General features: G+C 37.6%; 3 protein-coding genes across 5 annotated transcripts; all 3 read left to right on the top strand.

Annotated features, from left to right (window-relative positions):
• The first annotated feature begins 26,398 nt into the window (after positions 1-26,398).
• Positions 26,399-31,596, top strand: LOC139712694 (superoxide dismutase [Mn/Fe]-like). Its single transcript, XM_071624496.1, has 4 exons — positions 26,399-26,677; positions 28,128-28,228; positions 29,080-29,243; positions 31,260-31,596. The coding sequence occupies exons 1-4, from the start codon at positions 26,399-26,401 to the stop codon at positions 31,547-31,549; spliced, it is 834 nt and encodes a 277-aa protein (XP_071480597.1). The 3' UTR covers positions 31,550-31,596.
• A 25,773-nt stretch (positions 31,597-57,369) lies between these two features.
• LOC139712684 (uncharacterized) lies at positions 57,370-94,382 on the top strand. Its single transcript, XM_071624483.1, has 4 exons — positions 57,370-58,366; positions 87,118-87,253; positions 88,725-88,828; positions 93,909-94,382. Exons 1-4 carry the CDS (start codon positions 57,479-57,481, stop codon positions 94,380-94,382), a joined length of 1,602 nt encoding a protein of 533 aa, XP_071480584.1. The 5' UTR covers positions 57,370-57,478.
• Positions 94,383-118,783: 24,401 nt separating this feature from the next.
• Positions 118,784-126,781, top strand: LOC139712687 (uncharacterized). 3 transcript variants are annotated; one of them, XM_071624488.1, is made up of 3 exons: positions 118,784-118,899; positions 125,271-125,568; positions 126,576-126,781. In XM_071624488.1, the coding sequence occupies exons 2-3, from the start codon at positions 125,283-125,285 to the stop codon at positions 126,692-126,694; spliced, it is 405 nt and encodes a 134-aa protein (XP_071480589.1). In that variant the 5' UTR covers positions 118,784-118,899; positions 125,271-125,282; the 3' UTR covers positions 126,695-126,781. The 3 variants fall into 3 exon arrangements, with proteins under 3 accessions (XP_071480589.1, XP_071480588.1, XP_071480587.1); XM_071624487.1 differs by lacking the exon at positions 118,784-118,899 and adding an exon at positions 119,892-119,968; XM_071624486.1 differs by lacking the exon at positions 118,784-118,899 and adding an exon at positions 119,893-119,978.
• Positions 126,782-144,179: the final 17,398 nt, after the last annotated feature.

Below are 144,179 nucleotides of genomic sequence, written 5' to 3'. Positions count from 1 at the left end.
TATTACTTCCAAGTTCGCGTCGAAAAACTCTGCACTTGCTGCCAGTTCCTACTTTTGCCAAAGCGTAGAGCCAACCTCGCACTGAGTCAAAGTCGACAGAATACACCTTGCCCTCTATGGATCCAAATGTCTCAAAGCTGTTCTTGGACACTTCAGAGATGAATAATGAAGATTCGGTGCCAATTCTCTTAGCAACAAGAATTCGTCCTTTATAATAAAAAAGAAAACAAATTATAACGTAAACACACATTTCACTTTTGAATGAGAATTCCGGTCTCTGGTCAAAAAGATAAGAAAGTTGATTCGGACAGAATGGTAGACACTTAATCAGATCGGACCAGAAGTGAGAAGCTTCCTAATGTTTGGCTTTGGCTTTTTTTTTTCGTCGTTAAGTAGGTCTACGATAGGTCACAACCAACAATACCAAGTTTCCCAAAGGTAGCCAGTACCTTTCCTCTAGTCAAAGGTTGTTAAGAATTTAAGTGTTCATCTTTGCATTTTGTTTCTTTGGTTGAATGGATGGGAAAGCTTTCTTTAGTTGGGGCAACGTATGTTCTTTGCTTTTCGTCTGTGTTTCGATTTGTCTGTCTGTCTGTCTGTCTCTTTTTTGTGGGGGGGGGGGGAAGGTTGTATACGATCAGCGATTGTGATCGATATCACTATTTTAGGAAAAGGCATGAAAATTCAAAGTTCCACATTATATTGAACACTAGGCCTACTTCAATGCCGGTTACGTGGTTGATATGTAGCAATGGAAATATAGACTTAACATTATTTCATTTTATGGATCTTTTTCCATATCTCAATCGTAAAAATTACAAGCAGAGTACCAGAAATGATTTGCTAAATATAGGGTGAAATGCCACAAAGTAATTACGAATGCAAACAATGACGTTATGTAAGTACAATACTTTTTGCAGCTGCACCTACAAACACAATAGACACACGTGATTTATATCATGAGTTCACTGTGAGTTGAAAATTATAGGATAAAAAGGTGAAATTCTTGAAAACTATGCCGAATTTCAGAAAAAAAAAACTAGTAGTAAATGTAAGCTGAGAAACGATGAAATGACTGAACCTTTGAGATCGCACACCACCCCTGCGTCTTGGCCGTGATCACAGGAGTTCACACCGATCGGACTTTTGCGGCATCTGTAGAGGGACTCCTCGGCGCCCGAGCACACGGTATTGTCAAGCCAGATCCGCCCCGTGCCCTCCTCGTACATCAATGCACTCGGCCAAGCTACAGCCTTGGCGTGGCCAAGCTCCTTGCAAACAATTTGGGCAGCCTTTCATTCCGAATTGTACAGATTTGAGGGAGTAAAAACGCTTATAAACTGCTATCAACTATGATTGCAATATGTATGTAGTATATCATTATGTCACAAACGAAACAATAATTGGTTGTTAAAGGGATCGTATAGTTTTGGTTGAGACCTAATTTCAGGTTTCTAACATTGTTTGGTGAGACAATGAGAAACCTCTTATGAAACATGAAAGAGCATGTAATTCTATGAGGAATTCAACGTTTATTTGATGAAAATTGGTTTTGAAATGGCTGAGATATCCAAAAAAGAGCGATTCTAATAAAGTGTGGGACCCACACTTTATTACGATCGCTTTGTTTTACTTTGTTTTTGGATGTATCAGTCATTCCAAACGCGATTTTCATCAAATAAACTTTGAATTTCTCTTAAAATGGTATGCTCTGTACTATTTCATAAGTGTTTTCTTGGTATCTCGCAAAAAGTTAAAAGCCCAATTGTCATCTCCACCAATACTGTACCACCCCTTTAACTATCAAGCTATATCTTCAAAGCGCCTACTTTTTGCAAAATCGATTGATGCATAACTTTGACTTGAACCAAATTGATGATAATAAGTGTTTGTCACATGAGTTCTACTTTCTTGTTGATTAGTCAGCGAGTCTACGAAAAGTGGTTATGCAGACATCGAACCTTATCTGCTTAATGTCACTGATACAATTAGACAATCAAGGCATTAAAACAAAAATCGCCAGCTAGTTGAATGCCACTAGTTAGAAAAAGAAAACATATACCTATTCAGCTTAATGAGCCTAGATTGATATAGTTACATGCTCCCCGATTAATTTCAAAACATAGAATGCCGATCGCTAGCTTGCCACAGAGCAAGAAAAACATTATCCCTACATTCAGCTTAGAGGGCCTAGATTTGTATACTTGCGCTGGACTGTAATACTCCATAAACTATTTTAAGTCTTCCGAATCCCCCCCCCCCAAAAAAAAAAAAAAATAAATAAATAAACAAATAAATGAAAATAAAATAAAAATTGAATTTGATAATAATACGAATAGAGATCCACTCGACTATTTGATTTCATTGAAAGTAACAGAGAAATGATGATATTCGACAAGTTTCAAAAGTTTTCACCAGGCCTAAGCTTTGACAACAATAACACATGCAATAATGTCATGAATGTGACGATGTTATATCGCCAGTTTCCGAGCTGAATACTATTCTCTGTAGTCCCTTTGAAAGAATTTTTATTGGCAAAATGTACATTTCGCAACAGATCTAAAGAAGTCATACCTCCAAATCAAGAAGAAGAATTTTGAATTTGTTGATTTATTGACAAACTGGAAAATTCCTTTTCTTTTATTTGGAAGTTAGTAATTGTAAAGAAACGCCGCAAAATTCTAATAGTGCCTAATTTGTGTCCTGCTTACTAAAGTATAACTCCTTTTCTTGCCTGCTTTTTGTTGTCAACTGGAATACAGAATGGGGAATCTTTTAGCGCCTAAAAAAATAAAACTTATCATAGATGACTTACATTACTATTCCATGAGGTATTACACACGGTGCCCCATTCCTTAAAGTAGTAGATTTCAACTCTTCCTTCCCCATTTGAAGATAGTCGAACAGCTAAAATGGAAATTAATATAAGTACATGTCTCCTTCTTCCATTGCATAATTTTTCTTAACACTGGAAACAAACAAGTTTAGATTATCAAGTCACACTCACGTAAACACGCCTACGAATACCTACAGTAACATCTACTTACATTGGAATGCAGCAGAGGATATATTATGCAGTCATGACACCGTTGTATGCATTGGTGAATAATGAGAGCGATTTAAAGGCTTCTGACTGTCTTTAATTCCCATTACACATATCATTTCTTCACTCCCCAAATCCCACTCTCCACTTATCCAAATCATCAACAGATATGAGTGAGTGACTATCAAGTGAGGGTTTTGAAGCAAATTACTTACTTACATGTGTAGCAACATTTACATGACAGTCCGAAGATATTCTTCCATCCTACTCTCTAAAAAAAATCGAGTGAAAATGTTCACTCTAAAAAGAGTGAATACAAAAAAGAGTGAATTTCGAGTGAAATTGGAGTGAATTTTGAGTGAAAATGTTCATTTTCACTCATTTTGGAGTGACGTCAGGGATCACTCCAAAATCTTCGAGTGATCCCTGACGTCACTCCCAAATGAGTGAAAATGAGCATTTTCACTCAAAATTCACTCCAATTTCACTCGAAATTCACTCTTTTTGGTATTCACTCTTTTTAGAGTGAAAATTTTCACTCGATTTTTTTTTAGAGAGTACGGTCTAATTTCAAAGAATTATATGGTTGTTGCATATGATTATAGCTGTTGTTTTGTATGCTGAATGAACATGGATTAAAAAAGAAGAAGCAAAAAACTACATAGCACTTCAGAGTAAGCTTGTAATTACCGTACGAGTGGGTAAATAATTACCTGAGATATACCACAAATATGTTTTGCTTCAATGGTTTACCAAGACCCTGTTTACAGCCCGACCTCAATTGCGCGACCGAGCCCCGTAATTTTGTCCGTTTACACTGCTGGGCTCGGCCGCGCTTTTGATTCAAACCTTTCAATATTTTGTCGTAGTGGCGCTCTGCTTGTAAACAAATGCAATTTGGTATTGTCTGGTTTTCAGACCCTTTGCCAAAATGAATTCCGTGGCGACGAAGTCGCCGTTCGGGCAAAGGCCTTTGCCGAAGGAAAGAATGTTTTGCAGGACAAAACCACCTTAAAGGTATTAGCCCACATTTGTAAACCTGCAGCAATTGGTCTCATAGTTAGCATGGAGTTTGGGTATGATTGCAGTAACACCTGTGCAAAATTTCGTTTCAATTAGTCCATTACTTTCATAAAAATAAATGAAAATACACCGTATGCATGCGTATAACGCTCGCTAGCTCCGGTCCACGTACGTACTACTTGCATGCGATACAAGTGTAAGTTACATGTACGTACTAGTAGCTAGCCCCGGAGACCGCGCCGCAAGGCGCGGTCTTGGCGGCTACCTCGCAGCTGAGCGGGAGCAAAAATCACTGCCACATTTACGGCGACTTCACAAATAAAGCACGGCTAAATTTCTATCATAAACACAGTGACAATTAATACATTACCTTTTCGACTTGGTTTTTCTCACCCATTTATCTAGAAACTGCAAAATTTTCTACATATTTTTAGGAGTAATAAGCGGCCTACCCTAGTGCAACAGTGGAGAAGATTGCTGCTATATCCATTAGTACGTATTACGCATGCTCTCAATGCACTGCACTGCATGCATGCTGTGCGCCTGTGCAAGTGATTGTGAGTTTCAGTGAGCATCGGTGAGCTGAAGATATTCGCGTTATAAGACAAAATTTTCTGCATCATAAGCAATGAAATGCATCAAACAGTCGCCGAAATTAATCATTTAGGTTTAATCGACCCATGTAAGTATTCCTAGTAGTTTTTGTTGAAAAATTAAGGAAATATAGCGCCGAAACGGCACCCGTTTTGTACAACTCCTCGATCTGAATGCGAAAACGGCACAGCCCCAACGCTGCACGTTGGGGCTGGTCGCAGTTAGTACGTAGCTAGCCCGCGCTCGTAATTCGATTTTGGGTCGGGTTGACCCGGTTTGAAAATTGATTTTGAAACGATGATTTTCTCTCTTTTATCGAATGGTATAGACAAAGAGCAACAGGTAAGGTATGTTACTGTTATAACTTGTACTTGAAGTCATATTGGACCTGTTTATGCAGTTTTGATTTTCGTGGGTTTGCAAATGTGGGCTAGTACCTTTAAACTATACTAGTTTTCGACGTTGAGGGGGTTAATATCCTGAATAGCGAAAGATACAGGCAGAGGGTTTGGAAGCCAGACTAAAATTGGCCGCGCAATTGGCCGCGCATTTGGCCCAGTTTGCGTTTACACCAAAGAGATTATACCTATAAGCCGGGTTCACACGTGCACCAATTAGCGGGATACAAATCTCGAGATTTGCATCGCGATCGTCATCCCGAGTTTTTTGCACGTGTGGACAGAAAAAACCCGAAAATTAGCGGGATAAGCATCGCGATGCTAATCCCAAGAAATCTTGCGCTGGTTCGTCAATTAGCGGGATAATTGGCCCTGCGCTGGTACGTGTGAACGGTCGGGATTAGAATCTCGAGTTTTTACATCCCATCATGCAATGCGCACATCACAACAGCGAGGCCCCTGCGAAGAGGTCCTTCACCTCTTTGGAACACAACAACAACAGCGCGCGAACCACACCACTGACGCGTAAAAGACAATGGACAAAGGTAAGTGCGCGCAGGCAGTGATAGAGAAGGGCGCTGTGTGACCCAGTTTGCAGGCTTTGCTGTTATCTCTATCGGCAATTAGCGGGATAATTCGGTACGTGTGGACGCTCGCCAAATTAGCGGGATACCGATCGCGATCGCTATCCCGTTAATTTGGTACGTGTGGACGCTCGCAAAAAAACTCGGGATGTGCATCGCGATCGTCATCCCGCTATTTTGTACGTGTGAACCCGGCTATAGAGTAGCCGGGTTCACACGCAATTTGGTATTGTCTGGTTTTCAGACCCTTTGCCAAATGAATTCCATGGCGACGAAGTCGCCGTTCGGGCAAAGACCTTCGCCGAAGGAAAGAATCCTTTGCAGGACAAAACCACCTTAAACTATACTAGTTTTCGACGTTGAGGGGGTTAATATTCTGAATAGCAAAAGATACAGGCAGAGGGTTTGGAAGCCAGACTATAGCCGGGTTCACACGTACACCAATTAGCGGGATACAAATCTCGAGATTTGCATCGCGATCGTCATCCCGAGTTTTTTGCACGTGTGGACAGAAAAAACCCGAAAATTAGCGGGATAAGCATCGCGATGCTAATCCCAAGAAATCTTGCGCTGGTTCGCCAATTAGCTGGATAATTGGCCCCACGCTGGTACGTGTGAACGTCGGGATTACAATCTCGAGTTTTTACATCCCATCATGCAATGCGCACATCACAACAGCGAGGCCTCTGCGAAGAGGTCCTTCACCTCTTTGGAGAACAATAACAACAGCACGCGAACCACACCACTGACGCGTAAAAGACAATGGACAAAGGTAAGTGCGCGCAGGCAGTGATAGAGAAGGGCGCTGTGTGACCCAGTTTGCAGGCTTTGCTGTTATCTCTATCGGCAATTAGCGGGATAATTCGGTACGTGTGGACGCTCGCCAAATTAGCGGGATACCGATCGCGATCGCTATCCCGCTAATTTGGTACGTGTGGACGCTCGCAAAAAAACTCGGGATGAGCATCGCGATCGTCATCCCTCTAATTTGTACGTGTGAACCCGGCTTATAATTGGCCGCGCAATTGGCCGCGCATTTGGCCCAGTTTGCGTTTACACCAAGAAAAGGCCGAGACCACGTCCAGAGCGAGGCCAAATGCGAGGCCAATTTGGGCCTCGCATTTGGCCTTTTGCGCGTTTTCACTGAAGCGGGGCTGGGCACGGCCGCGAAAACGCGCAAAAGGCCAAATGCGAGGCCCAAATTCGGCCTCGCATTTGGCCTCGCTCTGGAGGTGGTCTCGGCCGCGGCCGAGCCGCGGCCGAGCCCGGCCTTTTCTTGGTGTAAACGCAAACTGGGCCAAATGCGCGGCCAATTGCGCGGCCAATTTTAGTCTGGCTTCCAAACCCTCTGCCTGTACAGTGCTGTATCTTTCGCTATTCAGGATATTGACCCCCCTCAACGTCGAAAACTAGTATAGTTTAAGGTGGTTTTGTCCTGCAAAGGATTTTTTCCTTCGGCAAAGTCCTTTGCCCGAACGGCGACTTCGTCGCCACGGAATTCAGTTGGCAAAGGGTCTGAAAACCAGACAATACCAAATTGCATTTGTTTACAAGCAGATCGCCACTACGACAAAATATTGAAAGGTTTGAATCAAAAGCGCGGCCGAGCCCGGCAGTGTAAACGGACAAAATTTGCGGGGCCCGGCCTCGCAATTGAGGCTGGGCTCGGCCGCGGCTCGGCCGCGGCTCGGTCCAGCCCCGCACTGTAAACGGGGTCTAGGTGGTTGTTCACACTGGATTCCAAAAATTTGCTAAAAGCAGGTAGAAAAAATGAAGTTGTTGAGGTCACCAGAAAGGAAGATCCAAATATACGGATACACCGTGACTCTCCCTTTTGTGTGCATGTCTTACATGTGTGTGTGTGTGTGTTGAAGATGATAAAAATCCAATCATCTACATACATATCACACGGAAAACATGGGACTCTGGGCTTTTAACCACACAATAAAAAAAAAAAAAAGTCATCATCGATTTGAAATAAAAACCAAAAAAGAGGCAGAAAATAAATACGCACGAGAATAGACATTTTGATCGAAATGAAAAAAAAAAAATCAAAAGTGGACTCAAAGGGCGAAAAAATGCACGATACAAAACAAAATAAAGACCCTTCGTGAACAGGGAGCCCCTGTTTAATGGTTTTTCTCTATGAGCATGTTATTATCAATAACTATTATCATTGATTCATTGCACTTCCGTAATAAATCGGGAAAAGTGGATCAAAAGTGCTTAGAAAGTAGCATCAGAGCTATGTGTGTATATGTGTGTATGAGTGAGTGTGTGTGTGCGTGTGTGTGTGTGTGTGTGTGTGAATGAGTGTGTGTGTGTGTCATTTTGTCACATTGCTTTACTTGTACCTCTTCTTTTTACTTTTGCATCGTAATGTCACTCGTTTATGTACGCACGTTTGCCAAGGAAGCCTTCTCATGCAATTTCTCGAACCCGAAAAGGTCGAGATGACGAGATCTCACAAGCCACCTCCTTGCCTTCTCAAACCAGTCCTGTAAAGGTCAACATGACTCGTACCTCGTAGAAGTTAAAAAGACAACATCTCAGATTTTGCCGAGATGAGCAGAAGAGGTCGAAATGACGAGATCAAACAAATCGACCTCTTGCCTTCTCGAACCCAAAAAGGTCGAAATGACGACATAACTCACAAACCACTTCCTTGCTTTCTCGAACACAAACAGGTCGAAATGACGATATATAACAAATCGCCCTCTCGCCTTCTCGATTCCGAAAAGGTCGGAATGACGAGATTTCACAACTTGCCACTCGTTCATGTCGTTTACTTGGACCTGACAAGTTTAAAAAAAAAACAACATCTCGGATTTTGCCGAGATTTTTTTAATCGATACTTTTTAATTCACGTTCCATATTCCACATTTCGTACAAGTTTTATATTCCATTTGATTTGAAGCAGAAATGTTTTTCACACAATGGTCAGTTTGAACCAATAATGCACAAATGTATAAGGACATATAATTAACGTGTAATATGAGGAACCCACTAAAAAGCAAAGCTTGTAGGATGTTGGTTCCAAAAATATAACATAGGGTTTTAGTACAGTATATCAAAGTCAGAAGTGACGTAACATGCAAAATTCAAAATATCGAGAATATTACAATGTTTACGGGATGGACAAAGTATAGCATATAATGTTTTATGATTAACTTCTGGTATAAATGCTTAAAAAAGTAGCAAGTTAATCAAACTGGTGAGGTCATCCGAGCGAGGCATCATTTAAGTATATGCAAAAAAAAAAAAAAATAAGCGATTATGGCAAAATAATTACACATAGGATTTTAGAAAATTGGCTTTGAGATTTTTCTTAAAGGAGCAGAAAGAACTTGAGTGCAACCGAACCGAATCTAACTCATTCCAGAAAGAAGGGCCGGTAGATGTAATTGTCTTCAGGGCTAAAACTGTACGAACAGGAGAAAAATAATAGGATTCACTGTGTCTTGTAGGGTAAGTATGAATATCACTGTTTTTCACAAACAATGAGGAAAATATACCAGGAAGGTCACCAGTATTCAACTTATTACATACATGAAAATTCCAACATGATATAAATACAAATCAGAAATTTTTAACAATTTACTTGAAACAAACAATTCATCAGTATGATCAAAAAATTGTGCTCGATTTATAATCCGCAAGACCTTTTTCTGAACCAAAAATAACGAATCGATTTTAGTCTTTGAGCAATTCCCCCAGGCTAATATTCCGTAATTCAAGTACGGTAATAATAAAGTTGTATAAAGAGAATGCAATATTGGCTTTGGGAAGAGATATTTCAGTTTGTGAATAATTCCAACATTCTTGCACAACAATTTACATAAATAATCAACATGTACCTTCCATGAAAGGTTACTGTCAATATAAATACCTAAAAATTTTGTTGAATCTATTTGATTTAACTGTAAACCGTTCATTAAAACTAAACCTGGAAGAGATTTTATTGTGTTACTGAAAACCATATAATTGGTCTTATTTATGTTAAGCGACAATTTATTTGCCTGAATCCACTCAAACACCAACTTAAGTTCATTATTTAGAGAATCGAGCAAAACATAAGGATCTGAGTGAGAATAAAAGAGACTTGTATCATCTGCGAACAGAAGAAAAGACAGCAGAGAGGATGAGTTACGGAAGTCATTGATGTATAAATGAATAAAAGAGGACCTAAGAGGGAGCCCTGTGGAACACCACAACAAATCGAGTTTATATCAGATTCATGATGTTATTTACGGAAACAAATTGAGATCGACCGGTAAGATAACTTCTGAACTACTCCAAGGCCTTTCCACGAATACCGTAATGATTTAGTTTATACAAAAGAATTTCGTGATCTATTGTGTCAAAGGCCTTGGAGTAGTCCAGAAACAGACCGACTGTATGCGACTTTGTGTCTATAGCTCTTACAACTTTCTCAACCAGTAGTAATATACTTTCAACTTTCAACTTTCAACTTTATTTTCACCTCCATCAAAATGAACAAAGAACTTTATGTACATTGCGTATACACGGGATATTTGTGATACAGAACAAAACTTGAAAAGGTACATAAGAAAATTATGAAAGTGAAAAGTAGATGTGATTACATCTTTGTTAAATACATAAAGCGTATAATACAAGTCAACTAAGGATGAGGATGGAAGTGGAGGGTCCCACTAAGAAGCAAAGCTTGTACGATATGGGACCCTCAGAAAAATACACAAAACATCAATATAAAACACAATAAACGAACCGATGTCAACTGACATCAAAATGATTGGGAAGAGGAAAAAGAGAGAAAAGGAAAGGAAAAAGAAGAGGAAAAAAAGAGAGGAAAAAAAGGGAGAAAAAAGAGGGAACTACAGCATGTGCCATCGTGGACGCAAGCAATCTGGATTTCATAATGTAAAATAAGTGATAAAATACAAGCTGGATTGAATGTAATGCAAAACATTTTTTATACGTAGTTATGTTGGTAAGAATGCAGGAGAAAAAAAAACACATCGTTATATTAGAACACAGAGAGGGACATAGTTTAATAGGAGGACTTATGTAAAAAAAAAAATGATGACTTGACTGAGATGATAAAGGGAAACTAACTCTGTTGGATGTTGTAAAGTTTCAATAAAAATGGTTTTAATTTATTCTTAAAGGAATTCAGAGATTGAGCAGTAGTAATGTTACTGGGAAGTGAATTCCAGTACTTTGGCCCGTCGTAAATAAATGTGTTTTGAGCCAACAAAGTTCTCAGAAATGGCAAATGGAAATCATTTGATCGCCGTGTTGGATAATTATGAATGGATTGAATGAATATAGCATGGGTGGTTGCATGTTTTTTCCGGAACCCGAATTGATTATCAGCTAAAATATCACAATCGTTTACAAATTTGATTAAACGATTATAAATCACCTTCTCAAGTAATTTAGAAAAGGATGACAGAAGCGATATTGGTCGATAATTTCCTAACTCATCCTCTCTGCCTTTCTTATAGACTGGGATAACTTTAGCAATTTTCATTTTAATTGGCACAATACCAGTCAATAAAGATAAATTCAAAATGTGAACTAAGGGTGATAGTATTTCGTTTACAATACATTTCATGAGGTGATTAGAAATCCCATCATGACCTGTACTCTTCTTGGGGCTAAAAGAATTGACAATATCTACGACCTCTGTTTCAAGTACTGGGAGAAAAAATAAGGACTGTTGAATTGACCGAAAAGGTCGAAATGACGAGATCTCACAAGTCACTCACTTACCTAAACTTAAACCTGAAAAAGTCGACATGACGACATCTCACAAGTCACCCCCTTACCTTCTCGAACCTGAAGAGGTCGAAATGATGAGATCGAAAAAAAAAATCGCCCTCTCGCCTTCTCATCGAAATGTTGAGATCTCACAAGTAACTTACTTGCCTTCTCGGATCCAAGAAGTTAAAAAGACAAGATCCTTTCCCCTTCTCGCCTTCTCGAGCCCGAACTATGAAGATTACGAGGTCTCATATTTCAACTGCTCGGACCAGAGAAGCCGAGATGATGAGATCTCGGATTTCGTTTTCGAGGAGAGGAAGTAATCTCGTCTTCTATCGGCCCTTGAACTTATCTGCGTCCGTATTTACAAGAGCTTGGATGGTCAAAATCTTATGGTGTTATATTTTACCTTCACGAGGTCTCACACACTGCCAGTGGGTCAAGCTGCTGGGAATCCCGAATTCTTCAAGGGACTTGATTGGCGGTCGCTCTATTTGCTGCAGTTCCAGTTGGATTTCGTCTCCAGCGACTTCGTCCCGCATGGTCGGACACACAAAGGCAGGACAATTGGAGCCAGCACAGACACCTTCGGATCCCGCCGAGAGGGGCAATACTGCTGGTAGAAGGCACAGAAAGATTATAAATGCATATAGCATCAGTACAAATATCCATTCTTATTTCTTCTTCATCTCTAACACCTACCTGATCTTGATATCATCTTTAGATCTCTTTTGAATCTATTACATCCAGCGCAAGATTGCTTGATGATCCCGAGTGTTTATTTTTGTCTTTTCAAATTCTTCCAAACTACCCTATTTTTTTTTTTTTTTGGTTTCACCACTGAATTGACCCCTGTTTACCACCTCTACATAACTATAACGCTGCACTGAACACAGCGGGCTCTGCAATGGAATACTTCACCTCTAGTGTTCACAATCAAAGTCTTATTCTTTGCTGTACTATTTTGTGATTCGTGTTCATTTTTCAACTGTTGAGGAATGAATTGATGGGATATGCGTTCCATATTTCTTTTTTTTTTTGTTTTTTTCGCTGCTGACTGTAGATTTAGTCAAAAACAAGTTACACCTTTTTCTTTCTATAATACCAAGGAGGTTCAAGAGATGGAGTAACAACAGTGTTATTCCCTTTTATCCCATGTTTGATGCCGCCACTAGGAAATATTTGAAGTATGTGCTGAACCGGAGCTGCCTCACAGATAGGAAGACAATTGATTCATGTGGCATTGCATCATGGACTCGTCACTCTCAATGGAAGATATGTCTTTATGATGGTAATTACTTTTCGCTGTTCCCTCTTATGAAACATGAGCAGTACATAAATGTACAGACATAGGGATGCGCGAATAAAAATTCCACAAAAATTGATGAAATAAGAATTAAAATTACCAAACTTTACATGTTTTTATACTAATCTAACATAAGTATAACTTAATCAAGAACTACACTTGAAGATTATACCATACCAGTTTCATTTGTCGGAAGTGATCGGAAAGATGATAAAATCGACTTTCCAGTAAGGGTGCAGTTCAAATATTTTCACAACGTACGGCTCAGATTTATACTTTTTGACATAATCCTGGACAGGAGTTACTTTCTTTTTCATATGTCTTATCATTAGCTGAAATTTAATTTCTCTTCATACAAAAACAAACAAAATGTGACCGTGCACCTCAAAACGAACATAAAGTCGCACACACTGATTTCGCGTGAGGACTGAAAATAAGTGAAATGGGTCAACCTAGCCGAACTTGACTTTTTCATATTTTCTGAAAGAGCGGGTCTTCTTTTACATTATGCTCAAATTTGATATCATAAAACGGGCAGGAAAGTGTGTTTTTTAGCAGTTTATCTCGAACATTCTTGGAAGAATAGTGTGATTAGGTGTGTCTTTAGAATCCCTTTTTCATTTCTGAAAAACCTTGTCCACACTCTTCACTTTCAACTCCAATAACTGTTGAAAAGATAATGCTACTGCTTTGAAAGTTGGCATTAATTATGGAGAGAATGTGTTAATGAGGCATTCCTAATTTCAGTTCAATCAGATTATCCCTTCATTGTTGTTACTGTGGTGGTTTACTTCCTGTTTTTTGTCCCATTCATCGCACAGCCAGCACGGACTGGTAAAGATTAAGCACTTGAATAGACACTGTACTTCAGAGCCTCTTTTCTCAGTTCACACTTTTCCTGAGTTTGTGCTTTCTTTCCAATATTTAGATAGGTTAGGAGAGTCCATTTGATTTGGGTTATACATAATCTTAAAGCTTAAAGTCTGCTCTTTCAGAATATGGTCTTAACTAAAAATTCATGTCTGGCGACTTTTTGTTTGTTTTGAGGTGCAGGGTCACAAATATAGCCAACATTATGTTAGCGTTTCAAATGAATCATCTCTTTGCTCGGAAAGACGGCGACATTGATCCCCGATCATCAAAGTCACAAATGCACCAGTGCAATTCCTTTGAAAAGAAAAAAGAAAACTGACAGCTGTTTGAATGTTTAAAGCCAGTTGGAACTCCATTTCTCAAACCTCCTTGATAATACCTAACCCGGCTGTTTTGCCATTTGCAGCTGAAGAACGTTACTTTAATGCAGGTTCTATATGTTTGTCTATTCAAAATGTTAATTAATAGTAACATTGCAGTTGACCTTATTGGTTGCTATTTAAAAAAGACGTATATCTCATTTGTTTACCTCCTAATTGGTTTTCTGTTTTTTTTTTTCGTAACAAACAAAAATAAATAGAGCGAAAATGTTCGTCATAAGTATTGAATCTTTTCGTAGGGAAAAGAGCGAATGGAATAGCTCATAACAAGGACTCACCGCGCACTGCACATAGTAAAAAGAACAATTTCAAGACCGGTAGGATCCCCATTCTTCTTTTCGAGACAATGTTAGTACAGAAGAGTACAACTTCACCCTGTGAACACACTGCAATATGCCGCTGCCAACTTCACAGAGCTTTATGAAGGCATCAGTGACGGGAGCAAACGTGAGTTGTCAAGGTGGCGCGTTCATTCAAACTAATAATTTACCACTGATACACCTTTTCAGTGTGCGTGGTTGCACATTTATTGAGGCCATCCTACGAGCCCGTCACCCACGAGTCATACAGCTCACAAGCTCGAAATTGAAAAAAAAAAAGTTACATGAATCATACAGCCCGTGAGCTCGACACTATGGGCAAATCATGCCCATGAGTTTGACAATAGGCAAAAGGGCCCATAAGTCCGACAACAGACAAACAAGTCCCACGAGCAAGGGAGAAAAGCCACATTATCAGTGAGTGGGACACACCCGCAGCTGCAATCCCGTTAGACGTATAAGATGTTGACCTACGCTCAACAAGCTCGCTTTTTAAGTAGGTTCCTTCATATTTCTTTAGCATTCATTCACAGATTCCAAACTGAACAGATCGACCACTATTATGTTTTACATATTTGCAATATTCTATGTATGTCATGTATTTCATTTAATTTTGTTATATTTGATGTCATTTTTCATCGAGAAATACGAAAATAAATTGAAATTGAATACCCTCACGATTCTAGTGTTAGTATGCTGACCAGGCATGAGCACAGGGAGCTGAGAACTGCCGCATTTTTATTCCAGGGCCCTTAGGAAATCAAGTTGTGAGGGGATGACATCATCGTTTCACTATTTGCATATTTCTATTGAATGGTCAAGAGCTCTTTCATGAAGATTAGCGACACTTCAAATTTTGTAAGTTCTATGATTTTTATCCGATTTTGCTTGAAATGTTTAATCTTGTGCTTTTGAAATATTATTTCATTTTCATTTCAAGCTACCTTTCAGCTGCTTCGGAATTTCCCTTTAACTCATTCGAGTGAATAATTCAGCACTGATTAGTTAGACTCGTCTATCAGCCGTCATTACGAAATGTATTATGCGTGAGCTTCTTGGCATATCGGTCTGCTGATTGGTTGGTATTTTCGCAAGCAAACACTGGTAGCGAAATTCACTAGTAAATTCAAAGTCGTCCCGTAATGATTGGCACTGATATCCTTCCAGGAAGCCATTAGTGCATTATAGTGATGACGTGAACAAAGAAAGTTATCAATAAGTGGTAACTTATTATGGGTAGAGTGTAGATTGCCGTGTACTCTTCTGTTTGATAGATTTTTCAATTAATTATGTGAGCCTCGCCGTCGAAAGGGAGCGATTATGACCTTCAAAGTCAGAAGGCTTTTGATTTCAATCTATCTCTCTATCTCTGTTTCCCCAGAGACTCTAGCGCAGAAATCAAACACTGTTTATTTACATGTACCTATGAGCACGAACAGACACATAAGCCGACGTTTACAACGTTTTTGATTTGGCGGCCAACGACAAGTCAGGTGTACACTAACAACTTTGATCTTTGCAACTGATTGTGACAAATTGTCAGGGCCGGCGCAGCGTTTTCAAAGGTGTGGGGGCCCACTTCCGGGTTTCATGAGCTAACAAGCAAAAAAAAAAAAAAAAAAAAAAAAAAAAAAAAAAAATCCTCAGCTCATTCTCTCCCCTTCCATTTTCCGGGTGTTTTTACCTGACAAGCAAAAAACAAACAAACAAAAAAAAAACCCAAAAAAGAGTGTTCAGAGAAAAAATATAACCTTACCGCTGCCATACTTCAAGATCTCTATCTATTTCTATTTTAGTGCCACTTACAACGTACTTCCGGGTTAAAAAAAGTGTGGGGGCCCAAAGTGATGACACCTTATGTGTTCCTTTGTATGGTGCACAAAAAGTGTGGGGACCCGAGCCCCCACGGCCCCCATGGCTGCGCCGGCCATGGCCCTGCATAGACGGAAATTTACATTTACGTCGATGTAGGGCACATTGTACGTGGATGTACATGTAAATGTAAATTTAAAATTATATGCGTCGTTAATTCGTCCTAAACGCTGAAATTGACTTAAATATACGTCGTTAATACGTCGCTTATATTATCATGAACAGTCAGGCACAGGCGCAGAAAACTGCGCCTGTCGAAAAGCGCCGATTTCTGCTATCATGAATATTATAATGACAATACCCATCATGCCACGCGATGCTCGTAGTGTAAAAGGCATGGAGAAAATTTAGGTGATGAAGACACCTAATCGATATTAATTTCGTACGAAAATTCTAACCTTGACACTTTTCTGATATTTCCTCTGTAGTAAGCCAAATACCTAATCTTGCACAATAATCATTTCTAGGGGAATAAAACCTTGACATCTGGCGTAATTCTGGTCGGAATACATAATTAGGTAAATGTTTTTTGAATGACCACCGGTTTGCCCTCTTTTTAGCCTTGTGCAACAGGTGTTGGCTAGTGTAACAGAAATATACTCCTTCCTATCAGACCTTCCTCTCTCCCTTCTCCTCTCTCATCTCCTCTCGTGGCTTCTTTCCCTTTCTCTCTCCCAGCACAGCCACCTTCCATCTCTCAACGCATCATCTCTTTCCCCCTCTCTCTTCTCTGTGGTACTCTCCCCGGCAGGTTGGGTTCTTATCTCTGCTGAGTAAACATAGGGCAGCAGTTTAAAACAAGGAAAGTGTTGTGAAAGTGCGGCCAGGCTCTCTGTGGGGCCTACCTCGTACCTCCCTGGTCTTGAACTGACCATGGGCAAAGCACAGAGGCAGGGGCTATGCGATAGGTATTGCAGTTTTAGATTAGATTCCAGAGAGACAGAGTTATACAAGAGAGCACATATAGTTAAACATGAGTTATCAGAGTTAATTGCAGATGATTCTGCAAAGGAAGCAGAACAGCGTAACATCGTAACAGCAAGGTAATCCCAATGACTCCTACTTCATTCTCAATCTCACTAGCCTATTTCTTGATTTATAAATGAGCTATGGTCAGTGTGGAGAGACCTATATAGCGCACGGTGTTTGTTGGTGAGAGCGTGTGGCTCTGGATGTGCCTGGTGCATGCTGTATTTCGATATAATTATGGTGATACAGTGCAGTATACACATACATACTATCGTGTTTTGGCAATTTGTCTTGCATACAGTACTTAGTGCACTGCAAATCAGTAAAAAGCAGTAACGGGCGCCTGGTACACAGACGATATCAATGGAACCGACTGTTCGCGGAAACTACGAGAATCGATTGTAGCGGGCACACTTGCTCGGCGCTCGGGCGGATAACCCCAAAGTAGCAGTTTTCTGCGCCTGGCGGGAGGCGCAGTTTTCTGCGCCTGTGCCTGACTGATGAATACGTCGGAAAAACTGACGTAAACTTCACAGTATCAATACGTCAGGTAAATGTCATCTAATAAAACTGGTAAATATCTACAGGTAATACCATAAAATTAATATTACCTAACTTACACTATACTCGTCATGTCCTAAATCTTATAAGCGCAATTTGTCAATCAGTTGCAATGAAAACATCTCCAAGGAAGAATTTCATGCAATTCAATAACTTCGATCCTAACAGCAGAAATGTGTTTTCTTCCTTAGGTGCAGTACAGGGTTCTTACATCAAGCTCCCTCTTTTCCCGTCAACAAGGAGATAAGATAACGGTAAGATTAGGTAATGTCCTAAATCCTATATACCTATACGTTTACCACCTCTTCCTAGTTGCTAGATTCTTCTATCACGTTTTGGTACTACGAGCAAAACGTTATAAGAAGTATAATGGTTTATGAAATGGTTACTAAACTAGGTCACATTAGATCAGCGCAATAGTTAATATGAAAATATGTTTTCATAAGACAAGTTGGAAAGTTGAATAACATAAGAATAGAGTGTACAATTTCTGACACGTTATACTTATGACGAGAAACTAGTTTTTTTTAGACGTCAACAACGACCGTCTGTGACCTCGCTTTCAGTTCCTTTCAGAATAAATCTTAATTATGTCTTGTACTGTAGCATGCACTTAAGACTTTTGTGAGTAACGGTATTTTTCATAATTCTTTATTCGAATTTCGTTCAATTTCATATATACAGCACACCCACATACAAACACACACACACACACACACACACACACACACACCACACACACACATATACAATGTATATAGGGCCTACACACACACAAAGTACATAGAAGGTGCAATCATTGCACTGTCAGGCGTCGACAGACGAAGCTGGAACATTGCTCATGATAAATTCCCTACTTTTGTCTAGGCTTGATATGGAGCTAGAGCACCATATGACTATAATACTGATCATAATTCAAATATGCAGTGATGTGTCAGTTTCATATGAACGCATGTATAATAACTCGTCAGATGCATTTGTCACTCTGATGTGATGCTCGAAGCTCCAACTTTATGAAAAGATCTTGAATTTCGCTAATATCGTGTAAATTTCTGTTGGTTATGTATTCTAATAAATGAAATCATCTTGCGCCAAATAACAAAAAGTGATAAAACGCCAGATCGCTTCAAATCGCTTCCATAAATGTGCGTTAATTGGGAATCAGAGCTATCGGTTGCATTATTTTTTTTTTGTTTTTGTTTTTGTTTTCTCCCTCATGGTAGACACATGGTAATGCTGATTATAGTGAAGTTCATACGGGTGAACTGCTAGCATAGCTCCATCGTCTCAAAACTTTCTATGCGTATACGCTATTCTTTTGTGTGTGTTTTTACGATACTGCTCGGACTTCGAGACAAGAAATCACCCATGACTTCCTTTCTTGGAACAGTCGACAACGAAAATAATAGTTTGTACACATTTAAATCCATGAACATAACTGGAAAACTGATATCACTTAATTTTCAAAAAAAAAAAGCGACAATATAGGCATACTCTCTCTCTCAAAAAAAGAAATTGAAATTGGAGTGAATTTTGTCTTTTTAGTTTCTATAATATACCTCCAGGGATCACTCCACTTCGGGTGATCCCTGAGGTCACTCCAAAACGAGTGAAAATGAACATTTTCACTCAAAATTCACTCCAATTTCACTCTAAGTTCACTCTTTTTTTTTATTCACTCCTTCAAGAGTGAATATTTCACTCGATTTTTTAGAGAGATATGAATGAAGTGTGTGAATATCTTTATTAACATCATTATTGCTATCATGAGTACTATGATTATTTCATTATTGTTATAATAACTATTATTGTTATTATTATTGCAGTAGTAGTAGTGGTGGTGGTGGCAATACTATTGTCATTGTTATTGCTATTACTGTTACTATTAACGAAAACTGCTTATTTCAAACTTTTCAAACTTTCAAACTTTATTTTCACTTTTTTTCCCAATAGAATGTTCAAGAAACATTATGATACATTTGACATGCAAGTCGTTGATAATATACATAGTCAGAAAGGGATAACATGTTCATGTCTACATGTTAAGTACAAAAAGAAACATGCACTTTATTATACACTCTGTGAAAAAAAAAGTGGAGGTACCCACTCAAAAAACTATGGTTGTAACATGTGGGTACCTCTGAGGGAAAGGGGGAAAGAGGGGAAGTAAAGGGGGTGACTTGTGCGACTGATCCGCATCTGTAACCACGTACGCTGCTTAATTGCCTCCATCGATTTTGCGAACAAAGATCGTAAACGGATGTGCTGAAGTATATTAATAATTATACAAAATGTCAATATTTGCATCATATTGTTCTACAAGTACAATATTATGTAATACGTATCGGTAGCTGCAACCACCAATTGAATCTCTACATCAGGCACGCCGACGTGGTTTTTGCTCACAGCCACTACTTAACGGGGGCACGCCCACAACGATCCATGTTGTTGTTGTTGTTATTTGGATTTATTTGGCGTTTATCATTCCTCAAGGAATATTTACACCAAATCAATGTTCATAAAATCACTTTAAAGTTTTCAAATTTTACCCTAAATTATTTTCGTTTTTTTTTAAAATAATTAATTCAAAATAATACACAAATATATCAAAATGAAATCTCCCTCACTGGCCTCGGTTCGAGCTGCCCAATCGACGATCGTATTTTCTGGCCAGCCCGGCTCGGTACCTTGAGCAGACTTCTCAGCAAGGAGCGGCCGTGATTGGCTGTCCGCCTGCCTAGGCCACTCCAATACACGAGAGGGGCTCGACCGATGCTCGTGATCAATCGGGAGTATTCAACGCGAATTTTATCACAAATTTACATTAATTAAAAAACAAAACAACGCTGAGATATAAAGCAAACATCTGGGCTGTGTGCAATGTGCAGAATGATTAAATCAAACATATACTAGTACTTAATATCTAACAAAATTTTGTGTTAGAGTGAATCTTCTTGTCCTCTGGACATACTGAACGAAAGCACGCATATGTTTTAAGTTAGTACTTCCTACAAACTGCAAAATATGGCGCACATCAGTGATACTAGTATCTATTTCTGCTAATAACATACTTCTTTCTATTATATACTTTGGACATTCACATAAAAAATGGGTGATTGTTTCAAACATTTGTGGACAGTTCGGACAAATTCAATTTTCATGCATATTCAATCTAAACAAATCATAATTTAAAGAAATATTTCCCATTCTCAATTTATGCATAATGGATTGTTCTTTCCAGTTGCCTACCGAACATTGAAAAGTTTTCTTAACTGTTTTTTGTATCAACTTCAGTGGAGATTCTGCTTCTTCCCATCGTTTCTGCCATTTTCCCATAAAATACTCTCTAAGCAAATGTTTACATTCTGCCATATTCAGACCATTTTCAATATCAATAACATTTCGACGTAAAGCAGCTTTTGCCTCTCTGTCCGCAACCTCATTTCCATTAATTCCACAATGACTGGGTATCCATTCAAAATTTACATTTATTCCTCTATATTTCAATTCCGTACATCTTATAACAATTTCACTTACAAAACATTCCGGTTTATTTGAATTAATAGCCTGTAAAGCACTTAATGAATCACAAAAAATTACCACTCCAGCATACAGATTTGAGACTTGTTCTAACCAGATCAGAGACATAATAATGGCAATCATTTCCGCTCTGTACACAGACGTAGAGTCTTGTATGCGTTTTCCTTGTGCATACTTCCAATGAGAAACATAGAAAGCTGCGGACACTTTGCAAGTTTTTGGGCACTTTGAGCCATCGGTGTATATATGAACATAATTTTGCCATTTCCTGTCTATCAATTCAAGAGCGATTTGCTGCTGATGTAGAACATGATCACCCTTGGACAGCATCATGTCTGAACTTAACTCCGTGGATACTGCTGGCATCTGCCAGTGCCAAAACGGTAGTTGAAAAGGTTGTACTTTTTTCCATATATTGGGGAAACAATAGGTCTTCACATTTCATGATTCTTTCACCAAATGGGGTATGGGGATTTCCACTTTCGTAGAAATTAAATTGCCAGCATTTTTTGATATCCCGTATTAAGGGATGGTTTGGAACAGTGTCAATATGCTTACGGAATTGGGCAGTAAACATTTGTCGTCTTAGATCTAGTGGTAATTCACCTGATTCTACTTGCAGGGTTGTCAGGGAGGTGCCTATACTGGCTCCTAGACAGATTTTTAGAGCTTGATACTGTACTGAATTGAGAATATTTTTTACATACGATGATGCTGAATCATATGCTTCACAAGCATAATCCATCAAAGAACGAATTATTGCTCTATATACAGACAATAAATCACTTGAGCCTCTAATCCATCTCACATGACTTAAACTCTTCAAAATATTGATTTTTCGTTTGCATCTGGATGCCACTTCTTGTATATGGGCTCTCCAATTTAACCTCTTATCGAAAATAACTCCTAAATATTTATGTTCATCCTTTGTCGTTAAAATTTCTCGTCCTATCTTGAGGGATAAAATAGCCTCCTTAGGCGTGTGAGAGAACAGCATAGGTGTGGTTTTTGTGTGAGAGATTTTAGGTCCCCATGATGAAAACCACCCATCCAAGGTGTTCAAATGTTGTTCTAGAGCGGTACTCATTATCTTAATGTCCTTTCCCGACTGCCAGACTACACAATCATCAGCATACAGCAGAGTGTGAATGTCGGTCCTGAGCGGAATGTCAGACATCATGACATTGAATAACAATGGGCTCAATGTGCTCCCTTGCGGAAGCCCATTCGGTAGTTTCATTGTTTGGGATAATTCATGTCCCACACGAACTTGAAAAGTACGATTCAATAAGAATGCTCTTAGAAATAAGTACATTATTTCCACATATACCAAGTTTCGATAACTTTATAAGAAGAGTTTTATTCAAGACAGAATCAAATGCTTTCTCTAAGTCAATAAAAACTGCCAGGGTCTTGGCGTTCACTTTCAGATGTTTCTGAATTTCATTTTCCAGATGAACTATGTTATCCACACACGTTCGGTTTTTCCGAAAACCTTGTTGTACTGGGATCAAAATATTATGTTTTTCTATGTACATACTCAAACGTTCTTTCACCATCCCTTCCATAATTTTCATAAAACATGAGATGAGAGCTATCGGTCGATATGATGTTAGTTTATCTGACACTCTGTTTGGTTTTAGAATGGGTATCAATATGGAGTGCAGCAGGGACTCAGGTATGTCGCCTGTTACCCATATCTTGTTATATATTCGTAACAGTACTGATTTTGATGATTCAGGTAAATGCTGATATACTTCGTATCCTACCCTGTCTTCTCCTGGGGTAGACCTTTTCCTGGATTTTAGATACATGTCCAACTCCGTCATATGAAAAGATTCATTTAGGACGGACAACATTGAAGTATTTTCAGAATATTTCACTACTTCAAACTCTGCATTTATGTCATCAGATGTTTCTTCCTGTCCACATGATCTATAATATTCTCCCAAATAATCTGCTTTCTTCCTATCTTCCACGATGGGAAGGCCATTCACCTTTAAAGTTGGGATGGTTGGTATACCCGTGGAAGGGGTTCCGTTGAGGTTTTTTACTGTTTTCCAGATCTGAGATACTAAAGTGAAACGATTAAGGCTGAGTTGAAAAGATAACCAATAATTTCTTTTTGCTTGTCTTATAGTTCTCTGAGCGTGAGACTTTTTCAAATGATAGTCTTCTTGCAATTTCTTAGTCCAATGTTTAGATAACTTATTTCTAATTCTGTTACGCTCCTTTATGATTGTGGAGCACTCTTTTGTCCACCATGGAACTGGTTTGCGTTTGCCCTTTGATTTGATTGGATTTACGTCTTCTAAGATTTGTGTCAAACATCGCATGAATTTACTATGCAAGTCTGATGTGGACATTTCAAAACTTCCGAAACACGTTTCATTTAATTTTTCCTCACACTTTTTCTGAAATGTGCGCCAATTTATATTTTTCGTTGACCATTTTCTTCCCACTTCATTTTGTTCAGTGCGGGATTTCAGTGTACTTCCTAAAAATAACTTTGTACCAATTATAACATGGTCACTCCTGTGTTCCACTGGCATGACTTCCCAGATGCATTTGGTAGCCATTTCAGGTGACACAATAGTCAAATCCAAACATGACATTTTTCCTGAGGACGGGTCCTTTCTAGTACCCGATCCGTCATTTAAAACAACCAAATTTGTATTTAACAAAAACTCTTCAATTATTCTTCCATTGATATCTGTTTTTACACTGCCCCATAAAGTGTTGTGGGAGTTAAAGTCCCCAACAATAATTACTTTCTTGGGGTTTGTTACGTACGTCATTAATGCATTCATGGTTTCCATGCTGATCTTTTTGCATGGGTTATAGTAGTTAACTATCGAGATTTCTGAATTTTCTATATACAGCTTGATCGTCGGCATTTCTACATCATTTTCATCTGTCAAATAATCAAAATATATTGAGTTATGTATATAAAAAGCAACGCCTCCTCCACACTGGTTTATACGATTTTTCGAAAGGCACGTATAATTCGGAATTTGAAAAGACTGGTTTTGTGCAAACCATGTTTCTTGTACACATATGACGTGGACTGTTTCATGACATTCAGACTCTAAAAATGCTATTAAATCCCCTCCATGTGAGTGCATTCCCTGTGCATTCCACTGGAGGATGAATAAACTAGTTATCACACAATGTGCCTTCAGAGAGATGGTAAGAATTGCTGAGCTATGGTTGTTATTATGGTGCGCAATTCTGATTCCGACTTATCTTTGATAAAAGTCTGAATCACCTGAATCATGAAACCGATTATATCTTCGCTTGATGCTGACATGAAAAAATTTGAGTGCCATTCGGTGGGTTCCTCGTTCTTTCGTACTGAGTGGTGGGCTTCTGGCTCAGGCTGTCTAGGGATGGTTGTGTCCTTTGCCTGTTGAATGCCGGCGCCACGGTTTTGTTCAGTTACATCAACCTGCTTATTCTGGTTGGGAGGAACAGGTGCACTTGTCGATTTATTTACCTCGTTCTTCTTTGTGACTGCTTGTGTCGTATTACGACGACTATCTTTACCTAATTGATTTGGTTGGCTGTGTGTAATTTGGGTCTTTTCTTCTTTTTCCTGCCACTGACGGGCAGCTTGGGCGTAGGAAAAGCTATTCACTACTTTGATTTTCTGAATTTCCTGAGCCTTTTTAGCCATTTTACAACCATTGTATGCCGCGGAATGTTTTCCGCCACAATTCACACATTTTGGGTCGTCTTTCTGTTGGCACTGGTCGAATGTATGCATCTCCCCACATCTGACGCATCTTTGTTTAGCTCGGCAGTTTTTGATAGTGTGACCGAATCTCTGACAATGAAAGCATCTGACCACGGGGGGAATGTACTGCTTCACGGAAAATTTTTGGAAACAAAGGGTTACTTCTTCTGGTAATTCTGCCTTTTCGAATGCTAGAATGACACTGCGTGTCGGGGTGGGTGCTTCTTTGTCACTCTTTTCTTCTTTGCTTTGATTCTGTTTCTTATGATTTCGCATGATTCGCTTTGCATGCGATACCTTCTGTTTCTTTAATTCCGTTTGTATCTCAATATCCGACATTTCTATCGGCACCCCAGAAATGACACCCTTCACGTTGAGTCCCTCCTCCCGAGCTTTCACATGTACATTGCCAATTGACTGAATTTCCAGAAGTTTTTGACGTTGCTTTTGGTTTGTACACTTTACCATAATGCCATCTTTGGTTGGCTTGAGAAACTCTGGGGGTGAACCACAACATTTCTGAATGTCACGAGCAACCGTTATTAGGTTGATGTTCTTCAATGATTTGCGTGTGTCAATCGGTGAAATGTACACCTTCAAGTCGGGAGGTTTGGACCTAGGGGTGCCAAATGTAGAATTTTCATGTTCTCCGTCTGATGAAGATTCTACCCTAGTTGATCTGTTATAGTTCTTCAATATCTACACTTTCTTCACGCACCTTGCGCTTTTTTCTTTGAGCCTGTTTCTTAGGCTTAACTACGCGAAAGTCCAGATCAACAGAGGTTTCTTCCTCCATGCCCTCTGTGGTGCCCGCATCAGAATCCTGGTGGGAGTCCAAGGGGGCAGAGGAGGCCGTATAGGCGGCCATATCGGTGCCCCCTTTCAGAAGGCGGGAAATTGAAATTCAGCCCTCACCCTCGGGTTACTGGTGCAAGTGTGCAAAAGAACAACAAAATAGCCCAGAGTTTGCTTACCTTAACGTAAACTGCCTTTTCGAAGCTCCGTGTATCTGCTCTACCATGTGACCGAATTCCGAAATATATATCCGAATAATTTAAGTAAATTTCAGAAATATTCTCCACTTCTCTCCACTCCACTCCACTCCGCGCGCGCCAGCCAACGCTCGTGTTGCGTGGATTTGGAGATATACTATTAGTTGTTATTTAAGGCGGTGGAGATCCTAAGTTGTTATACTGTGTACTTGTACTTGGTTAAACTTGGTGGTTTGGCTTGATAGCGGCCTGCGCAGTAAAAGAAAACAACAACTAGCTGTGTCCTACAGAAAGTTGTACATAATAAATTGACTACAAATTGTATCCTGTTTAAGTTATATTTTACCAGCAAAATACCAAATGATATCAAGATAATATAATCATAACAATTTTGTACCAATGCAGTTTATAATACGCAAAGCATGGAAAAAGGCTAACTCAATGTTGTTATGAGGCACGATGGCGTCTGCTCCGCTCCCACCAAACGTTCCCAACGTCGTGTTCGTCATAGTAGTCATTCTCAGTTGTTTCCTGAGTATTTGTCAGGGCATAGAAGACGTTTACCCGTATGAGTACATAGTGGAGGTATCGACAGATTACAGACTTCCAAATCTACCATTTGATTACGGAGACTTAGAGCCTTACATCGATGAAGACACAGTAATCGCACATCACCAGGGTCATCACGCTGCTTATACACGTAAGCTCAACGCGGCATTAGCACAGTGGAAAAATGAGGTATGAGTATTTGAATGCATTATAACTGGGCTACTGCCGTGCCATAACACGTCTGGGTTTTATATCAGTGTCCCGCGTTTACATAGTGTTCAGATCACCGGGTCAGATCCACACAGATATGGTGCATGCATTCGCGTGCTGTGTTAAAGATCCCCTTGCCTTCTTGATGCATGAAATATTGCTGCAATTAATAATAGCACTGCAGTTATCACTCACTTATACTGTTCGTGTTATAGATATAGTGTTGACAATGTTATCTCTCCAATACAAAGTTTATGGCCAAGTTTATTATACTATTACTAATTCATGATAGAGCTCTTCACAAATAAACTTGATGTATGCCGCCACTTGTTACAGTAACTGTAGTGTCCTAGTGAATCATAAGTACTCTGTGGTATAACTATGAGGTCCATCCCTATGTTATAAGCTGGTGGTTGCAAGCATGGATTGATTGTGATTTTAGACGATAACTAGATCTCAATACATGTAGTATAAATTGTAATTACAATATTGGAAGTATTGAGTGGTATGATCTGTGTTGCCAATTATCTGTGATGATTTAGAATTTTTAATAGCATCAATACCATCATGTACACAATGTCAAGAAAAAACATACTGTAGGCCCTACAAACATTTCAAATTCAAAGATGGTTATAATACGCATTACTGTATTCACTGCTTTGTATCATGTCTACCAAACATCTTGATTATGAGCGGATAAACTGAATTGTCCTTGCTTTCTTCCCATCAGTATCATATGTGACCGTGCACCTCAAAACGAACATAAAGTCGCACACACTGATTTTGAATGAGGACTGAAAATAAGTGAAATGGGTCAACCTAGCCGAACTTGACTTTTTCATATTTTCTGAAAGAGCGGGTCTTCTTTTACATTATGCTAAAATTTGGTATCATAAAACGGGCAGGAAAGTGCGTTTTTTAGCAGTTTATCTCGAACAGTTTTGGTAGAATAGTGTGATTAGGTGTGTCTTTAGAATCCCTTTTTCATTTCTGAAAAACCTTGTCCACACTCTTCACTTTCAACTCTAATAACTGTTGAAAGGATAGCGCTCCTGCTTTGAAAGTTGGCATTGATTATGGACAGAATGTGTTAATGAGGCATGCTTAATTTCAGTTTAATCTGGTAATCCCTTCATTGTTGTTACTCTGGTGGTTTACTTCCTGTTTTTTGTCCCATTCATCGCACAGCCAGCACGGTTTGGTAAAGATTATTAAAGCCCTTGAATAGACACTGTACTTCAGAGCCTCTTTTCTCAGTTCACACTTTTCCTGAGTTTGTGCTTTCTTTCCAATATTTAGATAGGTTAGGAGAGTCCATTTGATTTGAGTTATATATCATTTTAAAGCTTAAAGTCTACTCTTTAAGAATATGGTCTTAACTAAAAATTCATGTCTGGCGACTATTTGTTTGTCTTGAGGTGCAATTCAGGATCCAGACACGTACATCGCTACCTCCATCCTGAAACATTTGGAGAACCTTGATGATGTTCCGATCCGATATCGTCAAGGGATACGCAACAATGGAGGAGGGTAGGTACAAAATTTGCCCCTCACTGATCACCATATGTTTTGCTTTGTTTTTTTGTTTTGTTTTGCTTTTATTTTTGTTAGGAAGGTGTTAGAAATTTTGCTAGGCCTAGGCTACAGGTAAAGCTGTTCGAATTCTCGTCAACTTGAAAAAAGTAATGAAATGAATGGAAAATCTGATGCAGAAGGGAATTCGCCTTTTAAGAGGAAGTTGATAGATATATTGTTGTTTTGTTGTGTTTTATGGAAATACTTGGCATTTGATAACATGGTATATAGTGTACTTCATTGATAGGCATTTTGATGGGAGCTGTAAAAAATGCTGAACAGTTACTGAGCATGACAGAGAGGAAAGCCCAGTACCAGGTAGCTATTTGAAATCCTGTTTAAAAATGTAAAACTTACCTTGTATTATACTTCACTCACATTCACAGGTCCGCAATCCTGTTGGCTCATTTTTGATAATTATGTATTTTTTTTTATATCAGTTGTAGATCTGTGAGTACATCACTCTGAGTTTATGGATATCTTTTGAAGAGGAATATATGCTGTTATTCGTATTGTCAATTTCAATTATAAATGCCAAACATAGACAATTTCTATGAGGGGAATATTTGAGGGGAGTTTGGCAAAGTTCAGATGTAAAATGAATTATTATGATTGATAAAATCATCATTATTGTTGTTATCACAATTATTGCTAATTTATTAAAGTTTTGTCATCCTTATCAGGTCCCATCTTTTGGAAAGAATAATACTCATTCATGGGCTAGTGTGCTGTTTTGCGTAACTGAGACTTAAAGAACCTACATGTAGTATGCTTCACTTGCCTCACTCTGTTTTTTTCTACAACAGGTATGTTAATCACAACCTATACTGGTCAACCATGGCAGCAAACAGAGAAAATGTCACCAACCAGCCCACTGGGCATCTTCTTGACGAGATCAACAAGTCATTTGGAAGTTTCAGTGACTTCCAGGAGGAGTTCACTGATAAGGCCCTCACTCTATTTGGTTCTGGTATGTTTTTTGCTTGTTTGCATTTTTTTCCCAACACTTTGTTGACTATCATTTTCTCCTTAGCCCCGGACAAGAGCTTAGTATGGGACTAATTGGCGAGTGTAAAAAGCTGAAAAAATTGGTATTGGACTAACGATAGTCCTGGGTCAGAGAAAGTACGGGGTTAAGAAACACAAGTGGTAAAAAGGGCTTCAGATTTCCTGGTTTGATCCATGTTCACTGCGCTGCTTTTCAGTTGTAGTCACACAACAGCAGGGAAACTTAGGCTTATTTGTGCCTCAAAGGACAAGTCCACCTTCATATACATGTAGATTGGGTGAATGCCGCAATATGGGAAGAGTAGAGCACATAAGTGAAAGTTTGGGGAAAATCTGACAATTCATTTAAAAGTTATGAATTTTTAAGATATCTATGCTGTCACTGCTGTAAAAGAAGACTACTACAGTGTTTGATATCACGCGCATAGAAAAATATAAGGAAAATATAAAGAGAATTTCACAAAATTTTATTTCTTTGAAAAAACAAACAAACATATTTCCTTGACTGGTCACTGTTAAAAGTGTAGTGTTACTCTCTCTACCTTCTGAAAGAGGCAGGTCAAATGTTATTATGCAAGAAAAATGGAAGTATGTTGAGTTTTCTTTACATTATTTTCTTTTTATCGTTCTGCATATGTGACATTGCAAGCTGTAGTATGGTTGTCTTTTCGTCCAGCAGTGACTGAGCACAAAATTCAAAAATTCATAAATCTTGAATGGATTGTCAAATTTTCCTCAAACTCTCACTGATGTTTTCTACTATTATACAGTATTAATGCATTTACTTTAATTCACATGTCTGTGAAGAAGACTTGTCCTTTAAGAAAGATGGTTCATCTCCAAATCTCAATTTATGTTGCGTGTGTGTTAAATGTCCTCTCTTCTCTTTTGCTTCACCATACTTATGTATTTCTCTCCTTAATTTGCTTCATGTGAAGTCATGTACTGCCCTATAGGCTAATATGAAAACAGACAGGCAAAATTTTCCTTTTCACAAGGTATGGTATTATACTCCAGTAATGTGAAGGGATGTTGTGGATCCCATCTGCAGGTAATTTTTGATGAAATGATCAGAGTAGGTGACATATAAACCTTAATATGAGCATTGATATTGGTCTCAAGAGAAGGAAATCATATTGAGCGATTGCAGTTGTCATCGATGGCAAGTGTGCTTCATTACTTTTAAATATTATCAGAAAATTATCTCTGCAAAGGAGTCCTAGTGTTTGAGAACCTGTTACATTGGTGGTGCTGTCATGTTTCCTGCAATAATGAACATAGAGGTTTGGTTTCTGATTTATTCTGCAGTATGTTGTTTTGACATGCATTTTCCATGAGGCAGGGGATAGAGAGAGATTTAACCCAAGTCAACCCTGTCTTTGAATGATATGAAGTAGCACTGGATTGTGCACTGCACAGTCGATAAGAAGGTCTCAGGTTCAGACTCTACTATGACATGATTATGTGTGTCTACAGAAAGACTTCATCCTCCCTCAATGCCCCCTGTTTAGACTTGGGTATAATTGGTCTCGTGGTTAGCAGGTGTAGGTTATAAGGGCTGGGGTTAGCATACACTGTGTGCTGGAAATGAGCGTGACACTCTCTTGAATTTATTTTTAGATGAAGTGGCTGCAGCAGGTGTATGGGATGCAGTTATTGTAATTGTTTCTCCTTCCAAGAGGGGTAATTTGTTGCAAATCACTTTCACTAATGGAATATGGTGGAAAGGCACTCGGAAAGAATATGATGATGGTTGTGATATCAATGCTGTTATTATTGCTGGTATAATACTGACGGAAATACTACTATTATCATCATCTGCTTCATCACCATCATGAAATGAATCTGAGAATCAGGTAGTAATGTAATGCACCATTTTTTTATCTGGCAGACTTTTCAAGGGATTATGATTATAATCATCAGTTTCTTCATGATTATGATAATGAATTATGATCATGATTATTGTTATTCATTGCAGGCTACGTATGGTTGAGTCGAAGGCCAGGCTATGAGTCAAAGGATGTCGATGAGGACCACGACCACGATCACAGCCTGGTCATCACCATGACAACCAACCAGGACACGCCCATCTCAGAGGGCCTCCTGCCAATTCTGGTCCTGGATGTCTGGGAGCATGCCTACTACCTGAAGCACCAGTACCGACGGGCTGCCTACGTGTCCCAGTGGTGGCGGGTAGTGAATTGGTACGCAGTGGAAGAGCTGGCGGATTGGTGGACAGGAAGAAAAGAGGGGCACGATGAACTGTAGGTTAAACTGGAAATTAAAAAAAAAAATCATGGAGAAGATGATGTGAAATGGAGAACTTAAGCAATGGTAACATGTGCCTTCAATATCTGAGCTGACAGCTTTTTTCTTTTGTTTTGCAGTATGAAACTTTCATAAATTGCCATTAGCATTCAATACAATATGTAGACAAAAGTTGTTTGTGTATGTGTGCCTTTTACTTGTGCAAATCTTGGCTCCTTGCAAAATTCTTGAACATTTCATGCACATGTAATTTTCTTGATTCACACCGCTCCATTATTTTCAATGGAAGTGAGCACATCATCCTTTGAACTTTGAAATATCTGTGTCAATCATGCAATTGATACTTCACTGCAAAGGGCTGCCACTTTATTAGCCAAAGGAAGATTATTTCTGAATTTTTTGAAGATAATTATGCATATTTTTTTTTCTTCAAAAATAGAATGTCAATGCTTGCCTTTCACTGTTTGAAGGAACTATGTATACATTTTGCATGTTTGTGATTTGATTAGAGCAGAGTCACAGTAAAAATATTCCCTCCAAGAAACAATAAAATGAGTAGAATTTCATCTGAATGACAATGAGAAGTGCTGTTCATATGGCAGATAGTATCACAGTTTTAGGTGACTTGGCAAACTTTAACCGCCTTTGGGATTTCATAAGCTGTGTTCAGACGGAGGCAGTTTTGGTCGGAGTAACTTCGAAGGAAGGGTCGGAGTAACTTCGGAGGATAGGTCTGAGTAGTGCCCGTCTGGACAAGGTCGTGGTAACTTCCTCCAATCGGAGGAACTTACCACGACCTCTTCCTCCGACGAGATACTCCTGAGTTTTCTCAGGAGTATCTCGCTACCACTACTAGCCGGTCGGAGTAAATTGCCCGTGCGGACTAGCCCTCGGAGTATCTATGAACTTACATACCTTACGACCTAAGTAAAACTTCCTAGGTCAAATCGCAATGTTGACATTTTGCGAGTACACGTGCAATTTTAACCTAGTCGATCGCGCTACTACTTCCGGAAGTTACACCGACCCTCGCACATAAATTGGTCGGAGTTTCTTCCCACGACTGTCGTGTGGACACAAGGGTTGTGGTAGGATATGCATTAATTTGAATATTAATTACCGTGCCATAAATTTTTACTCTGACTAGAAATATGTCTGAACATGGCTTTAGTGAATGATTGACTCCTATTCATGCAGGCAGTCAAAGGAATTCCACTACAAGCGCAGTCACACTACACAAAAGTATGCATAGTTTCACCACCCAGAATTTTGCTTCTTAAGCTGTGTTCAGACGGAGGCAGTTTTGGTCGGAGTAACTTCGGAGGATAGGTCAAAGTAGTGCCCATCTGAACAAGGTCGTGGTAACTTCCTCCGATCGGAGGAACTTACCACGACCTCTTCCTCCGAACGAGATACTCCTGAGTTTTCTCAGGAGTATCTCGCTACCACGACTAGCCGGTCGGAGTAAATTGCCCATGCGGACAAGCCCTCGGAGTATCTATGAACTTACATACCTTACGACCTAGGTAAAACTTCCTGGGTCAAATCGCAATGTTGACATTTTGCGAGTACACGTGCAATTTTAACCTAGTCGATCGCGACGAAGAAGCTAGCGCTCATGAGAAATTTTCATCAACAAGAATGGTGAAGACAAATGCCACTGGTAAAAAAAACAATTGCATTATGGTCAACGTGCGCGGTGCTACTACTTCCGGAAGTTACACCAACCCTCGCACATAAATTGGTCGGAGTTTATTCCCACGACCGTCGTGTAGACACAAGGGTCATGGTAGGATATGCATTAATTTGAATATTAGTTACTGTGCCATAAATTTTTACTCCGACTAGAAATATGTCTGAACATGGCTTTAGTGAATGATTGACTCCTATTCATGCAGGCAGTAAAAGGAATTCCACTACAAGCGCAGTCACACTACACAAAAGTATGCATAGTTTCACCACCCGGAATTTTGCTTCAGTATAAGGGCCATACGTGCGACTGCTGCTTCCAGATAAATTCCCTGCGTACACGTGGGAAGTTCCTTACTTCTTGGCAAATTATGAATACATGTGGTTTTGTGCAGTGTGACAGCGCCTAGCTTAACATGCGAGAAGTTTGTGAAATGACAAGGGGGGGGGGGGGGGGGGTGAGGGAGAAGGTGGGTACTGAATGATGATTTGCAATCACTGTCCCCAAAGCCAGAACTGCCAGAGCAAAGCTAATAGTCTGAGAGCTGGCTGCTGGTCAATTTACCCCATCAAGCCCAAAAGGTTTGACCCCTCAGAGTTGCTGGGGCCACCCTCCTCATTAAAAAAATGCCCGTCAGCCTGGTCCCTGAGGGCGGGTTCGGCCCCCAGGGACCCCCCGAAAAGGCCCTCCGGCGGGTGTAATTTACCCCATGGAGCCCATGGACCAAACTTGGCCTATATGAATGTCCTATGGGTGTACATAATCAAAATATAAAAAACTGACAAAATACCTGGTCGGGAAAGGGGTTGCCAGACCGCTTGTTTGCAGGCATAAAACCTTGATTTTGGTCAAGGAGTCTGCGCCAAGACTACACTGTCCCATAGGCCCTGTACTGTAGCGTCTCCCAACAGGCTGACAGACAGTGCCAGTTAGTGCATGTAGTAGTCTTGGCGCAGACTCCTTTACGCGCAACAAGGGTTATTGCCTGCAAACTACCTGTTATACACTGGGACCCAGGGTAGTTTGCATGCATAAATTGACCACACACACACACACACACACACACACACACACACACACACGCACACACACACATACACACACATATGTTTACACATGACTCTATGTACAACTGTATATACCATAACACTAAACATGTTACAATTAATAGGTTTCTCATTAATGCAGCCATAATACCTTGCACATAATAAATGTCAAACCTATAAGATGTTCATACCTTTTGAATGTTTTACATGGATACTATCAATACACCTTTAAGGAACACTGAAGAAATTTGGAATTTGTGTGAAGTTGTATTAGGTTTTATTGGCCACACAGCCTACTCTTTCTGTATGATGTATTCACCTTATGAGACTCAAATAGAGCTTTTCAGAAAATGCTGAAAAACCTTTGTTGTGAGTAAACTTCAGTTTAAGACCAACCACAACAGCACTAAAGGCCAGTTGTATAACACATTTAAGTAAACATTTTCATCAACCGTGCATTAAACATAACTTTAATAAAGTTTATGTCAACAAGTGGGATGTAGCTTGGATTACTTCTTTTTTTCCTGCTTGATATCCTCTTTTAGATACAAATGACAAGTCTCAATCCTAATATAAGATTCCTTTGAAAACCTCAAACTAATAACTTTTTGTGTTTTTGGCTGATAAAAACCACCCTTTGATGTATAAAATAGGCAAGGATTACAGCATCCATGCCAACATTTCCTTTATTTGACTCTAATAAATTCCAAATCAGAATAAACTGCATAACATAAGGAAGGAGCTTAATGGTTTTGGAAATGATATTGATCAATTTTCATACTCAGTAGTGCATGTCACCTCATAGTTTTGGGCAAATATCTGCATATCTATAATACTAATGAACATGTAATTACGGTGTTCTATATACATGTATTTCTTCCTTGGAACCTCAAATAACAAGCTTCACAATAGAATGCTAACTTTCTGTAATGGAAATAAACAGGCCAAGAGCATTTACTTTGATCTTGTGTTCTCTTCATCTCTTCAGCGCTTTTTTTTTTTTTTTTGGTCATCTTCTTATTTCTGGAGATATATTTTATTTATAATAGCTCCCAGCCCCACACAAATGGTGTCACATACTGCAAACACTGCCAATGACCGTGACCAGTACACACCAAGTTGAAACATAATAGCTCTCTTTTTATATAGCATATAGGCTGAAAGTATTAACTTGGTCTTGTGGTCTCTTTATATCAGCAGTTTTGTCAACTCCTTATTTCTGGAGATACACTGTACTTCATCTTCAGTTCCCCAGCCCCACACAAACAAAACTCAACCTACGGTGTCACACACTGCAAAGAGCGCATCATAGTATATGATTGCCGTTAACCCGGGACATATACACACAACGTGAAACATAAAATTACCAGCTAAATGAAATGTTAGCTTAATTTCTTTTCTTTAACAATAACATGCACGTTGAGAGCATTTACATGTTGTGTTCTCTTTTATATTAGAATTTTTGTCAACTCCTCATTGAGATACTTTGTCTACCCCCCCCCCCCCCCAAAAAAAAAAAGAAGATAATACTTCCAGGGTGTATACTTCCAGGGTGTCACATACCATATACAGTTACAATGCAGGTCCTAGTTCATATTTATGATTTAGTTGCCATTCAAAACCATGGCAATTACACATCAAACCATGCATCACACTCTATGGAAGACTAAAGCTTACATAAATTACGTATAATGTAGGCCTATGATAAGCATTGCACATGTTTCAGTTGCAGTCTTATGATTCCTGAACTGACCAGTATTTGGCATGAATTTATTTCATATAATATAAAACATAATTTCACATTTTAGTCTATCATACAGTATAATGCATGATTTGAGAAACTGAAGTCTACTCACAACAAAGGGTTTATTTCAGCATTTTCCAAATATATATATATGTATGTATATATATTTGTCTTATATGGTGGATACATAATAAAGGGTAAGCAGGTTGTGTGGCCAGTAAAACAGAATACAATTTCACACAAATTTCAAAATCTCTTCAGTGTTCCTGCTTGAAGGTTCACTGATAGTATCGATGTAAAACATTCAAAACTTATGAACATAATAATTATAGGTATGTGCAAGGTATCATGGCTGTATGGAGAAACCACTGGTCATGTTTTGTGTTACGGTATTCTTAGTATACATAGAGTCATGTGTGAATGTGTGTGTGTGTGTGTGGGTGTGTGTGTGGGTGTGGGTGTGTGTGTGGTCAATTTGTGCATGCAAACTACCCTGGGTCCCAGGGTATAACGGGTAGTTTGCAGGCACAAAACCCTTGTTGGGCGTAAAGGAGTCTGCGCCAAGACTACTACATGCACTAACTGGCACTGTCCGTCAGCCTGTTGGGAGACGCTACAGTACAGGGCCTATGGGACAGTGTAGTCTTGGCGCAGACTCCTTGACCAAAAACAAGGTTTTTATGCCTGCAAACAAGCGGTCTGGCAACCCCTTTCCCGACCAGATATTTTGTCAGTTTTTATATTTTGATTATGTACACCCATAGGACATTCATATAGGCCAAGTTTGGTCCATGGGCTCTATGGGGTAAATTACACCCGCCGGAGGGCCTTTTCGGGGGGTCCCTGGGGCCGAACCCGCCCTCAGGGACCAGGCTGACGGGCATTTTTTTAATGAGGAGGGTGGCCCCAGCAACTCTGAGGGGTCAAACCTTTTGGGCTTGATGGGGTAAATTGACCAGCAGCCAGCTCTCAGACTATAAGTTTATATGATAATAATAATGAGTACAGCATTTGTAATGCGCCATCGATCTAATAGCCTATTCTGAGGTGCAGAGGGACATAATTGTAAAGAGAATAACATACATCATAATCATAATTGTACATAATAATGAAGTTTGAAGAAGAAGAAAGAGATAGAAATATATACCCGATGAGCAATTCAATGAATATTCAACCAAAACAAGATGTGAACATATATGACTTCAGAAGCTCTGTAAATGTTTCAGTGGTTTCTGCTGATCAGATCCTCAGTGGAAGAGCGTTCCAGAGAGATGGGGCTGCAGAAACAAAGACTTTTTCTCTGAACGTCGAGATATATGACAGTGCCTTGACAGGTGAAAAGTTGTTTGTGTGTTGCTCCTCAATTGGCTTAGTTTATGAGAGAGGTCAGAATTACCAAAAGAAATAGTGTTGGTCACCAGGGAGAAAATATTTTTTTTTCTTCATCTTCTTGGAATGGATCACTATTCTTTCTTTCTTGAGCAAACACTACAGAAAATATCACTGGAATGGTGTGATTTTGATATCTTTCAACAAATGCATTGTGCCAAATGTGAGAAGAGGTTTTAACCCCAATGTCAAACACTTGACTTGTTTTTGTCTTCTTCTCTGTCTAGAGATGTTTAACTCTGTTATTACCTTTAGGGGACTGTTTCTGTGCAATGTTAGTTGCATCACAGACTACGGAGAATCAGACTAAGTCTATGTAGTTTGTTAGTGCCTATGGGGATGAAGAATTACATTTTGCCCATGGTTGGAAGAGTGCAATGATGCTCTGTGATCATGTTACCCTTCATAAACTGTGTTGCAAAAAGTAGGGGGAAAAGGTAAAGTATCCATATTTCTATGTCATTAAAAATTAAGTAAAAATTGATAAAAAGAGTCACATTTTCACAAAATTGTGAAATTGGATGCAACCACATGTATCCATGGGAGGAAGAAGTGATTACTGCTTCTAACAACTCTTCTTGTAATTGCTTATAACTGCCTATTTAAACACATTCTAGTTCAATGTTATTAATATTGTTATTCCCCTTTAAAGTCATTGCTGTAGAGTTATCACACACAGCAATAATTTTGTACAAAGAATACACGTTTTAATGGCATATAAAAAGCAACATATAAAAGGCAAGAAATTTAATGAAAGTTATACAGTTACTCTTGATCCTTATCAAATAAAATAAAAGAAATGAAAAAAGATGTTTGAAAAAAAGCACACAAAAATGATGGGACTTAACAGCAGTTCCTTTGACCCTTGACCCAACTGTGAGGGCTACCCTTGCCCCCTCCCCCCGCCCCAAACACACACACTTAAAAACATTCCCGTTATAGGCAGGTCACTTGCAGGGAGACTTGTGAAGTAATTACTTCAGCATTTGAGGTTATAACTAATATCTCTGTTACGTGACAAGATTTAACATTGATATCCCAATGCTTTCCTAGTCTTATTTTCAATTTTACCCATTACCATCAATTTTTACCTTTTAGTAAAAACCTATTTGAACGTGGAGTTTAACTTCAGTCGCTTATGTTGAATATGAAACCCATAGGTTCCTTCTTGATTGCTCTATGTGCATGAATCGAAGTTATCAATGGGTTAAACATGTCCACTTACCTTGTAACATCATTGCCACACTTGACGGCAAGCCGACGATCGTTCTAGTATTCGTAAGTTCCCTTTAGCGGGCGCTGTTTCAACTTTGCATCACACGACAACGTTGATCGCTGCGGTATCCAACCCTTCCTGTTTGACAGTACAGGTGTAACGTATATGTTTTTTTGAAGACTTGGAGTAGAATAATTGAATATTTTATAAAGTAGAGGTAAATAAAACCGAACACAAATGCACGGCACTTAATTCAGCACGGATATTGTCATGACGTTTGGATTTTCCTTGAATTGATATTTAGTTAAACTTAAAGTATACATAAAGCATATTTTTCGATTGCCATTATTTCATTAACCTATTCTCAGCTTTTATGCTACCTTTCTTTGTCGCGCTCTACGTGGCGTTTGGATTTTCATTGAATTGATATTTAAGTTAAATTAAAGAATACATTATATACATTTTTCGATTGCCATTATTTCACTGACCGATTCTCAGCATTTGTTCGACCTTCCTGTGTCGCGCTCTATAATTATGAGAACTTAAACAAAACAAAACATGCAGTTGTAGTTATAAAATCATCTAGACAGGAAGGAACATATCTGCAAGTGAGTGTGTTTGTATGTACCAAGGAGGTAATAAGTGAGGCTAGTAGCCTACCACCTTGACCATTGACTACGTCTAATATTTCTGTACAAATGTGTAGCGCTGTATAAACAGTAAAATGATAGTGTGACAATGAAAAGTGATATAATAATAATAATAATAATAATAATAATAATATGGTCTTATTTACCCAGGGTAGCCTCTTCAGTGTTGCCACTGTTCTACCAGAGGGCCCTGCTATTATATATAAAGTTTGAACAACCATTTACAATTGTAGTCGCTTTAATATAAGACGATGGATTACATGTACTTTCTATCGGGTCCACGACCATAGATATGGACGAACGCTGCTTGAAGCAGGATTGAATTTCCATGTAGCATTTGATGCAATTTTTAAATTTCTTACAAATCTTTTACTGGTAAATGAATACCTATGGAGGGTTAAATAACGTTTCTCTACCTGAGATGATTCCCATGTCTCGATAACTACATACGCCTTTTCCTGGAGGATCTCCCCGGAAGGGACTTTCATCATGGTTGTAAGTAATAATTGTGTGTGTGAAATATCTTTATTAAAGGAGTTGCTTAAATGGAATTGTCTTGACATGATTGTCCTTTTATTCGACAGTGAAATAAGATTCGTTATTCCGAATGTTCGTTAATGCGAAGACGAAATAAGGTGTGTAATTCCGAAGGTTTGTTAGTGAGCATCTTCTTTTCACTTCCGAATTAACGAACCTTATTTCATTGTCGGTTCAACGAATATGCAGAGCAACGAACATTAAAATTCGGATAAGGAACCTTTGGAGTAACGACACGAATGTTCGGATGAACGCACGCTATTTCATTTTTGGATTAAAAAGAAACATCTACCTACAGGGAATTTGTGTATTTCTGCGAAAAAAGCGAAAAGCGAATGTTATTCTATTTTTGGATCAACGAACCTGCGAAATAACAACATCTCTCGTCCAGGCCTCATGCAATATCGACTCTTCAAATTGACATTAAAGAGTATAATGAATCCTGCTTGAACAGATGCTCAGCCGATTCCGTATCGTTACACTTTTCGTGTTATTAGTTTACCCAAACACCATTCTTCTTACACGGGACTGTTAAGCATAATGTAAAGAACATCTTTCTCATCAAGGCTTGTTGTAGTAAGGTGGAGACAAAATGTCCTGTAGATAAAGGAGTGAAATGATTTCAAGAGGATAATATTTCGCAGGAAAAACTAATTTTACTGTGTGATGTCATTCGCGCCCCAAATGCGATAGTCAGGCTGAAAACTGACTTGTAACCGATTGTCTTCTAAACTACCAAATTGAAGCTGGTCATGTAGGCCCGCCGTACATCAGACAATATTTTGCGAGTATGGCATATTGTTTATCGACCTACTTGAAAAGGTTACTAACTTCCGTTCCCTCTACACGGTTGAAATTGATGCAGACTATTGTCCTTCCGACCAGAGCACTGTAGGAAGAAAAAGAAAATCAATAATCGATGTAGCACTAACCATGACCTGCGTGCAATTAAACTTCGAGTACTGTTGTTTCGATTTCGTGGGTATTCGTACTTTTATAGATGAGTGAAGATGAACAGAGAAAGAAGATGTAGATTACTTTTATCTTGAGCCTTAGTATAATATTAGTCGAGCAGTAGATCATTACACCATCGGTTTCTTTAATCAACAAGTAGACAGTTATCACTTTCTCATTTCTTAATCGTGTGTGTGTGTGTGTGTGTGTGTGTGTGTGTGTGTGTGTGTGTGTGTGTGTGTGTGTGTGTGTGTTCTAGGTGAGCCATTGGAATGAGCATTCACTAGATTTCCTCTTTTGGACTGAAAAATATGACTGGAAATTGCATACATTCACATATCTATTTGATAAGTAATTATTGTTTCATTTGTTTATTTTTTCCATATTTTTAAAACCTTGAGTCTTAAAAGCCATCGCAGTACATGATTATTCTCTACATGTTTCTCATTATGTGGCAGCCATCGGTATGAACTGTATAGCAGGCTAACACATTGCCCTAAGACACAAATCGACGTAAATAAGAAACATGTTGTTCATCATGATCATATAACTTTAACAAATATAGGTGCATAATCATTGCAACTGATTGACAAATTGCCCTACATCAACGTAAATAAGCACTGAATTAATCAGTGTTTTAGTAGTAGCCATGATAAAAAATCATGGGCGTACATACTCGAGCAGGATTCGAACCTACGACCTCCTGATCACCGGACAGGCGACATCTCCACTAGACCACCGAACTTTCGCCCCACAGCAAGTGTTGGTTCTAATCCTTACAGCATGCAGCGGGTACTGCGCAATTATTCAAATTCGTTAAATTCTTTTGTCGAGATGTTTTCATTGCCATTGATTGACAAATTGCCCTACATCGACGTAAAAAAAGCACTGAATTAATCAGTGTCTTAGAAGTAACCATGATAAAAAATCGTGGGCGTACAAACTCGAGCAGGATTCGAACCTACGACTTCCTGATCACCGGACATGCGTCATATCCACTAGACCACCGAGCTTTCGTCCGACAGCAAGCATGGCAAGTGTTGGTTCTAATCCTTATAGCATGCAGCGGGCGGGTACTGCGCAATTATTCAAATTCATTAAATTCTTCTGTCGAAATGTTTTCACTGCAATTGATTGACAAATTGCCCTACATCGACAGTTGCAATGAAAACATCTCGACATAAGAATTTAATGAATTTAAATGCATAATCATTGTCAAAGAATGTCAGGGGAACTGGAGAGGAAGAGTGTAGAACAATATAAAAACTAATGTGTATGGCTGGAGGAATCGAAGTAAAAGATGATTAGCCAGTATAGCGGATTATATCGTTTGGCACGAAGTGAACGCAATTATAGCGCTGACTGGAAGAAAGGCATGAGTACGTAAAGAAAATGAAATTGAAACAACCGTGTATAGTAGTCCCATGTTACAGCTATATCGTCGAGAATTCGGGAAGCTGATGGCGTAGGAATCGGTGGTTAACATTATCAAGAAACAAGCCTCCAGAGCGGTGATGTAATGGAGAATATTCCAGGCAGCTGTTTAGCTATGAAGCTGCCAAATATGCGCCTAATGAGTTGTTTGATAATTCTGCTTTTTAGTGTCAAAGGGCCTGTCTCGCCGGTGAACCGAAAACGCAGAACTATTCACAAGTGGCTTTCAGTCTCATTGACATGAAAGAAAATAATGTGTTTGAAACAGCTCTTGTGTTTAGGGGTATCAGATCCATGCAAAGTGCATGTTCGGTTGTTGTAAATACTTTTGTTTGTGTAGAACTTCTCGAAGGCCGTAATGATTTCTGTGTATCGGTGCTTGTAAACGGATATCGGAATTAGGATAGGCTTTACACAGCGTACAGTCGGATCAAAGTATCCTCTTGGTAGGCAACACCATTTTTGCGGAGACTACTGTATTGAAAGAGAGGAGCACTTCACAGTTAACGCCATAAGGCACTCTGATGTGCAGTGGATTGTGCGGCCTTGACGCTGATATTGAATTTATTACTTGAACACGGAACATCGCATTTTGCAGTTTTAACTGCAGAGGCGTGAGAAGGAGGATGACACGTGTCTGCCAATGTGAACCTGTGACTACTATCCATATCGTGATTATCCTCGGGAAGAGAAACAGAAACACAGAAGTGGTTTCTGTAAAAAAAATGATAATGATAATAATGTTTCGGTAAAATATGTGAGCAAACTGAAAGAAGCGCCCAGAACTCTCTCAAGAGGCAAGTATATTACGGAATGCTAAATACAAGGCAGTGTGACATCGTATAGCGTTTTCTCGTACTACCGTCACGTGGTTTGTGTTCACACCACGCAGTGGTGGATCCAGAGGGGGGGGGGGGGGGGGGGGCGCAAGAGGCGCACACCCCCTTTATTCATCGTTAAAACAAAAGAAAAAAAAAGAAAAAAATGAAACCCGGAAGTGGCACCAGAAATATTGGTTGCGTCCCTCCCCCCTTTACAGAATTCCTGGATCCGCCCCTGCTACGTGATCCTTGTCAAGGTCAAGAAAGAGAGAAAAAAAGTGTTTTGCACCAATCCTCATACACGCTATCGCTTTCTCACTTAGATGAGAAATTGCCTGCTCGTCAGTATTGCTGTAGTCAGTAAACATAATATTTTGAATGACACTTTTCTACCCGCTATCACAAAATGGGTAGGCCTACCAATAGGGGCCCTATCATGAAAGTGGATTCTTAGATATTCTGTTCATTGCAGTAAATATCACAATTTCGCTTCTTGAATTGTAATTAGCCAGCAGATATTACAGTAACGATAATAATGATTATAAGGATACTGTTAACCAGTAATAACGGTGTAATAATGAAAATAATGATGATAATAATCATGATATTGATGAGAATGGTATAAATTTGTACTAATAATGATAATAATATTAATGATAATTACAGTAATAAATGATTCGTAATTCGGGTTAGCAATGGTGTAATTATACCGATAAAATCTTCCGCTATCCTATGAATATTTAATGTATAATGATTCATCATGTTATACTGTGTATATCTAAAAACGAAATAGAAGTTACAGGGGGAGATTAGGAAAATTTGTTTCATATGGAAACAGAAAGGAGAGGACGAAAATCCTCGTAGCATGATAAAGAAGAATTTGAATAAAACAACTAAATCTATTATACAATGCTTTAAAGGGATAGTATAGTTTTGGTTGAGATGGGGCTTCAGGTGTCCAGCATTTTTGTGAGATAGTGAGAAAGCTCTTATGAAATACGGAAGAGCATTAAGAATAATTCAAAGTTTATTTGATGAAAATTAGTTTTGAAATGGCCGATATTTCCAGAAAAAAAAAAGAAGTCCCAATAAAGGGTGGGACCTACCTTTCATAAAGACCTTTTTGTTTCACCCTTATTTTGGGATATATCGGTCAATTTTTTCATCACATCACAATTCCTAGTTCCTCTAAGAACCAAAACTCTACCATCCCCTTAAAGGGTGAAAGAATTGAAGACATTGCGGGGAGGGAGAACGAAGGTGATTTTTTTTTTCTTTTTTTTTTAACGGTTTCCTCTCCAGACAAACCGATGGAGAACGCTTTCCAATCAGGCAAGATGGCTTTTCGATCATCGATCACTTCACCCTTACCATCGAAATCAATAACCTTCCTTCCAACGAGAGCTCCTCCTCACAAAGGACAGGTTGCCTAGCAACGCTAAAGCAAGGCAAACAGCTAGCTCCCCTTTCCTGGAGCACGTTTGCTCTTTTCTTCCCGTAGCTTTATTCCCTCTTCGCCTGGTGTCTTTGCTACTTCTAGACAGTGCTATAGACTTCATCCCCATGTTAATTGGCGATAAAAGTATGAAACTGCAACGATTTTTATAAAAATTGGCACGCGCGCGGAGCCTCTCTTGTTATACCCATGCAATAACAATGACGATCAGGCGGCGATTAATTCTCTTTACAGCACAGGCGGTAACTCTCTTAAGGGAGGGAGATAGATAGAGGGGAGGGGGTGGGGGTGGGGAAGGGTTATAAAGTGATTCGAACTCATTATGGCACCCCATAAGTGCGAGCGTACGTTTTCACTGCTAGGAGCACAGGGAGCATGTTGAAACGAGACGTCAAGTGCACGTGAGTTGCACCACGAAAGAGGAGGCTCCACATAATTGTAATGGTTGTTATCACATCGCTGATATCACTCTGCTAGCTTTTAATTATAATGATTAACTATAACACTACTATCTCTGAGAAAAAAATGAATGCTCATAGATTATCCAATTGCGATTTCTTTAAAGCATTTCATGATCAATTTGAATGTCAATATCCCCCATAGCTTCACCAGATACGCTGTTATCTTCCAATTTGAAAACGTTAGAACTTTATAACAATTTAACACCTCGAAATATGCCACTTGTTGACAAAAAAAGAAGAAGAAGAAAAGAAAATAGAAACAAAAACCCACGAACAAACCCGAAGGCATACCAGGTGTGCAAGTATTCTGGTGCATAAGGTTGAACTAAAAGTTGATTTGATTGTTGGTACAAATGCCACCCAGCGCCTTCTTAAAGGACCCGTAACACTATAGCGTGTAAGCTAGCGTTCATAGCGAAGACATTTATTACTTTATTATTTTACTATTGTTATTTTTTTTTTTTGGGGGGGGGGGTCGAATTCTCAGGCAAATCCGGTTTTCAGACAATATCGTAGCTGATGGTGAACGTATTATGTTAACCGTATTACGATGTAGCGCACAAAATTAGCGATGGAAAGTGCGTGCGTAGCGTTCATCCAACGGATGCTATTTGTACAAACAAAATGACCAGCGAATATCCGACGGATGTTGACCATAACGTTTGACCACCAAATAATCAACGCTTGCATGCATAATACAGTCTTTTGACTACATTTGTTATAGCATTTGTGCATGTGCTTTGCTGTTTATCAAAATATTCAAAATGTCCGACGGATGTTGAACGTATTGACACGTTTTGACCACCAATCAACGCGTGCATGCATAATACAGTCGTTAAATTTTGACTACATACATAATTGCATTGTAGTCAGTAGTTATGATTTGCATCAAAGTATTCAGCAATTTCCTTCTAAAATTTTCGCTATATTCACCAGAGTTACTTTGATAGCGTTATCAAAGAGAGAATGCATTTTCAGTACATTTGAATGTCTCCAAAATGTTTCATTAGCGCTTGTTTGCCAGAATTTACAAAGTCCTGCGCACACTCGTCACTCTATCGCTAGACCAAGCGTCAGTCTGTCAGGTATGTTAGATGAATGTATTATGAACGTTAACGTAGTTTGGAATATGCTGTATATATCCGTTGGTAATCTATTAGTCCTTTGCTACACTGACCCTGTGTGCAGTATACGTATAGAGTACATTGGTTTCTGCAAAGTTCCAGATGGGCTAGACTAACAGCAGACGACTAAAAAACAGCAAGCGAGTATAATGCTCAAATCGGGATTGTTCAACGTATACGTAGCGTATTGATTGATTCGTTGTCACCCGCTCAAAGTTTTGAACAGGTGCAAAACCAACAATCAGCTCCTGCGTTTCTGCGAATCCCTGCGAACAACTAACGAATACAATAAATGTCACATGAATACATGTTACGAAATAATCAGCAACGGATGCGAACGTATTTTCAAATTTACCCATACTGTTATCATATATCGTGACTATACGGACAAAGGTATTGACGGTAGGTACTATAAACAAGTGATGCAACTTTCTCAGATCGTAATGGTATGTGTTGATAACACCTTGGTTAAAACAATGGACACCTAAACAACAATTTAGAAGGGGAAAGTCGATATCAAAATAATTATCTTATTTACTTCACAATTTCATTAAAAATTATTATCTTTCTTGAACGATTTAGACTATATATTATAGGCCTACGCGCAAATAAAAGTTTTGTCAACATGCCCAGCGCTTTAGAGAAATACCAATCATTACTTGCACTGCGCTATATCAATACGCTGATTGATTTTTTATGAAATAACATTACCAAAATATAGATGAAGGTCTCCTATAACAATGAGAGCGTGATGGCGTTGTCGGTGTGAGTCAAACGGTATCCTGCTCTTGTGCCAGCTCTATAACCCTTTCAGAAAAGGTAAAAACAAAGTCAAGAAAGAGATACAGAGTGGCTATTATTTGCAACCATCCTCCGGCAGTTCTAAATATTGCATCTATTTTAAATTAGCTGTTGGCGCCATAAAACTGTGCGAACTTCGCCATCAAATTGACGCCTATGCCAGGCAATGCAAAGGTAGTGTGTATGACAAAAGAATATCTTAATCATTGTTGCTGGTTTTTTTTTTTTTTATTTACATGAGTATAGTCTTATTTCAGTCGATATGTGATTTCCATTTATTTTCAGTGATTCAGTGCCTTATAACAGCATTCTAACCAGTATACCAGACATGACACCTTTAACGAGTAGAGTCATCGTTTTGGGCTGACAGCGGTGGGGTGGGTGGGGGAGGGAGGATTGGGGTGGTTGGTTTCTTTCACAAAAAACGACAATGCCTGTTATAATCATGAATCAAACTGGTTACGTTGCATAATATGAAGATGAAGTGCTTTCAAGGGAAACAGTGTCTTCTGAATGGTGTTTCAGAGAGGTCAAAGACGACTTTTATACATAGTCATCTTAAGACTCAGATTGTTACTATTATCATTTGTGACCATGCATCACAAAACGAACAAAAAGTCGCAGCCCCTGATTTTACGTGAGAACTCAAAAAAGGTGAAATGGGTCAACCGAATCAATGTTGAGTTTTTCATATTTTCTGAAAGAGCTTATTTTCTTCTACACTATTCTTTAGTTTGGGATCATGACATGAATGGGAAAGTGTGTTTTTAGCAGCTTTTTCTAAAATAATAATGATAATGATAATAATAATAACAATAACAATAATAAGTATTATCGTTACTATTAGTACTATTATTGTTATCATTATTATTATTATCATCATAATTATTATCATTATTGATAAAGTAGCAATTGTTTACTTATTCTCTTAATGTGTATACTAGTAATCAATCTCACAATATTTTAGGCCTGCTTTAGAGGTACAGGTTTACTTCTCATCACAAATACGCACAAACCTATTAACGTACGTATATATATATATATATATATATATATATATATATATATATATATAACGCTATTTCCAGCCATAAGGGGAAATGCGGAATAAATGATCGGTTGGGGAATTTTGATAAAAAACATGAAAATATTCAGAAAAAATGCAAATATTGCCCTTTTTGAAAAAATTATGCATTAATATTGGCTCAATGCAAAATTGAACTGACAAGAGCACAAAATGCATGTTATACCACTAAATTCTGTATATTCATCAAAAAATACAACTCTTTTGTAGAAAAGGCAGATATATCTAAATTCAACCAATGACCCGTTTTCTATGCACATCCAATGTAATATACACCCATTTTTTTTTTTTTTGCATCCCTGCCAATCTCCCCTAAATTGTATTTATGGTACAGCCCTCAATCTGTACACACTATGCCATCTGTGCCCTACTGTAGAGTAGTCCTGAGGCCCCAGATCAATGATAAGGCTTTTATTTGAAAGACATTGTCAAAATCTTAAAGGGAATAAAAACTTTCCACTTTGTAATGAAATCCCCTGAAGACACCTTGTTTTCAGTCGTATATTCCCCCATGGACGCTTTTACACTAATAAGTATATTTAACTTATATTAGTTTCATCATTTTATCTACAGTGCACTGGGGCTCAATGGCTTAACTGCGCTTAATACAACAATCATACAACTTGGTGTATTGGTCTGTGGTCTGTGACACTTATTGCAGACTATAATATTGTGACTTTAAAATGCTTAATTAGCCCGTATCCTGTTTTAGGCCTATATGGTGCTTTATTACTCCTCTGGATTTACCCTCGGTGAGACGAAACTGCATCATGTGTTGGGAGTATACATGCATATTTCATTTGTGCACACTTTCAGCACATCAATGCAAACACACTCGCTCTTTCACTCTCTCCCTCTCTCTCCCTCTCCTACAGACAGACAGACAGACACAGACAAACAGACACACACACACACACACACACACACTATAGCTTTATTTGTTCCTTTCGGCACATGCTGTAGACAGGCTGCTGACGAGCGATATTCAATTTCGGTATCTATTAGCAACCGCCGTCTGATGACATTAAGTGATGAAAGTAAACAAATTTCTGTTCGTCAACAATAATATCTTTCGTGGTGAGTTTTCTCAAGGACTACTGACCCAGTCAGTCCCCTCCCACCATCGAATATCGGCTCTCTCAATATTTAGATAAGACCTCTTCTCCATACTCTTCGTAAAAGGTTTTGTCTTACTTTGTCGTGGATGTTTTTTATCACAACTCATTGGTCTCATTTCATGAATGAGAAGGTATAAGAAGGGAAACACGTTGCCCCCCCCCCCCATTCCCGTTTTCTCCCCTCTCTACTCTTACCCCCCCCCCCTCTTCTCCCCTCCCCTCCCCTCCCCTATAGGCCAGCGGCCGATGGGTATACAGTATGTAAGAGCCTCTGCTACATATCCACATCACGGGGCTATGTAAAACCGGTAGTAGCTCCATAGTAAAACCGGGTGCCAGTTAGAGCCCGAAATGGTTGCACCCGGACGAAATGTAAAGACATAAACGACCTGGACTTCAAAGGCATATTATACCATTTGCAGGTGAAACAAAAACCCAGCTGTAGTGCTTCATAATGTTTTTAAAATGTTATTTAGGGATAGAAACAACCAATGTAAAAAAGTTGATCAGTATAATACATGTTACGTATAGTTAGATATTCATAATGTCAACAATAATTATAATAAGATTATTTTTAGAAAACAAAACATCTAAAGTAATAGTTTATTTTCTCCTTATATTCTAGGGTTTATTGCGAAATTTGTATTATCAATGATTATGGTATATAGGATGTTTTGTGATACAATGCATCAAAAGTGATATAACCCGAACATTTTAAAATCACTGCTCGTAATGGTGAACAATTATTTTGAATACACTCACAAGCTTTGAAGTGACCGTTGTGTGAGATGTGTACAAACTTGAAATAAATCTGTCAATATCACAAGATATCTCTGTATTATTATTCCCAGCATTCAGTTACCCTTTCAAACGCCTGCGTGAGATCCCAGCGCAGACGAGAAACTGTTTAGCAAAGAATTTAAATCGGTCATAGCTCAAATGTCACATTCTCGACATTTTCTTGACGTTTCCGCAAAATACAGATCATAATATGAAACGTTGGTACAATTCCATTCGTCTGTTTCCAATGTTACACTCTATACAGACAAAGAGTTTATCCTTGCAAGCTGTAAACCTTTAAATTCAAGGCAAAAATGGTTCCGTCAAGTCCAGAGATGTACACATGACCTCCAACACTTGAAAAAATCACCATCTTTTCTTTTTAATGAGATTAAGCTTTAGGATTGATTTTAAGTGCGTCAAGGTCTTCAAAATTTTAGATGTTAGTGTTGACATGATTAGTTAAAGACTTACTTTCCTTGTGATGAAACTTCGGAACACCTATATGCAAAAAGAATGGTGAAACCGTACTGGATATATGTACTGCAATCTTAACGATAAGCATGGTAATAATCTTCACGAACGCGTGGATCTCACAATGCATGTCAAGTACATGTTGATTTGTCAGATGTATTCGAGAATATTTTGTATCAATGTTGATAATTTCGGGGATGGTTCAGTTTTAAATCATTGTTGCTTACTATCTGAGAATATCATAAGGGCATATTAGCAGAAATAGTTCAACAGACAAATTCGTGGTAAAAGACGACAGATGCTGAATATAGTTTGTGAGTAAACGTTATCACAAAAAGCTTTATAGGCTTCATCTGATTGCTATCAAATGTCAGAGTGTGGTATCAAAGCCGTGATTAACACATGAAAAGTTATTATTGTACCTGAATTGGCAAAGGGAATACACAGTCTAGAATAGATGTCGAATCCAGTTCTCATTGCATGATCCACTAAATTTGGTGGCAAATGGTATAGGCTGTTTATACCTTTCTTTTTATCTGTCCTCTATCAATCTCTCTCTCATTCTTTTTACACATTAGTTTTATTCATCCCTTCATCTTTTGATTTTTTTCCTATTCATTCATTTATTCATGCTTTCACTCGTTTACTCATCAATTCAATATTTTGATAATTTATTTAGTGCACATAATGATAGCACAATAATGTAATAAGCGGAAGATGATAGGTCTCTTCGTGTTCATAAATGGCTTGTTTCATTATTTTGTGGGATGAAGGGCCAGATATTTCATATTCAGTCACGCTATAATGGCCATGGCAGCATAGCTACCGGAAATGAGGAGCCTGAATGCTGTTTTGCTGCCTTCCGTAGAAAAATGCAACACTTCAGACCAAGCATTATGGCTTATTCTTCTGTATCCAAGCTTTTAGGTGATGGTAATGCTCTCATTTCAACTGAATATTAAATTCAATTTCCCCACATCGTATATGCTATTTGCCTGGATCAATAGATTGAAGCAAGGTCCTCCATTTTGTGGTGACGTCAGTTTTGTGGTAAGATACATTGTATGGCAGACCATTATACACGCATCATGCTATCGAAAAGTTAATGTTTAACAAAACACTCTACATCGAGATCAATTTGTTACTAAAAAAAATATTACTGAAATGGGATGTGGTGGAACTCTTCGATCGTCTTCATTTTGTTGCTTTTGTGTATTTCTTTTCGTCTAATGTTGCATAGCAGTATCAAATTTACTATAAGCCTTATATAGCTGGCAGCAACTACCACAGAACTGCGTTCTCTCAGCTCTGTATGGTTAAATTCAAAACCAAATGACGTTCCCTTCGATATTTTGCAACCATGCACAGTATAAAAGGATAATTATGGTCTGCACTGTTTGATACCTAACTACGGGATTCAGCACTTGTATAGCGTTAGGGAATGGAACGTGTCCGCCTTTTCCCAATAATTGCAATAATTTCATTTTCTTAGGCTATTTTTATCCTTTCTGAGCCAGGGCTTACATTGAAAATCCAATGACGTTCCCCTCGATATTCCGAAACCCTGCAAATTACAAAAAGGATACTGTTTGCACTGTTCGATGCCTGCATACAGAAGTCAGTCTGCACTCGCGTTATAGAATGGAAAGTGCGGGCTCTTTCCAATAATTGCTATCATTTGTTAAGTTATCATTTCATCTTTTCTAAGCCACGGCTTTGAACAGTGTGTACAGCGCTCTGTGGTTTTCTGTGTCAATTGATACTCAAAGCACACAAAGAGGTAAGAATTAATATCAGCGGCACAGAATGACAATCATGATACATGGTCCCGAAGGATGAATGATTGTCAGCAAGACAGTATGCATTTCTACCAAAAAATGTGACCCGGCATCACAAAATCTACAAAAAGTCACCAGACAGGGATTTTTAGTTAAGGGCAGATTCTGAAAAAGCAGACTCTACGCTTTAAAATGATGTATAACCCAACTCAAATGGACTCCCCATACCTATCTAAATACTGAAAAAAAAAAAACCCACACACTCTGGAAAAGTGTGAACTGAGAAAAGAGGCTCTGAAGTACAGGGTCTATTCAAGTGCTTAATCTTTACCAAACCGTGCTGGCTGTGTGATGAAAGGGACAAAAACACACGATGTGAACCAACGGAGCAACAACAACGAAGGAATTACCAGATTAAGCTGAAATTAGGCATGCTCTATCAACATATTCTGTCCATAATTAATGCCAACTTTATTCAAAAGTTATTAGACTTGATAGTGAAGAATGTGCAAAGGATTTCAAGAAGTGAAAAGGGGCCTCTAAGACAAACCTGATTATTCTACTCCCCCCCCCCCAAAAAAAAGGGTTGTTTTATCCTATGATATAATACATAATAAATAAATGAATGAATAGATAAATAAATAACCAAATAATAACAATAACAATAAGGCCATATTTATCCAGGGTTGCATCTTCAGTGTTGCCACTGCTCTACCAGAGGCCCCTGCCATTATTACCCCAGCGTTGCTAGGTACCCATTTATACGCCTGGGTCGAGAGAAACGTGGTGGTAGGTAAAAACATCTTGTCCAAGGACGTAAGCACAGGGCGGGATTCGAACTCGGGTCCTTGGGAGTTGGGAGTCTCATCCACTATACGATGCCACAGCGCTCCCACAATTCATCTTACCTATAATATGCAGATGCTTGAGAGCTGTTATCCAGTCATTGTGACAGAAGTATATTCACCATCAGCATAAAACTGGCAAGCATGCACCCCCCCCCCCAAAAAAAAAAAAAAAAAAAACCAACAACAAACAAACAACAACAACAACCCATAAATGGACAAGAAAAGTTATGCCATACGTACAGGAAAAAAAAAATCATTTGTCAAGGTGATATTACGCAAAGTTTCTAGCTGTCATTAGTCATTCAATTCACTGAAAAACAAAAGAAACGGTAAATCAACATTTTAAATGTTGTCACTCCTCTAACCTTTTTATTGATGTTAAATCCAACACTTACAATGTTTAATATACCGTTTCTGAAATGGTAGTTCAACATTTTAAGTATCAAATTTAACATTACTAACAAAAGGGTGGAGGCGTGACAGCATTTAAAATGTTGATTTTACGTACCACCTAATATTTTAGAGTGAGTATACGACACTTTTGCGGTCAATTTCAGTTTGTTTTGCTTGTTCATGTCATTGATTAGAGGAGGTATGTGTCTGTTAACAATCATTGCATCATATTTAGAAACTACTTCATTCCGCTAGAAGCAATATCGCATTCCTTGTTCTGTTCGCATACAGGGACACAGTGTTATGAGAGTGCAATTTTCCCTGGTGAGTCACTTCTTCCGTGGCTAATAATACTAATAATACAGCACAAAAATCCCTAATACACAGTGGAATTAAACCCCCCCCCCCCCCCCCCCCGCTCGTACGTACTCGTGTTATTGTCCTTATCCTACTATCCAGAGTGTTACCAAATCAAGGACCGTTTACAGTTTAGACGTCGCCCCGGAAAGAGAAAGAACAAAAATCGATATCGGTAAGCATGGTAAGTTCGCATCGCAATATGGACGACAATGCGGAGTTCACACGTCAAACCTAACGGGAGCTATTCCGCGGTATGCAGAAATTAACTCAGCGCAAGTCATGAATATTAAGTTATCGATTAGCTCGTAAATCGCCTCGTATATAGGAATATACGTACTGTGCGGTGGTGCAACGACTGAGAGGACCCATTTCATTTCGTTCTCCACTGCTAGGCGATATTGCGTAGCCTTTACTCAAGGCGCTAATCAATCTCGACACATCGCGGTGATTCTAGTACTATTATAACACATGTTGAGACAGATCCATAGGGATAGAAATGATTTCATGTACAGTGTATGATGATTCTGTGTTTGGTTATTATGGGAGCGCCCAAAGCTTTTACAGGGACAATAATGATGATGATAATACAAATCATTATGATAATGAAAAGGAAATATAGATTATGTATGTGACTATGTGTATCATGGGTGGAAACTCATGGTGGAAAACATTAGAAAATCATTTTAATTAGAAAACGGACCTTTAAAGGACAAGTCCACCTTCATATACATAAAGATTGAGAGAATGCAGCAATATTAGTAGAACACATCAGTGAAAGTTTGAGGAAAATTGGACAATCCGTTCAAAAGTTACGAATATTTTAAGTATCTGCGCAGTCACTGCTGGAAGAGAAGACTACTACAGTGTATGATGTCACATGCGTACAACTATATAAGGAAAATAAAAAGAGAATTTCACAAAACTTTACTTTTTTAATAAAGTGCACAGTTCTTCGACTTGCTACTGACTTGTTAAGGGGTAATATTATTCCCCCTGCCTTCTGAAAGAGAGAAGTCGAGTGTTCGTTTGTTATGCAAGAAAAATGGAAATATGTTGGATTTTCTTTATTCTTTCTTTATATCGTTGTACTCATGTGACATCACAAGCTATAGCAGTCTTTTCATCTAGCCGTGACCGAGCTGAAACTTCAAAAATTCATAACTTTTTAACGTATTGTCCGATTTTGCTCAAACTCTCACTGATGTGTTCTTCTAATATTGCTGCATTCACTCAACCCACATGTCTATGAAGTTGAACTTGTCCTTTAAGTCAGAAGACCAACACAATTCATCAGTTCATGTGTTCTCTAAACAGAACGAATGATAGTATCAACAACAACAACAACGTCAACAACAGCAACAACAACAACAACAACAACAGCAACAGCAGCAGCAGCAGCAACAACAACTACTACAACAACAGTAACAACATCGACTAAACGATCGGACTCGGTCGTATTCTTTCACATCAACTAAGGCTCAACCAGGGCCCCATTTCATAAAAGATGTTAGGATGGCAAATCTTGCCGGAATGGCAACATCCAATAGCAACAGCCAATCAGGAAGCTGGATTCTTGGCGTTACTATGACAATTGCCATTCCAGCAAGAGTTGCTATCATATCAACTTTTTATGAAATGCGGCCCTGTTCCACGGGAACATGGTGGTCTGCGTATATGGATTTAAAAATTCAGCATGCATGTAGCGGGTAATCAATGTTCTATCACAGAGGTCACTAGAGGGAGCGATTTTCACCATTCCATCATAATCTCGACCCCACCCCATCCCCCCCCCCCCCCCGGCAAGTCTCAAAATAGTTTTATCTAATGAGACGTTTCAACAAAACAAACATACCACAATTGAGGTACGTGATCATCTGAAGCTATGACGTCATAATAGCAATTTATAATACATATACAAAGATTCAGAGCACCGGGAGTAGTCATATTTGGGCTATACCCAGCAAAGATGTTATGACGTCATAAAAGAAATTCTGAATGAATTATTATCAGAATATTTTCATTTCTATGGCTGATTTGACATTTAATGTCCCAGATTCTTAAGAAAAATTGAGCAATATCCCATTTATAAGATATTTCAACCGGTGAAAACACTTCCGAAAATACTTTTTTTCTTCTTCTTCTTCTTCTTCTTCTTTTCTCCTTCTCCTTCTTCTTCTTCTTCTTCTTTTTCTTCTTCTTCGTCTTTTACGTTTGCTTTATTATTGTTCTTCTTCTATTACTTCTCAGATTATCTCGCAGTTATGAAGTAAACAACAAGTTTGCGCTGTTGTCAGAGACAAGTTGGGGCAAGGTCACGTGTCTTTTGGGGTTTTTTTTAGGAAGAGAGAGAGGAAATTAAAGCGAAAGGATATCATTCATGATGGATTCAAGAGTTATCTTCATTTCGACTATTCTCTCATAATTGTCATCTCATTAAGCTTGCCGTGTTACATACAACGTTTGCCTGCATTGATTCCCATTTGCTTTTTTGTTTTTGCGCTTAATTCGTTTAATATGCAATCCATAACCATTATATTCTATTTCATTTCACTATTTTCATTTTCAACAAAGAATGTAAGTGTACGAAACTTGTCATGCAAAAAAAAAAATGTACATAATTATATTAATAAACATAACCATCACATTAGTTTAGTCATCAATGCTAATGTACCAATTATACTAAAAGCCAAGTAACGGCAGGTAATCATTCTGCACATCGGTGGGTCATTTTTTCTTCTACTCATTTCATTCTCTTTAGGCTATGCATAAAAGACCGGTATTTTCGTATTCTGCATCATTCGTGAAAGAAATTATCATTTCTATATGGCACTGTCAACTGAGATCAAAAACGATTTTTTTTAAATATTTTTTTAGCCCAAATAGAAACAATGAGCATCTTTTTTGGGAGTAGCGACAAAGGTAGCAACAAGCTCGTTTCCGAAACTTATGATAAACTAGAATAAACAAGTGGTGGAAGTAACTTACCCATATACTGCCACGATACAATATTCCCGACACCTTTTTTCCCACTCTTTAACTCTTTCACTATTTAATGTATTGCGACTTAAATGAGACTAACTACAACCTCGCTTGGCGGTCGCCTCTACGAACATTTTTTCATTACGAGCTCAATACCATCCGTTGTCACCAATGCGAATTTTTTTATTGCTGCATTGTTGGCTTTGATCGATGCCTGTGGGGTGGAAGTACGGTATTGTCACTGCGCTCATATATCTCGTTAATTTCCAGTGACAACTATAACGATAAATGACCGTCATCATTGTTACGATGTGCGGATGATAATGGCGGATCCCCTTGTATGCACGCTATCAACGGAGTTGGCGTCACGTATCCATGGCTGAAGTCGCGGGTATGGGTAAGACGTTCTGGAAAGGGATGCTTCTACGAATGGTGTGATACATGTGGAAGACCAATGCTCTCTTTCTCGACGGTGGAATGTACTAGTTTACAGCGTGGAAAGAAGATGAGGAGGCGATATGTCACTCAAAGCGAATCGTTGTTTATGGTATGGATGAGTGATATAAATTGTTATCATTAGCTTACTGCGCGTAGTACTACAACCAACGAAAAAAAAAAAAAACTCCGTGGAGATTACCGTAGAAAGTCATGTCGCATTGTCGGTATGCCACGTTGATGATATCTTCTAACTGATGCAGTCTAATGACGAGTAGCAAGTAGTAGGCTTGCAGAGCTTCACAATTTGTCACTTTCGTTCTTGGTCTTCTTGGGCATAACTGTAAACGGACTGAAATGGGTTGCGGAGCATCCCAGAAAATGAAACAAATCGAACAGGAAGAGAAAGAGAGGCTGAAGAGAAAGAAAGAAGAGATGGATAACAAAAACGAGGAAGGGGAAGAAGAGGAAGTGGTGGACGAGATGGGGAACAAGAAGAAGAGGAAAAAGAAAAAGAAACCAGAGAAGGACGAACACCTACTTTTAACTTTCAAGGGACACAAGAAGTGTATAAATTGCATGTCTTTGAGTGAGGATGCCAGTTATATCATCACAGGAAGCGACGATAAGACGGCACGAGTATGGAATGTGCTGGACGGGTCAGTTAAGGCCGTCTTAAAGGGACACACCGGATATATCACATGCTGCCAAATCTACGAAGAGTTTGCCTTCACCGGCAGTGCCGACAGGAAAATCATTAAGTGGAATATCGACGAGGCCAAAATCGAGCACGTCATCGAGGGACACGGCGGTGCGATCAACCGCCTGATCTGTACGGGCGACTTCCTCTTCACCAGCTCGTATGACAAGACGGCGATGTGCTGGGACCCCGACGACGGAGAACTCCTCCACATTTTCCGCGGCCACTCCCGCTCTGTCACGCCGCTCATGTACATCCCCGCTGAGGATGCGTTGAAAGACGACGTCGTCGACATGGACCTTAACAAGGACATCCTGATCACCGGGAGCGCCGACGGCACGGCGAGATCGTGGAACATGGACTCCGGGGACAGCATGGTAGTCTTTCGCGGTCACAAAGCCGCTATCCATTGTCTAGGGGCGGACAGCACGGGGACGGTTTTGTATACTGGAAGTGGCGACTTTACTGTGAATAGTTGGAACATTACTACTGGGGAGATCTTTAAGACGTTTACTGGTCACCAAGGATCTGTCATTAGTCTACAGGTAAGACAAAATGGAGTTTATGTACATACACGCACCATTTTGACTATCTTCCAACTGCCAGTCCTTCAAAACTCATTGTCATAGGGAAACTAAACTTCACCCCAAAATAGACTGTGATAAAAAGAGCAAAGTCAAACACACAGAAAAAAAAAAAAACTATTTCAGTTTCCATTTCAGTAAGTTTTATTTCTCTTATAAAATAAAACAAAATTATGCATGACAATATCAAACATATGTGACCCTGCACCTCAAAACAAACAAAAAGTCGCCAGACATGAATTTTTAGTTAAGACCATATTCTAAAAGAGCAGATTTTAAGCTTTAAAATGATGTATAACTCACATCAAATGGACTCTCCTAACCTATCTTAATATTGGAAAGAAAGCACAAACTCAGGAAAAGTGTGAACTGAGAAAAGAGGCTTTGAAGTACAGTGTCTATTCAAGCGCTTAATCTTTACCAAACCGTGCTGGCTGTGCGATGAATGGGACAACAAAACAGGAAGTAAACCACCAGAGTAACAACAATGAAGGGATTATCAGATTAAATTGAAATTAAGCATGCCTCATTAACACATTCTGTCCATAATTAATGCCAACTTTCAAAGCAGTAGCACTATCCTTTCAAAAGTTATTAGAGTTGAAAGTGAAGAGTGTGGACAAGGTTTTTCAGAAATGAAAAAAGGATTCTAAAGACACACCTAATCACACTAAATTCTATCAAAAATGTTCGATACAAACTGCTAAAGAACACACTTTCCTGCCCGTTTTATGATACCAAATTTTAGCATAATGTAAAAGAAGACCCGCACGGTCACATATGTTAAAAAATCATGGAAATATAAACAGGAGTTCTCAGTACATAATCATGTAAATCAACACATATATTTCATGACGACAAGTCTTCAATCGTATACAGGTGGAGGAGACCTTTTGTCAATAAGCAAAATCACTTGACTTGGATAACGGCCTTAGAGAACAAACCTTCATCTGATTTCATTGAAAAAAAATGAGAGCGCTATATAGAATTCAAAATTACACATGTTTTCACACAACAACCCTCCTCTCCATCCCCCACAAAGAAGGAAAACAAAAGAAAGACATATTCTGCTGATCAGTGTATACAATGTATCTAATACTATAATATTGTTCTGTTTGTTGTAAATCTTCCTTTGAAAACGGAAGTAAGGAAAGGTTTGTGCCCACTGAACACTTTTCACGAAACAGTTGTGATTGCATGGGACAATATTCTATTTGTTCAGGTCATTGTAGTCGTAGTATAGTTATAGGGTTTATCCTACTGACATAACCCATTCTTATTTGAACGGCATTTGATCACTCATGCTCCTCATAGAAACGACGTAATACCTTCTATTGTTTATCACCTCCATGATCATATTCATCATGGACATGTTACGAATTCGCTTCATCAACGACAGCAGTCATGCCGGAGTTACTGCACCAACACTGTCGTCGTTCTTGATATTATTCAAAACCCGAAGTATATGTGCCTAATCCTGTCATTCAAGAACGCGACAACCAGCACGAGCAGTTGTAATTTCTTTTATAAAAATCTTTATGACCTTCTGATTGAATAGAATTTTGAAATCTCTTCTACAGGCGTCACACTGTCCCGAAGTTGAGCCCAGACGGACACACGATAACGGAAATGTTCAAATTTGGCTCTTTAAATATCTTTGAATATCTGGTCATTCGTGAGAGTGGTGTAAGCAGTCGTATGGCCACCTGTATAAAGTTTCTCAGGATCCAGCAGTAACTTCGTGAGAGGTGGCAAAATCGTTGTATATCCATCGTGTTTCCTTCGTGTAGTCCTTCGGATAAACTTCTTAAAGGAAACGTCAAGATGATTTTCAGATGTTTACATTTGAACAACTATAAATCAGTTACAATGAGGACAAAGTTTCAGAATTTGTGATAATTTGGATGACGAATAAGAATATTTTCAAAATTTAGAACAAATTGCATTGAACAAGGATGATGACATGGCAGAGTCACCATAAGAATGTGTGAGTTGGGGCTCAAGGAAGCAGAATAAAAGAAGAAGGTATGCATTATACACATGCAGGTGAACTCGCAAGCAAGCGGTAGTGCGATGGAATTACACTGCTATATTTCTGAAATATGTGAAGCTCCTATGTCATCATCCTTGTTCAGTGTAATTTGTTTAAGGTTTTTGAAAGTATTGTTTCTCTGCTCAAGAACCACAATAAATTCCACTAATCTATGCATGGAGTTGACGATTTACGTACTACATGATGTGAAATTATGAAAATCGTCTGGAATGTCCCTTTAATAAAGATTCACATATTCATGTAGCCTTCGTGTGTGATTCCGGTGTTACACTGTCACCTTCTGTATAGGCATCGTATGTGCTTCGACTGTGGGTTGGGTTTTGACCAAGTTCGGGGACAACGTCGCACGAAATTGAAAATTCCATATTCGTATAACATGACCATCTTGTGTCAATGTGGGACAGTGTGACGCTACCTTCATCGAAAGACAGATAGGATAAGCAAAGAATCATCAGACGCCACTTTATAAGATGATGTATACATTTTCAAAGTCTGCACACGGAAGAGCTATGTCATGTATGTCAGTTTGGAATAATCACGAGCGAGGTATTTGGTAGAGTAAATTATTGATACAGTGCCAAGACCTCGAAATACAAAAGATGTTTAAAAGAAGTAAAATAAAATGCGACACGAATTAAACAAAATATAACACTTATAAGGTTGACGAGACTCGGAAGCCACTTTCTAAACATTTTCAAAGTCAAGCTTTCTTGTGGAGCACAGTCCATTTATCCAGAGGAAAAAAAAAAAAAAAAATATACTTGAAATATTACCTCATGTTCCAGACGCAAAATGATTAACTTACTTTAGGTTTCGAACAGGGTATGTCATCTGGTATTGTGGAGGTAAACTTTCAATTATTACTATATCAATCTCTATCTACTTACTTAAACAAAGTCATTTCCAGTATATTATTCGTTGTGAAAATAAATCTCCCATTACACCGCGAGACTGAAGGGTGTCTTCACAACATGGAATCATATTTACATGTTTCCTTCAGAATCATGGCGTCATGTCAGTATAGTAGTATATCATAGTGATAAATGGTATCAAGAGAAGAAGACAAGCTGATAAACTTTGATCAAATTCGAACGCCAAGAATCTCATAAAAAAAAAAGATCAAGGTAGTTAAGAATTGAACCAAAAGGAGAAGACATAAGCCATTTTGTTTCAACATTTTTTGCTTCTGCTTGCATAGATTATAGTGAAAATAATAACTTAGCAATATCAAATGAGTGAATGAGGTAGGCGAAAACTCTCTTGTTTTATTCCGAAGAAGTAGTATCAACGATCAACGAATGACATAATTATAATACCATGCAAACACCTACGAAAATGATACTAACCAGAAAATGCAAGCTTGGTCGCAAGGAGAGAATTCTTTAAGTTCGAGAGAATGTAACAAAATACTTAACCGCGAGAGATTGTAAATGTAAGTATAAAATGAATGGCTTGGGGCCACTAAAATTGGTGTCGGGCCACCAACTTTATCTTTTTTTTGGCCCGATCGGGCAGCTAAGATTCCAAATGGATTGTTACTTTTCATTTCGGGCGACCTGATATCTTGTTGTTTTTTTCTGGCCACTAAATTTCCCATTTAAAGATGCCCTTTGCTCGAGTGATCAAACAGTCCACCAGACAAAAAAAAAAATTAGTGTTGAGTCCTGCTTATAATCAGATATATATATATATATATATATATATATATATATATATTACATTATTATTTGCATGTATGATTTTGTTTTCCTGCTATGGCTGCCCCATTTGCTTCCACCGTTGCTTTATAGCCTTCATCACTTCTTGTTTTCTAATCAGTGACTTTGTCGAGTGAGGCTATTGGCCCGAAGAGGTCGGGCAAGAATACTCGAAAGGTCTTTCTTTTAATACTCGAAAGACTCTTTCGAGTCACGGAGATGTGCGTTAGCTTTTATGGCACCTTCCATACGGACATCCGGCACTTACTGTGATTAAATCCTCTGGCGGCTGCTTGTCCTTTCTTCAATAAATTGTTAATAAAGGCTGAAACCATTATGCATAGTAAATAACATCAACCTGGAAGTCCCGCCGTGTCATATCTTCGTTTCGGCAATGAAAAGTGTACCGTTCTAATCTGATTCGCGCTTTATTCCTCCTTTTTTTTTCATGGCAAAAAGGAAGAGATGTGAATGATTACAAAGATAATTAAAAAAACAACAGCTGTAAAAATAGCACCAAAACTGATTATCTGACTGATGACATATTAGCTGTTAATATTGTTGCAATGCTTGCAGTAAAAGTCACTGAAATCATTCGTGACTGACGGATGAAGGGAGGGGGGGGGGGGGATTGGGATCACTGTAAGAAATATAAGAAACCGTCTAAGAATGTACTTGGTGGGACCGTGATATACTCAATGATGACAAATTACAGCGCACGAGTATAACTACGGTAGTCACGAGTATTTTCATATCTTTGTTCTGTTTTGTTTTATTTTGTTTCAACAAAATAAAACCATCAAACACAAGATCTGCTTCAGTATCTTACACACATATCCGACATTCTGAAAGAAAACGAGACCTAAGCCCTAGACGTGAAGTCGACATGTGTTTATTGTGTACATGGCTTAGTTCCTACCGAATGTAAGACGCGACAGATCGATAGGAGCAGTTTGCGGCTTACGAAGAAATCAATAGCAGGGACCCTAATAGCCAAGTTCTAAAGAGTCCTGACGTCACACGACCCCTACAGATGTGCTATCTGTATCCTACAAAATGAATCAATCCAAAAAAGACAAAAGTCTACAAATAGAACAATGTCATTCACATTTGCTTGTTGTATCCGAAGGAAAACTATAAGCTACTTTTCTATTAACTCAAACGTTTTAATGTTGTATACTGAGGTGCATGTTCAAGCTAGGAAAATAAATCTGTATTTTCCTTCTTGTTTGACGGGTAGCTTATGTACCTCGGAAGTGTGTGTGTGCGCCTGTTATTCTAGCGCTTTTCTAGGAGCGTTTCTTGGTCAAAAAGAAGAAAGGATTATACAGTATCTGAAATGGATGATTCAAATAGTATCGGTGATTGAGGGAATACTTGCAGGTCGGTGTCCCCAAAATTTGCTTTCTTGAGTTGATATCAACATAATATTATCAAAGTGTATGTTGTATAATCTTGAGATTGAATCAAGTATTTACCCCCCCCCCCCCCCCAAAAAAAAAGAAAGAAAAAAAAATACAAAAGTAGTATAGAGGATTGTAAAAGATGGGCATTTCTTATCAATTTATGCAAATGCTAAAATTAAGAGTAAGGATCTACTTTTCTGGGCTTATATTATACTTATCATAGGCATTATGATGCTGTCTTCGATCTTAAACGTAATTTGCCACACATGTCCCTATATAGGCACACTAATGGTACATTTAATAGTTGTTTTCTTTTACCTGCCTGCAAATAGGGCCCAACTAACTCCGACAATGTCCAGTAACACCGGACTGGTCTTTTTTTTTTAAGTTCAGATTCATCACAGTTTTATATTAGTATTCCTTAGTCAGCACACCTGCTACAAAAGCTCACAAAGTGTGGGCATAATTGTACACACCGAATTAACATAAAGCTTCCCAATTTTGAAAGATTTTAGCACCGAACGTATAGGCGCACAACTTGTGACCCTGGTGCATTTTGAACCAGTGCTATTTTTGTCAAATTATCTGAGATTGATAGTGATCGCTTGATCGCTTGAGTGAATCCGTATAAGATTGAAGGCTATGATTCTGTCCACCAGGAGGTACCATTTCGTGATTTTACCTTGTCAGTCGAATAACCTTGATTATAATGAAGAGTTTGTTTGCAAAAACTGATAAGTCCATTTGTGAAGATTTTGAAGTAAGGTCTCTGTCATAAAGTACAAAATAATAACTTTTATATGATATATTGGTTACCACATATAAAGGTGAAAATTTCCGAAGTTATGATCAAAAGAAGCAAAAATTTTCTAACTATTCTCTTTATTTTTCTTGACCTTTAATCACAAGAATCTCCACTTATCGGTTTTTGGAAACAAACTCTTCAAATATATATATATATATATATATATATATATATATATATATATGTATATCATATAGATATAAATATGTATACCTACAGTGTATAGATTAAAAACTGAAGAGCTCTGAAGCTCATGCTGTCAATACCAACATTGTATTTTCTGAAGCACAAATTTTCCTGCTCCTCGCCATTTATCAAGAACCATTGATAAAGGCGAGACGACCGAAAATTTGTGCGTCAGAAAATAAACTGCTGGTATTGACAGCATGACCTTGAGTTCTCTAGTATTTCTGATATTCTTGTACCAACGCGTGAACTGCAATTTATTATACATGTGTATATTTACAACTATATTCATTCATTTATTTATTTATTTATTTATTCATTAATTCATTCATTTATTTATTCAGATCACATCCTATATCACATCATACAACTCTTTACACATTAGTATAACTGCTTAAAGTCTAACAAGGGACACACAGGAAAAAAAAATGTATGTTATCAGTGCAGCTTGATATTAATTCATTTGGCAATATTGTTTAATCATGTATATTTATATTTGCATGAAGTATATCTTTCTATCCTGCTTTTATTTGATAATGTGATTCGGAAAAAACAACCAACAAACAAATGCCATGTACTTATTAAAGAGAACAATGGTGTTTTGACAATAAGCATGAGTATAATTGATTAAAAAACACCAAGTTTTTCCACTTAAAAAAGACACTTTCCTATGTGAATAAAACAAAACGAAAATTAAGAAATTGTAATTATCTATTGTCTTTAGATCAGATTATCTGTAAATACAACACCCTCTCATTATCTTCATGTTCCTATGGGAGGAAACGAATAGCAGGGTACATGGCTTATGATATGAATTGTGTTCACTGCTAGGTGTGAAGACCACGAAACTACATTTTCAGTCCGTATAATTTCAGTCTCCTTCCGGCTCATTTTGCTTGCCGCCGGAGGCCAGTCAAGAATAGATTCGAAAATGGATCGGTAAATTTTGTGAGTATAATAATTAGATATGTATTTTCCCCCGCCGCCGGCTCTTTGTCCATTGATTTATGGGTCAATGAAATGCACTCACTGACCGGAAATTGAATGCCACATCAGTGCCAAATTAGAAGTGGATAGTTTGACGTATTGACATCTATTTCATTTTAATATCGCTATACTTTCCAGGGCGATAATTAAATGAATGACTGCAAATGTATGTAAATTTCACACACCTTTCGATCTAAGAAATTATTCCTGGCGATTAAGAATCTTGCAGGTGTCAGGATGGGCTGAAATAGTTCGGATCCTGCATGAATGCCCTCATCTCATTAGGCAAGATTTTTATCATCCATATATTCCTTATTGAACGCTCTACCGGTGCGTGGGTACCTTTTTTGTTATGCCATTTTATTTCCACGTCAAAAATATACATGGACACGATAATAGTGCATAAAACATGACAAAACTACGGGAGAAAAAATACTTCAACATTTTGACAAAATACATTTTTATATACAGAACATGAAGACACTTACCTCAGTATGTAGGAGGATTGACAAAGACCGTTAGTCTTCTAAGACTGATCACGAGATTTACAGCTCAAGATGATTCCGTATATTCAGCACAACTCAGAGATTGGAGGTAAATAGAAAGGACCAAACACACACACACACATACATACACACTCAAAACAGAAGGCAAAAGTAAGTGTAGCCAGATACACACATTAAAGGCATTATTTACCATTTGCAGATGAAACAGAAACCCAGCTTTAGCGCTTCAAAATAATTCTAAAATGTGAGTTTGGGATAGACATATCGAATGTAAGAAATGTAATCAGTGTGATCTTTGTTCAGTATCGGTAACTATACAAAATGTGAACAATAGTTATGATAAAATTGTTTGTAGAATAAACCGTCTACAGTTCTGGTTTATTGAGAAAATGGTGATATCTCGTTATATTTTAGGCTTTATTGCAAAGTTTGTATTATAGTTGGATGTTCAACTGACCTACACTTATGCATCAAATGTGAAAACTCGAAAATTTTCTTAATCACTGCTTCCAGTGGTAAAGAATACCTTTAAATGCAGCTGAGAATTTGTTCGTTATGAAATACGAGACAGAATTTGTTTTCATTTGCCCGTTAAGTGTGATTGACAGATGATGTATCTGGCAGAATCTTGGTTCGGACAGTTTTTATTTTGACGTTGTTGGTGTATCCAAGTTATCTGAAGAAAAGACAATAGTTGAAATATCATAATAACATAATGGCACATACTCAAGAAACTCTTCTGGGGACAGAAGTGATGATCGAGGTATTAGGAATTAAGACAAGTCAACAGGTATCCACATTGCATAGTTTCTTACAGTAATATTGATTTTGATTCGAAATTGATGATATCATAAATGTAAATACTTTTTGTATTTGTTAAATTAACCAAGTAGACATTGGCTGTGACGCACTTATATTACAATTATAGATCCCTCATGTAACAAATTGTTCATTTAATCATTTTTCTTTCATTAGCACTAGAATATCTTATTGATAACTATCAATCAGTAACAATGTTAACACATTGCTGCACAGTAAAAAAAAATAATATTCACAAAAATACTTTTTAACTGCCTGAATTGCAAAGTGGCAGACTCGACTAGCATACTAGCATTCAAGCTATTTTCTGGTTCCTATTGTCCTTGCTCTTTTTTCCATATTTGTGAGCATGTACGATCATCATTATAAGCCTTTTCGCAGTTGTAACTGCGCATGCGCGAGAAAATCGGGTTTGGAGATAAATTAACCAAACAGTCAATGCGTGCGCGGCTCGGGCCGGGCGATCGAATCGACAGGTGATTCGTGAATGCATTGTGGATGTTGGCGGACCAACGAACGGTAATTTTTGCCGACATTCTGTGAATCTTGACTCTAGGCCTTTGATAATCTGTTTATCTATATATTCCTATATTAATGAATCATGTATTTTTTTTTTTATTTTTTTATTTTTTTTTATTTTTTTGCGTTGTGAGATTTTAGACGATCTTCAATCATAGTCAGTTTTAGACTAGGTCCAGGCTAACTGCGACATTTTCGATAAATAGTTAAATATTCATTTCTGAATTCTAATCGTCACTGTACACACGTACGATTCAAGTGCAGACTACGATTATTATAAGTTTGTTTATCTCCAATGACCTTTGACATAAACCCACAATGCAATGCGCGCCGAGATTGCGAATCGGCTTTAAAGCCTTTTCGCAGTTGTAACTGCGCATGCGCGAGAAAATCGGGTTTGGAGATAAATTAACCAAACAGTCAATGCGTGCGCGGCTCGGGCCGGGCGATCGAATCGACAGGTGATTCGTGAATGCATTGTGGATGTTGGCGGACCAACGAACGGTAATTTTTGCCGACATTCTGTGAATCTTGACTCTAGGCCTTTGATAATCTGTTTATCTATATATTCCTATATTAATGAATCATGTATTTTTTTTTTATTTTTTTTATTTTTTTTATTTTTTTGCGTTGTGAGATTTTAGACGATCTTCAATCATAGTCAGTTTTAGACTAGGTCCAGGCTAACTGCGACATTTTCGATAAATAGTTAAATATTCATTTCTGAATTCTAATCGTCACTGTACACACGTACGATTCAAGTGCAGACTACGATTATTATAAGTTTGTTTATCTCCAATGACCTTTGACATAAACCCACAATGCAATGCGCGCCGAGATTGCGAATCGGCTTATTGCATTGTATCATAATTTCAAATTCATTCATTTCTTCATTCAAAATTCAAACATATAAAAAGTTCACCCACTTTATGGGATTATCACAATAACGGGTCACACGTATTATCGGTCCCCCTTGTAGACATGGTCTCTCATGAAAAATGCACGACCTTTACTGAGTTCGCTATTGTACTGAGAAAAAAAAATGACGATCATAATGAGCAGTTGTCAACCATTCGTTCGTAACGTAAGCAATATTTCACACAAATGGTATCAAACAGACCATAGATTGATGTCATTTAGGCCCTATACATTTATTCAAAACGTAATGAAATTACTCGCAAACAATCACCCGTTCATTCCATGCGTTAATGACTAATTGATTCAAATGACCGGACGTCAAGTATGTCATTAAAAAATTCTCCGAAAACTGACCGTAAAAAATCAAACAAACAGACAAAAACACAAAAAAAACAAGAAACAATTACCGTGAAATATTTTACATATATTGAGCGGGCCATCATTATGTTTAAGCAGAAATTGATGGCACATTGTGGAATTTTTTTTCTATCGATGTATGTTCATTCGTGTGACTTTTTACATTTTTCTGTCGCAATTATAGTGGTAATGGAAAATTCCCATTAATATCTATTGTGTGCATACATCGCTTTGGTTATTGGTTGATTGCCCGCTCGCCCGTGCGGCCGAAGCTCATCGATTTATTTCGATTGGATCTACCAAGAGACATGCATCTAAAAGAGAGGGAGCTGACAGAGTAAGGGGAAGGGAATAACCGAGATGGAGAGATAAACAGATAAATATCGATAGATAAATAGATAGATAGATAAATAGATAGATAGATGAATAGATAGATAGATAGATAGATAGATGGACAACTTGATGAATATAAACAGAGAGAGGTATATTACCGGAAAGGGGTAACGAGGTGCGAAAAACGAAACGAGAATTGTAACAGGGCAAAGAGAAGACGGCCTCTTGGGAGGCATATTGAAGTTTTGCTCTTCAAACATGCCGAAAAACTCCCTGAAATGACACGGCGTGACAATGAAACGCATTTCATTAACCTATTAACCACTCCATGTCCCCAAACCTTCTCGGTATTCCATGCACATGAATGGTAACTCAAAGTGCAAACTCCCCTTTCCCGGCTCACCGTCGGCCAGAATTCCAATAATTGCCCTTGACAAAGGGACCCCCTGAGCAAACCGTGCACCGAAAATTGCCAATTCATTCCAAAAAAATCCCCTCCCAGGTCCTCCCATTACATGATGATGATGATGAGTATTGTTATCCTTTTTTTTTTTACTTTCATGTAGCTTTTGCGGAGAACTCTCTTCTCACACTGCAAATTATAGGTGTTTGAGCTCTTTTGAGTAGCCTGTGCATTATTGGCCATCGCGTTGAATATTTTACAGATTAGGAAAATGTGATTAAAGTATTTGAATTTAAACTTCATTCATTTTTCAAAACATAATACAATCAAACCTGTCCAAATCCAAGGGAGACAAGTTATAGTTATAGACAGGTGGCCGCTGTAGATAGGTTCTTTAAGCTATCGTTCCTTAACATGCTTTTCTCTTAGAGGAAAATGTTTTTAGTGGTCGTATACGCCAGGTGGTCGTTATAGACGGTTCGACTGTATCTTGTACAAAACAAACAAAACACATACAAAGAGTGTACAAATTAAAGCAATAACGAAGACGAGATAACTTCAAGGCCTTGGGGAGCTGGATATTTTGGATTATAACAAGGTATGCCTTAACAAGGTCAAATTGTTCTCGAGATCATGCAGGATAAGGCGTGTAAATTGGTGGTATATAAGATCATCATATCAATGTGCTCTACATAAAAATACACTGGTATGTGATTGGTCATACTGACAACACGTGACTAATGCAGAGAGGATCGAAATCGTTATACCAAGTATTATAAGCAGTGGCGTTACGTCAGGTAATATGATGCAAGAATTTTGGCTGGCTACCAGTGGGGCTATAATGAAATGAACTGAATTTATGTAGACGATACACTGCAACATGTTACCTTGTCTGTAGTGTAGGAACACTGAATGGTCTTGGGGAATATTATAATGTAGGTCCCGCGGTGTCGTCATGTGTTATATTACACCTCTAAAAAGGCAATGTATGACAATTACTAGTATCAGGTCCAATGGCAAAATTCTGAAGAGCGTTCTGTATAGGCGTACAAAAAGGACCATTAAAGCGATAAGGATCAGCATTGTTGATGAAGTTTTGTTACTTCGTTCAAATTGAAACCATTCTTTTTGTATTGGAACATGATGAGCTTTAATTTCTATAAAGAGGTAGAATACGTATACGTTATGTCGCTAAATATTGGATTGATAAAAGAATAATACCGCATAATTAACATTATTAATGATGATATGCATGTACTTCTTTTCTTAATTCCCTGTACGATGTTCACTACGTCATTCAAAGTAAATGTATACCTGTTACTAGTCTTAGGCTTAGCCCATACTATTAATGGGTCTTGTTATTTGTGAGAAGAAAACAACGTGCTAATCATATGATGTTAATTGAATATTTGGAATTTGAAGCTTGAAGCTGTAATTAAAAAAAAATGGATTACGGCCTATCTAGAAATGGATAGGATGCCAAAACCAGACAACGATGTCTATGTGATCGGAGAGTGCATTTTTCTTTGATATTCTTCAAAATTTGAGGGCTCATACCTCATTGATAAGGTTCGACTCGGTACATTTAGTTTCTTTATAATATATATATATATATATATATATATATATATATCATATATATATATATATATATATATATATATATATATATATGACCGTGCACCTCAAAACGAACATAAAGTCGCACACACTGATTTTGCGTGAGGACTGAAAATAAGTGAAATGGGTCAACCTAGCCGAACTTGACTTTTTCATACTTTCTGAAAGAGCGGGTCTTCTTTTACATTATGCTAAAATTTGGTATCATAAAACGGGCAGGAAAGTGTGTTTTTAGCAGTTTATCTCGAACGTTTTTGGTAGAATAGTGTGGTTATGTGTGTCTTTAGAATCCTTTTTTCATTTCTGAAAACCCTTGTCCACACTCTTCACTTTCAACTCTAGTAACTTTTGAAAGAATAGTGCTACTGCTTTGAAAGTTGGCATTGATTATGGACAGAATGTGTTAATGAGGCATGCTCAATTTCAGTTCAATCTGATAATCCCTTCATTGTTGTTACTCTGGTGGTTTACTTCCTGTTTTTGTCCCATTCATCGCACAGCCAGCACGGTTTAGTAAAGATTAAGCGCTTGAATAGACACTGCACTTCAGAGCCTCTTTTCTCAGTTCACACTTTTCCTGAGTTTGTGCTTTCTTTCAAATATTTAGATAGGTTAGGAGAGTCCATTTGATTTGAGTTATACATCATTTTAAAGCTTAAAGTCTGCTCTTTCAGAATATGGACTTAACTAAAAATTCATGTCTGGCGACTTTTTGTTTGTTTTGAGGTGCATTGTCACATATATATAACATGTGTGACGGAGGAATGACCCGCAGACGTTGCAGTAATGTTCACTATGGCCTTTTATTTTCCCTTTTATTATCTATCTATCTATATATAGATATAGATATAGATATAGATATAGAGATACATAGTTTATCATAATATATGAAGAGTTTTATCGAACAATGTGCTAATTCCATTCTTGTTAAGTTGTGATATTTGCGATTAAAGCTACTAAAAGACAAGAAGAAAATTCAGGATATTTGTAACCATAACCTCTAGAATATTCCTTGTTATGTTACAGTGAAGTATGTATGGAAAGGTTTTATTTTGCTCTATCTGATGATGGTCTTACTTTGAAATGTTTGTAAATTGCGCTTTGCCCATTTCACACCAAAGTTCTTCATATATATATATGGTGTGTGTGTGTGTGTGTGTGTGTGTGTGCAAAAAATGTGTATAACAAACAAAGGACAGATGAAAACATGCCAAACGGGTTATAATTTGTGCGTGGGCACGAAACACAGACCCAAATAATGCTCCTCTGGTTCCCCTGATACCAGTTGTGTGCAAATTTCCTTGATTAGCGAAAGAAAAGGAATCTCATATTTCGCAATTAATGCAGAGAATGGTACCCCTCTAGTCTGATACAAGCACACAAGGTTATTTGATGCCGTCTGGACACGATGGCTAATTATAGCACAGCTAGTCAAAATACTAATTCCATCAAATCAAATGACGTAAATGCACTTCGTGATAAGGTTAGTTCAATGGAGGCTAATATATACAGAGGTATTTTTAATACACAATACTGATATGGCTGATGCTTTCTGTGAGTAAATGGCAAAAATAAAAAATAAAAAATAAGTGTACCTAATGTCTCAACGTATAGACCTCCTACAAAAAATCACCCCTGATCATGCTGATACTGGAACGAATAGCAGTAATCCTACACATTTCAGTGATCTGATCGTATCTCTCTTGCTTCGGACTACACTTTGTCTAGTAACGTTTAAAGGAAACCAAAGCCCAAATATGAATGTAGATTAAGTGAAGGCAGCAATATTAGCAGGACATACATGTGAAAGTTTGAGGAAAAATTGGGCAATCAATTAAAAAATTATGAATTTTTAAAGTTTTTGTGCCGTCATCGCGGAATAAGGAGACAACTATACTTCATGACGTCATTGTGGATAACAATACAAAGAAAATATAAAGAAAATTCCAAATATTTTCACTTTTCTTGCATAATGAAAGAGCACTTGACTTACCTCTTTCAGAAGAATAACATTACTCTTAGTATGTCAGTGATAAGTCAATGGAATGTGTATATTTCATGAAGAATGATATTTTGTGGAATTCGTCGTTACATTTTCTTTATATTGTTGTCTGTAATGATGTCATGAACTTTAGTAGGCTTCTTATCCAGCGATGAAGGAATGGAAGCTTAAAAAAAAAACAGCATAATTTTTGAACGGATTTGTCCGGTTTTCATCAAACTTTCTCTGATGTGTTCTACTAATATATCTGCTTTCACTCAATTTACATTTATGGTTGGGCTTTCGTTTCCTTTTAATGTTGTTTCAGCGATAGCCATTGATTGCCACCTTAAAGCTCGTTTGCAGTTGGCCATTTCCATACCATTCCCTCCCCTGAGCAAGTTTAAAGGGATGGTACAGTATCGGTTGAGATGGCGCTTGAGTTTCTCATCATTTTTTGATGATGATTTCAGAGATAATGAGAGACCTCTTTTGACATATGAAAGAGCATGATATAATTCTGAGAGGAATTAAAAGTTTATTTGAGGAAAGTTGGTTTATATTTCTTCATTTTTTTTCATTGAATAAACTTTGAATTCCTTTCAGAATTGTACGCTTTTTAGCGTTTTATTAAGTGGCTTCTAAGTATCTCGCAAAAAGTTAAAAGATGAATTCTCACCTCAACCAATACTATACCATCCCTTTAGAGAAGACCTCAAAATGATTTTAAGACTTTTACATTTAAACATAATTATATAGTTTGGTTACACATCCTGCAAGGGTGCAGATTTTCAGAATCTATTATAATTGATTAGGATGAGGAATACGAACGTTTTTAAAATTCATAACAAATCACAATGAACGAGGACGATGAGACGGCAGCTTCACATAAGAATGCATGATTGAATTGTACACAGGCAATGAACAAGAAAATACTTATATACACAGGCAGGCAATGCACAGGCAATGAACAAGAAAATACTTGGGATGAGGAATACGAACGCTTTTAAAATTCATAACAAATCACAATGAACGAGGACGATGAGACGGCAGCTTCACATAAGAATGCATGATTGAATTGTACGCAGGCAATGAACAAGAAAATACTTATATACACAGGCAGGCAGTACACAGGCAATGAACAAGAAAATACTTATATACACAGGCAGGCAGTACACAGGCAATGAACAAGAAAATACTTATATATATTATTATATAGTATCATGTTTGTACTTGTACTTGAATGTGTATATGTACAATGTACAATGATGGTATAGAAACCAATAAATCAAATCAAATCAAATCAAATCAAATGTTCAAGGAAGCTGAACAAAAGAAGAAAGCATGCTTTATTCTAAACAGATACCGTATTGTAATAGAATGACGGTGCTATACATTAGCCTTACGTTGTTCCCCCGTGAACAAGTTGAATAAGTGGGACAGAGTCCACAAAACGTTAACGAATCCCGACATACAGTATGTAAACTCTCCCTCACGATTTAACATGAAAACAAAGTAAAATCATAATGAGGGTTAAATACGCATATACAGTTACATCCTAGACACCACAATATGTTCAACGTCAGTGAATTGCATGTGTGATCAGTTAGTGCAGTCATCTTGCTTGTTTTGGTAGAGTTGTGAGTGTTGTGAATGTTGACTATAGATATCCCAAGCTTTACGAGATGTAATGCAGTGATTACCTTAGTGATATCAAGATGATACTGTGTGTTTACGGTCTTGCATAAACCTGTATGCTATACAGTGAGTATAATGTACTAGTTTCGATTGATAGAGAGCGCCATTAGAAAAAGTACACATTTCTCACTCAAGTTCACACATTGATTGTGTAGTTGTACATGTTTCATCCTGTTAAGGGCACACTCGCCAAAAGTTCTTTACGACATGTTCCCCAACAATGTTCAAATTGATTGCATTGTTATCTGCACTTATGTCTCTTGTTTGCTGGAAAAGAATTTGTTTGTTCGATTGATTAATCTTATTTTCTTCAACATAATTTAATATATAAATCAAATTTCTTGTCAGTAACATCACAGAAAACATCAATGAACTGACTAAAATGCACTTGATTCGAGGAAAAAAAATACATGTTATGTGTACATTATTTCCATTGACCATTTTTCCATTGTTATATCAAATTTCCAAATAAATGTCATTGAACTAAACTGTAAAAAAAGAAAAAGGGTTGTTTTAGATATAAACAATTGTATCAATTCGTCGAGAAAAAAGAAACAATTATCAAGAAAGTTCCTTTAAAAATTCCATCAATCAAAATCAACTACGACCAATCAATAAATGGGCGTAGTCAAAAAGCAATTTAATTATTCCAGATTTTTTTTTTCATTTGGCCAACACCAAAACGACAAAAAGATTTCATATAAATTATGGAGTTAACTGGGAATACATCGCTCATGGCATTGCATTGAGTCGACAATAGGAAAGAATATGAGTTTCTTCGTATAATTGATTGATCATTAGAAAATGAATTGATTTTTTTTTTTTCCTAGAGGGGAGGGGGAAATAAGGGAAAATCCTGAGGGATCTTTAATCTAAATCAAATTACAGTGGAAGGTACTGCAGCGAACTATAGGAGAGAGATACCATTCCTGGCTTTTCCTAAAAGACAGTTTTATTGGCACAGTGTTGGGTAGATTATACTTATAGCGCGTGAATACTATCACCTAGTCACATTAAGGTAATATACATTCACCTCTTTATTATCGCAGACCAAATACAGACAGATAGATAAACATAAGCAGAAAATAAATTTGGTATAATTTGAATGGCATTACATGAGACATCCTGAGTGGATAAATAGAATATTGTATCATTGCGTATAGACGAATCAACAATGCTAAATGAATCTTTTTTTATACTTTTTTCTAAAGTTTCTCATGTCTTCATTTTTTTTTTAAAGTTAAACATTAAAGGTCCTGTTAACCTTTAGGAACGGTGATTTAAAAAATATTCAAGATATCCCATTTAATGCATTTGCGTAGGTCCGTTGTACTACAAAACATCCTATCATATGAAATTTTCTCGATAAAGCCTGAAATACAAGGAGATGTCTGTATTTTTCTCAATAAACCGTAACTTTAGACGGTTTAGTCTAGAAACATTTTAATCATAACCATTCTTCACAATTTGTATACTTATATTTAACAATACTTAACATCAATTTTACTTATCTAAATTTTTACAGTGGTTATTTCTATCCCTTGCCTATCCCTATCAGAAATATTTTAAAGCACTAATGCTGGATTTTTTATTCATCTGCAAATGTGACCGTGCACCTCAAAACGAACATTAAGTCGCACACACTGATTTTATGTGAGGACTGAAAATAAGTGAAAAGGGTCAACCTAGCCGAACTTGACTTTTTCATATTTTCTAAAAGAGCGGGTCTTCTTTTACATTATGCTAAAATTTGGTATCATAAAACGGGCAGGAAAGTGTGTTTTTTTAGCAGTTTATCTCGAACATTTTTGGTAGAATAGTGTGATTAGGTGTGTCTTTAGAATCCCTTTTTCATTTCTGAAAAACCTTGTCCACACTCTTCACTTTCAACTCTAATAACTTTTGAAAGGATAGTGCTACTGCTTTGAAAGTTGGCATGAATTATGGACAGAATGTGTTAATGAGGCATGCTTAATTTCAGTTTAATCTGATAATCCCTTCATTGTTGTTACTCTGGTGGTTTACTTCCTGTTTTTTTTTGTCCCATTCATCGCACAGCCAGCACGGTTTGGTAAAGATTAAGCGCTTGAATAGACACTGTACTTCAGAGCCTCTTTTCTCAGTTCAAACTTTTCCTGAGTTTGTGTTTTCTTTCCAATATTTAGATAGGTTAAGGGAGTCCATTTGATTTGAGTTATACATCATTTTAAAGCTTAAAGTCTCCTCTTTCAGAATATGGTCTTAACTAAAAATTCATGACTGGCGACTTTTTGTTTGTTTTGAGGTGCAGAGTCACAAATGGTAAATTAAGCTTTCAGCTCCATGGCTGTGGCAGCACTGGCACTGCTGGCGGTCATTAAAAGTCATCTCAATTATCTGCACTCAACTGCCAGGTCTCAGTTGTAAGTACCTCTAAATAATCGATGAGAGTTCAGAGTTATGCCGGTTTTTTGGCACTCGCCATTGAACCCAGTTCGGATAGAATGTGTGAAACCCGTAGAGGACGAGTCCCGAGTATAACGGGCAGGTGTCTATGGGAAATGTGTGTTATAGCAAAATCAGCCTGTCATCAGTGTCCTCAGACGATTGAATGCGATAATAGATACTTCCCTCTGGGGTATATTTATATGAGAGTGCATGATGTCCTCAAAGCTATTGCTTCTTGTGGCATTTCATCACAGGGCGCTGCCACGATTATAGTTAACTAATCAGTTGTCAAAGTTCAGCGGACACTCAAAAAATGCTGACTCACGCGCGCCGCATACTCTGTCTTGATTAAATGAAACATGATTGACACGTTAAAAAGGGAGCTATTCTGGTGTGGGGGGGGGGTTGTATTAACGAATAACACAGCTTGTCATTATCACTTCAGTCAATTTAAGGTATCTATTCATATCATTTGTATACTGTATCACTTTCCATTTGACTATTCAAAGTGGCTTCATCATCGGTGTTAAGCACCGTTTTCCTGAGGGCCTTGTGGAAGATACACAGAGACAAAGAACGTGACAACAGAAGTTACGGAATATCAGAGACACTAAAATAAAATATTAACTTGAGTTTTGATTTGAAATAATAATAATAATACATACATACATACAATTTCTATAGCGCCGTTCTCCACTTTGATTAAATGCTCAAGGCGCTTTACAATTGTACATCAAAGCAAACAGACTGAAGATACAAGTACATCACCGTAATAGAAGAAGATGAAGAAGCAGAAAAAAAAAGACATGAAAGTCTGTCTTCAAAAGACACTGGTCTTCAAAATGCACTGCTAAACAAATAGGATTTTACATTACTCCTGAAAGATGTTATAGAGCTTGAGTCTTTCAGCTCACGAGGAAGTGAATTCCACAGTGTTGGTCCAGCGTGAGCGAAAGCTCGTTCCCCCCAAGATTTCCTAGAAAACGGAATATGTAAGAGACCTGAAGTTGAGGATCGAAGAGTTCGTGAAGGCTGGTATTGACGAAACAAACAAACATTGTAATCAGGAGCTGTTCCCTCAATAACGTGATAAACCAAAAGAAGTATCTTAAACCGAATACGCTCCTGTACAGGCAACCAACGAAGACTCTTCAGGATAGGTGTGATATGACTGCGTTTACTTGACAAAGAAACAATACGTGCAGCGGCATTTTGTAGCTTTTGTAATTGGGCAATTTGCGAGTTTGGTAGATTGAAAAACAAACCATTACCGAAATCAAGGCGTGAAAAAATAAGTGCATGAACAAGTTTTTCTGTGGCAGAGCGAGTCAAATACTTGCGAATAAAACCAATATTGCGCAATTGATAACGGACTGATTTAGAAATGTTGGTGATTTGATCAGACATAGCCATGTGAGAGTCAAACATAACACCCAGATTGCGACATGACTTTGACAGAGGAATATCATTACCTACAATCGAAATACAATTAATATCCAACTTATTCAAGTGAGATTTAGAACCAAAAAGGATAAATTCACACTTGCTGTGGTTTAGAAACAATGAGTTAGACCTCATCCAAGCATCAATATCAATGATGCAATTTTCTAGACAGCGCAGTGCATGAGATGCTTGGATTTGATGTGGTGGAAAAGATACAAAAACTTGTATGTCGTCTGCATATAGATGGTACCGAACAGAATGCCTTTGAAATATTTTCCGCAGACCGATCAAATAGATAGAAAAAAGGGTGGGCCCGCCAACAGAGCCTTGAGGTACACCACAGCCTAATGGCTTTGAAGACGATGTGACACCATTCAAAAGAACAAACTGTGAATGGTGTGATAGGTATGATTTAAACCATTCGAGAGCTTGTCCCTGGATACCCAAACTTGTATTAAAGTGTATTGACAAGAATTTTGTGATCTACAGTGTCGAAGGCCGAAGACAGATCCAACAAAACCATTGCTGTGACGGATCCAGAATCCATTTCCCTTAAAATATAACTAGAAACATTTATCAAAAGGGTCTCCACACTCTGGTGAGGGCGATAAGCCGACTGTAAAGGATCGAATAGACCATGTTCCAGCATAATAGTCTGAGAGTCTTGAAAACACAACTCTCTCTAAAATCTTGAACAAAAATGAAAGATTGCATACAGGACGATAACTTGTCAGTGATTCCTTATCCAATGAAGGTTTTTTCAGCAAAGGACGGATCAGACCTTTCTTTAAAGATAAGGGTACGGTAGCTTGCTCGATACTGAGGTTAACAATTTGAGAAATAATCGGGGCAAACGTGGGTGCGCAGTCCTTTAAGAGAATGGTTGGAACCGGATCCAATGGACAGGATTTAGGAGGCAATTTACGAAGAAGGAGAAGTATTTCTTCAGTAGTTGTATGCTGGAAGGTTTCCAGTGTGGAAGAGGTAACAGGTTCAGATTCAGGTAGTACAACATTACAATTGAAATTATCTCGGATTTTTTCAACTTTCGAATGAAAAAACTGACTAAAAGTTTCAGCCATGGCACAGCCATCGACATGTTTAGCCAATGGAGATGACTGTTTGCGGTTCAAAAGTCGATTGGCGACGTTGGAAAGCTTCTTATGATCATCTCCGCAGTTTTCGATGAGTCTGGTGTGATAGATGCGTTTGGCTCTGGACACAAGGTAGTTTACTCGGTCTCTCTGATCACAGAACAACTTTCTGTCTGTCTGCAGCTTTCCATTGTTGCGCCATCTCCTCTCAAGTCGCCGCCGCTCTTTTCTTGCTTCAGAGATACCATAGTCATACCAGGGACTGTACTGATGAGACTTCACTTTCCGAGTCTTGGCTGGTGCGTGAATGTCCAGTAACCTGCTAAGTTCTGAATTGTAGCGTTTCACAGCATCATCAACGTCGGCTGTTGACAAGGACAAAATGTTACTGTCAGACACGTCGTTGGCGAAATCAGTCCTGTTGATGCATTTTATGTTGCGAGATGAGAACGTAGCATCATTCCTCTCTGGCTTGTTCAAACGAAACAAGCAGGTTACGGCGGAATGGTCGGAGATGCCGGGAATAACTCGTGTGTTAGAAAATAGCAGTCTGTCAGATTGCCGTATCAAGATGACGTCGAGAATATGGCCATGATCATGTGTAGGTGTAGTCACCGACTGGCGGAGTCCATGGCCATCGACGAGGTCGTTGAACTTCTGCGTGTACTGGGATGAGAGCTTATCTAAGTGTATATTAAGATCTCCTGTGATTACGAGAGAAGATAACTTATACAACTTTTCATCTAACAAATCCGAGAACTCATCAATAAAAGATGAAAAAGAACGATATGCTGGTGGTCTGTACATAACTACAATCTCAAAACTAGTAGTGTTGTTAGAGACCACGGCTGACATAGATTCGAAACTTAAATGGTGATCTGATGGATTGAGAACTACAGAGAGATTGTCCCTGTACAAGAACCCAACACCTCCACCACGCCTGGAGGCTCGGGGCTGGTGCAGAAATACAAAACCGGGTGGAGTGAGATCTGTGATGGCTGCATCATCTAATGGAGTCAGGCAAGTCTCAGTCACTGCAACTATATCAAACTTGTTATCAACAACAAAATCTTGAAAAATTGTTGACTTATTACAAAGAGATCGGGCATTGATTGTACAGAATCTAAGATGGTCACTAAATTTGTCATAACCTCCTCTTTTCCCTCGATGTGTCTTCGACCTCCGACCGATACCCAGGGACAGAATACTCTTCCATACTTCTTTGTTTTCTTCACGCCATTTTGGGGATTTACTGCCACAGTTGTATGAGTGAAGAAGCTCACTAGAATATCGAACCCTAGAATTGCGTGTGCCAAAAGTTATAGAATCAGACACATCTTCAGAAGGGCCTGGATTCGGGTTAATATCCCCACATATAAGCAACTTTACACGATAAGTTGATACAGTATTGGAGTAGTACAGTATGGGGCTCCCAATGTACTTGCCCTTTGGTTGTACAGTAGAGCCATGGGACATACCAGGCTGGGTAGCACACATACGACAATAGGTCTGTGATAGCTGTGAGTGCTATTACACAAAAGAAGGGCAACAAATACAAAATATGCAATGCCAATGGTAACATTGTGTCAGTGAGAGTGAACCACACAGAATCAAGTGCAGTGAAGCCTATGCTATAGCAAGTATAAAATGGCTGTGGTTGTCTGCACTGTATACACTGTAGCTGTACTGAAAAATCAATCCACTGTAAATGCGCAAAAACAGTACAAAAATCACTACAATTTGTCCAGCAAGTGCTTGAAGACAAACATTCAAAGATAGAGTACAATACACACTCAATGAAAAACTTACAACAGGAGAAATAAGCGAAGAATTAAGAGCTCTGCTGGCGGGCAGCCACCGGGCGCGCGCAACCACCACCAAAAAAAAAAAAAAAAAATAATAATAATAATAATATGCAAATCTTTAAACGCTTCACCTCATTCGCTCATCCTTCCCTCCCTCTCTCCCTCTTGCTCTCTCTTTACCTCTTTCTCCTAGTCTGCCTGCTTATTTCTCTCTCTACATCTCTTTCTCACTCCTTTATTTCTCATTTTCTCTGACCCTATCTTATTTCTCAAGGCCGTCTTTCGTCGTCCTCTGGGTTGTCGCAATGGCATACCCTGGCTTGCGGAAAGAACACAGTGTCCCATAGTGTGGTCAAAGTTTGTCCACATAGTCGGCTATGTGAAAACCGTGTCCCACAATGTGTTCACAGTGTGTCTACATAGTCGGCTATGTGAAAACAGTGTCCCACAGCGTGTTCACAGTGTGTCCACATAGTCGGCTATGTGAAAACAGTGTCCCACAGTGTGTTCACAGTGTGTCCACATAGTCGGCTATGTGAAAACAGTGTCCCACAGTGTGTTCACAGTGTGTCCATATAGTCGGCTATGTGAAAACAGTGCCCACAGTGTGCACAGTGTGTTTACATAGTCGACTATGTGAGCACAGTGGTCCACAGTGTGTTCACTGTGTGTCCACATAGTCGGTTATGTGAATACATCCAAGTCCCACAGTGTGTACACATTGTGTTCACGAAGGGTGCGTTTATCAACTCCTTTTTTTTCAGCAGAAACAGGTTTTCTAAACTGCTTTCATTGATTTTTTTTTTTAAAGATGATGAACGCAAAGCTGTTTTGATTATGGGGTTCGGAAAGCCTTATTGAAAACCACAAATTGTTGCTTTTCGAAACAGGTTTCAGCCAGAGACATGTTTCTATAAGCGAGATAAACGCAAAGCTGTTTCGAAACAGCTTTGTACTGCGCACGCTGTATTGTATTTAGATCCCTTCTCCTCGAGTCAAACGGCGCAATGCAGCTGTGCAGTGACAAGGCAAGTTTTCGTGTTGGCGATGAGTTGATACACGCGACTCATTTCGGAAGGCGTTTGCAAAGGGCTTTGGAAACGACTTTTGAAAGTAGGCGTGGAAAGCTCTTTCAAACTGGGGAAATATGATGAACACAACCTTAGTCGGCTATGTAAATAAGGGTGTCCATGTTAAAGTCGACTATGGGAACATAGTGTCCTACAGTGTGCACAGTGTGTCCACATAGTCGGCCATGTAAAACGCATAAATTTGATAGTGTAGAGAGGATTTTGAGTACACAATAGTTGACTGTAGGATAGATTTAAGAGGTATTTAACGAATGAAAAACATGCATGTCATAGTTTCAAACCAAAGAAAAGACCAATGAGAAGAATGTAGTTTGCAGAAACCATTTTTTTTTGGGGGGGGGGGGGTGGGAGGAGAAAGGAACCATTTAAACATTCGTAGTAAGTACCACTCAGCATGAGTAAAATTAAAATATTTTGTTGTCTCCTGTTGACGTGACAATTCATTTTTCCCAATGGAATTACTGCTTTTTGTCGACATCCAGTTTTTGACACAATTTCTGACGGCAATGGAAGTGAAGCTGAATAAAGCAGAGCCCCCTTTAAACGAAAAAAAAATCTATCGTTAGAGCGTTGGAATTCAATTTGAGCAATCAGTTATTACCCTCTGAGCACTGATATGCGATAACAATCAAATTAAGTGATAGGCCTATTACTGGCGAGTGTAATGAGTCCCAAATGATCAAGGTCCTGTAGCACTATTATATCACTATACTAAGTATACAGTAATGGTGAGATGCCGATCGTGCGATGAACGGTGGTAACTTTCGATCGCTGTTTCCCATGTGCCGTAAAACTGGGCGTGTTCTCGCAGTCATTTGTGAACCTTTATCGTGAGGACATTTCCATTCATTTTGCTCCAGTCGCACATAAACACACATGTATATGTATATATATATATATATATATATATACACACATTTATCAAAAAAGTAACTAATTTCACATCAGCAACGAAAAGTAATCGAAAATGCCAACCACTTAATAAGTCAAAATTAATAGTGTCAACTGTCTTTCTCCACTATAAAGTGGTGAAAATCCAATAAAGTGTACGGATCAGCAATACTCTCTCTCTCTCTCTTTTTTTCTTGGTTTTTTTTTGGGGGGGGGGGGGGTTTCTATTTCTTGTCCGAGTCTTACCACATCTGCCGAGTCCATATCCCTGTCCTCAGTAAGATTCTTTTTTTATTTATTTTTTTTACAACTCACAGTGACACAATATCACGAATACACTTCGTAAAGTGGTGAGGAAATTATACTGGATAGTGATATAAAAAAAAATAAATGTTGAATCTATTCTGGCATTTCATTTCAATCCTCGAGTTCTTTGAGTGTCGATCGGTAGAAAAAAACCCATCTCATCGGACACACTGTCCACAGTCACCAGTACACGCACACACACACACACACACTCTCTCTCTCTCTCTTCATTTTGTGCGTACTGTTTTGAAAATTCTCGCCCTCCAGTTCCTTGCACTTACTGTTTAACCTTATAAAGTGCGTTTCCACATTATTTCCAAGATGGCTGTAATGAAATACAATCATACGCGCGCAAAACGGTTAACATTGGCGACACCTCTATCCTTTTTCCCATCTGATGTTTCTTTCAATCTAGGTCAGTAAATTTGATCATGACATGAAATATTACTTGGAATTGTACTTGGAATTGTAATTGGATTTGTACATGGCATGGAATTGCCCTAGCAATACACAGTTTGCTTATAGTATTACAGTCACCGACGGTAGTCTGTTTCAAAAGAACGGTCTTTGGCGATAGCAAGTCCCCTGAGACACTCGTTATTGTGTTTGAAGCTTATAGCATGCACTCCAATGAAAGATGCTTTGTCTTTTTTTTTTCTCTCGCTCTCGCTTTTCTAGACCTCGTACTTGAGATACGCATTAATCACTATTTGATATGGACAAAATGCTTGTCGACCTCATGTATACTTACGCGTCGTAAAAAGAGAGAGAGAGACAGATAAAAAACAGGGGAAAAGAGAGAGATGGAAAGAGTGTGTGTGTGTATGTGTGTGTGTGTGTGTGTGTGTGTGTTTGAAAGGGGGGAGAGACATATAGTGACGGGGAGATAGGGGAGGGAGGGGAAGAGAGAGATGTAGAGCGAAGTTTATGCACTATGTGCTGGGGAGTGCTCGGGCAATATTGTGAGCATCGTGCGCTTGTCATCTTGCACTCGCGACGGGTGCAGTGAAGTATAGCCAATTAGCCAAATGAAATTACAGCGAGAACGTATAGGTAGACTCCGCATTTGCATTCGGCTGTAATTACTTGCCTAAAATATCTTCGTACATAATCATCTCGTCCGAATAGCCATGCCGAAGAAAGCGCGAAATAATCCGAAACAAGCCGGCACGGTGCCTGTTGTGCATGTCCTTCGTTCCTGAGTGAATCTGGTCCACTGAGTAGTAGGTAACTTTAAATCAAGAACTATTATAGAAGTAATTAAAGATAACATGATATAGCAGGGTAAAACGCAGTATAGAATACGTCTTCATTACAAAATACCATATACTTTTTTTACCATGAAATACAGGGCCTAACGGTTAACCACAAAACAAACAAACAAACAAACAAACAAACAAAACAAACAAACGCTAAAAAAGGCACACAATCATTGCTGGCGGAATGAAAAGAGCAGCTATACCAGGAAGGTGTGAAGAAACTCTCCTCCCTGGTTATACCGCGGAATCTCAGTCCCTATTCTCATGGTTCTGCTGCTTCGACCAGCCCTCATAGGGTCTCCATCCAAAGTTTGAAGGTAACCACATAGTTGAAGGTGTACAGTCGACTTGTGTAGAGTATGGGGGAAAGGGATGAAGATAATCAAAAATATGTTTTAGTTGTGTTTGAGATGGAGCCTCAGGTTTCCAACTTTTTTTTGTGAGATAATGAGAAACCTCCTGTGAAATATAAAAGAACATACAATTCTTAGAGGGAGTCAAAGTTTACTTGATGAAAATTGGATTTGAAATGGCCGAGATATTTTTCACTCTTTTTTCCTACTTTGTTTTGGATTTTTTTTTGTCTGTAACTCGACATTCAAGGCCATGTCAGAGTCGTCAAATCAACTCTGAGAAAACTAATCAATCATACACCACACATCCTAAGCACTCACGTAACACAAGCAGACGCACACACAAGCACAAACACCAACAATAAACGCAAGAGGCGCCATTTCTCATGCACAAATAATGATGCTACTCCGAATCCACACACCTACGCAAAACATGTAGTTTAAAGATACTTGTATAGTATTAAACTCTAATTTTCAAAGCAACAACAAGAACAACGCACCGAAAACACTAGACAAGATGATTAAAGAGCGCACAATTTACACAGCTACACCGCGTTCGATGGCATTATGACCGCTTCTGCTTTGCATTATTTAGTGTGCTTGAAAGCAGCCGTGCGCACGTGTCTCAAACGCACGTGACTGTATACCTAGAAGTTTCTAGTCTTAATTTAGAGGGGTCTGAAGCCACCGGCTTTTTGGGTGCTTGATGAAAAATGATACATTTTGTTCCTTGCCGTATACAAACCAATTCAAGTAAACAAGAAATAAAACATTCTGAATGACTATAGACCGTAGTAGTACGCTGCATGCATGGTTTGTGAACAGGCGTCATCTTCTCAGCAGGTATACACTAAAAACAACAACAAACAAACGAACAAAACAAAACAAAACACAACCCCAAAACACACACACACACACACACACACCAAAAAAAAAAACATTCTTTTTCTTATGATGTGATCAATGTGAATGTTCCACGAAAGATTACGGTCATTGACTACCCCAAACATTATGTTTCTCATTGCCAATGATGGAAATGCGAAAATTTCGAGCTTGTCATGTTCAAGTTGTAAGCGTTCGCGTGGTGTGTACAGTAATGCGCATTAGTTAGAAATTACAATAAGTTGACTCTCACATAACTATTTTGCCTAGAGGTTAATAAATGTCTCTTTCGCTTTGTTTTAATTTCTCGTGGACCGTTTGATGATAACAATGGTAAAAGAAATATAATCGGCATATTATTATGATGCTATTTCACATTATACCAGGATGTCTATCACTGCAGAACTACCGACAAAGAGACATTATATAGCGGAAATCGTTTCTCTGTTTACTGGCTAAGCACGTGATGTGGAAAACCTTACAAGTGTGAACAGTTAATCCTCTTTTCTTTCCATTTTTTCTCTCTCTTTATATCAACTTTTATACCAAGGTGTTCATCACAAGCATTACAATCATGATTAAGTGATAAAAACAGGAATAATCGTCATTAACCATGCTTGCTACCGTCAACAGCGTTTCAGTATCGTTTTCTGCACTACCACTAAAAATATTAGTATTACTATTTTGCGAACATAAGCATTACTGATTTGCTTATTTCTGTAAAGTTCATATATGTTTGATTGTCAGTTTTCTATTACTCGAAATGATACACTTCATTATGTTTGATTATGAATCTAAAAGTAATAAATTGTGTTTTATTGTTGCCACTGGATATTTTGTTCTGTTCAATCTGTGTTTGATTGCTTCTTGCAGGTCATAAACAAGCTGATGTACACGGGTAGTGCTGACCAGACAGTTCGTTGCTGGGTAACGGAGTTCGGTGATCTCACTCGCACCTACCAAGGCCATAAGCACACAGTACAAGCAGTGAAGTTCAGAGACGGCCTCGGTAAGATTTCCCCTACAGTATATTATATATATATATATATATATATATATATATATATATATATATATATATATATATATATATCAGTATATGTGACCGTGCACCTCAAAACGAACATAAAGTCGCACACACTGATTTTGCGTGAGGACTGAAAGTAAGTGAAATGGGTCAACCTAGCCGAACTTGACTTTTTCATATTTTCTGAAAGAGCGGGTCTTCTTTTACATTATGCTAAAATTTGGTATCATAAAACGGACAGGAAAGTGTGTTTTTTAGCAGTTTATCTCGAACATTTTTGGTAGAATAGTGTGATTAGGTGTGCCTTTAGAATTCTTTTTTCATTTCTGAAAAACCTTGTCCACACTCTTCACTTTCAACTCTAGTAACTTTTGAAAGGACGACGCTACTGCTTTGAAAGTTGGCATTAATTATGGACAGAATGTGTTAATGAGGCATGCTTAATTTCAGTTTAATCTGATAATCCTTTCATTGTTGTTACTCTGGTGGTTTATTTCCTCTTTTTTGTTCCATTCATCGCACAGCCAGCACGGTTTGGTAAAGATTAAGCGCTTGAATAGACACTGTACTGCAGAGCCTCTTTTCTCAGTTCACACTTTTCCTGGGTTTGTGCTTTCTTTCCAATATTTAGATAGGTTAGGAGAGTCAATTTGGTTTGAGTTATACATCTTTTTAAAGCTTAAAGTCTGCTCTTTTAGAATATGGTCTTAACTAAAAATTCATGTCTGGCGACTTTTTGTTTGTTTTGAGGTGCAGGGTCACATATATATATATATATATATATATATATATATATAAAATCTATTATACTATTTCACATACCTCCATCTATAGACATTCGAATCTTCTTCTTTTTTTCCAAAAATTCGATGAATAATTTTTATACAAAGGCGATCAATCAGTGAAAATAAACACAGTCATATGTCACATGAACAAGTCTACAACTAAACCAAGTTCGATTGGAGAAAATGTTAGAGATTTACTTGGAAGTTGATATATTGGGTGAAGGAACACAGCGTAACCCATTGACTTTTTGAGGCAGAGTTAATGTTAATGAATTTACGCGTACAAATATCTGCACGCATTGGGGCAATTATGGAGGGTTTTGTTTTGTTTTGTTTTGTTTTGTTTTTTGGCTTTGACCAATACAGCATGACAAACTATTGTTTGTAATGAAATTGAAAAAAAAGTATGATTGTACCACACTGATTACGAATTCACCCTTGTTTGCAACATTTACAGCTTTTCAGATATTTGTTGGTGCTTTTAAATTGTTCCCATTATACAGTCTTCCTGATGTAAATGAAAGCACCAACATTTTCGTCATAATATTTGAAAATTTCGCACATTATCATTAGAAGGAGAAAAATATGCAGTTTTATTCACAGTGTATAAGCAGGTGTCATTTTTTCTAAACGTTTTGTATGCCATCTTTGGTACGCTCCTCCTACAGTTTACACAGCATGTGGTGATGGCCTGGCCAGAGTATACGACGCTAAATCGGGAGCGCTCAAGAGAACATTCAAAGGACATGAAGGAGCCGTCTATTCCATTTTGGTAATTATACCATTTCCCCTTTTTTGGTTTTTATTAAAAATATTTGTTGTTATGATTTCCTATTAAACCCATCTTTTATGCCTTGGAGGGGAAGAACCGACTAACAACGAATTTTTTTCAGACACACACATGAATGTGTATCTATTTTCATGTGTTTGCGTAATTTATGCATGCGTATGTACGCAAATACATATAAACACATCCATAATCCCATTTAAATCCTTTTAATTCCGAATTACATGTGTGGACAGCGAACATTTATAAGAATTCTCGTTTTATGCTTGTTTGTGCTGTTTTGGTTAAGGATCACGACGCATTGAAACGGAGCAGAATGTACATAAATTAACCAAATATTTAGATGCTTTCAAACCACCATCCAATATAATGAAGTCGATCACCGCTAATGTGATTGATACTTTTTCACAAAAGATGGTCAGTAATAATTAATTAGGAGAGAATGTGGAGGTCTCATACACCAATTTCTGTCTACAAACTTGGGTGGGATGTAGTATGGAATATTGAAGCATTGAGCGAGACATACCATATCGGCGTTGTTGCACTTTAATTCGTGTGTTTGCTTCAACCATGGATGAGATCTACGGTAGACGAACAATGTGCATAGAGGCCCTGTGTTGGAAAGAGATCTGTAATAAATGCAAGTTATGTTAAGTGCGGTTACCAAAGCGACAAGTAAACTATTCAGAATTGATTAGCCGTTGCTTGTGCAATGCCATATCGTGTAGTTCGGTTGTATTTGTTTTTTGTTTTTGTTTTTTTTTTTCAGGCAACGAATAACATCATAGCCTATTAAGTGCGTGTGCGATACATTAGCGCAGGTCTTTGTGTTTGTGTATATGTATACCAATGTGAAATATCGTGAAAGGTAAGACAATTAAAGTACGGCCAATGTCGGTTGCTGCACATAGCGGTGTTCCATTCTAATTATTGCGAAAAAAAGACAGTACGTCTGCATGCCCCAGTAAAGAGATCAATAGAAAAGTGCTGGAACTGCTTTAGCTTGTTGTTGTTTTCGAACAACTTCGAATGTATGACTACATTTGTGACGTTATTAGAGCTTACAAAGTCAGGTAAATTGAAAGAAAGAATCAACAAACATATGAAGTATGAAGAATTAGAATGCAAAAACAGACGTTTCATTTTTTTTTCTTAAAGTAAGGTCATCATGAAATAGAGTAATGATTTATATATATAATTTTCAATGAACCGCATTCCTTACAAAAGAAAACAATTTTTTGAAGACATCATTTAATTCAAACTGATTTTGATTATTTGTCTTTCTGCAGATTACATCAAAAATATCTGAAATTGATATTAAGAGGAATATCTGTTTATGCATTTAAACTCTTCATAGTATATAGACATATCTAATAATGATGATGATGATAATAATAATACATACAAATACATACATACATACATGCATACATACATACATTCATATAATAATATTTCTACACAGGACAATGACAGCAATAGAGAGAAATTAATAATTCCTTCTTCTTTTTCTGCACCAACACGTCATCCTCCTACTTTATCAAGAACAAGGGTTGTCTCGGTTTTATATAGTAATGCAGCTATTGAAAAGAGATTTAGTTGCACGTCACCTTCGTAGCATGGAAATTAATCGGGCTTAATTTGCTGGCTTCATTACAAAGGATGCGATATGAAAGTACGTCAACCTTCCACTACTACCGGTCGTTCATATGATTATGGCTAAATATAGCTCAACATCTCATTTTAGGTGCCCCCGATGTTTAGGTCTACTGCAGTCAACACTATTTTCGTTCTTTTGATTTTTAATGTTTTTTTTTGTGAAATTGATGGGTGGCCTTTCTTTTTTTAGCCCTGTCTATCAAAAATCACCATACATAATGTAAATGACCATACATACAAACGAGGACATTCGATTCCTCTCTCTCTCGCATTCTTATACAAAACATTTACGTTGGGCGGAGACAACATCTCGTAAAATTGAGACCTTGGGGCACAGACGACAATTAGGCAGGGCAATAGTTGACAATTTCTTTATGTTTCATGATTCTACAATAAAAAAAATAGAAGAACAAACCGTAGTTATTCTGAACAGTGGACATATAGACACACTCGCACTCGTACGCACAAAGACGCACGCGCAATAGAAGAATCCATGAAAACACCTGTTTGCAAACAAACACATAAGAAGTAGGGACGCCGGCTGTACTGTTGAAATGCAAATCTTCGTCTTACCAAGGAGGTGTAAGAGTTGGAGTTCCAACTAGCTGTAATTATTCAAACAGTTGTCAGTTTTCTATTTATGTACAAAAGAATATCACAGGTGCATTTGTGCCTTTGATGATTGATGTTCGACGCCGTCGTCTTGCTGAGAAATCTGAAGATTCATTTTGAACGTTAACATAATGTTGGCCATATTTTGCTTATTTATTTATTAAATGAAATGAAATTTCACTTAATGATAAAACATGTAAAACAAAAGTCAATCCCGTCCAGAAATGTGTGCAAAAGTGTTAATCAGAGCTGTATCATGTGAAAATGTTTAAAACTGTACCATTCTGGAAAGCCGGTTTTATCATTTTCCACTTAATTTCCACAAATAAAACTAATACGGAATAATCTTTAAGTATTCTCTATTGATAGATATACCAGATTAGTGCCCGGGTATGCCCAGTCGAGTTATTTTTACCTTTATTTCAGCATTTTTTGCGCAATTTCTATTCGCGCATCCTCGTGTCTGTACCACCTACCTTTTATAAGAAGGTATAGCGAAAAGTAATTACCATTACAAAGACATATCCTCCTTTAGAAAGTGGCTGGTGATTATGCAATAAGACACGAGTCAATTGTCTTCCTATCTGCGTGGCAGATCCTGTTTGGCACATGCTTCAAATATTTTTGAGCGGCGGCATCGAACATCCAACAAAGGAAATTAGACGGTTGTGACTCCATTCTTGAACCTCCTTGGTCTTATACATAAGTTCTCAACTTGCAGTATTTATATAGGCCTAATTAACACACCCAAGCACACACACGTACACACAAGCACACACAAACATACACTCAGGGCGGTGAGTTGGCTCAGTCGGTAGCGCGTCTGCCTCACGATCACGCGGCCCGGGTTCGAACCCGAGTCTGGACTGAGCAATGTTGTGTGTAAACATACCGTCCCCTCTAGCAAGAGGCAAAACACTCTGTCCCTCGGATAGGACATAAAATGGAGGTCCCGTGTATGAGAGAGTCACAGCTCATGCACGTAAAAGATCCCGTTTCATTCATTCATCGCAAAGAGCAGGGTGTTTAACCCGGTGAAGTGGTCCTACCCCACAACCAACTGGACCCCATGGAAGACCAGCTTAGTGTAGCTGAATATGGGCTATCCAGCCATCTTCACAGATGGAAAAGGAACAACAACAACAACTCATACACACACGCACACACTCACACATATATACACCAGCATCTGTGCATCTTTTGTACATTCAGCTTAATTCCTCATTTTCTCAGAAAAAAAAAATGCCCTTCAGGTTATTAACGTGGTCCTGTATCGAACAAAATGTGTATTTCTTGTCTCAGTCGTGGGTGCCATCAAATGGAAAACCTATAACAGTTTTTTGTTTGGTTGTTTGTTTTTTAGTGGTGTGGTTGCTCGATGAATATGACATCGAGTCAACTTTTTTCGTTTTCATTGTTACTATTTTAAATTGAATGACAAATCAAATAGTGCATGACTGCATATCAAACGCCATTTTGAACGCATCGGCATAATCAGATCCGGAACTGCCTCCCCCATCCCCAACACACACACACACACACACACACACACACACACACACACACACACACACACACACACACACACACACACACACACACACACACACACACACAAACACACCACACACACACACACACATACACACTCACTCACACACCATAAAACACGATTCTACAAGTCCATGCTTGTATTGTATCATTCCTTCACTCACAATGGCTGACTTTTACAGAAAAATATGGCCTTTCTTCTATATACGCTGGATATGATGTCATTAGTTATGCTCACCCTTCACTAGCGCCTGCACTGTGCGTCTATTGACTCAGCAGTCTGCGCACTGGATCAATGTAGCCCAATCCATTTTTTTTTTCTTTCGTTATTGAAATGTCAGGCTATTGTTCGTGTGAAATGGATGGCTAGGCATTTGTTTAGTACATCATACGGGTGTCCTGCCAATTGTGCTCCGTCCCAGCATTATCATTATTATTTCATTTTTTCTCTTCACTTTATCATCGATGTCATTGCTTTTATTTGCGATTCTCATTTAGAATGAATATGATATAATACACAAAATAAATGAGTAGTACTTGCAGTCTGAGCGTTATTGACTGCAGTCAGTGTTCATGACCGTGAATGATAAGCGAACCTAGCAACCGCCATTATGTAAGCATACAAGTGAAACAGTCGTTTCGTGGTTTTAAGCGCCATGACATTGTGCTTTTTTATAGTTTGTGCGGCTAGAGCGCTGTCTGCTTGCATGATCAGAAGGGTGCTCCACCCGTTTGGGAAACGGCACGTTGACAATGTCACATTGACAATCACTCTCTTGAACCGATCACCGGGAGACTGGTAGATGGTAATGCCCAGTTTGTGCACTTCGCCATAATAATCATCATAAAAGGCGCCGCGGAACCACTGGGTCGGGGGGGGGGGGCTGCAGCTCCCCCACACCCTTACACTTGGCTCTTGTAAAAAAAGCAAAGCAAAACAAAACAAAACAAAACAAATCGATTACAATGAAACCCATCACTTTCCAAGGGTCGGGGGGGGGGGGGGGGGGGCGAGGGGGTCAGCGGGGAGGAAGTACCATTCATCTTTGACCTAATTACAAACACTATCCTTTCAAACAATCCCCCCCCCCCACACACACAATGAAAAACGTTCTGCGGCCCCTGTATTACATCACACAAAGTGACAATATCGTTACATGTCTTACAGCTGATAACCTGTCTATTACTGTTGTCATTACATCTTTCATCATTTCTGTATTTCTCTGTAATTTTGAATCCTCAGCTCCTTGACGGGAAACTTCTCACAGCGTCGTTCGACGGAACCGTCAACTTGTACGACTGCGCAGACATCAAGGACGAAATAACTAGCTTCGGGGATGACGAAGAGGAGAAGGAAAAGAAGAGGAAAGAGAAGGAGGAGAAGAAGAAGAAGGAGAAGGAGAGAAAAGAGAAAGCAAAGCTTGAAAAGGAGAAAGCGAAACAAGCGAAATTGGAGGCTAAGAAAGCCCTTGAGAAGCAGAAGGAGGAGGTTGCTAGGAAACTGAAGGAGAAAAGGGAGGCGGACAAAAGAAAGAAAGAGGAGGAGGAGAACAACAAGGCCGACAAGGACAGCCTACCCGAGAAGAACGACTTCGAAGGAAACGAGAAAAGTGACGACGTCGAGATGTCCGAGGAGAAGAAAGACAGCGAGAAGGACGACGCGGAAAACGATGACGAGAAGCTCATGAGAGAAATCGAACAAATGGACACGTCATGAATAAACATACACGTCACAATGTTATGAATCCCTTTTGATTGGTTTATTGATTCACGCTGACGAGGGTTTTTCTCGATAGTATCTGGTTTATTCTTAATACTCTTGAAATGTTTGCAAAAGATCAAGACATACTTTATGTCGCAATCCAAAGTCTCTGCCTTCTTTTTATCATAATATTAGGGAGAAAAAGAAAAACGCCTAACCGATATCAGATAAACGGGTGTACGTTGCGAGATCGACACCTACGAGTATACAGCCCACGAATCATTCAAAGCAAGAGTTATACTGCCCATGAGTCATAACGCACACGGGTTATACCCAAGTCGTGAACGGGTCTGTTCTACTTTAAATTGTGTCTTGCTGGTGGGGCGGTATGATTCTTTGGATGACCCCAAATAAACTGCCCTGCCGATAAACGGTGAGACAAAACAAAATATGAATCAGAACTTACTTTATGATAAATGAATACAGAGCACAGATGTTATGTGTTTAGCGTTCTAGAAAAATATACGAATCTTTCATTTGATATGAAAAGCATTAATTGAATCTTAGTATCTGCCAATTATCGTTGCAAATTCAGACAAAACAATACATATGTGCAACTTTCTTTGCTTGATAGATTTTAAGCAGGGTAAAGAGAACCTTCAACATGGTAGCTATGATCATGAATGGTTTATTTGCTTTCATTGTGAAAAACAAAGCAAACACAAATCTTGCAAGCACATCCAGATTACCTTTTCAGGCATTCGAAATTCGCTGTTATCTCTTCACAATACAAACGCAAGCCACATTTTGTTGACGTAAGCCTTGACGTGGAGAGAGATATTAATAATATTTCGATGTCATATTCGAATCTGCCATTCATTGATGCTTTGTTAGATCTGCCCCGACTACAAGCTGATTCAATACAGACATATGGTGTTTAGTTATTGCTCCATTGAAGGCAACTGTGCTACTGTGAGCAAGAAATGCTTGTTTCATTAGTGCAATAACCAAAGTGTTGCAAAAAGTCTTTAAGCGCGTGTTACAAAAATACTACAATCATATGATAATAAGAAAGTAAAAATAGCCTCTGATAGGCAAAACATAACGATCCATCTTGTATTAGATATACCCGTTCGTCAATATCAGGGAATGTAATTGATAAAGTAAAACAGACATAAAACCCAAAAGTCGAAAAAGTGATCTGCAATAATACACCGATCATGTGACATATGTTGTTTTTATCAGGAACCTGATTGTGTATTATTGGCATCTTTAGCTACACTTGGTCCACGATCTTTATGAACACTATAATATTTTGTAGCATTTTTAAAGAATTTAGATTTCATAAAACTAATATTTAGATGAAGAATATCTATGTACAAGCTCTTTCTGCGTGAAAAGTGCAATATTTGAATGTTTTGTTCAAAACCCATGTGGATATGATAAGTGTACATAATTATGTATCATAGAAAATTATGTAATCTTTTTTATTACAGATTTATTTTATTCGGAAGTAAGAAACATCATTCTTGCAGACAAACTTACAAATAGGATCAAGCAGGGCAGTGCCGTTTGTGATTGTTGAAGCTATATATTTTTAAAAAGAGCATTGAAATTGACTGTATGATTGCACGTATCTATGGATTTGTTTAGTTGATTAACTGGAAAAGTATGATATTATCACCTTTTTCGTAGCGCGTCCAAAGGAAGCATCATACTTGTAAGCACTCTGGGATGCTTTAGTCTCAAGATCTTCACACTGCATAATGTATTATCAATATGTATTGCTAAACCTTTTATGTGTGAACGACCTTGGATATTGTTTATAATTATTATTTGGGGTTTTCTGTACCAATCGGCACTCAAAAGACAAGGTTTAGTTCGTCCATCGTATTTCTCAGAAGAAAATTTCATCAATTTGACCACCATCTGACCAAACCTGATTCGATGAAATATTGATGACTGTAAAAATGCGGATTCGATGTCTTTGAATAATTAATTAGTTCACAGAAAGAAGCGTCCTTTTCTATATTATTTCTTGTCAAACCCTCAAACGACAAGCTTAAGGAAAATACACATTTCAAAGTCAGATGCCATTGTACCCCCACTCCCCCCGAAAAAAGACACACTTAAAGGTATCACTATTTAAAGGATGTTATTAACGACCAGAAAGCTAGTCTGAGCAACTCCAATTATTGAAATCATTGCGTTTTTAAGAACAATTTAAAACTTGCATTAATACACTTGTTTCCTTGAGTTCAGCATACACTTAACTTGCATTGATGAACTTGTTTCCTGAGTTCAACATGCACTTATCCAGCTTTCTTATGTTCGAGGTGGTCTAAATTTGTTTCATGTATCAGAAAATATACGAATTAATGAATCATCTGACTTTCTGCTCTTTCGAAATGTCACTTTATACGGCAATTGGTAAATTCATTACGTTTGGAACATTCTGGCAAAATCGATCCTCATTTTCATTCCCGCAATTATCATTTTGCTGTGGCAATATTGAATGTTATTTGATGCAAAAGGTGTTTTCGTTATTGGTGGAGAATATTTGTCAAGCACACACCGCGTAACACAATTATTACCATTGTGAAATTATTCAAAAAGCTGCCTTAGAGTGTGCCAGGGACAGTGACCAATATACATCCATATATGAAAAGCACCTCGACCTCCTGTTCAGTAATAAAGGCACAAAACCGTCCACAATTCTTACGACTTGGATTGTGTATTCACAGATTGATCTTAAGTTTCCTTTATACTGTCTATTTCAGATTCTGCGTTATACAATGTAACAAGATTCACGAGAACAAGATACACGATATAAAGATGTTGATAATTACGAATAAAAGAAGGCCGATATTGATTAAAATGCCACTAAATCTTTTGATCAAGTTTCTTGTCTGTCGAAAGCACTCTGAAACTTGATTTTGTAAAGATCATTAACTTGTTTCCACTTTTGATATCTTTAATTTCCAAATAAATGGAGTTTAGAAAACACTATGTGAGCTGTATTTAGCTTTACCGATGTCCTTCAACAAGAATATCTATATGGTATATACAATACATAAAGTAAAAAAAAAAAAAAAAACACGTTAAGGTTGAACGGAATGTCATAGGCAGCGGCTATTGGTGTACGAGTTTAAATTCAAAACTTAAATGTGAAACTACGTAATGTGCCTCTATGATAAAAGTGTTAAGTTCCACGACTTGGCTCTTTACTCGAATTTATGTGAGTGGATTCCAGGATAACATCATAATGATTATACATTTAAAAGCGCTTTCACTCTGAACAGGGACACGGACACATTTGGAAAAGAAAAACACGTTTAATCATGATATATCTTTGATATTGAATGTCTTGTTACACCAATTGTGCCTGACAGTGGTTTTGACTAACCATCATGAGATACAGACATACCAGTGTGGTCTGTTTTCTGATCCGCCATATACACCCATCAATATAATGAAAAACGTCGGAAGACTTACGTGGAAGCATACTTAAGAGCGTAAACAAGTAAAAAGAAATAATATGTATCATTTATGTATTGACATTTTATCTACTACTAACAAGTATTAAGTGGTCATATGAACCTAAAAACATTTGGAATGCAAAGTACATGTAGTTATCTTTGAGTGTGAAATCTACATAGCGTATACCGATCATTATCAAACAACGACTGCAAAAATATGTTCACAAAGAGGATTAACATTTGGTTATTAAAGTGGAAAGATTGTCTGATTGTATGTGGCATTCGTTCAATATATTGTACCCTACTTGATCATTCATCAATGAGAGTACAATGGTAGAACAAAATAATATTTTTTCTCCATGTTTGAAAGTGAATGGATTGACTTCAATTTGTACCTGTCACGATGAAGTCCAAGCTCAAAGACCGCAATAATTTAAAATCAAAGTTGCCTTGTGTCTCAGTGCATATAATCTACTGATGCTCTATAATTTCTGTGAGATATTAACTTTGTAACATTGTGCAGAAGATGACAAGCTAAGTAAAGTCGAGGGCTGGAGTGAATGGAGAACGATTTCATTCAATAACGATGTGTTTATTTGAGCTTTTCTATAACTCTCTCTCCCTCTTTGGCTTGGTCATAATATGAGTTGTTAAACCATTGATATAAAACATGAGGTCACAAATCCAGATATGTGAACGATTCTAATTCCTTTGTAGTTCTGTACTTGACTTTTATTTCATGCATATGATTTATTTAGTACAACAGGCTCGATGGTGGTGAATGCAGTACAGTGGGTGGTGGCTTGTAAAGGATGGCATAGCTTTGGTTGAGATGGGACGTGAATATGTTTCTAACTTGTTATTGTGAGTAATGAGAAACTTCATATGAAATAATGTATATTAGAGGATGTGGTTCTAAGAGGGATTCAAAGTTTATTAGGTGAAAATTTGATAGAACAGAGGGATCCTGATACAAGTTGGAATCCACCGTTTATCAGGATCTCTTTGTTTTACTTTGGTTTTTTTTTTGTTATCTCAGTCATTCCAAACCGATTTCCATCAATTTTAAATTATTGTTAGAATTGTACGCTCAGCATGCTCTGTAACATTTCACAAGTGGTGTCTTAGTATCTTGCAAAAAGTTTAAAGCTCAGTCCCCATCACAACCAACACTATACCATCCCTTTAAATTCGTCTGCATTAAATGTTCCCTTTTTCGTGTCTTTCTCTTTGTCTCTTTCTTTTGTTTCTAGGTCAGAATTTAATGATCTGTCACTTTTAACTTCAGTAAACGCCACAACACAGACAAAAGAAATTCGGGTACATAATGCATGAAGGCAAACGCGAATGTCGGTCTCAATATACGTGTTCTCTGCTCGCACATTTGCCTTTTACTTTCTTTTACTTAAAGGATACATTAAGGCTATACATATTTTTTTTTTTATTCAGCGCCTCCGATCAAATCAGCTTTAAATAGTTTCTCTCGAATTACATCGAAAAAAAAAAATGCATTTCAATTCATATCCGCAAATCCCAAAGAAAAATGCATGAAATAACAAAATATGATACATAATGTCCAGCTTGGATATACAAAACATCGTTTTTTTTTTTTATAAAAACAGAATTTCCGTGAATGGGTATTTTCCTATAATCAAAGAAAGAAAGAAAGAAAGAAAGAAAGAAACAAACAAACGACAAACTGACTTCCTACAAACACACACACATAAATATTACACACGTTCACACAAAAGTTCAGTTAGACGGAGTGTGATATTGTCGGAAAATAAAGATAGCTTTGCTGTTTAAATTGTGTTTTTCCCGTAATTGCTATGAAGAGACAAAACTTAATTCTTCAAGAGAAAGATAGGTAAGAGAGGGAGAGAGAGTGAGAGGGAGGGAGAGAAGGGGGGGGGGGTGATGATGTCAACAACTCCGTCACACAGATTTGCCAATCTAGTTCTCTATTTTTTTATGTTTTCATACAAAGGAACACAATATCATGGTAGAATTACCCTTTTAAAGAATAATTGCAGTGGTAACACCGATTTGGCTTTCTTACACAATCTATATAAAATCATGATTCCATTAAAGCCCATGTCAATTGTTAGTTATTGCATGAAGTATTTTTGTTTATATATCATTGATGATACAGTATAAACGTCGAGGGAAAAGGTTTGTTACAAATATGCAACATATACACAGTAAGGGGAACGCAATTGGTGATTTTAAGTTCCATGCCAGTGGTGGCGCTATAGTGATTTCTCCCAAGCAATTACATTAAACCCACCTCCAACAGAGACTGTTAGAACATAATCATCATAATCGATCCCCAACATTTGTTTTGGTGGCCCAAGAATAGCACCATAGTAAAATCATATGATATAGTTTGAGGAGAAACAGAAATAAACGTTATCACTAATTATCATTCAATTCTTGTTCAGCTTCGTTTTATCAATTGAAATTCAACAATGACATCTGAAAGACAATGCATGACTGCATTCTCACACAGTCGTAAAAAGGGAGTCCGAAAAGAAATTTTGAGGGGTATTTGTATTGTTGTATTATACAATTCTGCTTCAGAGCAAATAACAGTTGTAAAAACTGGGGAAGTAATAAGGTTTAATTGCTGAATTATGGTAAACGAAGGAACAGCTTAGTGCTGCTCAACTTAGTGGTCGCCTGGATGAAAGGTTAAAGAGATGATACAATGGTGGAGTGGAGAATTGGGCTTTTAATTTTTGCAAGATATCAAGAAACCACTTATGAAATAGTACCATTTAGAGGAATTCAAAGTTTATTTGATGAAAACAAAAGTCAAACAAAGCGATCGTAATAGAATTTGGGTCCCATCTTTTATCAGGATGCTCTGTTTTGGGTATCTCAGCCCTTTGAATAACCAATTTTCATAAAATAAACGTTGAATCCCTTCTGGAATAACATGCTCTTTGGAAGCTGTGAACATGATGCATTTTTTTTTAATGCTTGAAAATTAATGATTAAACATAATGATCTAGTCTATAATGATTGTATTGCAAAGTTATAAAGTTTCAACTACAATTGCTGTTACGCCCCTCTCCCCTAAAAAACCCCAACAACAACAACAACAAACAAAAACGGTGGTTTGATTGTTCGCTTAAAAATTTCTATGTAAAACTTTATCTACAAGATACCAAAAAGGATACAGACATTAGGTACAAAAGGACAAAGTCCCGAAACTGTTGACGCTGTTGTGCTGCTGCCATTTCTCCTTTCCTGTATTTTTTTTTGAGGGGGGGGGGGGGGGGGGGGACATTGACTGTGTGATTCCTCAAATCTTGTGTCAGATGCTTTTACATTGAACTGTCAACTGGCTGGACACTTTGAACATCTTTTGGCCATTTGGTTGTGGAGTAATTTTGGTATGATTTTCATACAAGTTTGGGCTGTCTTAGCACAGTGCATAAAGCAGAGACAGTTGGAGGGATAGTTGCTGTTTGTCAAACAACATTGACAAGACCACCAGCAATAGATGGATTTCTTCTTGGATAAGAAAGCAATAAGTAAACAATAAGTAGCAATCAATGGCAATACATCTAATCAACACTCTGCTGCGCAAAAGTAGTGAGATTATGCAAAGCACTATCAGTGGGTGGAAACCAACGTCCAATATACAAGTTTATTCTCAATACACCAAAATATTCTTTATCACCTCATGGTATGCGGAGATTTCCATACACTGTCAACCGAATATAGTAGGATTGTTGATATTGGTAATTAACATCATTAACTCTTTATGTGCCATGTTCGCACGGCCAACTTTGCATTCGCATATTCCGCTCAAACGCACTAATCCGCTTAAAATGATCGATAAATCGCCTAATCCCGCGGTACAATGAAAGCTTTTCTCACGCTTTTGTTCCTTTTGCATACAGGTAGCATTCTACGTGGTGATTGACTATCAAGTGGTGTTAACAACTAAATATGCGTGTAAATTCTAAGTTTCTCTCACGGTTTTATGTGCGAAAATCATGCCTTTACAGTAATGTAGCAACTTGTCATTAAAAAGATAAATAGAAATAGATTAGTCACACAATTTATATCAAAGCAAAGCTTGGCATTCCTCATCAACTTTGCTCACTATTATGTCCAGCTTAACAGAAATTTGTAGAAGTTATATAGATTGGAAAAAAATTCTTTCTCAAAGCATGACTATCTTCGTTTCTCAGAATATGTTTAACGTGGCTACAGGGGGTTTCCACCATGGCAAATAAAGTTAATCATTAAAATCACTGTGCATCAAATGCACTCATCACTGAGACATTTTTTTTTCCGTGGGGATTTCCGTGTTTGCTAGCCACCACTCCCATGATGGTATGCATCTAACGCTCTGCAACACCATTCTTCATGGACTAGCGTTGTTTGTCGACAGGGTATCTAGCAGAGAGGAAAGGTATGTTCATGACTGCAAAATTTATACATGTATCTGATTTTTTATTTTTCCCCAATGTTCTTCTCATGTTCTGAGGAATGTCGACGTGTTCCGTCTTATATGAGCAGTGAGTTACCTTTATTTGTTTTAAGACCACTGCAATCCACAATGTTTTGTTACTCATCAGGTGTATGTGCTTTCCGTTTGTACTTTTGCCCCTAAAGCCATGTGTGGAAGTGATATATGTATGAAATAAATTCCATGAATTTTCCAATCTAATGAAGAGGCAGTTTGATATCGTAATATTCTACAGGGGCGGATCAAGGAATTTCGTAAAGCGGGTCGCAAAGAATATTTTTGGTGTTACTTCCGGGTTTCATCTAGTTTCTCATATTATTTCTACTTTTTAAGAATAAAGAGGGGGCACGTACATGCGCTCCCCTGTGGATCCGCCACTGCCTTATCCCCCCTTTGGTAGTGAAACAGAAACCAGGAATACAAGCGTGGACAGCGATAAATCGGCTGAATTGAGTGAGGAAATATGTCAGAAATAAGAAAGGGATAGCTTTGTTGGCTTTTGTTAAAAAGTGATATATTATTTTGTAGAAATTTAAATGCAAGACAGGAGAGAAAATTAGGTCAGTAATTCACTTTGCGTTACTTACAGAATATGATAACAAAGAACTAGATTTGAGAAGTTGTTAATGCTGACAAATTAGGTGATCCGAGGTATACCGAAATAAAATGTTTTCAGCCCCGACCGTGATTCAGATGACCCTATCAGTTACACCTGCGATTGAGGGCAAATGGCCATGTGATTTCTGATATTCTCATCAAAGAAAAGAGAAACGAGCCTGTTATCAACCTTACGAATTTAAAATTGTCAGGCCATGTTAACCTATTACAGAAGAAGTGCCTTCATCTTAGTCAGGAGATGGCCACGCGAGCTTTCACCTTAATTCACTCAGAACACCTTCTGATCCAATATTCCAAAACCGGGAGTAATGGATATACATGTATTTGAATTACATAAACTTTCCATTTGTACATTTATATTTGATTTGTCAAAGGGTAATATGTCACATGATCAAGTAGAATATTGTCAAAATATTCAACATTCTTACTCAACAAGAGGCAAAAAAGATGGCTTGCTTTATTTACCAAAATGTAAAACTATGTAAGGTCAACTCTCACTTTCTTATATATTTCTTTTTTGATTTAATTTCATTTCATTTCGATTTTTTTTTTTTGTTCATTATGTAACACGTGTTAAAGGACAAACACTTACTAGCACCTGTGCTATCCCTTGGTTATTTTAACAACCTTATTGTCTGCATTATTACCACTTAATATGTTAAATGAAGCTCTTTTCTGAAAGATATTTTTAAATTATTTAATCAATAATTTATACATTTATAATCGATGCCTTTTACATTGCTAAGTCAGTTATGTGTGCTATGTATTTATGTTGATGTTAACACAAAAGTGTAGTGTTAAATTACTATTATGTATTCAAACTTTCTTGTACATAATATGTTGCACATAAACTCAAACTCTAACTCAAACTCAAACATGGTTTATGACATTGTGTGTATAAATTATGGAGGCAATACTTCACGTCTTTACCAAGATAGAGGACGACATATTTTTTCCCTACTTAGCACAGCCAATATCGTGTCTGGAGGAAAAGTACTTATTTCATAGCATGATCCAGAAAACACGCTCTATATTAATTGGACAAAACATGGTCCTTGTAGTGCATATACTAACCACAATACAAAATAAAGAATAATTGATCTTTGAACCTCATTTGTATAGGCAAGATGGCGTCTGAAAATAGGAGTAATTCTATGAAATATTTCTTGTAAAATGATCTATGTGTGTATTGTGCAAAATATGGGGGCTGATACCGCAGAATGTAGTATATTTGACCTTTGACCCCACTTTGTACAGTCAAAATGGCATCTGAGCAAAACGTTGTTATTTTATGAAATAATTCTTGCAACATAGTCAACATGCTGCAAAATATGGGACATACGACATGCATTCATCAGAATAAAACATTTATAATCTTTCACCCCAATTCACATATCCAATATTTTACCATAAGTGTAGAGATGAATTTTAAGAACATGAATGGATAGAGATTAACATGAACTACCTTTAATTGATGAAATATGGATGAGAACAAGATTTAAGAAAATGACGTCATACTGACATCACTGCTGACTGATCACAATGATATATTAGATATGTAGTCCTTGGAACATGCTATACATAATTATGGTATAAGTTTGCAACTGACAGTCGAAGGACTTTTTGAATTAACCTGAAAACAAGATTTGAGAAGAAAGAATGAGAGAAGAAAGAATGAGAGAAGAAGAATAGCGAATAAGTATGGACACAAAAGGTGATTCGAGGGGATGTTCGGATCACCTAATCAGAAAAGTCTATAATCAGTAAACGCAGGTGTGCGTTTTATTTGTAAGCAGCAGAGCATTTTCTTGAAACATCACTGCTCCTTTATTCAGTTTTAAGTTTATGAGTCTCTACAATGGAATAATCAACCTTGCAATGCATACTTTGTTTGTCGTCAGTAGCCCTTTGAACCTTAAACTTATGAGACACAGAATATTGTTTGAGCATATTTACTTAATGCCCTAAATAAAACGGGATTATACTCGAAGTATATTTGCGATTATAGTCCACAAATTCTTTTTCCTGACTCAGTTGGTGTTCTGCACTCTTGAGCATTTTCGTAACCCTTCGGTAAAGAATTACGAACCAAGGTCCACAGTCTGCGAAACCAGTTCCCATAGGCACGATTATATAGAGTGCAATTCTGGACCAGCTAAAAGGCAGTCTGTGAAGAAAGAGTTTAATTTAATCAGTATAAAAATGAAAAATTGAACAAATCGGATAAGAAATATCATCCTGAAGCGTCGATATTTTCAAGAAAAGAAAAAAACATTTCAACAGTCATTATCATTATTATTGTTATTATTATTATTATTATTATCATTATTATCATTAGTATTATTATTTATTCGTCATTTGCAAAACAATACAAGTGATAGCAGAGAAACAAAAAATAAAAAAAAACAAACAAACAAACGAAACACAAGAAAACAAAGTGTCAGGCTTTCCCTGTTGAGCTTCCCTAGGGAGCCGGGTTGGAAAAAAGCAATCAAAATCACTATGACCCTTGGGCCTCTCCGACCAACTTAAGGAAGCACATCATGGAGTAGTTGAAAATAAGAGAAAAGAAATAATACAATTTTCAATTGAGCGTATACACCAGATGGAATATTCTACATACAAACTAAAAATATCATTGTGGCAAATACGTATTCCTTCCAACCCCCACGTCAAAAAAAAAAAAAGAAAAAAAATCCAGTGTACAAAAAAGTGTTATCAGAGTACATCTCAACAACAACAAATATTCCCTCTAACTGGACTACTGACTACTAATGTATTCTTTGCACCCCAACCCTATCCCATGGCCCAAAACCTCCGCCCCCCCCCCCCGAAAAAAAAAAAAGAATCACTGTCAGACAGCAAGTGTATGATGCCCGCAAGTATCAACATACCCCAAACCATTTTCGATACACAGTACAAATAAAAATGATTTCAATACTTTAACTTCATTATTACCCTGGGACTCCATGAACCAGCACTTTCTTTGAAAGATCCTTGTGTGCTATTACGTACACCACTGTGCAATGTACATTATATATCAGGCGCCAAAATTCATAAATTAAAACATTCATAAAATACAACATTCATAAAATAATACATTAAATAATGTGAAGCATGAATACAGGCATGAACATAAAAAAGATATAAAATTACTAATCAGTTAATGCTATAATGGTGTGCTTACACATACAATCTGAAACCCAGAGACAAAAATATAACTGGGTCGCAAACAAACTGAATATCAATCAATATTCTGTGTTTTATGGCAACCAAGAGCAGTCATAATAAGAAAAAACATAATAAAAAATAAGAAAAAACAAAAACAAAAACAAAAAACACACGATTATCAGGTAAAATCAATCATAATCCTACTTTGAATATGTCCTGCATCTTCCAGGGATTGAAATTAGCTGAGTTACAATATACTGATGACACAGAAACCTGAAAAAAAGTCGGTAAAATCCTTTCCAAATGAGAGCAGAAATCGTACCAGGGCACCCGACCTGAGATAACACACTCATACAGTTAACTTGACACATTTGTGTATTTCAAACAAAGTCAAAGTACAGAGACTCTCATACACATGTACATTGTATGTATATCATACCTGTAGTTATCAATACACTACATTAAAATGAACCTCTCAGTTGTTGAAGGAAAGATGAAAGAGAATCAATAACTGCCGAGTCCCTTACTGAGTCAGGTAATTTGTTCCAGAGTCTGGGAAACCTAAGGGTGGGGGACAGGAAGAGTAGCTGGGTTCTGGACGGGTGGTGAGTGAATGTAAGAAGGTATGAGTGCCGGGTATTTATCTGAACAGTGTTGGATATTGCTTCACATTTAATAACTCCTGAAAGGCATTTTATGGTGAACGCGCACAGAGCATAATCCCTTCTGGACTGTAACGACGACCAATGGAGCAAGCGGAGGCGCTCATCGTAGGACATCTCACACCTTTTTTGATGGAGTGCGAGTGCGGCTCTGGTCGCTGCCGTTGAACTTGCTCTAGTTTATGCTCCTGGGCTGCAGGTTTGGGGTGCCATGCTGGTATGCCATATTCCAGAATAGGGAGTACCAGGGACCGGTAGAGACAAAATATCGCCTGCGTGGAGGCCCCACGTGCGATGCAGCGAATAAAACCCAGTAGCCGATTGGCACGAGCTACAACAGCGTCCACATGTAAGTTCCAATGGAGATCGGACGATATGATCACTCCAAGGTACTTGTAGGATGGTACATGGGCTAGCGGGTCACTGTTAAGGATGTAGACTGGGTATTGATCCGGTATCCGCTTCCAGGTGATGTGCATCACCTTGGTTTTCGCCGTGTTATAAGTGACATTTGCTTTGAAGCGCACCATTCGTGAATTTTGTCAAGGTCTGATTGTAACACTGCTTGGCCATGTGAGTATCGTATTATTCTGTAGACGAGGATATCATCAGCAAAGAGAACTGTGGTGGACTTGATGGAGCGAGCCACATTGTTGACAAATAAGTTAAAGAGACAGGGTCCGATCACGCTTCCTCTGCGGTACCCCCGAAGAGGCTCTATAGTCCAAGATGAGAATGCGCCCTGGTACATAACACGTTGGTCTCGCAGAACAAGGAAAGATTTGAGCCATTTCCAAACCTTTCCGCGAATGCTGTTATCCTTTGCAACTGTATCAAGCAAAGCGGAATGTGACATTTTGTCAAATGCTTTTGAAATGTCACAGAACACTGCATTGATCCGGGGAGCTTTAGGTCTGTCTATAGACCAATCATGAAGGACATTGGTTAGTTAGGTAACGCAACTTCTCCCTCTCATGAAGCCACGTTGGTGACAATTCCACATGCCATATGAATCCATGTGTGATTGAATAGCTGATGTTACCATTCGTTCAAGGGTTTTACAGAGCACAGAAGTTAGTGCAACGGGTCTATAGTTAGTGAGCAACTCTCTATCTTCCTGTTTGTATATGGGAGTAATGTTTGCCTTTTTCCACATGTTTGGTACAACCCCTGTATGAAGAGATGAATTGAATAGGGCACACGGGGTACACTATCTCATAAGCAGTTTCCTTGATGATTTTAGGGTACTGGGTCCTGGCCATGGGGGTTTATTTGCTGAAAGAGAGAGCAACATTGGAATAATCTCACCTACAGAAACTGACTCAGTTCAGGGACTAGGCATGAGCTGTCTAGAGGTTCATCTGGGATAAGTTGTGCAGGGTTGAACACACAACTAAAGTAATCATTAAAAGCTTGCGATATACTGTCAGGATTATTGAGAGTAGTACCGTCATGAACAAACACACGAGGGGCAGATGATTGCTTACATGATCCAACATAGTTCCAGAACATACGTCTGTTGTCGTTAGACATAATAATAATAATAATAATAATAAACTGTGCTTGTATGAGCGCATATCACATTCAGGGAGAAGTCTCTATGCACTTAAAGAATGAAACAATACAAGTAAAAGAAAGTAAGGTGCAAAAGGGGACAGGTAAGTAAACAATAGAAAAGTAAGATTAAGCCGACACTGAGAAACACTGGTGGTCATGAGCCTTATCATTGCAAAAATAAATATGTTTTCAACATTCTTCTAAATGTATCAATTGTTTCAGCATCTTTGATTTTATCAGACAGACTATTACATAATTCTGCTGACGCTACAGCAAATGTTCGTGCTCCATAAAATTTGGTGACAGTCTGGGGACAAACTAAGAGAGACTTGGATTTTGAGCGAAGATTTCTAGTCGGATGATACCTTTGGATGAGGTCTTGGAGATATGTGGGACTCAGACCTGGTAGCATAGGAAGGTCAGCGACAGTATTTTGTATTGCACACGGACCTTTATTGGTAGCCAGTGCAATTCATGTAAAATAGGAGTGATGTGGTCATGCTTTTGAGAATGTGTCACCAATCTCGCAGCAGAGTTTTGTATCCTCTGAAGCTTGTTTATATGCATGTCAGGAAGACCATACAGAATACTATTACACAAATCAATACGTGCCATCACATGAGCGTGAACAAGTCTCTCTACTGATTTCCGGTTTAAGTACTGTCGCATTGTCCCAATTTGATGGAGTGCGAAGGATGCAGCTTTACAAGTATCATTTATGTAAGAATTCGGCGTAAGATTTTTGTCGAGTCTGACACCTATATAGATTTCTAGCAGAGTCGACAATTGTATTAACAACTCCTTCATCCAGTGTTACAGATTCAAGTTGATTACGTTGTCTATTAAAATCTACTGATAGAATGAAGAACCTCAGTTTTATCTGTTTGAGACAATTGTGAATAGACCAATGCTTAATATCTGAAATGCAAGCCTGTAGCTTCTGAATGGCATCATTTTGCCTACCACCTTCAATGAATACATAAACTTGAGTATCATCAGCATACACGATACAGTTAAGATTGTGATGTGAAATGATGTCCTGTAGTGGAGCAGAGTACAATGTAAATGCTAAAGGGCTCATTACCGACCCTGTTGTCTACATATATGCGTGTCTACATTGTTTCTTGACATCATTTGGTACCTTGCAATATGTTTCCCAATCAGTTTTCAAGCCTGACCAGGGTCCTGCGAGCTCTTTTGAATAACACATGCTTTTTATGAGCAAGTTTTCTCAGCTCTTTAGTAATCCAAGGGGAAAATTTCGACTTTCGTTTGGATACTATATTTATCCAGACGCATACAGCTTCTTTCCCTTTCTTTCCTCCCTTTCCCCCTCTACTCACTCCTCTTCTTCTTCTCCTTTATCCTTACATTCCTCCTGCCCTCTCTTTGTACCTCCCTTTTCTTCTCCCCTAGCCTTTGTTTTCTTTGTTCTCCTGTCTCCCCCTCACTGTACTCCTGTCTCAGCCTGACACTACATGTAGCATCTTCTATCTCTCAACATTCCTCATTCCACGCCTCCTCCCTTATCCTTCTATACCCTTTTTAGTAGCTTAAAGGGTTGTGATACGTCACTAATGGAGGATACAAGATACATGTATATGTAAAACGGGTTTGTTTTTTTTTTTCACTCAACTCTGTTTTTGTACCAATATACATGTAATTTATATACTGAATGTACTTCCACTACTGATGTACCGATGATTTGTTTTGTTATTGTCGTAATAGTTGTAGTTGTTCGTGTTTTGTATACAAATGTATGTAAGTTATTTTGTCTCACTGTATTTTTATCGATGTAAGTCAGACACAATTCAGCCGTTCGGCTGCGAAGTTTGATCAATAAACCATTCCATTCCATTCCATTCATACTCAGTCACTGTGAAATTTAAATGAGTGAATTGATGATGGTCATCTCATCACCACTTTATATTACAATTATCATTTGAACACGCAGTGTTAAATCTATTATATACTTTAATAGTCAGAATAAACTTTAATAGTCAGAACAAACTTTAATAGTCAGAACAAACTTTAATAGTCTGAAATGTTAAGATCATCATTTGACATTTTTCAGCCCTTGACAACTATTGCATTTTGCACTCAATTAGCACAACATAATTTTCGTCATTTTTTTTTTGTCTGCGAAAGATCAATGCATAATTGTGAGGTGAAAAGGCAAACAATTATTGAAACTTGACTTAACAATTCTATAACTTCCCTAATTCATAACCGATTTTGATAATCATTTCCACTACTTTTTTGGTTATATACCACTCATTTTTCCTGTGACAAACATATGTCCAGTAAGAATTTTGACTCGAAGTCTTCTTTTCCTGAGACTTGGAGAGTAATTATCGTAACAGGCATAGAGTACAGAATCTCGGCCAATTAACGTCTTACACCGGTAAATGAAACTGACCCTCCCGAACCAGGTCACTCTCTTCTTCTTTCTAGAATTTGTTCGGAAAAGACTATGAATATTAGGGTTGTTTTCACCCATACATAGGAGTACATCTGGTGTCACCACTTTGGGCCCCCTCTTTTTTTTTTACCCCGGTTTAGTGGCACTAGATAGAAAAACCAAAAGGAGAGACGGAATGAAACCCCTGAGCGCGGTAAGGACATTGTTTTGGGGGTTTTTTGTCGGTGAAAACATGTTTACCTATTTTTTGTTTATTTATTTATTTCTTGCATGACAGCTGCTGAAGCCCGGATGTGGATGAGAAAGTTAGAAGATGAGCTGAAGACCTTTTTTCCCTTCTTGTTAGCTCTGCCAAGAACACCCCATCCCCCTCCGCCCCCTCCCCCCGTTCACCCGTTTCCTTTTGTAAAAAACAAGAATCTCTTTGGAAAATAATCATAGGGAGTAGATATGATTCGTGACGATATAGAGAGACAACCATGAAGACAACTCGACCGCCTTGTAGCTCAGGTATAACATCATCTGAATGTCATTATTTCAATGATTTAATGATTTCAGGTACTAGATTGCAAAATACTCCATGGTAAAACTGCTTCTCGTTGTCTGGTTCTTCTCTTTTCCCTACCAGATCCAAGTAAGCATGGAACCCAATGTTCTAACCCCGAAGCTTCTTCTGCGAATTGCCAGAAAGATTGATTTGACAGAGACTAGCGCAACTGTTTTGGGCACCATTCTTGACCTCGAAGAGACTGCTGGTAGCCATGCAATGATAATGGCCTCGAATTTACAGAACCCAGCTGAGGCGACCTTGAAATTGCTCAATCAACACGTAAATAAACACGGAACAAAGAAAAAGCATGCCCTAAATCTCCTCAATATCCTCCAGGAAAATGGCATGAATAAGGCTGCCAACGTTTTGGAAAAAGGTATAAAGTTGATGAGGCAACACTATACCAATACTTTATCTATGGTAATGAGGCATGATCTATTTTTGAAGTCCGATGAAAGCTTGAAATGTACAGCTATTTTTTTTTCGAATTTTTCATTCCCCCCCCCCCCGGTCGTTCCTACAGATATTGCACTACCACTGCATCTTGTGTCGCATTTACTTACTGCATATTCAATCTTAATGAGAGGTTAATGAATTTTTTGTCAAAGTACTCTTGCTAGAAAGAAATGTGAACAAAATATCAATAGTAGCGACTATGTGATCTTTCAGAATACCGTCAGTATTTCATATTGTAATGATACTCTGTAAAAGTATGATTTCAGTAAAATAAACGAATAAATTAATGAGTTAATAAATGATTAATACATGAAAGAAAATAGATATACAAGTATGAAGACGAATAAAGAACTTTGCACAGGAACCAATGATGTGTATGTGAGTGTGTAATGTGCTGACAATGGCCCTGAACAATGGGCATGCCTGAACCACCTGTTGACTAGGCGTCAGTCTCGCGCTCCCTGGCACATGAATGCTTAATCAGTAATTCATGTGGATTGAAGGGTAAAATGCATGCACATGGAAAAAGTAAGCACATGTTTCCATGTGCTTGCAAACACACCACATTTCATTCCAGCTGTCAATCATTTTATCATTTTGCTTCACATATCACTAAATTTGGGATATAAATAAGCATAAAAGATCTAACGTTCCTCATTTTAATACAATTGTCTACTAATTAACTAGTCTGACAAATTTTTCGCTTTCTTGATAAAAAGAGAATATTTTTGGTAAAGAGTTCAGCAGCATTATCATTGGGGCGATTTGTTTCACAGTAGATTTATTTAAGGCTCCGTATACACAAGTGTATACATGTACTCTAATTGATTTTCTTTGCTTCCTATCACCATGTTTATGATAGAACAGAAGGTATTCATTGTAATTTCGTTTTTCAGAAGTAGGGAGAGCACTGTCGCGACTCAACGACAGTATCGGCACGCGTTTGACTATACACAGATACTGCCAGAGGCTGCATAAAGACTAGTTGTGATAGTGGAATTTCTCATGAATAAATAATGAAGCATTCAAACCCTGGCCATTGTTCAGGACCATATTGTCAGGGTGTTCACCACACACTCCCATACACACCCATTGACCCCTGTGCAAAGTGAAATTTTGTACAGAGAGTTGAAAATAGAGCAAAATCTGGAACCTAACCGTGAAATTAAACATGGATTTCATGATACTGATTTATGCTTTCATATTTTAACCATCTCCAACCAGATTGTACACTATTCAGCTATCACTCATATCACTGACAGTGTTATCTGGTATATATAGTTTTTGAATTATTAAAAATCAAAAGTGGGAAATGTTTTTTGAAACACCTAGTATAAAAGAAGTCTAGTGAACGAGGTGTAATTAGGCATATTATACTCCAATACTTGTATCGCATGATAACGTGTATACGCTGAACGTATACCTCTCTTATATCGGTATTCCTCTTTCCGTCTGACCAGAGCTAGAAGAGCTGAAGATGACACAAGACCTCCCTTCGCCTTCCACAGAGAGCCCGGGTGGCGCGTCTGCGAGCCGTGGGGAACCTCCGTCTTCTACAGAGAGCGCGGATGGCTGTGAGGAACTGATGGACGTGTAATGAATGGTAAAGAGCTGCTGCCTGCTGAAAGGTGTAGGGTGATTTCACTTTCGTAGGGCAGTTTGGATATTGAAAACGATAAACTAGATACAAACTCCCGTAGAAAACATTAAATTTGGTTTGGTTTTCGTCATATTATGTTGCATGAGAATGATGAACAAAGTATAGTATCACTTTGTTTATATTCTTACAGAGATCATAGTGGAAGATGGATTTCTGACATCATCCACTTCTACACACCTCCTCGTACACTCCGATCACCAGCTACTTCTCAAAGTCCCCTGCTTCAACACTCAGTACTACGGCTCTAGTTCCTTCTCTATCATGGCGCCCACCCTCTGGAACACTTTACCTATCTTTGTCCGTACTGCACCAACTCAATATTACTGTCAAAACTAGACTAAAAAACGTACCTATTTAAGCAATACTTTTGTCATTCATCGTTACTCTTTTGTTATTTTTTGTATGGTATTACATAATTATGTATTTTCTCATTGTATTGTTATCATATATATAGCAATTGTTTTAAAGCGCATAGAGACTTCAGTGTAACATGCGTTATACAAGCTCCCCTACTTTGGTTCGTATGACTACTATGTATTTATCATTTGTTACAAATGTATGGGGATATAAGTTTCACTGAATTTTGTACGTAAAAAGGACAACTGTTATTCTACAGTGGGAAATCAGTAGATGTTGTTTTTGCTTCTAAAAACACAAAATGAGAAAACATTTAAGTTAGTCAATCAATTAAAAAAAAGGGTGCTAAATTCACTAATGACGATAAGGAGATAAACCTGGATTTTAGTTTCGAATGCTTCTGAGTGTTTTCATGCAATGACTTTTGATCAAACTAATAAAAGCATACGTAAAGGGATAACGGAAAATGTGCCCCAGAACGTCTACGTGGTTACAGTGGTTTTTGAAAAAAAAAATTACTGTCATTATCATGTACAAGCGGTGTATATATTTTTTTCATATACCTAGTACCTTTTGAGACTTCATTGTGTTGAATACGTTAAAGTTGTTTTAACGACTTATTTCTTCGACTTGGTGATTTTGTGTGTGTGTGTGTGTGTGTGTGTGTGTGTGATAATTAACATTTTTGTTATCTCTACACATTCTTCTCCTGTTTCCTCCTTCTTTCCAAAGAATTTATGTTTAGTACCTAGAAATGAAACATTTGACAGCTAATAATCAAGTATTACATGTTGTGGGTCATCTAAAAATCTATATACACATACAAGAAAGCCACATGTAGCCAGTATGACCTCAATCAAAGTGGGGTCAAGCATGCACATGTGTTTCTTAGTGGATCCTTCTTCATTCTTTGATTTCTCAATGTCCACACAAGAATTTGGATATTTTAAAAGTGTTTCCTCTATAGGGGTCCTAAACGTGATTTCTCATTTCTGTCCAATTCGATTAAAATACGTTAACAGCTTTTAGGCAGGAACTCTTAAAGATTTGACCCCAATCCTGAACAGGAATCCACATCCTCTTGATTATGTGTGTGGATGATCGTAATATATGATTGTGTGTATGTGTGTGTGTCTATGTGTGAGTGTGTGTACGTTCGTTGCGTGTGGGTTTGTTTTGAGCATAGGTTGTGATCGCCCCTCTGGACCTCCAATCCTCCCCCCCCCCCCATCCCCCCCCCCCCCCCCCCCCGTCTCAGCACTTGTCCACACCATTGGCTCAAGCAATCAATCCCATGTTAAGAAGACAAAGATCCATCCGCACCATGTCAAGATGGGTAAGCCATTTACTATAAATGTCTCCTTCAAGTAGAGAAGGTATGTTGATAAATACCATGAATGTGACCCCTAAGAACATTACTGTGCTCTGTGTTTGCGTACTTGGTGTTTTCAACACCTCCCCATTTCATGATTTCACTATTGGATTGTTGATATTGCTATTATTGGGTCGATCAACAAGCTACAATTGCGTTATACCAATTGTGGGTCAAACAACTTTAACAAAGAACGGTGTAATATGGCGATTTATATGACATTGTGACCAGCTATTCCTGTGGCATTGAATATACACTGCCCCGCTGATGCTCACCAAGGCGTGGTGTTGTTTGCCAAAAGGCATCTAAGCAGTAAGTAAAGGTACGTTCATGACTTGCAGGATAAATAATATCTTTTACTTTTGTTCTTCGTATACTCGTGTCAGAAATGCTGACTTCTGTTTTGACAGAAGAACGCAATCTCTATTAACACAGGCATTTGTAATGAACCTGTACAGATGTATGTTGTTAGATCAGTTCCAGAGTTTAAGATGGACCGGTTTTTTTTTTTAATCTTGAAGACAAGGTTTGCTACTATTTGTAGAATTACTCTACTTGCGTAATGGTTTATCTAAAATGACAAATTTATGTGTGATATTATCTTGTTATAAATCTAGAGCCTCATGTTTTACACACAGGTTTGATCGTTGGATTAAACGCCATTAGAATTAACGTGAAGCGCAGAGAACAAAAAAAAACAACAACAAAAAACAACAAGGAAGCACCAAAAGTATACAACAACATCATCAACAACATCAACTTTTCAAAGAAGAATTTCGTGTGCCAGGATAAATCAAAGTCGACCTGTCTGCATGAAACTGTTTTTAAAAATTTTGCCCGAGTAAGTGACCGCTTTTTGCCAGGGAACTCCTTCTCAGTAACAAAGTTTTATTTGCATATTGTTTGCTTTACCAAGAAGCATCATACAAGCTTTTTTTTTTTTCATTTAACGTTTTTACTTTGCAATGATACTGCCAGATTTAAGAAATTACTTTGATTTCAGAGAAAAGCCAATTTAAAGTATAACTTTGGAAGGCATCTTCTTCTGCAAGTTGTTGAATTTTGTTTACTTTCCAATGGGTATAGAGTACCGAACAGATCTCGCGCTCACTTTGTAGATAACTATCGGTGAAAGAAAACAGGGTACACTTATTTCAAAGCAATAGATAGCATAACATCCTTAACAAAATAAGCAGTGTTCTCATTCAAATTGAATATGGGAAGAACAAATTAAAATATAAAATGATATAAAACTATGAAAGTTTCTTTATCAGCTTGGATTGATGTCCCAAATTCATTGTAAACTCACCTATATCAGCGGTCTCATAATCCTTTTTATCTGCCGTGGGTTATGAGAATGCATTTTTCAGATAAAGTGCAAGGTAAAAGAAAAAATGTATAAATAATTTATAGCTCTGTACAGCTATAGAACCATTTGCTTTCACTGCCGATAAGAAACACGAAAACAAGTTCAACATGATCCTACAACAAAAACACAATTTTAAGAGTTATCGTCATGCAATACAGTGGAAATGATGATATCTGGATCAACCTCCGAGTATAATCATTTCATTTAACAATAAACTAACCATTTTCTGCTTTTCTAAAAGAAATAAAAATAAAACATTTTTTTCTGATTGTCATAAAGACATCACAATGCAGATCAAACTACATTCCTTAGAGTTCTTTTAGCATACCAGTCATATATGTGTGAATATAGTTACATACATTTCTAGACAAAATATATATATATATATATACATATACATATATATAAGTATATATATATATATATATATACAGCATGACATTATACACGTATATATAAGTATATGAAGAGTTTGTTTGCAAAAACCGATAAGTCCATATTTGCCAAATGGAGATATTTGCGATCAAAGGTCAAGAAAAATAAAGAGAATAATAAGAAAAATTTTGCTTCTTTTGACCATAACTTCAAAAATATACCTTTATATGGAGTGACCAATATATCATTTGAAAAGTATGATTTTGTACTTTATGACAAAGACCATAATTTAAAATCTTCGAAAATGGACTTATCGGTTTTTGCAAACAAACTCTTCATATGTAGAATACATAATTATACACATACACATACATACACATAGGGGTAGCCATCATTAGCGGTGGCTCAATGGCTGGGGGCAACCAGAAATAAATAGCAGGCCACCAATGTTTATTTGAAAGAGTGATCAGTGTAGAACCGACAGGTGGCGCTTTTTAAAAGTAAGGTTCAAGTGGTTGAGGCTCATCTGGCGTTATACACTCGAGCTGGCGCATCTTCACCACATGTTTTCATGATCGAAAATAAAAAGGCATTTGGCAGGTCCGATACATGGTATATAAAGTCTACAATGGTCAAGTTTAAATCCTTGTTCCAAATTGATATTTAGGGATACCTGATTTTAAGATACTCAGGGCGAATTACAATTATTTCATGCTAGACCAAAGATTTCGGGCCAGATACACCTGGGGTGTTAAACAAAGAGTCGTGCGTAAATGCAATAGATGTTCAAATGCCGGTAAAGTGTAATCCCTCTTCAAAAAAAAAAAAAAATCAAATAAGAAAAAAAAACAAACAACAACAACAACAACAAATAACTCTTCAATGTGTGACCTTTAGCTAGAAAATAAAAAAATGTTATTTTAGCTGAAATAGGGTCATGGCGAAAATCAAAACAACAACATATTTTCCATATATCTCATTTGCATATGCATTTTGCTTAAAATCAGTCTTGTACGAAGTACTGATATGTTTGCCTTCAATAAATAAAGTCGCACTTAGATTTCGAACGACTTTGGTTGAAAAATTCCATTGGCACATGGTAAATTAAATGCCAGTTTGGCAAGTTACGAACGACTGCCTGCAGTTACGCACTATTCTTTAGAAACGGGGCCCACATCATTGATTTAAAAAAAGCCAAACATCTAGTATTTTAATAACTTGTCTGAAACATTGATTTCTCCATAGACAATACTCAGAATAACTGTTTTTGTTTGTACTCAAAATCAATACACAAAACGCGTGTCCGTTTATATGCAATTGGGTCTGGGCTGCCTACGTGCGTCCAACGTAGCTGAAGGAATCTTCGTGGAAGGACATAATTACAGGAAGCGAAACCGAGAGTGATCTAAGAGGCAGCTAGGGGAGTGGACTTATTATTAAAGGAGATTCAGGTTTCAACTTTTTGATGGTGATTAGAAGCCACTTATTGAAATATTAGAGAGCATACATTTCTAACAGGACATTATACTTTATTAAAATAATGGAAATATTGGTTTAAAATTGCTGAGCTAGGCAATCCAAAAACGAAGTAAAACAAAGTAGTCCTAATAAAAGTTGGATCCAACTTTTTTATTAGGCCCACTTTGTTTTGGGGATAACTCAGCCATTTCAAAGCCGATTTCTGTCACATAAACTTTCAATTTCTCTTGGAATCGTATGCCATTTGATATTTCCTGTAAGTGGTTTCTAATTATCAACCAAAACTGTATCATCCCTTTAAAGTGCATAAAGACTGTAATGGGGATGAGGGATATAGGGAAATGTATCACACACACACACAATGACAGCAAGAAAGCTGCCAATGCAGGCATATTGCGCGGTCGTCAGCTATAACACGAACACGAACATAGATCCTACTGTCAAGAATTTAATTGATATACCTGCTTTTTGTGTGGATACGCCGACAGTCTTCACTTCAATCGTAAGAATTTCCACAAGGTATGTGTTTATCTCGGCTCTGAATATCATTGAATTCTCATTCTCAGATTTAAGAGAAGTTCCTCATTAACGATTCACCTTACGTGAACTGTGAGTAGCGGCAACTCCACATTGGTTTGTTCGCACAGAGAGACACACAAACAACTCAACCTACATAGGCGATAACAAGGATATGGATACTACTTTTATTTTTGATTTTTTTTTATTTTAATTTTATTTTAATTTTGAAGATATTTATACCGTAGTGTGCTTACGTGTGAACTGGTAAACGGAAAATCATACAGTTTTACACTAACTATCTATGTAGGTAATAAGTGAGTTTTTTGACTGCTTACAATCAAATACACGAGTTTTCAACGTTGACCTGATTCTATAATGGAGCTGTAAGCTAACGAGAAAACGAGTATCAAAGAATCTTGTCATTTACACCACACACAGACTGTGACCAGTAAATAGTAACTGCTGTTTGGTTGTAATGGATACATATGAAGAAAATGTTCGCTCAGGCATGTTAGGGGAATTTCGAGCTAAAGCAGGCAATCTTATTTGACAATACAAAGGTCCATCTACGCGTATTTTGTGCATCTTCTTCAAGTAGAAGGTATCAAAGTTTAAGTGCTAAATAGGTGTGACTCCTAAAAGAAAGCAAACAATTATTTTCATGCCACACAGAACATCCTAATATCTAGTACACAATGGCGTATACCCGTTTTCTGTGTTTGTGTGTAGCCCTATATACCAAGGAGGTACCAGTACCCCCTTGTTAATACCGAGTGCAATAAACACGCTTCTCATCGCGTTTTTTTTTTTTTTTTTTTTTTTTTGTCCCCATGCGCTGTCAACCGAATATAATGGGATGCTTGATATTGGTATAATTGGGTAGCTTTATCAATAGACTGAGTTGCTTTCACGCTTGTGCGCCAAATGCACTCAATGTTGGGAACTACTACGGGGATTTCCATGTTTGTAATGAATAGTCGGCCACTCCTATACGGCAGCTGCATGCTCACTACACATAGCACGCCATTCTTCGTGGCCTAGCGTTGTCTGCCTACAGGGCATCTAAGCAGTGAGTAAAGGTTTGTGTATGACTTCTAAAACTATGTGTACAATTGTTGGTTTTTTCGTAATTATTCTCTTCAGAAATGTCGAAATTTTCTGTCTGTATTGCGACGAGTTAGTCACTCAGGGATTTTGCTTCAGACCAATTATATTCTCTGCTCATTGGTACTCAGGGCGTGTAGGTGTTTTCAATCGTACCTTTACAACTACTACAGTCACGCCTGGCCATATGATTTTAAATGTCCAACAGGCAGTCTTCATTTTGATTTCAATAAAATTCCAGTTTCCTTTTCACTAAAGGATAATAGTATTCTACATTATAGGAGAATATTATCCTATTCAATAGTGAAATGGAAACTGGAATTGGGAAGTAGGATATTATTATCCTTCAGTGAAACGGAACTGGAATTGAAGCGCGGACATGGCTACATCGGCTGACTTCAGTGAGTAAATGTGGTAGAACTAACATGCAATAGGTTGGTTGAATTTTGTCATCGTTACTGTGATAAATTATTTGAAAGTCACTTACTGTGCGTGTGAACGTTAAATCGTTTTATATGATACGAAACCTTTCGTCAGTTATAAGATATTACTCGTTACTGGAAAAAAACACAAAAATAAATAGATGAAAACAACATCAGTGTAACTTTTGGCTAGTTGCACGTTTTATTGTATGAAACATTTTTTTTTTTATTCTATTTAAATTTGAATTCAAATTAATTTATTAGAAATTTCTGCATTGAATACGTTTTACAAATGGAATACAGTCATTTTTCGACACAATTAAGCATAGTGTTGACATCTAGTTATGATTGAAATTTACGTATACAGTTTGAAGAAAAGAATAAGAAAACGCGTCGATTGTGAACTACTCTGGATGATATGTGACCCTGCACCTCAAAACAAACAAAAAGTCGCCAGACATGAATTTTTAGTTAAGACCATATTCTAAAAGAGCAGACCTTAAGCTTTAAAATGATGTATAACTCAAATCAAATGGACTCTCCTAACCTATCTAAATATTGGAAAGAAAGCACAAACTCAGGAAAAGTGTGAACTGAGAAAAGAGGCTCTGAAGTACAGTGTCTATTCAAGCGCTTAATCTTTACCAAACAGTGCTGGCTGTGCGATGAATGGGACAAAAAACAGGAAGTAAACCACCAGAGTAACAACAATGAAGGGATTATCAGATTAAACTGAAATTAAGCATGCCTCCTTAAAACATTTTGTCCATAACTAATGCTAACTTTCAAAGCAGTAGCACCGTCCTTACAAAAGTTATTAGAGTTGAAAGTGAAGAGTGTGGACAAGGTTTTTTCAGAAATGAAAAAGGGATTCTAAAGACACACCTAATCACACTATTCTACCAAAAATGTTCGAGATAAACTGCTAAAAAAACACACTTTCCTACTCGTTTTATGATACCAAATTTTAGCATAATGTAAAGGAAGACCCTCTCTTTCAGAAAATATGAAAAGTCAAGTTCGGCTAGGTTGACCCACTTCATTTATTTTCAGTCCTCACGCAAACTCAGTGTGTGGGACTTTATGTTCGTTTTGAGGTGCACTGTCACATATATGGTGAAACAAATGATCTGGCTGCCGGAATCATGGCGCATGTATTGGGAGTGTAAATGCAGGAGACTGTCGTCAAATAAGCATATAGCTTGAAGATATGGCAGCCTTCACGAAGAGAGAGAAGGAAAAAACCGGGCAAAACATACACTATGTATACTTCTCGAAAACAAAAGAATAGAAGAGAGAGAGGGAGAAAGAAAAGAGTGTCATTGTTATGCCAATCATATTTCCTTGAACCATCACTTCTACGCAAAACCAGTTTTCAGTAATGAGTCTCTGCAGTGAAATATTCAACCAGTCTTCCACACCCTCTCTGATCGTCAAGAGCGTTTTGACCATTGAAACTCATGAGACAAAAATATCGTGTAAGAAGGTTTACTTTATAGTCCCGACTCCAACACTTTCAACTCATTCATTTGCATAATCATATCAACTTTATCAGACTTAAAGCAGTAAAGAATTTCGACCCATGAATTCCTTACACCTGTGAATAAAATTGACCCTCCCAAGACATGTCTCTTAAAAACAAACAAACATACAAAAAAAAAAAAAACTTTGATGCTAAATACAAAGGACTTTAAAGAGATTTTCCTTTTTTTTAAGTTAACCGCTTTCTGTTTTATCACTTAATTTTACATGAGTCTCCATTGGAAATTAGTTATGGGTGGAAGATACAATTCGTGATGATAATACTGGGGCAGATACGTTAAAAATTGATTAACGGCAGCTCACCCACATTTTACAGATGAAGGTTGGGTATAACATCATTTTATCAAAAGATAAATTGTGACCGTGTACCTCAAAACGAACATAGAGTCGCACACACTGATTTTGCGTGAGGACTGAAAATAAGTGAAATGGGTCAACCTAGCCGAACTTGACTTTTCATATTTTCAGAAAGAGCGGGTCTTCTTTTACATTATACTAAAATTTGGTATCATATAACGGGCAGGAAAGTGTGTTTTTTTAGCAGTTTATCTCGAACATTTTTGGTAGAATAGTGTGATTAGGTGTGTCTTTAGAATCGCTTTTTCATTTCTGAAAAACCGTGTCCACACTCTTCACTTTCAACTCTAATAACTTTTGAAAGGATAATGCTACTGCTTTGAAAGTTGGCATTAATTATAGACAGAATGTGTTTATGAGGCATGCTTAATTTCAGTTAAATTTAATAATCCCTTCATTGTTGTTACTCTGGTGGTTTACTTCCTGTTTTTTGTCCCATTCATCACACATCCAGCATGGTTTGGTAAAGATTAAGCGCTTGAATAGACACTGTACTTCAGAGCCTCTTTTCTCAGTTCACACTTTCCTTGAGGTTGTGCTTTCTTTCCAATATTTAGAGAGAGTCCATTTGATTTGAGTTATACATCATTTTAAAGCTTAAAGTCTGCTCTTTCAGAATATGGTCTTAACTAAAAATTCATGACTGGCGACTTTTTGTTTGTTTTGAGGTGCAGAGTCACAATTTAACGTTAAGTCAAGATAATCTATGATTAACCTCTCAAATCAACTCTAAGTCCACTTAATCTATGATTAACTTTCAAATAAACTTCAAGTCCGTTTTATCGAGAGACCCAGCGTTGAAATCAACTCCAACTTCCTCCCAAATCAACATATAAGTTTTCTCAACCGCTCCAAATCCATGATAACTTTACAGTTGATAAGATATTAACTTTAAGTAGAGACAGTCTAGGTAGACTCAATAATAAGGCAATTTACAGAAGGAAGATGTGTCACACTTTCCTAGTCTAGCTGGGGTGTTGACACAATGTTTGTCTGTTAACTGCTCACTTTCTCTAACATTTAGTTGCGTTTCTTTCATGTAATTATGGTCTTTTCCTTGCATGGAATTCACGATCGGCACGCATTGCTTACGCGACTGCTGCACTCAAACACCCTCGACAGCAGTCTCATATCCCAGCCTGCGCGCCCGGCGCCTCGGCCCACCCGCCCGCCAATCAAGCCATCGCCAGCAAGGGCAATTAAGTAACCGAGTAATGCATATCTTGCCACAGAACACACATGCGATTAAGCCAGTGATTTCTGACGTGCGTAGGCCTACGTAGAGCTAATTCGTCAATAGATAGTTCAATAGTTCAGTAGGCCTTTACAGAAAATAAAGAGTTTAATTCTAGACTCTATAGCACCGAGTACGACAGTAACGTAAGATCTAACGAGTGAATAGGCCTAACGTTATGCCCAAGTAACGTCACAGCGAGTCATCTGTACTTAAACACTGCATGACTAGCGGCGTCTACTAGGTCTAGAATTTCGACATGTAGACTGGCGATCTATTCTTTACAAAGCCGATCTGCGCCGTAGAGGTAAAAACAAGCTACTGTAGTCACCACACCCACAAGTTTCCATAATCCTACATGTAAACACACAAGACTTGAAACAATGCGATGATACACGACCGGTCCTTCACCTTGGACAGTCAGGTATCATATACCTCATATATAGAGTCCTCTCATCTGATTGGTTAAAAGCGGAGTCATGAAAATAGCTGTGCCCCATTTTTGATTTACTGTGCCCGGCACCGGGGCACAGTAAATCAACTGTGCCCTGTAAATAGGTTTGGAGACAGTCGCGACCCCGTACACATAGATCGCTCATATGTACGCACTGGCCAATGATACGACCGCCGCGCATTCGATCACGTGCTGTAAAAGAGACTAGCGGTCACTGTGCCCTGTAAATAGGTTTGGAGACAGTCGCAACCCCGTACACTGTACACATAGCTAGATGATCACTCATATACAACATGTACGCACCAATGATACGACCGCCGCGCTGTCGATCAGCATTGATTACGAGTGCTGTAAAAGACACTAAAATCTATATTTTCGGTATCTATATTTCGGAATCTATATTTTCGGTATATAAAACAAATAATGACTGCTTGATATTCGGGGCACAGTTAAAATTATGTAGGCCATCGGTGATGTGAAAACCATAACCATGCCCTCAGTTTCCCTTCGGGCATAGTTAGGGGTTTTCACATCACCTTGGGCCCATAATTTTAACTGTGCCCCTCATATAGCAGTCATTATTTGTATACTGTACGTTTATATCCAGGCCATACTGTTATAACGTTAGATTTACTGAGATCCTACGTAGTGTGTGTGCGGGATCTTCACGGTACGCGCGTACGCAGATTTTCGTTGAGCTCGATTTTTGCTAGATCTATCGACCTACTTTCTTCAATTCAACGCAAAACTGCGTAGGGCCTATTTTGCGGTTCTGTTGCAAACATACTTCTAATTCAGCGGCTGTAGCGCTAATAATACTGCGTCGCACTAGCAGACTACGCTTCCGTGGCTTGTTGTTTGTTTTGCTTTATGTATTGTATTGTTTTTAAGCAGACAGCAACGGAAACCAGCCTCGTCCTGTTTCTTTTTGTTTTTTGTTTTTTGTTTTGACTAAATCAATGATTAGGTCATGGTGATGAGCTATAACTATAATCGACTATTAAGTCTCTTCGTAAAACGGCAACTTACAATTGATTTAAAGTTATAGCAGATTTCAAGTTGGATAAAGTTTCAACGCTAACTTTATCTTACTAAAACGGGGCCGATGCAACCACTACTACAACTTTCTTGTCATTGTTTTTTAAACGATTTAAAGCTCTAGATCATGAAATACTTCAAGACAAAACTGCTTCTCATCCGGTTCTTCTTCTTTCTTCCTTCCTTTCTTTTTTTTTTCTTTTTTTTTTTTACAATCCAGGTGAAGTAAAACATGGAGAAGGATATTCTAAACGCTCAGTTCCTTCTCCGAATCGCTGGAAAGGTGGATATGGCACAACATAGCGCAACCAATTTCGGCGTCTACCTCGGGTTCGAACAGGCTGAGGGAAGCAATGCCATGATTAGTGGCTTTCTTGTAATGAACCCTAAGGATGCAATCACGAACTTGCTCCATAAATACGTGAATAAATATGGGACGAGGGAAGAGAGTGCCGTAAAGCTCCGCAACATCCTCCGAGACAATGGCGTGACCGCTGCGGCTGAAGTTTTGGAAGACGGTATTAACTTGTTACAGCAACACTACCATTTGTGACCCTGCACAACAAAACCAACAAAAAGTCGCCAGACATGGATTTTCAGTTGAGCACATATTCTGAAAGAGCAGTTTTTTTTTAACTTTAAAATGATGTATAACTCAATTCAAATGGACCCTCCTAACCTATCTAAATATTTAAAAGAAAACACATACTCTGGAAAAGTGTTTACTGATAAAAGAGGCTCTAAGGTATAGAGTCTATTTAAGCTCTTCATCTTACCGAGCCGTGGTAGCTGTGCCGTGAATGGGACCAAAAAAAAAAAAAAAAAAAAAAAAACCCACAGGATGCGAAACTCCCAGCATAAACAATGAAATGATTATCAATTTGAAATTAAGCTGAAATTGATCATGCTCTATCAACACATCTTATAAATGATTAATGGCAACTTACAAAGCAGTATATAGCATCATCCTTTCAAAAGTTATCAGAGTTGAGAGTGAATGGTTGAGTGTGAAAAGGGGACTCTAAGACACACCTAATCACAATATTCTACAAAAAAAAAGTGTTCTAGAAAAACTGCAAAAAACACAATTTCTCATTCGTTTTGGGATTTCAAACTTTACCATGATGTAGATGAAGTCTTGCTCTTTCAGAAAATATGAAAAACTCAAAAGTGGCTATGCTGACCTATCTCACCTATCATGCCTATTTTGGGTCCTGACACAAAATCAGTGTGTGCGACTTTTAGTTGGTTTTGTGATGCAGGATCACATTTAACTTTCTGCACCATTTATTTTCCACTTTAACGTTAGATTAAACTTCACAAGCTTGTCCATTTCGAATGTTTAATTTCTTTCCCTCGGTCATAATGTTGAAGTGAGGTACTGCCAATATATCTTTATATCAATATAACTATATGCAATATTATTATGTTATAGTATCCATACAAAAAGAAAAGATAACAGATATGTTGCGGTCATACACTGTTTCACTGTTCTACTTTAATGTCGCTTATTCCATCTTACCAGAGCTAGTACGAAGGAAAATACCATTCGCCGAAGTCAACGTGCCTGTCCTCCCTTCGCCTCCTACAAAGAGCCCGGATGACAAGTCTCGGAGCCGCGAGAAACCAGTGGCCGCAGAATGAACGGTGAAGAAGTGGCAGGGGAAAGGGTTACACGGATGTCAATCACGTTCGTATCAAAGACTGTTTATTCAGATAATGAAAGCAATAGACCAGTGGCCCGTTGCATAAAAGTTACTATCATGGTAACTTTGGCATCCATTGGTAACTTCCATGGAATTCTTGATTTTGATTGGTTGTGGAGTATTGTTGCCATGGTAGTTACCATTGGATGGCAAAGTTACCATAATTGCAACTTTTATGCAACGGGCCCCAGATCGATAACTGTAAAAGAAAAAAAATTGAGTATCCTGTCCATACTGGTATCATGCTGCATAAGAATAATGGTCAAATATATTGTCACCTTGTCTATTAATATTCTTACAGGCATCACATAGTGAAACATAAATGTTTTGTTGTTATTATTTAGGTGCGTTAATTATACAATAAGGAAAATAAGAAAACTGCTCTTGTGCGAAGAACTCGAAACTTTACAGTACTTCCAAAATAGAACATAATTTATTATTTATAACACATTCATAATAAGTATTTTGACTTTGAATAGCAATATTTGAATCCTGTCAGTGGTAGTTACATTTTTAATTTGCTCAAGGGCAGAGTTGCTGCACTTTTATTAAAAATTTTGGCTTTGAAGAGGGTTTAAAGGAATGTAAACATGGAAAAAAGTAAACAAGAATAGAATTAATGTGAAATGAATACGTGTTTGATCATAAAACACAAGGAAAGGCTTGTTCTTGCATAATCTATTAATGATACTATTGTAACAAGATAGTGACTTCATTGCAAACAAAAAAAACAAAAAAACGCCCACAAGTAGTTATTACATGATAACCTGGTGCTGCTGTAATCTAACACGTTGCACAACACGATCTATGCTAAATGAAAGCTTCAACGAAATTTCTATGAAGAAATGCATGTGCAAAGAACATGCCTGCTTGAAGAAAATATTTCTCAAGAATAGTTCCAGAGATTAAAGAGGGGCGAGTTTTGTGTTGAAGAAATGACACGCCAATACTGTTAGCATCAATATATGTTATTATAAATGCAAGTCCTGCTAAGTTTCAAAGAAGTGATATTCACGCGATTACTTATTTTAGAGAAATTAATAGTAGATCAATGACCTGTATGTGTGTTTTAACATCTATGCATGACACTTCATGTTGCTTGATGAAATCTTGCTGCCAATTTTCTACCCAGTATTTTAGATTGATGGAATAAACACAATTGGAATGAATGTGAGTCATTGTACTGAATATTAACACAAGGCAAAGCGTTGGTTCTTTTTTTTTTCTTTTTGAAGAAGAAGAAGAATTCTGTAAGTCACGGAAAATTATCATCCATCCGATTAGAATATCATTTTGTTCAAACTTCTGGCGATACTAAATTTCATTAACTGGAGTTTTAGTTTCATTTTGTTTGTCATATAAAGCTTCCCACAAACGGCTTCTCTTTAAAGAATGATTATGTTTAATTCAACTTTTTTTTTCTTCACAATGATAGTCCCATGTTAAATAACCTTCAACGAACTTAGGATAACTTAGGATAGGAGACTGATAAAAGATCTCGTTTTGTAAATTGTCAAAAGATGTTTTTTTTTTCTTCAAATATACTAAGGAAAATAGGCCCTACATGACAAGCACTCACCTTGTAGATTGCTAAAAATGCAATGCAACAGGTTAATCCTTACATGAAACGATTAATATGACATCTGAATCAAACACAGCAAAATTAAATTAAAATAATTGAATAGTACAAAAACTAAAGTGTCTCGCTTTAAATTTCAACGAATCCCTTGTGTATAATGAGAATGGATAATCTGATTTTTTTATTAAGTTTGAAGTTAATAATTATGAATACGATGTCTTTCAAGCAAATTAAAACATTATTGATTTTACCAATCCCATGACATAATTTACAATAAAAGCAAGTTAACCTTGTGCTGCATAGCAACAGAGTCCTGCACTGCAGTTCAGCTATAACCATGTAATACAATAAAAACGCTTATATACTATGACTCAAATCATAAAGGGAAATCAAGCTCCGAGTACGTCATCATTTCCCTTTTATTAGACTATAGTAATTCTTTGGGGGGGTTGGGGTTTTTTGAGAGGGAAATTGTTATTCGATTGTCACTAAAGGGGTCATAACACAATTCTAATAACAGTCCTTCGTGGCTTTTTAGTATGTATGTATATAAATATATATATATATATATATATATATATATATATATATATATATATAATATATACATATATATGTGTATATATATATATATATATATATATAGGCGCAACACAGTAGTATTCTACTGTAACCCATCATACATCGCAACATGTATGTATACCTTTCAACTGTATATAATCATATCCATGAATACAGTCACTTGTGCCGATATTAAAATATAAGTTATATCATTACTTTAATCTCTGACAATGGCACACTATGTCATTTTGTGTCTTTGTTTTGATCCTGATGAAATCAAAGCTTGTGAACTAAATGAAGAAAAGAGAAAGCAGAAGCTACGTCTGGACCAGTGGAATTGTGATGTACTCATACATTAGATCAGGCACAGACACATTCACGTGGAGAGCAAGCAAGGAAGACGTGTGACTCCAGCTATGCATGGGATGGGAATGATGCTTTATTAAACTTGCCACGTTGGGCTTTCTGGTATCAGTGAGGGTGAGGGTGCAGTGTTACATAATCAAAGGGGGGGGGGGTACATTCCTGAACGGGTGACTCATATTTATAGTGTGCGTGAGATGCAAGTAATACATCACAGAATAACACTATCTCACGCCTAAAATATCTCCACCACCTGAAAGTTTAAAAGATGACACAACATTTCTAGCATTTATGATACATGTAGATTATTTGCATACATATACATACATGTGTGTGTCTGTATACGTGTGTGTGTGTGTGTTTGTGTGTGTGTGTGTGTATGTGTGTGCGTGTGTGTGTGTATGTGTGTGTGTGTGTGTGTGTGTGTAGGTATACAATGTAGGTATATAAAGCTAATGTTGGTGGCTGCGATTGAGTCAATTTGCTCTGTTTTCTTTCTCTCTATGAATACAAGTGAGCATTTCATTAGTCTTGTACTGTAGCAAACACTACGAGTATCCGAATGGTAATCAGTGTTAGACGTAGTGGTGGCGATTAAAAAGTTCGGTGTCCTGTATGGATTTTGAGGCCCATTAGTAGTTGAGATGCACATTCAATATATGCTTTTACTCGCAAACACAATCAAGAATAAATTGCACTTACAGAAGTATAATGTCATAAAGTCTACACTGGTCAAATTCAAATATTCGTCACAAATATTATATTCTCAGCCACGCTGTGAGCCACAGAAGAGGTGAGAGGGATGGGCCATCATATTCTCCCTAGAAAAGACTCGAATAAAAATATGTGACCCTGCATCAAAAAACAACAAAAAGTCGCCGGTACGGATTTTTTAGTCCTAAAATTGAGCATGTTTATGTTCCCGAACTTTAGCACTATTTAGAAGAAGTCTTACTCATTTAGAAAATATGAAAAACTCAAGATTGACTATACGTTGACCCGTTTCACATATTTTCAGTCTTCACGGTCACAAAATCAGTTAGTGTGCCTTTTTGTTGGTTTTGTGATTCACGGTCACATATGCACCCTAGCTCAATTTGTAAAGGAGTCGATGATGTTGTTTTTTGTGTTTCGAACAATACCCTGACTACCACTGTGAAGCAGTTGCTGTATACTAAAAAGAGAAAAATGAAAACGTCCTTTGTTCACATTTTCTGTGAACAACATTGGAAGTCGCTGCGTTTTGGTTGGTTGAACACAATGTGATGGACCAAATGTACTGTTGATATGGCATAAGGGGATCCAACAATAGATGATAAAACAGCAGCTGCTTCTCAAATAGACTGTCTGCCTTTTGGGACAGACTGTAGTTCATTACTTGTCACTTGCCCCCCCCCCCCACGACACTTTGAGGTTAATTAAAGGTTGGTGAGAGTCATACTGGGGTATATTTACCGGTTCCACTCATTTTTTTTTTCAGAATTGATACACTGTATTGCTTTAGAAATTGTGAACAAAAGGGGGTCGTTGCATTGTGGTTAGATAAGCACATCGTAAAGATGCAGCAAGTATGTCTCGTTGCTATGGCATAATAGGGTCCAATAATTGATGATAAAACAACAGAATCACTTTATTATTCACCAGAAACAGAATAATTTGTAGACCCCATCAATGAGTCTTTGGCCTTTCGAAAAGTGGCATACTCTGGAATAAATCACTCATTTTTTCACAAAGAAGTTACACGATAAATTCACATTGACACACTACCTCACAAACACATACACAAAATCTTTATGATCATTTCACCTCTCGATTCTCAAATCTAAATCTAATATGCATGTTTATATATGTGTGTATATGTAAAGTAAGTTCAAAAATTACATCGTTTTTTTTTCATAAGGGGGAGTTACATTTTTGTTGTGTGTATACATTGTTTTTGTGTGTACGATTGTAACGTGATAACTTTTATGTAAGTGACTCTTGTTATACCATTGATGCAATGTGGGAGAAGACTGCCGTTTTTGTTTTTGTCGTTGCGTTAGTTTCGTTTTTGTTTTTGATTTGTTTTTGTTTTGTTTTTGTTTTGTTTTATTTTTTTGCTGTTAAATACACATGCACATGCCCACTGATATGATGCTAATCTACATTTTTTTTTTCCTGTTTGCATGCAACCTCGGAGAAGTACTACAAAACCACTTAAACCAGCTTGAAGAACATATGAAAGTGCAACTAAAAAGGATATACCAGTGGTGGATCGGGCGGAAGGGGCGGGGGGGGGGGGGGGGTGTCATTTTCTAACAAAAAGAGAAATGTGCTGAAAGTTTTTTTTTTCTTTTTTTGGTTTATTTTGTTTGTTTGTTTGTTTGTTTGTTTTTATGCATCCGAAATAAGTTTACGCTCCCTTTACAGAATTCCTGGATCCGCCTCTTTATACATAAATATTCAAGTATTATGTGACATATGTAGATCCAGCTCTACGCATCTTTCGCCTGCCTCTTTTTAAACATCAGTTTTACAGAAAATAGGTAAGTACATTGATAAAAAAAAAGTTACCTGAAGATGGCGCTCTCCAAAATTAAAGTTGGGCTCAGATCAACCCGTAATGGTACTCATCACTTGTCATGTGAAAATTAAGGCACCATCATCCTATTTCTCATTCACAAAAACTACCTGGAATAAATGGTATTTGGCATATAAGTACTTTCTTTATCATTCGGAACTGCTATGCACTACATAAGCACTTTCAATTATTATTATTTATGGAAAATGAGTCAAATTTTATACTTTTTAAGCTAACCTAACCCCTACAAGCATGACAAGAAATGCTCTGAACAAGGGCATTATTGGCATACGTCTTTAAAATTAACGTGCGTCAAGTGTTGTTTTTACTTCAAAATATATACTAGGAGCCGTTACGAAACCAACAGCTCTGGAGAAATAAAATGGTGACACAACGTATGCTCTTGCACGGAAAATTATTCCTGTCTCATATTTTCCAAGAACTTATAGGGTGAGGGTAAGGGTTGTGATAGGGATTTAGGAGTAGTTTGATCTGAGGATTAGGATTAGGGATTGGGTTATGTTTGTGGATAAATTTTGTTTGTTTGTTTGTTTGTTTGTTTTTTGCTTTTAAAGCCAAACATACATTTTAAGCTACGCTAATAGCGGGCAGATACTTCATAGGAGCAATTGTCGCAGAAGCAAGTGTCGTGAAAAATCAAGAATAGAAGAAGGAAAGAAACAAAAAAGAAGGAAGCAAAATATAATGGAAGACAGAGCACATATTATTGCACTACCTTACACAAAATGTTACATATCCAATGGAACTTATTTGTGGATTCGTAAAATTCCTTTATTTTATTATATTCTATTTGATTTGATTTTCTTTCTTCTTCTTTTTTTTTTTTGGCTGCCATTACTGCTTGAAAAATATTCGCATTTGTTCTTTTGCGTATGCTTCTTTTCGCTTTTTAGTGAGTCAGAAGCCACAACCCATTAATCAGTTTGTAAGTAGATGCACACCATTGACTCAAATAAGCAATGACACGGGCGGACATGAAGCATGGGACGCCCCCTGGTGGTTGAAACAAAATGTGTCGGGCTGCGTTGCGACGTTAAAAAAAGAAGGCACATTGCAAACACAAGCAGGCTGGCACAAAGAAAAGGAGAAAAAATGCGTGAGAATATTTCATTGCTTTTACCTACTTCTCTTTTTCTGTTGTTATTACAATCAAAACAGTGGCAATTTTGCAGAGAACAAAGATATTTTTTACAAAATGCATAAAAACAATCACGCAAGAAACCTTGGTTCTCCCTACCACTTGTGGAGCTCCTCTACCCTACCAGTCCTGGGTTCCCGGAGGAGGCAAAGAGAGATCCGGCAGACTGGCTCAAGGGGAAGGTACGTTCCTCATCATAATCACAACACCAGGAATGTTCAAATATTCACACACTATCAAACCGGATTTCAAAAACTCAATCTTCCATATTTTACCATGGCCCTATTCTTTGGAATACCCTTCTTCCATCAATCAAGAGTAGTAAGACTTTAAGTCAATTCAAAAGGTTTTATAAAAATATATTTTTGATGAAATGTCCTGGAAACTATACAATTATAAGCATAAGTATGCATTGTTTCCACCTCTAGCTGCCTCTTTTCTTCTCTTTTCATTGTATCTTCAACCTGTGTTTCATCAATTGAATTGTATGATAATTGTTCAGTTAAAATGTATTAATAAATATTTGGAGGGGATCATTTTCAACAAGCCATTTGTGTGTTTTCTATGATCCCTCCATTCAAAATGTATAGATTGTACTAAGGAAAATGTATGTTTTCATATGAAAATAAATGAATGAGTGAATGAAGCTTTACGACTGTCTTGTCAGATAGGAAAAGGAAGACGCTTGAAACATTGTGGGTTCACAACTAAAATAAAAACAAACTCACATTGTCACACTGCCTCACAAACACAACCTGATACACAAAATCTTTATGATCATTTCACTTTTTTCTGATAGTGTATGCATGACTATTATGAGTTGTTAATCTCCATTCTCAAATCAATATATTATATTTATCAAAAATTATATATATATATATATATATATATATATATATATATATATATATATATATAAATTGTATTAATCGTCTTCTGATATTATTATTTTTCCTATGGGTCAAGAATGGTGCTGGACAAAAATCATGGATTGACCGATATATAGCTCCATACCCCATTTAGGTTTAGTGAGTAATCAGAAATCAAAACTTTATATTCGGTTCAAAGGTCATCAACAATACATCAACATGTCACAAGATGCTATACTCTGGACATGAAAAGAAGTCACAAGACTGCATACGACTTCATTAATTGTTTCTGGCTTTATGTGCGTACACGCGCGCGCGCGTGTGTATGTGCGTGTGTGCGTGTGTTTGAGTACAATGCTTTACGTAAATAGCATCAAAATCTATAGACATGCTTTTTCATGTATAAAGCCACAATAACGAATAATTTATTTCTTATTTAAACTTGTGGGATCATGAAATTGCTGAAACTGGAATACATCTGTGCAGTATTGGATCATAATCATGAACCGCTTTTCCGTTGCGTCCAAACAAATATCATTTTGGGCGTTATCGAAGCCTAGATGAAGAAAGAACATAATAAAAAAATGACGAAAGAATGGTCACCTTTCTCATCTAGTTTAGCAAATGATTTTGTATATCTCCTGAAGCACATAACACCATTGGAAGGAAGCAGACAGGCAAACACTACGTGTGTGCGAAGGTGTGAAAGCGTCATAGGACTGGTTTTAAAATTTTCGGATGAGCATAGGGTGCTTTGACAATTTCATCGGCATAAATGGTACAGGTGGCAAAGTCTCTGTGGAGACTATAGACACAGTCAGTATGTAGCAGAGAATGACAAACGAGATTAGTTCAGTTCTGACAACGTAAAAAAAAAGCAACAACATCAACACACTACTCACCTCTTCACCGCTACGAAGTTTGGACAAGCGCGATCTGCTTCGTAACGAAGAAATCAGTTTGCTTAAATTAGGGACGACACAAGCCTCTGACGGATTAAACAAACATAAGAAAGAGTAATTCGTATAAGGAATGGATAGTTAAAGAATAACTGCAAATGGTTAGCAACGCACTTGGTCTAATCGGATTACCTTAAGGGAAAAAAGCGGTGAAACATGCAATTTCTCTTCTCAAAATTGCACACTTTGCCATCTACATGTATTCTATTCTATTCTGTATTCTAATGACCTCACCGGTCACTCGACGTTGGTGGCGGGTGATTAAAGGCGGCAAATCCGGTTCCGTGTAAGAGATGACGTGAGTCTTGGCACTTATGCTTGCCATTGTTTTTTTTTTTTCCAGTTTGAAAGTAGGTTCATCACTGGTAAAGTTATTGTGGCGCGTGCTCCTTGCGATTGCGTGTGCACAGATTGATTAAAAAACGCAAAATGAATAAGAAGAATAGTTGGAAAGGAAAAATGTCATATGAAAAATGTCCTAATCTCTGATTCATTGGTTTTGTCTTTAGTATGTTATCTTCTTTTCAAAGCATTAACACATGGGATGTTACTGGTCGCCGTGGGATTGGTATTTACACGAAGTTAAAACCATCCAGGGTATTTTGGAATTGTTCGTAAAGAGTTAATATTTTTCAATATAGCAAAGTATTTTGTTATTTATCTTCCTTTTGCGAAAAAAAAAATTAATTGAAAGCAAATATAAGTATAATCCCACATGAAATTAAACATTTAAGTCGTACAAACTAAAAAATCATCACAAGAGATAAAATCTATCACATTTGTTGAGCGGTGTTGGGGGGAGATGAATGTGTTTATGACATAGCAATTGGCATGGTGTGATGAAAGTTTGTGGTACAATGACAAGGAGTGGTTTTCTTCTTCTTTTATTGATCCTATTATTATTGTTATTATTGTTATTATTATTATTATTATTATTATTATTATTATTATTAATGTTAGTATTATTATTATTATTATTATTACTATTACTATTATAATTATTGTTATCATTAGCTGTATTATTATTATCATTGTTATTATTAGTATTATTGTTGTTATTATTGTTATTATTATTAGTAGTAGTGGTAGTAGTAGTAGTAGTAGTAGTAGTATCTATTTGGTGTGTCAACATAAAATACTGACAGAAAATCATATTACATGATACGAAGACTGTGGTGATTCTAGGTGCATAATACCGCTAGTTGCCAGGGGAGGAAAAGGCAAATTTTTAATCACCGAGTCTCGAGGCTTTTTTTCCCTGACCAGTGCATGCACCCAAAATCAGCTATCTCTTAGAATTTGTTTTCGTTGCAATAGCTGCGAAGAGCAACCTGATTTGATTCAAATCCTTTTTAACAGCAATCGTCATAAATGTACTAATGATTTGATACATTATTCGGATATATGAAGTTCAATTAAACGTAATAGTGAACATTTCTTATATGTGAACCTGACATTGTGAATTGTTCGTATCCAACTGTTAACAAAATCCACCAATATATCAATGTATATACATTCCCCCCAAACCTCATCAATTACAACATAAGTGAATACGTCAAATAATTCATTGGCAAAAGTATGAAAATAAGGTAATCAATCATTTGATACAGGCATGAATGACTAAAAGGTCAACCGATCATTTCTAGCTGGCATTGCATATCTAAAAGAAAGAGAAATATATTAGAAGATTTAATCGCGGAAACAGTCGCACAACACACCTACTTGCCCAGGTACACACACAGACCCGCAGACATACGCAAACAGACATACGGAAGCTGAGAGATGGGTAGTACAGTTGGAGTGCGCTGTTATGTGCGTAATACCTTAATCTTTGAGCAAATATTTTCCTCATCCAGACGTTAATTAAATCGATCACGCAAAAGGAAGAAATATTTCATGACATCAAAGAAGGGTGGCTTGTCGAACGCGTGGGGAGAAGAATGAAGAAGGAGGGGAAAAAAATTTTCTCTTCACATGACGAAATATTTATGGTTATACTTCTTTGCTTTGATTATTCTGTGAGTCTTCAAGAATAGGTCCTTTATTGGCTTTGTCTGTCTGCCTGCCTCCCTGCCTGTACGTCTGTCTGTCTTTCTTTGTCTCTTTCCATTTAATATATATGATTATAAGAACAATGAGTCTCAAATGCGCCATCTGTAGATCCAACAAAAAGGCTTTCATTCACAAAATTTTCAACCCGCCTCGGGCCTTCGTCAGTGTAGTGTATACTAGTAGAAAGCCTCGATTATATATATATATATATATATATATATATATATATATATATATATATATATATATATATATATAATTGATTAGAAGCATAAGCGTGCACAACGAGCATGTTTGCTGCCGTTTGTAAGTTTGTGTTAAATTGTTTCTTTGTTTTCATCTATTCTGTTTCTCAAGTCATCCATTCAAAACGAAGTAGAATATTGTTGGTTAAAGAATTGAGCAAAACGTAACTAAATTACAAACTTAAAAAGCAAACGCAAAATATCATCTTACTTGAGACTACATCATGATTTTACCAAACTTTTGCCGTTGAAAAAAAGAAATCATGTGATGGATTCATATGTAATTTGAATATTATGTAAGTGATTGTTTATTCTGCTTTTTACAATTTTTTTGTTTCACTTATATTCGCTTTCTTGTGATTCACTATTTAAGAAAATGTCAAAAAAAATATTTCACTTGACTTTTTTGGTGGTTAGACTTATAGTAGCAGCCTTAACAAAGTATGTTTGACGTAGAGTAGTGCAGGTCAGTCAAACCAACACTACCTAAAGCCATCGCACGTGTAAAATTGGCATAGTAGTACATAGTGATGCATTATTGGAAATACTGTTTCAATGTAAACGTCAGCCCCGAGTATCGGCATAATATTTCAGTTCATGATTGTAAATTTGCCTCCCCGATTGCAATTTCCCTCCCAAAAAAAAAAAAGAAGCTGCCACAAAAGTAAGAAGGGAGATTCTATGCGGCTTAGCTGCTGGCATTCGTGAAGAAAATGTCTCGGGGAATCGGTGGAGCATGGTCTGCAATGTCCGTCTAACCTTTCTCTTTTTTATTCTTTTCCCGTGGCATATGTCACCTCTTTCCCCAACCACAAACTCACTCCTGATTTTCATTCTCCTGTCTTCAAGTTTTCTTGCCGTTCCTTCTTCGTTTCCGTTTTATATTCTACCACGTTTTGTTTGCGCTGACATTATTGTTTACGTCACGCGGGGAGAAAGGCGCCAGCTTGTATTGAATTTTCGGCAGCAGGCAATGGCCAGGGTCCTCCTTTATGCATTGTGTTTTGCGTTTATCTAACTTATCTGCACTCATATCAAAGCCTTACACACCACACGAAGTACTTATCAGATTAGCCTAACCCGAGGAAGCAGTTGTAGAACATCTCATGAATTACACACTTGAACCTAACAGCACATTCATTCATGGGTATTTTGTTCCTTAGATTTGAACATGGATTTAGTTTGTTTTTCATACCATGAACCAGGGGCGCCGATTCGTTTTCATGATGGGGGGGGGGGGGGGGGGGGGTAGGCGGCAAAACTTGTAGCATAATCATGTGGGAGGGAGCATGAAGCAACCGATCGCTGGATTATCCTCCCCCCCCCCCCCCCCACACACACACACAAACACTCACAAACCTTACACGTGTGAGCTTTTGCATATTCCGAATTGCAATTTAACAATCTGGTTTATGAAATATTAGGAAAAGTGCAAGATATTTGGGGAAGTCTGGAATGACGAAATCATGGTAAGATTATCTGTCGCTTCTTGTTCTGCGTGAAAGCCTTCACTGTGTACAAAGCCTATGGATGTGTGTGTGTGTGTGTGTGTGTGTGTGTGTAGGGGGGGGGGGGGTATCGAAGGATGGTACCATCCCACCCATACATAGGAGCTTTTGAATACTTTTTGTTTGGTGTAGATCGCACTTTTGGTGGAAACTGTGCAAATTCTTCAAACCCCAAAGCGGAGTTAGTGTATGAATTTAGACTAAGCGGACGGAGAGTGTGGGAGACTTGATTAGAATTGATATCAAACGCGCTGGTGCACACTTCTGATAGAATGTTTTGTAATTCCATAAAAACCAAAAGTGTATTAAGTCTATGGGAGATGGACCCCATAACAGGTGGGAAAGGATGGTACCCCCTCCCCCCCCCCCCCCCCACATGAGTAATAATACATATGCGTAGTATGTGGATCTATATTGAACGATCTGGTGCACACTTCTGGTGTATATGGAAATTCTTCTATTTAAAGAAAAGTGTACTATTATAGATTATGTCTATTGAGGTAGACCCACTGTGGCTTGGTGGGGGGTGGTGTATAGTGGGCTGTATGACTCAATGAGCATTTTTCAATTTCGAACTCATGGGCTGTATGACTCCTGAGCCGTATAACTCGTGGGCTGTATGACTCATGGACCTATTATTGATGTCGGTCTCGTGGACCGTATGATTCGTGGGTGTCGGTCTCGTGGGATGCCCCCGTATGACTCGTGGGTGTCAGTCTCATGGGCTAATAATGATAGTGATACAGGGTACTTACGATGCGCCAATTCCACATAAATGGGTCAGAGTCGTCGATCCTGGGGGAAGGGGGAGGGGAAGTGAACATATCACCCCCATTACTCAGTGGTTGTGGACACACACACACACACACACACACACACACACACACACACACACACATACACACACAAAGATAATTCATATAGTACAGATAAAACTTAGATGGAAAATTGTAAGTACACGTTGCAGTTTAATAGCTATTAGTACTTATCAAATGCTTCATAATTTTCCTAATGTTCCATCGGAAGAATGCATCAGATCACGTCGTTTCTAATCTAACAATGAAAAAGGCCCCTCATGTGAGAGAGGTAGTACCCCTCCACCACTCTCCATCCCCGTCCATATCCATCGACTTTGTACATATTGAAGACGCACACACAAGAACACAAGGAAACAGATACAGAGAACCACGATTTTGTTCACATTTTCCCTGAATATCTATTTTTCTTACTTTATGATTGGAAATTGTCGATACATTTCACAAAGAGTGTGCACCAGATCGTCCAATTGTAATACAGAGAGAAAAATGCAAAGGTTCGTTTGTGTTTGGGAAGTCTCTTCCCATACCCTCCTCCCCAGGATCCGCTTCCATAGACTTAACACACTTATGGGATTGAAAAATTGTCCAATATTCCTCTAAAGGTATGTAACCGATCGATCAATTTTGATACTAAATAGGCAAAAGCTCCAGGCAATTTGTTCGACATTGAAATTCCAATGTCAATTCATTAAATAGGTACATGTGTTTACATAATGTTCAAGTAGCATTTGCCTCTATTCGTAAGAGGTTAACAGATTGCCTTGCATGTGTATTCTTTGATATGTCAAAGCAAGAACTATATCCAATGAACACAAAGCACCTGAGAGGAATAGCTTATTTTTGACATTACTTTTCCCTTGCGCTAGATATTTTCCAATCATGGAAATGGGATTATACTTTCACTGTATCTAATTAAACTGTGGTTATATCGTTCGAGATATATATATATATATATATATATATATATATATATATATGTATATATATATATATTGTTCGTGAAAAGTTTTGTGAAGATTGTTTATTAAAGATTAGAACAAGTGGGTTGCATTCCATAAACATCTTCGATATTAGCAGTTTAGTATGATGACCAAGAACGTATGTGCTTATTGCAACAAGAACGAAACAGCGCGCAGCTATTATATGGTTGTCACTTATATATTTAGCGCTGAACACGTAGACATCATCCATTGAAAACGACATAGCTGGGGATTATCTCATTGTGACCCACTTTTTCTTTTCCTCAGTCAAGATTTCACAGTTCGTCAGTGTGACGCCACTGTACGGAAAATTGGCTTTCCCGTCTGTCATCTGGGAACGTAGTGACAAGAGTAATTAAAATGATTTGCAAGATGACTTCATACGGCGTGCCGGGTTTCCAACTCTCGCCTTAGGGGGCATTAGGGGCAGAGAAATATTTTATCACATTCCCTGGACACACTCTGCGACATCATCCACTTAACAGAAACGTGATTCGCTACTATTTTTTTTTCCAAAGAAGAACAAGTTTTTTTTTTTTCTGTTTTAGAGAACCATGACATTGCATGAGAGTTGAGCAAGTTATGTGCTTGACTCCCTATTTATGATTAGTTTTGTTTGCTGACAGATGATTATGAGAATTTCTAATGCTGTTCATTACGATAATGCTAAAATTTTAACAACATTTTCCGTCAATTCAGTACTGCTTGTATTGAAATGTTTCACTTTAAAGGGATGTACAGGTTCGGTTGCGATGGGGCTTGAGGTTTCCAAAGTATTTTGATAATGATTTTTTGAGATAATGAGAAACCTCTAATGACATATGATAGAGCTTAAAATTGTAAGAGGAATTCAAAATTAATTTGCTGAAACTTGGCTTTGAAATGGCCGCTATATCCAAAACAAAGTGATCCTAATAAAAGGTGGGACCCACCTTTTATTAGGTTCGCCTTGTCTTACTTTGTTTTTGGATATCGACCATTTCACAACCAATTTTTACGGAATAAACAATATATTCCTCCAAATATTGTCTCTTTCTTAACATTTCATGAAGTGGTTTCTACGTATCTCGCAAAATCTGAACCCTGAATTGTCACCTCATTCAATACTATACTATTCCTTAATAAACAGGATGACCTGGTCATTCTTTAATTTCTCTTTTTTTTTTGTCTTTTAAACTAATATTGAAGCGAGGTAACTTAGCAACACTACAAAATTACTCGAAAATCGTCATTCACTCACAGAATGAACATGTGTGTGTGTGTGTGTGCGTGTGTATGTGCATATGTGGAGAGAATGTGACACATTTTCACCATTCACAATAGGGCTTTCAAATAAATCAGTAAAACTAATAATTCGATGAGTAGGCAGAAGTTGAAATATTTGTTCTATAAACTGATATGGATTGAAGTCCTGTAATATGAAAGAAAAAAAAAACTTTGGATGGTGGAGTGAATTTTAGCGTGAAGATGTTCATTTTCACTAATTTCGGAGTGACCTCAGGGATCACTCCCAAACCCTCGAGTGATCCCTGAGGTCACTCTAAAATGAGTGAATAATGAACATTTTTACTCAAATTCACTCTAATTTCACTCTAAATTCACTCTTTTCCATCATTCACTCCTTCAAGAGTGAATATTTTCACTCGATTTTGTTTTAGAGAGTACGAGCTACAATGTTTGGTTAAAGTGATTCAACGATAATGATGAATAGAGAACCTATATCTAGGCATGGTTGTCTGGGGGGGGGGGGGGAATCCGTCACGGTAAAAGGTGTCTTCATGTTTTGGAAGGCTCAAGATAATAAAAAACACAACTCAACCAGAAGAAATAAGGTCTTACCCCGATAGCCGGATCCTAGATGAGGACCTACTCGTGGCCAAAACCAATAAGCCGCTACGTAAGAAGGATTACTTCTTCTCTTCGAAGAAAACACACAGTTGGAATTCCAAACATTAGTTGAGAGTAATCATTGTGAATCGCTACGTCATAATTCCCCGCCCACTCTGACTTATATTATTTCCCTCGCTGACGTATTGCCTTACGCTTGTGTATATACCTGTTTGTTTAGTTTGAACAGATTGTCAATTACAAATCCGAACTTTCAGCCACTTGCGTAAGAAGGATTTGAATCACAATCGATGGATAATGTCTGGTTATGATGTGGAAAGGTTACACTCGATTTGTTCAGTTGATGACTTCGCGAAATGAGCTGAGGTTTTGGCATGAGGACTTTGCTTTCATCAGTCGGAGTCTACATTTGTAATAGAGCTCTCGAACATTTCTAACAGTATATTGAGAGAACCTTTATTTATCTGTCCCTGATTATATTTATATTATATTTATATTTATAAGCCAATAGTTGCATTATTTCTCATACAAGAATGTGTATTATACATGCAAAACAGTAATTACTGTGTACCTACACATAAGACTATGTTGCCCTGACGCTTGAATACAAACGACAAGTATAAATGTCTGAATACATGAAGATACGTGATACATGAATACTTTGATCGCAGAACGATTTAACTCCATTCCTGTCAATTTAAGATTTTTGCAATTAAACCTGCTAAAAGGCAAAGAAAGTTATAAAAAAATAAGGCATATCTTTTAATCTGAAAAAAAAAATAATCCTCGTTGTGCAACAAGTGAGGTATTTGAAGAGGTTTTATTTTGCATCATCTGATCATGTTCTTTCTTCAAAATGCTAGTGAATGGCGCTTAATCCGTTCTTCTTGATATATATATATATATATATATATATATATATATATATACATATAGATATATATATATAGGTATATTTGTATGTATGTATATATATATATATATATATATATATATATATATATATGAACTTGTACATGGTTATCTTTGATTGATCATGTTTGTTTATGTCGAAATGTGTGCCGCAGTTTCATCACCATGTTTTTCTGTTTTCTATGTTTTTGTTGTTTTTATGTATTAGTTGTTTTGTTTGATTATTTGTTTGTTTGTTTGTTTGTTTGTTTGTTTGTTTGTTTTTTTCATTTCTGTATATCTAGGTTGTATTTTATCCGCACGGACCTGCGGAAGAACAGTTTTCGGACTGAAGTATGTTGCCGTGCATAAATAAATGAATGAAATTAAATGAAATATATAATACAAATATAACTCTCCATGATGATATATATATATATATATATATATATATATATATATATATACATACATATAAATATACGTACACATAATAAATGCGTATGTAAGAAATACTGAACTTGTCTTTCATTAGATTTGAAGTTTCTGTTCTGCAGAAGCAACCTTATCCATACACAAAATATAAACTGTCAAATCACAAAAAGCATGAAAGAAAGAGCATGTCTACTGATAGAATGAGGACAAAGCATAACAAAGAGCTACTCTTTCATTTTGGGGAATTTTTATTCCACAAATTGAAAAATATAGAGAAAGATAACAGGGGAAATGAAGAAATGAGAGGGAAAACTAAAACAACATGACCCCCCCCCCAAAAAAAAAAAACAAAAAACAAAAAACAAAAAACAAAACCAAAACCAAACCAACAAACATAAAATGGACCAAAGACAGATTCTTATTTAGGTAATATTCGGTTAGAGCAGCCTGTTTTATGCATGGTAATGTAATGAATGTAATTCAGTTATTTGGTTGTGATTTATTTCTTGTCATTTCGTGAAGTAAACTGCCTTCGTAAGGTAATAGAAATTCTTCGTAAGGTAATAGAAATTCATTTTTTCACATTTTAAAGTTAT

This window comes from Diadema antillarum, unplaced genomic scaffold (genome assembly GCF_040938485.1).
Source record: "Diadema antillarum isolate AM-2024a unplaced genomic scaffold, OU_Dant_1.0 seq00001842_RagTag, whole genome shotgun sequence".
In the NCBI taxonomy this organism is placed as follows: domain Eukaryota; kingdom Metazoa; phylum Echinodermata; class Echinoidea; order Diadematoida; family Diadematidae; genus Diadema; species Diadema antillarum.
This window is presented reverse-complemented; position numbering and strand designations above follow the sequence as displayed.

Excerpts from the sequence above, each read along its gene's own strand:
- LOC139712694 (XM_071624496.1), top strand. The coding sequence starts at position 26,399 with ATGGCGTCTGCTCCGCTCCCACCAAACGTTCCCAACGTCGTGTTCGTC. Across the intron at positions 28,229-29,079 it reads ATACGCAACAATGGAGGAGG|GTATGTTAATCACAACCTAT; the intron begins GTAGGTACAAAA and ends TTTCTACAACAG. Across the intron at positions 29,244-31,259 it reads CCTCACTCTATTTGGTTCTG|GCTACGTATGGTTGAGTCGA; the intron begins GTATGTTTTTTG and ends TATTCATTGCAG.
- LOC139712684 (XM_071624483.1), top strand. The coding sequence starts at position 57,479 with ATGGGTTGCGGAGCATCCCAGAAAATGAAACAAATCGAACAGGAAGAG. Across the intron at positions 58,367-87,117 it reads GATCTGTCATTAGTCTACAG|GTCATAAACAAGCTGATGTA; the intron begins GTAAGACAAAAT and ends TGCTTCTTGCAG. Across the intron at positions 88,829-93,908 it reads GAGCCGTCTATTCCATTTTG|CTCCTTGACGGGAAACTTCT; the intron begins GTAATTATACCA and ends TTGAATCCTCAG.
- LOC139712687 (XM_071624488.1), top strand. The coding sequence starts at position 125,283 with ATGGAGAAGGATATTCTAAACGCTCAGTTCCTTCTCCGAATCGCTGGA. Across the intron at positions 125,569-126,575 it reads GGCTGAAGTTTTGGAAGACG|AGCTAGTACGAAGGAAAATA; the intron begins GTATTAACTTGT and ends CCATCTTACCAG.